General features: G+C 35.5%; 9 protein-coding genes across 18 annotated transcripts; 3 read left to right on the top strand and 6 right to left on the bottom strand.

Moving 5' to 3' along the window:
- Nucleotides 1-424: 424 nt before the first annotated feature.
- Nucleotides 425-12,562, bottom strand: LOC128671573 (uncharacterized protein). 5 transcript variants are annotated; one of them, XM_053748176.1, is made up of 22 exons: nt 12,302-12,562; nt 12,068-12,244; nt 11,738-11,871; nt 11,516-11,627; nt 10,946-11,074; nt 10,754-10,836; nt 10,340-10,494; nt 9,801-9,953; nt 9,112-9,227; nt 8,571-8,689; nt 8,059-8,141; nt 7,522-7,624; nt 7,015-7,205; nt 6,237-6,343; nt 5,280-5,433; nt 4,092-4,878; nt 3,764-3,871; nt 3,478-3,555; nt 2,851-2,901; nt 2,488-2,609; nt 1,282-1,390; nt 425-673 (listed from the first exon to the last, which is right to left on the bottom strand). In XM_053748176.1, exons 1-22 carry the CDS (start codon nt 12,309-12,311, stop codon nt 653-655), a joined length of 3,102 nt encoding a protein of 1,033 aa, XP_053604151.1. In that variant the 5' UTR covers nt 12,312-12,562; the 3' UTR covers nt 425-652. The 5 variants fall into 5 exon arrangements, with proteins under 5 accessions (XP_053604151.1, XP_053604154.1, XP_053604152.1 ...); XM_053748179.1 differs by having other exon boundaries at nt 6,237-6,286; XM_053748177.1 differs by having other exon boundaries at nt 12,068-12,229.
- A 130-nt stretch (nt 12,563-12,692) lies between these two features.
- On the top strand, nt 12,693-27,314 carry Tbcd (Tubulin-binding cofactor D). Of its 2 annotated transcripts, XM_053748174.2 has the most exons (21): nt 12,693-13,226; nt 13,395-13,554; nt 13,694-13,817; nt 13,974-14,224; nt 14,734-14,882; nt 15,291-15,498; nt 16,116-16,196; nt 16,299-16,351; nt 16,588-16,734; nt 17,173-17,295; nt 18,272-18,410; nt 18,680-18,862; nt 19,375-19,611; nt 20,505-20,654; nt 20,962-21,087; nt 22,048-22,207; nt 23,443-23,692; nt 24,311-24,479; nt 24,638-24,777; nt 25,870-26,022; nt 26,623-27,314. In XM_053748174.2, the coding sequence occupies exons 1-21, from the start codon at nt 12,867-12,869 to the stop codon at nt 26,740-26,742; spliced, it is 3,483 nt and encodes a 1,160-aa protein (XP_053604149.1). In that variant the 5' UTR covers nt 12,693-12,866; the 3' UTR covers nt 26,743-27,314. The 2 variants fall into 2 exon arrangements, with proteins under 2 accessions (XP_053604149.1, XP_053604148.1); XM_053748173.2 differs by having other exon boundaries at nt 16,116-16,351.
- A 37-nt stretch (nt 27,315-27,351) lies between these two features.
- LOC128671576 (uncharacterized protein) lies at nt 27,352-31,149 on the bottom strand. The gene is made up of 3 exons (XM_053748182.2): nt 30,806-31,149; nt 29,294-29,501; nt 27,352-28,069 (listed from the first exon to the last, which is right to left on the bottom strand). The coding sequence occupies exons 1-3, from the start codon at nt 31,002-31,004 to the stop codon at nt 27,979-27,981; spliced, it is 498 nt and encodes a 165-aa protein (XP_053604157.1). The 5' UTR covers nt 31,005-31,149; the 3' UTR covers nt 27,352-27,978.
- A 140-nt stretch (nt 31,150-31,289) lies between these two features.
- Nucleotides 31,290-42,001, bottom strand: LOC128671575 (calcitonin receptor-like protein 1). Its single transcript, XM_053748181.1, has 10 exons — nt 41,755-42,001; nt 39,978-40,112; nt 39,263-39,466; nt 38,694-38,862; nt 38,194-38,316; nt 35,642-35,901; nt 34,147-34,351; nt 33,631-33,838; nt 32,454-32,634; nt 31,290-32,203 (listed from the first exon to the last, which is right to left on the bottom strand). Exons 1-10 carry the CDS (start codon nt 41,809-41,811, stop codon nt 31,436-31,438), a joined length of 2,310 nt encoding a protein of 769 aa, XP_053604156.1. The 5' UTR covers nt 41,812-42,001; the 3' UTR covers nt 31,290-31,435.
- A 6,611-nt stretch (nt 42,002-48,612) lies between these two features.
- Sam-S (S-adenosylmethionine Synthetase) lies at nt 48,613-57,866 on the top strand. Of its 2 annotated transcripts, none has more exons than XM_053748186.2 (11): nt 48,613-48,768; nt 49,394-49,718; nt 50,073-50,150; nt 50,274-50,396; nt 50,523-50,635; nt 51,962-52,105; nt 53,809-53,895; nt 54,432-54,563; nt 55,271-55,453; nt 56,050-56,183; nt 56,539-57,866. In XM_053748186.2, the coding sequence occupies exons 2-11, from the start codon at nt 49,604-49,606 to the stop codon at nt 56,648-56,650; spliced, it is 1,221 nt and encodes a 406-aa protein (XP_053604161.1). In that variant the 5' UTR covers nt 48,613-48,768; nt 49,394-49,603; the 3' UTR covers nt 56,651-57,866. The 2 variants fall into 2 exon arrangements, with proteins under 2 accessions (XP_053604161.1, XP_053604160.1); XM_053748185.2 differs by lacking the exon at nt 50,523-50,635 and adding an exon at nt 51,252-51,364 and having other exon boundaries at nt 48,615-48,768.
- A 243-nt stretch (nt 57,867-58,109) lies between these two features.
- On the bottom strand, nt 58,110-64,315 carry LOC128671578 (putative serine protease K12H4.7). The gene is made up of 10 exons (XM_053748184.1): nt 64,208-64,315; nt 63,387-63,569; nt 62,806-62,990; nt 61,922-62,154; nt 61,354-61,492; nt 60,293-60,438; nt 59,523-59,639; nt 59,032-59,170; nt 58,494-58,667; nt 58,110-58,268 (listed from the first exon to the last, which is right to left on the bottom strand). The coding sequence occupies exons 1-10, from the start codon at nt 64,208-64,210 to the stop codon at nt 58,160-58,162; spliced, it is 1,428 nt and encodes a 475-aa protein (XP_053604159.1). The 5' UTR covers nt 64,211-64,315; the 3' UTR covers nt 58,110-58,159.
- A 513-nt stretch (nt 64,316-64,828) lies between these two features.
- On the bottom strand, nt 64,829-70,165 carry LOC128671581 (venom allergen 3-like). Its single transcript, XM_053748191.2, has 6 exons — nt 69,936-70,165; nt 69,742-69,860; nt 69,296-69,377; nt 68,476-68,660; nt 65,606-65,706; nt 64,829-65,211 (listed from the first exon to the last, which is right to left on the bottom strand). The coding sequence occupies exons 1-6, from the start codon at nt 69,982-69,984 to the stop codon at nt 65,076-65,078; spliced, it is 672 nt and encodes a 223-aa protein (XP_053604166.1). The 5' UTR covers nt 69,985-70,165; the 3' UTR covers nt 64,829-65,075.
- A 2,011-nt stretch (nt 70,166-72,176) lies between these two features.
- Nucleotides 72,177-80,570, bottom strand: LOC128671580 (uncharacterized protein). 4 transcript variants are annotated; one of them, XM_053748188.1, is made up of 8 exons: nt 80,301-80,570; nt 80,088-80,152; nt 78,809-78,912; nt 78,103-78,212; nt 77,330-77,454; nt 76,004-76,122; nt 74,303-74,424; nt 72,177-74,037 (listed from the first exon to the last, which is right to left on the bottom strand). In XM_053748188.1, the coding sequence occupies exons 1-8, from the start codon at nt 80,394-80,396 to the stop codon at nt 73,798-73,800; spliced, it is 981 nt and encodes a 326-aa protein (XP_053604163.1). In that variant the 5' UTR covers nt 80,397-80,570; the 3' UTR covers nt 72,177-73,797. The 4 variants fall into 4 exon arrangements, with proteins under 4 accessions (XP_053604163.1, XP_053604162.1, XP_053604165.1 ...); XM_053748187.1 differs by having other exon boundaries at nt 75,998-76,122; nt 80,301-80,569; XM_053748190.1 differs by having other exon boundaries at nt 77,330-77,439; nt 80,301-80,569.
- A 6,046-nt stretch (nt 80,571-86,616) lies between these two features.
- LOC128671273 (uncharacterized) lies at nt 86,617-96,508 on the top strand. The gene is made up of 9 exons (XM_053747617.2): nt 86,617-86,800; nt 86,880-87,029; nt 87,324-87,453; nt 87,893-88,083; nt 88,638-88,828; nt 89,269-89,389; nt 91,186-91,243; nt 91,445-91,860; nt 92,056-96,508. The coding sequence occupies exons 1-9, from the start codon at nt 86,743-86,745 to the stop codon at nt 95,070-95,072; spliced, it is 4,332 nt and encodes a 1,443-aa protein (XP_053603592.1). The 5' UTR covers nt 86,617-86,742; the 3' UTR covers nt 95,073-96,508.
- The last annotated feature ends 16,791 nt before the right edge of the window (nt 96,509-113,299 follow it).

The raw sequence follows: 113,299 nt of genomic DNA, 5'->3' as shown, positions 1-113,299 counted from the left end.
ATCGCATACCCATCTCGCCCTTTTAGTGGAGTGATCCCCGCGAGAGAACGTAGACTTGATCCATTTGACTGATCTCCAGATGACATCTTCGAGTCCTTTTTGTTTAGTCTCGAACTCCGAGTTTATTCGAAAGAAAACCACAAAATCTTTACAAAATACACAGCGATAGTGACAACAAAAATATATCTGCTTAAATTCCTTTAAATTCTAGAGCTCTTCGTGCTGATAACGAATATTAAGATATTAAAAGAAATTAAAAATGTTTGTATGACAGAGTTTATTTTTGAAGTGTCTTAGTATTCTTTTTCATTATTCAAAAGCTATACAACACTAAAAAGTTTTATAACAAGGGAATGCGTTGCATAAAGAGGAAAATGCAACAAGTGTCTGAAACAAATCTTGCATATAGTAAAAATACAACAAATCGTAGTATACTATCGTTTATTGTAAAATACTAAACATCACTTAACATCTAATATACACCAATACGTAGATACAATATAGTCTTACTCAGAGTAAGTATTCATTGAATTGTAAACTTTCAAGCGAACCACAGTAATGAAAATTCCAAAAAGTTACGACGTAAATATTTACTTCTAAATTGAATCTATTTCGTATTATTATAGTCTTTAAACTAAACTTAAAAACTTCTCTAATTGTTTTCCTCCACGTCCTGAAAAATAAAAGATTAGTATGTAACGTAAATACTTTATTTTATGCCAAAACAGCATGCCTTGGCTACACTACATACAAGGGCTTCGCTTCTGTAGGAATATCGGGATGAAATGTACTGTATATGCTTTATAATATTCTACCCGTATACCAAATCCCTCAAATCCGGCCAATAGCTTTATTTATTTATTCAGGGAGGTATTACAGTTTTTATTACATAGATATATTTAAAAAGTAATAACATTACAGTTGCGGGTAACAAGACTTCGCTGATAAAATAGCAAGGATGGAATAGAAAAATTAACTGTGCTTCTACAATTTAGAAGATTTTGCGTAAAAAATTGAAAAAGTAATGTCTCTTTCTCATATTCGCGTGTTCCCAGGTCCATTCGGCGATTCGCGTGTTCCCAGGTGCATTCGGGGCTGTCGCGCCGCGAAACCCAGAGACGGAGTCAAATCAAATTGGATTGAAATTTTGAAGATGCGGCTGTGATTTTACACCCGGCCTGACGTCAACTTTGCCAAGGTAATGTGTCCCTTAATAGCCTCGTGAAAATATAGAGTAGTCTTAATCTAGGGCTACACGCTGCTGGAAAAAAACAATATTACCGTTGGGTCACAATCCGCGCAATGCCAAGAGTAACCGCGCTTTTTCGGATTTTTATTCAGAGGTGGCTCCAGGCAGGTGAAGTGGTAGCGTTTGTGGCATTCGTCACATCTAAAAAAATATACACATTTTATAAGTCAAACGCTCAATAGCGCTGTGATTAGCGCATTCAGCCTGCGATAATAGCGGTTAAGTCGCTCTCACAATGGTCAGTCATTGGATGGGTGACCAAAAATATATTATCTCGAGGTCCTCCGTGCTTCCGGTTGTATTTGCAGTCGTTAAAACCCGCCAATCTGCAATGGTCCGCGCGGTGGGTCATGCTCCATATTTCTTATCCATCAATAAGGAAGACCTGTGCCCCATCAGTGTCTGTCATCAGTCCCTGTGTCCCTTTACATGGCTGATGATGATAAGTTAAATATTTATGATTTATAATATTAGGAATAGCAGAGTACAGTCTGTTTATATAAAATAGAATATAAATGAGGGCGCTGTGTGCACTAGGCTGGCAACACTAAAAGCTTATCAACCAATCTTGACTATTCCATTTGGTATTGCAATGGCAAAAAATGTAATTTGTTAAATTTCCTGCTCTTTATAGACAGATTGTAAACGTACACAGTAATATGAGAATAAAGTATTTTAACCAAGCAAGATTAGTAACAGATGTACAAAATTGACTATAAATACGCTACGATCAAGATGAAATGAACCATATGTGGATGTAACAAAGCACGAAATGGCGACCACACAAGGTTGGTAAGATGTATTAGATACTATTAGATTAAATAAAATGTCCAGTCGGGAGCCTCAGATACCGCTGAGCGACACTTTGAATCAAGAGCTGTTCACTGGCGAAAAACTTATAGCACTTCATCCTATGATGTGGATTCACATCTCATTGTGAAGTTGATTCAAAGTGAGACGGACTAACAAATCACATTACGACGTGGTTGTCGTCGTGTCACAATGGCTCACTATGATTGGTTAGCTGCGAATCGAGTCAATAGTGAGATGGGAAGTGAATGGATGCAAACCCACACTCACTAGCCCTCGGAAGAGTATGACGCTATCTCGTTTCGCAGGCCAATATCTACTTTGGTGTAATGAGACCAAGTGAGCAAGTAGAGTAAGTATTTTTTATGGTTCGCTAACTGGCTGAACTATATTCAAGATTATACACTAATAAAGCACACAATGCTAACCGCACTAGGTTGGTGCCGTCGCCGGGCTGTGCGCAGACGTCGCAGTGCGTCATTGGTGCGAGTGCGGCGCCGCCCGACGCTGATTGGTCGGGGCCTCGCCGCGCGCGCGCATTGCGCGAACGCTGTGTAGACATCGACGCGTCAAAACTTAACACTATTTGAGGTTACATAATTGACAGTGTTTAGTAAAATAATTGTAGACTGAGATTGAGTAGAAATGGTACAAGTAACAAAAATAAACGATAAGCCGTTATGTTGTTCTGAATTTTGACAAATCTTCACTAAAATCCTAATTAATTCGTTTCGGTTATATAGTTTCTGTAAATGTTTTTAAAGAGTTAAAATGCCAATTTAAACGCTAACCTTCGGTTTCGTCGTAGCAGTTTCGGGATTTTCCTCCTGAGTTATGGGAAGCTTACACAAAAGAATAAGCATTATGAAAACGACATGAAAAAAGCACTGGTGTGATTAATGAAATGATAAACAAACTGAAAATTTCACCAACATTTATCACTTTTGCAAACCCCTAGCTAACATTTAATTGATACAGTTAGATAATTTCACCCATGATTATAAGTATATGATTGATAGAATCTTTACTATCACAAGATAACCTTGTTATAAAAGGGCATAAAATTGTTTTGCATTAGTTTCTACCTGGCCCCGCGGGAAACGAGCGCGACAATATATTTTTACTTGATTTAAATAATATATGTTGGAACACCCGTCATAATAGCCATACAAATAAATAACTACAATTTACAATAGGAAATATTACATAAAACTCAAGTCAGATGACTAGCACATTCGATAAGCAAATCCGCATTGATACGGAAGACTTTTGTAATATTACGAAAAGCTTGTGAATGCCAAAATATGCTGTTTACACCAAATACTAATAATACTGCTATCTGGCGTGATAACATCGCTGTAATATTCCCCATTTGAAGGTATTATTTGAAAAAAATATAGTATATATATATTTCTTACAGGAGTAGTCCCTTCAGACTCGGCGGCGGGCGGGGCTTCAACTTGCGGAGGGTCGGGGGGCGTGGCTTCTACTCCGGGCTGCAAAAAAAAAGATATTTTATGATTCTGGGCATTTTATAAATAAGTAAAACTTTATAACTCTTATTAACCATAAATTGATAAAATATCCAATAAAAACATCAGTTCATATTACATTAAAACATTGCTGATTACTTGGACTAACTTACGAACTCCGAATAAAAAAAAAAAACTGCTAGGAACAGTAAAATTCGTACTATCTACTCACCTTAGATAAATTCTTCATGACGGACGGCGGAGGCCCATCATTACTGTCGGTCGGCACGTAAAACATTTGCGTGTCCAAGGAGCCGTCCGGTTTCGGGATCGGTTTTATCTGAAAAAAAAATGTCGAATCGAATAATAAAGTACATATGATAAAGGCAATGGCAAACCACTCCCTATGTTGTCTATGAGCTGTCTAGGCTTTTTACTCTTTAATTGTCTTTTGCCACGTCTACGAGAAGATGTGGAGTGGTCCTATTATATATGAGTAATCTACGCCAAGAACGACACGCCTATATAGTCGCTAATTACTCAAAAATATGTTTAGTTACCTTTATAGTTATCCTTGGATGCGGAGTATCTGGATTTTCCATATCCTGTGTTTTCTTCTTCCTCTTATGCTTGTGAGACTTCGACGGAGAGCGCATGAAATCAGGCGAATACCTCGATCTATGCTTCTCTTTCCTCCTCTTTCTATTCGCTTTGTACGTAGCAATATCTGAAGAGAGATTCGCCAACGTACTTTCAATGGAACTCTCAATCGTCTTGCTGTCTCGTTCTTTAGACTCGTTTAAAAGAGATGAGAATGATAGATTTTGTGGAACAAAGCCTTCATCGCGCTTCATTGAGGTGTTATTAATAGAGGCGTTGGAGTTTTCGTTGTGGGAATCATTAGGGCTGTCAGCTACTATAGGGGTGATAGACATCAGTGGAGTATTAGTCAAGGAAGGAGATGTAAAGCTTCTCTTGAGTTTCTTACTAGGGCTGTCACTTTCACCGGCGGACCCTGATGTGTGCTCTTTAGGCTGCTTGGACTTCTTCATTTTCTTATCCTTCTTCTTCATCTCGTTTTCATTTTCGCTGCTGAATTCGAACGGTTTTATCGTCACTTTGATTGGTGACAGGTTTTCTGTTGGTGTGATTTTTAGGGACTTTTCAACTTTGTGAGATTTATCGGCTTTTGGTTTTGGTGGAGGGGAGTTAGGCGTTGACCCCGGGCTAGCGAGTTCGGTGATGATAGCGCCATCTTTGCTGTATCTGATGCGAGATCGTCGAGGTACCTTTTTCTCCAAAACTTCCGGTTCGGAATCGGAAGTCTTGTCGCATTCAGAACATTGCCTGAAACCGGACACTCAAGTCAATTCAAACATAAACGATTTAATTAAACTGTATTGTGCAAAAAGTTAGTAATAAGTCCTACTAATATTATAAATGCAAAAGTTTGTGAAGACGTATCAAACGTACACAACGTTTGTTACTCTTTCACGCAAAATCTACTGGACAGATTATTACGAAATTAGATACACAGGTAACTAAATTAATGACTTAAAAATTGAAATTGTTTTGTTATACCTATCTATATGTCACACATGCTTTTCAACTTATTTGTATTAATTTATTTCTCGCTCGATTTTACTTAAAACTAAGTCTAACGCCTCTAATTGAAAGTAGTATAAGAAAGATTAAATTTTTGGCACGCAGTGAAAAGTGAAGCGTGCCCTGTGTATCTGCGGACTCACCAGCCGTACAGCTTGCTCTTCTTGGGCGGGCGCTGCAGCGGCGGCCGCAGACAGTGCAGGTGGTAGTGCTGCGCGCACGTGTCGCACGCCGCCATCAGGTGCTGCTCGCTGCTGCGCGCGCACACTGCGCACTCGCGCGCCGCCAACCCCCCCGCTATAATACATTAACACCGGTTTTACTACTTTTCTAATAACTTTTATTCCTCTCTCTCTCTCATCTGAGCGCTTTCCGGACTTCTTCGGCCGTTGAGCGTCGGACGAGGTACGCTTTCTTACTTTTCGTCTCCACTACGCACGGTCGTCCGCATCCCAAGTTGTCTGACCATTGGCGCGCATATGATCCACGACGAAATTAAGTTTTATTTATTTCAAAAGAGTACCAAGTACATGCAATCTTAATACAAAAACAGTACATACAATCTTAATACAAAAACAGTACATACAATCTTAATACAAAAACAGTACATACAATCTTAATACAAAAACAATGAATTACTTAAAGCCAATTACAGATTCCTGTCGATAGTAACATAATATTACAACACATTTAAACCAACATACGTTTCTAGTACTTATTAATGTTATGCTGCATCGACAGCAGGCCAACGAAGACGAAGGAATAGATTTCTATTTATTTTAATTACCTCAAAATCGTACAATGGAGTAAAATCTCTCTCTCTCATCTTCCCAGTTCTGAATTTCCTTATAATCTGCTAAGAAAGATTCGAAATAATTAATGATTCAACAGTGAATATTTATCTACATAAGAATCTGGTCTCATAGTGCTGTTAACATGTTATATACGCCTGTTACTCATAAAAAGGTTAAAGCATACTTTAAGCTCGAGTATGTTTTGTGTCGTTCTGTCAATGTCAAATATTGTAAAGTGCAATAGTGACAAAACATACATTCGCTTGCAGCATACTTTAACTTTACAAATGTTTATCGTAGTCTTACCTTCCAAAGAAGTAGACAAGACTTTTCCATGGCGAGCGTCCGGGTTGTCGCTAAGAGGAAAACCAACGCCCATCTTTAGGGCCGCAGCGGTAGGCACAGACATAGACCTGCGGCCGACCACTACATATTATACCACCGTTTCTCAAGGACTAAATTGTTTTTTTTTTTAACCTCAAAATTATGTAGTACGATGTATGCGATTTCTTTCAATCGAACAAGAAATAAATTAAACAATATCACTTGACATATATTAAGTTGAATAAATATTTTTTAAACTCTAAAGCTTTAACAACTGAAGTCACATTGTAAAAAAAATGTAACTCATATTTTTGCAAATAAATAATCTTTGTCTTTGACGTTTTTATTGTTTGCAAAATATTGCGAGTATTAAGTACCGTAATGTCCCGGATTTGAATCCTACTCGTGCATCGTATTCTGACTAATCTTACTAATATTATAAATGCAAAAGTTTGTGAGGATGTACGTGCAGTATGACAAATAAAAACATCACGAGAAAACCTGCATACTGGCATACTCCCTCTGGCCCTCCATCTGTTTGAATCAAAAACTTTGTTCTATTTCAAATGTCCAAGTAAATGCATTTATTTAGAAATTACACTTTTACGTGCAATTGTCATATTTTTAATCGGTCATATCGATAAGTAAAAATATCAACTAATATGTTAAGTTTCTCGTCAAGTTTTAAAACAGTTCCAACCAGGATTTTCCACTTTAATTTTAACGGCATTCCTCATGAAAACTTAAAATATAAATATACCGTTTCTGCAACTGCTGCGGTGTGACCTTGGGCGTGGACCTGGGGATCACCGGCGGCAACAGAGGCTTGTCTTCCAAGATGGCGGGCGGAGTTTTCTTAGGGCACACTGTTATAATGGCGTTGTAGATCTTTTGTAGCGCCTCTCTGGTCGATGTCAATTCGGCGAGAGCTTCTGTGTTCTCCTTTGACGCCTAAAAATACAGATGCAGTATCACGTCTATATTCCTTGCGGCGTAGACAGAGCCAAAGTGACCCTCGAAGACCACGTTAAGCTGCATAGCGGGTGATTTGGTGATATTGAGATTAATTAGTGATAAGTTGCTAGTTCTATCAAAATAATCTTCAGTTTATAGACCTTATAATATCTTCAGATATTTAATGCGGTTTTCACCAATAGATAGTGTGATAGAAAAAGGTTTAGGTGTACGATTCATTATGTTTTTACCCGAGCGAAGCCGGGACGGGCCGCTAGTCAGGTATATACCTGATAGCACTAGATTTGCATACCTCATCATAATCATTCCTCAGTGTGTCGTCCTCCGCCAACAACTTTTCGTTCTCAATGGTGAGTCGTTGCAGGGAACTGCGTAATGACGTCACACGAGTATTCCTGGAAAAAATCTAACGGCTTATGACACTGGAATTTGACAGAAAATAGGACAGTTTCTATATAAGTTAAACAGAATTATGCACTGTGAAAAATCTTTTAAAACATTCTAGATTTTATATAACTATGAGATGAGATGGTAATGACAGTTGAATATAAAATTATTAGAACTATATAAAACGACCTAATATCACAACCGATTCCAACAGTAGAATTTCGAGGGCCTCCACACAGGAACTACATGGGGGGACTGAGGTATGCGGGGAGGGAGGTCGTTGGGAGGTAAATAAAGAAATGTAACTTTTATAAAAAATATACATATTACATATTATCAAGTCTTTAATATTTAAGACAACTCTGACTATTATAAATGTGTGTCGAACAACTGAATGAATCTCATTCAACTGTACTAATATGATATTAGTTCATTCACGTACCTGTCCAAGTAATATCCCACGAATTCCACAGAAAACGCGGGCGGCACGTGCCAGCGACGGGACACATCGCGCAGTGCTGCCATCTACAATGCGAACAATCAACACTTTATTTTTTTTTGCTCTAGAGCTTTTACTTTTTAAATGAGATTCTTTTTTAAGCAATAAGATTCAATTTTCAGCTCTTGAGTAGTGCTTACAATTCTATTTTACATTGAAACAGTTTCAAACTTTACGTGAGTGAGAAGTGGGAAAATTTTTTTAAAACAAGAATTCATTTTAACTAGTTCGATGATAAAATAAATTTATAAATATGTAAATCTTCGATATCTTTCAGACATGCCATGTGACACATTTTCATATTGTCCTGGACCCAACAGCCAAGTTTCACAAGTGACCCAAGTATAAAATACAAAAAATCAAATATTTTTGCGAAAAAGAAAACAATAAGAGTTATTTATTTGAGTACCCTAAACATGCGCAAACAAAATGTTTTGTCAAATTTAACTCGATACCTGTGCATCCTGGAACTCCAGCGCATGTATATCGACGCCCATACATTCGGCTTTGTGCTGGAACTGCCTCATGGCCGACGCACTGCTGTACAGCATACGCGCCATCTTTTGAGTGGGCACTGAAAACACATTTTGTATATTTAACAGTTTATGTACACAGATATACAAGAAAGAGATAGACTGTAAATAGGAAAGTAAGTACAAAGGTGCTGCTAAATGAAATAACCTTTTTCTTTTTTATTTCAATATTTTAAGAAGTTAGCTGTTGTTCAATGTATATTGCTTAAAAATCATTCTTACGCTCATAAAATTGAAGATTTTTCTTCATTGGGATCAACTCTAGGTACCACTACGTGATGCATTTTTTTTTTCAATTAAAACTAGGCTAGGATTTCAGTTTCCGCAGTTTTTGAAAGAAGTTGTTCAAAATCAGGTAAAGAAATTTAAATGGGACATTACAAAAAAATAAGAAGTTCTTAAGCGACAGATGAAGAAGATTTCAAACATATTTTGTCGTCATCGTCACTAAAAGTACAATTACCCCATGGCGGATTCCTGTTCTCCTTCTGCTGCAAATACTTCCGCCTGCACTTCACCAGCTTCCTCTGGAATCGGAGTTTTTCATCAGTGGTCACGCTACTTTGTAGTTCTTGTCGCCTGCAAAACAATATCGTAATCTCAGTCACGGGAACGTAATACAAACAAGTGCTGAACATAAGCCCATTGGGGCATCATATATAATTTAAGAACTTTGTTCTAGTCGGTGGAGCACTTTCCATCTTAATCTGTCCTCAGCCATCGATTTCACCTCCCTATACGACACGAGCTCTGCCTTCTCTTTTATTTCATCTAGGAATGACCTTTTTGGCATTCCTTTTCCTCTTCTTGCTTCGATTTTTCCTTCAATTAGATATTTCATAAAGTTGTCATTCCCCTTTTTGTCTCTATTGCTTTCAATAATCCTCATACACTTTCATATAGACCACTCAATCCAAAATCAAAGCCTGGTTGGCTTCAATAGTAGATAGAAGTTTTTTTTTTTAAATAAATAAAATAGAAGTTCTAAAATTGACTCCCTTTCAGTCTGAAATTTGTTCGTTCATACAGACAGAACGAACATAACAAGAAGACTTATTTTATAATATGTAAAGATTATTTAATGAGTAGTACTGAGGCGAATGCTATTCAAATATTTGTACAAAAACCAGTGATTTATAAAGTGATTGCTACCGTTTCTCAGTCCTGAATTGCAAAGCCAGCCAGTTCCTCTTGCGTTTCTTCACGAGAGCCTTGTCAGAGTGTAGCCGACAATGCGCGTAGAATGGATCCGCTTGTTCCGCTTCTTCTGAATGCGCTTCGGCCAGCAAACCTTCTCGCTGTCCACTGAAATTAAAATATTTGAAAATCGTAAGTAGTCAACAGATACTTAAATTCTCTCTAAGTTTGTTGAGAGTACATTAGTGGATGAAACGTTGCGAAGCACGGAGTCAGCATAAAAAATAAACCGTTTCAAACATTACAACCTGTTTGACATAAACCCTTCCTGGAAATGCTATAGGTGCCTACCACTACTACCCAGGCTATATGCCCCTTTGTCGCCTCGTACGACATCTATGGAATCGACAGGTCGCTTAACACAGACACTTACCGCTGTAATGTGTACTTTCTGTATTTTTTTAATCATTTATTTGTATAGTGTTTTTTTGCTTTCTCTGCAAACAAACGATTTATCTATCATTTGAACAGTGTCAGCTGGCTGACAGACGTACCAGGTGACATGGAAGAAGGTCTTGCACAAGCCGGCGTCGCAGCCGACGCAGACGCCGGTGCGCGCCAGCGTCGCGTCGCAGCACAGCGCGCACGCGCGCGCGCCCCACCGCGAGTACGCCATCTCGAACAGCGTCACGCCGGACAGATGTTCCACCTAGAGATTCACGACAAGCGATTCAAAAACGCCATAATAGTGTAACACATTCTTAATTGTGACACATTCTTAAGTGTAACACATTCAGAAAGAATTCTTATTTGAGTCCTGTTTTGCTCCTAACACATATAAAACTGTAACAGATAAATGTTACTGTTTGAACCAGTTTGTGTTGAATTTTGACATTTTTAAATGAAAAAATGTATCTTTTTTATACCGCTAAGAATGTCGTAAACAGGTTAATAATAACATTGAATACCTCTGAAAATGCGACTCCCGGCACATACAGTGCACAAACTAAATGCACCCATGCTCCAACTTCTGTTTCTTTGAAAATGCCACCTAAAAATAAATAATCATGTTATGAAAAATGTAAGTAAGGATAAGAAAAGAGGAATCGAAATGTCCTGTTATTGAACTTCATTGTTAATTTTGATAGTTAAAGGATTACCTTTATTTGGACAAAGTTCACAGCTAGGGTCAGTAACTCCAGCTTTGCAAGCCTCACAGAACCATGGCTCTGTGGATGCAGAACTGACTGTACTTGACTCACTAGCCACATCAGAAACACCATAGCAACCTACGACCAAAAGTAAAATTTAATAATCAGAATTATAAATGCAGTCTATTATAACTAGCAACACACATTAGCTTCGTTCAATTAAAACCTTAATAATACATTTTAACCTTCCTCAGGGATCATACTACCTATAGCTATATATATAAAACTGTACAGTAGTTTTTTTTAGTTTATTGTGTTCATACAGACAGACAGGTAACAGAGGGACTGCTCTTTATAATATGTAAGAATGATATATATTATTAAAACAATCAAATTGCCTCCCTACCAGAGATATCAATATTCTATCAATTTTTCTAATCAATAATGAAGCATGTCAAGAAGAGATTTTTGAGCATTTCTGCTCATTATACTTGTAAATAATTTGTAAAAATGTGAAACTGATGTACAATACATCAGTTTCACATTTTTACAAATTATTTTCTTTAAATATATCCTTACCTTCATGCACGGTGACCCCACAGCCATCACAACCAACAATCTCATTAAAATCATCCGATCGCGAGCCAAGACACCCAGCACAAATTAGCACATTAGCTAAGTCTCCAGGAAACTGTAAATAAAAATAAAATTAACTACATTGCTGAAAGCCATTTTGGTAGGTTGAGCTTGTTTTTATAATTTAAAAAGCTATGATTTCTAATTCAACAAAAAAAAACTTACCTTGAACTCCTTCTTGCTATTTTCCAGCAACTCAGCAACCGACATCTCTTCTCCAATTTTATTACTATTTGTTTTAAAGCGTTCAAGATCTGAATCAGACTCATCTTCTGATGACTCACTGTTAGCATTTCCTTCTAAAAATATGTTAATTAGTTATAATATGTACTATTGCTAGAATAGTATTCTTTACCCTAGAACTGCATTATGCATAACAGTCAACAAGCTACTTGGATTTTTAGATTAATTATTTTTAATTTAAAGTTATAGATAGTTTTAACCAAAAGGCTTAAATTTATTAAGCTACCTGGAAAGTTGTTAACAAATTCTTACTTTTGTCGTCATCACTGTTGATAGAGTAGTCATCACTCTCCTCCGGGTGATCTTCAATTCGAAAGTCTGAGTCGTCTGAGCTCTCGCCTTCACCCAGATCAAAATCTAGCAAAGCCTGTGGCTCAACTGGTTTCACCTTCCTTTTGGCCGGCCCTCGACCCTCTGGAATATTGTCGACTTAAAAACAAATGGCAATTATTAATTTGTTCATCGTACAGCAAAAATTATACTTACGATTACTCATGTTGAAGAGAAAATCAATAAATTATAAAAGTCTTCGCCAAATCACAAAGCCGGTGTTTACAATGATAACAGGGGAGAAAAAAATTTTTCATTTCAATAGTTTTTCTCTCTGTTAAAAAACTCTACTCAACAGATATAATATGTAAGTAGTCATTGTTCAAAACAGAATTTTTTTTAGAGACACTTTCGCACAGTTTGAAGAAAGAAATTAGAAAAGAAAGACGCAATCGCTAAGCATCCATGTTTAATTGTATTTAGAAGATGAGACAGTGACAGTGACGTTATGACGTAGATAACTGTTGTCATTCTGCCTTGGATGGATGTGGCAGGTCGGGACGGGGCTAGAAAATGTCAAAAGATAAATGTCAATGTCAGTCAAACAAAACAAATCAAAGAAAGATCTGCATTGTTTAGTTTGAATCACTCACTCATATTTTTCTAAAACTTGATAAAACAGAAGAACTACAAATACGTAATTGCGCTTAATTTTATGATATATTTAGGCCTATAGTGTAAAGTTTTCTTGAAGGAAAAAAGCACCTAACCCATCAGAAATATGGTTGGGCTCGATGCAGACCAGAATCGAGACGACGAATGCGACAACATTGGCTTAGGATGTGCGCTGGAACATTTTTCTGAAGTAGAGGATGTCATGAATATGATAGATAATGTGAAAAACATCTATAACACACCAGCATTTGAAGTAGAATACGATAAGTTGTATGCTATCATCAAGCAATATTATGAGCAACCTCACTTACTGGATCCTCATTTAGATAAGATTTTAGCTAAGTTTTTGAGTCTTATAAAAGATAAAGAGTCACCTATTGAGTTGAAACATGCTACATTTAATTATATGTACCAGATTTTCAGAGTAAGAGGATACAAAATAGTTATCAGGCATCTTCCTCATGAGGTAAGTTATGTTATAGTTAATTTACTACTATGGCATATGTTTATACAAATAACTAGTAATAATGCTTTTATTATTTTAGTATATATTTTACTTTAAAAAAGTAACTATGTAACACTTTGTAATAAACGCAAGAATATTGAATAAATCTTTAGTATTGAACTTTTTAAGGTCTCAGATCTACTGACTGTACTGTCATTTCTGGAAGCCCAAGATCCTAAGGACAAGGAGACATGGAGGAGCAGGTTTGTGCTCCTGCTCTGGCTGTCGATTGTTGTTATCATTCCGTTCCACATGAGCCGCCTTGATGGTTTTGCACCAGGTCAACCAGGTAATCAACAAATTATTGATTTACTTGTGTAATTAAGTATCATAAGCAAACTTCATTAAACCTTTAAGATTTGGTTAAATACATGCTTGTAAGAATTTGAATTTTGAATTGCTATATAAATTAATTAACTCTGTTGTAGATGCTGGCAATTCAAAAAAGATGACTGTGATGGAGAAAATCTTTAATATCTGCAAAACTTATTCTCTCAGTAAAGATGCTTGCGCTGAGGCAAGTGCTTTTTTAACTTCAAAGTTCCTTATTAGGTGAGTTTATGCTTGTAAGTATTGTAATCAAGTTGATTTATTTAGCCGTGAAAATAAATTGTGACTACATGTGCATATATGCAGACATGTGTGAAAATTCTGCTTCTAAGATAATTCTATTTTGAAATGTTTACCTTTTACTGTTTACCTTTTTAGATCTGATGTTAAAGAATTATACATGGGTGCATTTTTTGATTGGGCCTGTGAACTACATTCCAATATTCAAGAAGAAGACACCATACACTATGGTGTGCTTGCTGCCGTTGCTGCAGTCCTGAAACATGGGAAAAGAGATGATTTGCTGCCATATGCACCCAAGTTGCTGGAGTGGGTGACCAAGCAGAACTATAAGTCACACAAAGCTATGCTCGTTAGAAAGTATGGAGTGAAGATTGTGCAAAGAATTGGTGAGATTTTTAATAGAATTAAATTTTGTTTTATCTTTATCTCATGTCAGTTATCCTTGTTTTCTAAGGTTCTTTGTGTGTCAACAGTTAAATCATTAATATAATTAATTAATTAAAACTTAACATTTTAATGAAAACCATGAAATATCATATGAGTGATTAAATTCAATTCTTGATTGTATAGTAATATTAATATAGTATTTTTGAATACCAATAAATAAGATTTTTGACTTTGGTCATATTTACTTATTATCAAATTTTGATTGTTTAATATGGCATTAATTTCGAGTTCACACATTTAATTTGAATGTGAGATCGTTAGTCCTTAATTCACGTCAAAACAGAGCATTTGATTGAGTGATTTTTGGAACCTGAGCAACATAGGCTACTCATTGTAACAGCTAGCACTTCATATTGGCATTCTTAGGTCTAACATTCAGGGAACTGGGTGAAATGGCTCATCATTGCGCTGTCGTCGCGAACAAGAAAATAATAATAAATCCCTATAGGTCTAACATTCCTGCGTCCGCGGGTGGCGTCGTGGCGCTACACTCGCGGCTCCCGCTCGCTGGCCGTCACGCTGGGCGGCGCGCAGGCCGCGGGTGATACTGAGCCCGCGCTCGCCAGTGTACACACCGACGAGGATATACCGCAGGAGGTATTGTATATGGAAATGTGTTTATTTGTGGCGATACATTGGCGGCCTGACGGGCCCCATTCACTGGCCATGATGATATATCTGCCAGATAACCAACCGATGTCAGAAAGTCCCTTAGAGGCTACCGCCATCTAGTGAAAAGTGGTGAAACAAGCCCTACATTTTTTTTATCTGATAGGAAGCTACTAGTCTATAGATACCTGCAACATCAAGGGTTTCAACAAATGTATGATGAGACGTCGCCGGTGGTCGCTAGTTACGTTATAATTTTACGAGCATTTATATCACAAAATATTTTTTTTTATTCACAACAATTGCCAGTTTTTCTTTTTTTAACCTATTCCATCCAATGACTGGGCAAAGATCCTCCAAACCCTTTCAAGCTGTTCTAATTTTTTTTTCCAACAGGTAGAAGATGTAGTAGAACTTCTGCTATGCTCCCTCCGCGACGACGACACCGTGGTACGATGGTCGGCTGCCAAGGGCGTGGGTCGCATCGGAGCTAGGTTGCCGGCGCTGGCTGCGGCGGACGTCTGTGAAACTGTACTTGGGCTGTTTGTTGATAATGAGAGGGAGACCGCTTGGCATGGTGGTTGTATGGCGTTAGCTGAGCTGGGTTTGTATTTAATGTTGAATAATTTATCTATAATTGCTCGAGTATTTGCGGAGTGTCACGAAAGAAGTCCCACAGGCAGTAGCGCAACTGTCCCTTACAAAAACGTCGTGACCGAGCTGTTGTTGATAGTCCAAATAATGCCTCGGGACATTTTTTATATTGTAGGCTTTCGATAATGTCCAAATAGGCTTTCAGTGCAAAAAATTACTGCCCTCAATGTCTGCTAAAATATGCTAGGTAATATAGGCTAATATACTGTATGATGTAATCTGCAAACGCATATCAACATATAACATTTTTTGAGTCTTCAATGTTCATTTTATGGTTTTGTATGGATATTATATTAGGTAACTGGAACAAGACCATAAGTGACGTTCCACGGGTAAAGATACTTTATGGGCGGATTTTGTGTACCTACGTTTTTATTTTGAATAGTTTTTTGAGTTACATACCCATATTGTGATCTTTCACGGGTGATGGTAAATTAAGTATGTGTATTTTATAGCATTTTTTGTATGTGTTTTTATCCTAAATGGTTTTTGAGTAGCAGTTTATATTAAACATCGACCATACGGTACCTTTACACGTATTTTAAATAGCTTAACGTCGTTACATAGCTCGTCGCGGCCTCCTCTCTCCAGCCCAAGTGGGGTCGGGCATAAACAGTGTGATCCGCGCCCTAGAGCGCGACGAGCCGCGCGCGGCGTGCGGCGGCGGCGGCGGCCGCGCGGCGCGTGACGCGGCCTGCCACGCCGCGTGGGCGTTCGCGCGCGCGTACGACGCGGCTGCGCTGGCGCCGCACGCCGACGCATTGGCCAACGCTCTGATTGCCACCACGTGCTTCGATAGGGAGGTATGTTTGTTTTCCTATTTATTAAAGAAAATTAGGAAATCGTAAAAATAATTTAATTTTTAAGTAAAGCTTGTAAAATTGGAATACTCGCGTATAATTCCTTTAGGATGTAATTATTGTTACTTATTGTTAATTTATTTTCTTTATAAAGAGTTTTTTTTAATTTCTATGTAGTCCATATACCATATAATCATAATGCACATTTATAATAAAATGTGTCTTCCATATTTCCACAGATAAACTGCAGGCGAGCCGCATCCGCAGCTTATCAAGAAAATGTTGGTAGACATGGCATGTTTCCCCACGGAATCGATGTGTTGACCACCGCTGATTTCCAGTCAGTCGGTCCCAGGAACAACTCCTACTTGGTCATAGCTCCACAGGTGTGTTATAGTTATAATGACCTCTAGAACTACATATAAAATGTATGCTTTTACTTGCCTCATTAGTTGCAAACTTACAAATAAACATTTTGTTTGAAATGAGCCTTTCACATCAACAGCGCGCCTAGCGGACGATTCGCTGGCGAATAATTTTTGTTTCAAAATTTGGTCGTATGGACATGAAGTCTTATCCTAGATACCACACGCCACAAAATGGTGGTACGATCTTATATCACGATAATATTAAACTTTTAGAGCCATGCCTCATTGCTCAGTTGCGCTCCGTCGTTTACGTCAACGCATGTCAGTGTCAAAACCTATCCCGGAGTCCCGTTAAAATCTGCGAGATTTTTATAAAACGACATATTTTGTGTATTATGTTTTTTTGAAGTGAATAAATGATTTCAAAAAATCAAACATACTTATATATTGTTGTAGGTCGCCAGTTACCCCGAGTACACCCGCCCCCTGGTGGATCACCTGGTGGACCTGAAGGTGGAACACTGGGACTGCGCCATCCGTGAGTTGGCCGCCAAAGCCCTACACAAGATCACTCCTAAGGTATGGTAACTCTTGATTACACATGAGAATAATAGGACAATAATGAAAGACAAAACTATATGGAAAGAGTAAACACTATGCCGACCCCTCATAACTGGGTCAAGAAGAGCAGTAAGTAGGTAATATTTACTTGTCGTATTGAATCTTGATCCTTTAACTTTCTAATCTTGTTTCTGTGTTACCTCTTCAAGCTGCAGATAAAGCTTGAAGAGGTAACACAGAAACAGGATCTTCGATCGAACAATATTTTATTCGGAAGATAAGATATTTCATTCCGAAAAAAATAACTGATTCCCTGGGAATGGAGCCGCTGCAAAAACACTTATCTAATCTCACTTTTGACATTAAATAAACAAGAAAAATCATATTTAATGAATTTATGCTAAAATAAGCTTAAATTAAAGGTGTTTGGTTAATTTTTATGTAAAATATTATCCCTAATATTTCATAAAATAAAATAATAAATTACCCCAGCAAAAATACGGAAAATATCGACGGAAATAATGCACTCATAGATCCTCTTTCGAAGCTGGCCACTATTGTAATGTTACGTGACGTCCTTTCATTTTGACACCGTGAAAAATTCGTCATTTTTATTTTAGCCTTAGATAAGTTAGCTCGTATTTTAATTTATTTTATTTTTTAACTAGATTCTTTTGAATCTTTATGTAAAAGTTGATTTCTAGGAAACATGACTGAAGTAAGTTGTACATAAAAAATACGTTCACAAAAACACGTCCATAACAAAAATATACGAAAATCAAATTCTTCCTACTTAATATTAGAAACGTGAAAGTTTTGTTCCTACAAAAATGAAATATAAAGGAATATAATGAGTTCCTACTCATTATATTCCTTGACGCGAAAACAAACATTTGAATGAAAACCTGTATTTCTTACCATACATACATTTTTGCTATCCTCAATATGAAAGCGAAACTACTGGGCGCGGTTAATATATAAGATTACTTCACAGATTCCAGAGTATGTAGCGGCTGATATCCTGCAGAAATTGGTGAATAAGACAGAGTCCATAGACCTGAATGTGCGTCACGGCGCTATACTGGCCATCGGGGAGGCGATACATGCCTTGGCTGAGACGAAGCTACCTGATGGTATGTAATTAATTTACTGTACGTATATGTGTATGTGTATAACTTTAGAAAGTTGAATAAAATCCAGTCCCGCAAATTGGTTGGGCATTTCTGAGAATCATTGTAATCAATTTTTCAGATTAAATATCACAACCGAATCTCCAAAATTGTATAGTTTATTTTTTGCATTGACCGCGGGGTTCGGGGCTTCACAGCCCCGAATAAAATACGCGAGCTGAGACAGAAGTGAAATAAAATTTGAAATCTACGTTTATTATCCACTGGTTCAGGTAAAGCCGGTGACACACTGATATCGGAAGACATTTTGATCGCCGTCCGCGACTTGGTGCCTCACCTCCGCTCTCGCCAGCAGTTTAGAGGATTGGGAGGAGAGCTGATGAGACAAGCTTGTTGTCAGTGTATAGCGTCGCTCGCTTTGGGCGCCGCACCTTACCACTCTCATGATACTATTGGTAAGTGTGTATTATAAGAAAACGTTTAGTATCTGAAAATGTGTAGCGTTTTTTGATTTATTATCGACACGTAACGAAGAAGGTAAAGATGTAGCGATTAGATCCGACGAACACCCTGTGTGAAAGGTCGTAGGTTCGAATCCTAATTTCATTAGTTTACCAATTGGCTCAATTGTATGTTTGTCTACTTTCTTATGTGTTGTGTATCAAATTTAACCCATTTAGAAATATTTTTGTAATTAATAAACTCACTAGTGGACCGATTTTGATGAAATTTGGCACAGAGACAGACGAGACGATCAGGAGTAACAATGCTCCTTTCTATATTACGCTTTCACCTGAGCGAAGCCAAGACGGGCCGCTAGTACAATATACAATCCGTTTATCCTTACAGAGTCCTAACACAAAAACAATTTTTACAATACTTAATGTTAATTGAACATTTGTTGAAAATCCAAATATTCGTTCAAACCAGTATAATCAGAGTTTTGTTCTAAAACTTTACTTTTCAGACGACTGGCTGAATCTAATCGAAGAATGTCTATCCCACGAGGTGCAACCGATCCGCGAGAAGGCAATCCGCGCGCTGCCGCTAGTGTTCCAACAGTACCTGCGCGACGACAACATGAAGTATGGCGACCTCACCGCTAAGCAGAAACGGATGCGGTTGCTGGAGAAGTATTGCGAGCAGCTGGGCAACACTGGGGTTAATGGGCTGCTGTTGAGGATGGGGTATGCTAGGGCTGTTGGTAAGCAATATATGTTTTACGATCAAGTGAATGGAAATGTATTCTCAAGGAGGGGTCGGCGGCAAGTAAGCGGCCGGCTGTAAAATCAAATGCGAATCTTTTAAAAGTATTTTTTACGCTAACCCCACTGGATTTGCGGCGTCACAGCCCCAAACGTAATGTAAACGAAGTCCATGTGAAATGTCCAATGGAAATCCATATTATTAATCCAAGTATATAAGATATGTTTTTTTGTAATGAATAAACTCAAAAACCGATTTTGATGAAAATTGGCAAAAGGTCAGACGAAACGTTCAGTTGAAGTACGAAGTGTTTTTTTCATTATGAGCTAAGCCGGGATTAGTCGCTAGTGTAGTGATAAGAAGAAATATTTTAATTATTAAATAAGCAATTTCAGTCAAAGCAAATAAATGAAACAAAAATCGGATTGACATATCTAAGGTTATATTTATTTTATTCTGATTCATTTAGGCTGACAATGTCTAGATCCTTGCGCCGCGTCTGTCTGTCCGTCTCAAAAACAACTGCACTGATTTTCATGCGATTTTCACCAACATATAATGTGATCTGAGTAAGGTTTAGATATATAATTTATTATGTTTTTACCCGAGCGAATTCGGGGCGGGCTGTCAGTTATTATTAAATATACCTATTTGACATGGATCTATAATTTATTAATATTATTTATTCATATCTGAGAACCACCGCATAAAAAATTATCAAATAAAAAAAACCGCATCCAAATCTGTTCACCCGTTGATGAGCTACGGTGCCACGTACACGGACAGACACAAACTTAGCGGTCAGACTTATAACACCCCTATTTTTGCGTCGAGGGTTAAAAATAGCTTAACCCAGGTTGGCGGGATAAACTCAGAACATTGATATTTCAGGATCGTTACCCAAATTCGTGCTATCTGAAAATCTACAACTGGTCATTCAGTCGCTGATAGAATGCAGCAAAGTGACGGACGCCACTCATAAATGGGCTGAAGCGAGGAGGGACGCGGTTATTGGACTCACTGAAGTTTGTCAAACACTGGGTAAGTTTTATAGCGAACTTGTTTTTGCCCGCGGCCACGCCCGCGTGAATTTCCTATGGGAAAATTTATTTTTCCGCTATCCCATGTCCTTTTCCTACATGGTATGCAAAATTTCAAGAATATTAGTTAAGTAGATAAAACGTGAAAAGGTAACAGATAAACACACTTTCGCATTTATAGTATTAGGATAGCGAAAAATATTTCCAATCTCGTACCACCTCAATTATTACTACAGTATATCGCAACAAAATAGGATACAAAACGCAATTTTAACAATAGAACATTTCACATTGTATTGTGTTGACAGGTATTGCAAACGGAGTGGAGAATTACGTGGGGGAGATTGTAGAAGCGTTGCTGGCGTGTCTGTCGGAGTACACCATCGACATGAGGGGCGACATCGGCGCCTGGGTGCGCGAGGCCAGCATGACTGGTTCGTATACATCCATTATTTTCACTTTCATTTAATTTCCTTGTCTGTCTGTTTGTAACCAAATTTTGCATGTAAAATTTTTCTATAGAGTTGAAATTTCCCACGTCGCTTCGTTTTCCAAGACAATGATAAGCTTAACCTAATGGTATACACAGATCAGCTCCCAATGAAGGAACTCCTCAGCAATTTACAACACATACATGTTTTTCGTCACATGATATTGCAACAAAATCATGTGATTACAAATCTTGTCTATATACTTAAGCCCAATTTTCATGATCCTCTCTCTATCTCTCTCTTTCTCTTTTCTGCAATCTCCAGGAAAATGATAAAAGGTGACCCGTGACCAAATGTCTGGCATATATCTCGCTCAGAATCAGCATTGCTATATGATGCAACATGTGAATGAACTTTCAATGTTACATCATACACATTTCGTACTATGTCATTGCGTATTGTGTAATTTTCTTTCACGATTTTGCGTTTAGTTTTGCCGTGTATTAGATTCGATTAAGTTACGGGCACACGATACATAATATTATTCATTCATGCAATTCATAATATTCAACAGCCCACACTGAGCATAGTGACACTAGATGGCCGTATGTAGTTGCAAAAGTAATGTCACACAACTTTTGCATACCAATAGCCGGTAAAACATGTAGGATTATCTATTCCTTTTAACAATTTATATTACTCATGTTTTTTTAGGTATTTTCTTTCTTGGCAATTTCGATAAAATCTAATGCCAGTGAGTCTTATACACACACTCTATGTTTGGACCTTAATTGTACATAGTTAATGTTTAAATAAATCTTATGTTTTTGCAAAATATAAGGTCATCAAGATTCTCGTTGCGTTAATGGAAGATTAGTCTAAGATATGAGTAGGCTGTTAAAACGATTAACGAAGAGAAAAGAAACTTGATATTTTTTTACAATATTAGTATGGAAATTCCAGGTCTCCTCTCCCTAAGTCGTCAGTGCGCAGTAGAAGCGCCGCAGCTGAATACCGCGGCGGTGGTGAGCGCCGCGATGCGCGGCGTGGCGCAGCAAGCGGTGGAGAAGATCGACCGCACGAGGGCGCACGCGGGGAGGATCTTCACTTCTTTTATATACAAGTAAGAGTTGTTTGTTGTGATTAGGAAGTTCAAAGTCTAGATTTCCCAAATTAATCCTTTAGAGATACTTTTTCATGTCAAAGTTTAATTATATGGTACTAGCGCCCTGGGGCTTCGCTAGCGCGGGAATTTCGGGATAAAAAAAAACATTCTATTTGTTATTCTACCCGTGTACCAAAGTACATAACAATCCGTCCAGTTGATTTTGCGTGAAAGAGAGACAAACATACATCCTCCAACTTCGCATTTATGAATAATATTAGTAGGATGTTATCAAAAGGATATAAAACGCTGCCATTTTGGAACGTCCACTACTGAAGAAATGCCGAAAGAAACTCATTTAAATAATGTTGGTCCCTGTCATGCCAGAATGGCTTATTGTTATTTTGTTTTACAAAGTCGAAGTATACAAAAGCGTGTTATGATTGTGATATAATGCCGACAATAATAATGATACTCTGTCTTACCGGGAAATTTAATCATGTATATCTTGATTATTATTAAATTTACCTGAAAAATAATTCTATTTACTTAGGTAATGAGCAAACATTTATGTTGCCACTATACTCCAGTATCAATCAATTAGTTCCATTTCGTTTTACAAGGCCACACGTGCAATGAACGTAAATCTACAATTAAATACAAAATGCGATAAGGCGACAGGCCTAAAATCGCAGGAAAGTAAATAAAAAAAGTTTGTACTGTTAGAATCTGATGTAACATCGTAAGTTCAATCGTAAATGTTTCATCATTATTGTGAAGGTTAGTATGTTTTTTTGTCTGAATTTAGAGTTGAGTGTGTTTTATGCAGATTGTAAACACTTCTTTCCTTTGGTTGCCATCGAATCTGCTGGTTCGGAATTAGTTGAGAAGGAGGAATAAGTGACTTTGTTCGAAACCAGTTTCGACCCATATTTCTCATGAACGATGGAATCAACTACGATGGATGTAGGTTTATATAGTTTTAAACTAATAAATAAGATATCACTTCTATTTTTTTTTGTCAATTTGTAATTTTTTATGGCTTATAGAATGCCCCATCATAAAAAAATACAATCTGACAAAAAAAAATTGAAGTGATATTTATTAGTTTAAAACTATATGTACTCTGATAAATTCTTTTGTCTTCCGTTTCCTTGACCATACATTGACTCCTTACATACCAAATCTTCACTTTCTTTCTTATCCGGCTGCTAAAGAAGAATTACGTATATTGATTAACCTAATATTTTCAGCGACCCGCCAATCAATAACATTCCTAATCACGACGCGCTAAAGCGCATTTTCCCATCCGAGGAAGTCGAACTGAAACAAGGCAAGGAAACAGAGGAGGATGAGACTGCTAGTGAGAATTTCAACGTAGTTCTGTGGTTGTTCCCCGGACACACTATGCCGCGATTCGTGCAGCTATTGACGTATCCCGACTATAGATATAATGTCATTAAAGGGCTCATTGTTAGCGGCGGCGAGATGACTGAGAGCTTGGTAAGTTATATATATTTTGACTAATATTTAAGTACATTTAATTTTAATAAATAAGTATATGAAAAAACCATACAGATTGAGTTAGCCCCAAAGTTGGAAACTTTGTTTTATGGGATACTAACTCAACGGTACCGTGTTTTATATATAATAAGACCCAGGTCAATCTGAAAAAGCCCACTGGAACGATCCGTCTATCGTCGATCTGTCCCAGTCGGTCAAATTTCACAAACGGTGTGTTTTCCCAAATTATTATATAATACAAATTATTGTGTTTTTTTAATGATAGACTCTATGAGATAGAGATAAAAATTTAGTTAATTTAGTTACTTTTATTTAATCGGTTTTGTTTTGTGGGATGATAGCATGCTCTCCTTTTAAATTTGCATACCCGTAGACGGTGAAACATGTAGAATTAAGTTTTTCTTTTAACACCACATTGTAAGAAATGTAAATATATTTTTGCATATAAATAATCTTTGTCTTTGTCTTTACCTGCTAATGTAACATTATATGATAGACAAAATAGACGCTGGTCTTTCGCGAATGCTATAGACATTATAGAAAAAATACATTAAAATATGAATAAAAATAAAACAAAAAAAAATGTCTATTACACAGGTAAAACACACAACGCAATCCCTATACGCCTACCTGAATTCTATACAAAGCGACAAAGATCTGCTAGTGGCCATCTGCGACACTATCGTGCAAGTGTTCGCTGATAACATCAACGTAAAGCGGATCACGGGACCAATATTCAACTTCCTTGACAGACTGCTTAGCTCAGGTAAATGGATTCGAATATGTTTATTTGTAACTAGTGCCCTCGTCCAGACTACGCTATCACATCACGATGTGTGTTAACATTTGCTCATAAAATCCTAACCGAAAATCGCATAGGAAATTTTTGCATGCCAACGATTATAAAATGTATTTCTGTTTTAGGTTCAATATCACCAATCCTTGAAGATCCAGATTCAACATTTGCTCTGAATGTGTTGAAATATCTTCAGTTGGAACTCAGAGGAGCGAAGAATATTTACAAACTTCTTGATTCCATCAATGTGTTGTGTCAGTTAATCCAGGTAAGTAATTTTATTAAATACTGGCTTTTGCCCGCGGCTTCGCCCGCGTGTATTTCTCTGCGAAAACGGAATAGGCAAGTTTTTCATATAAACTTTCGTCCCCCATTATATGATTTTGAAAAAAAATAGCCTTTAAAATTTTGAACGAGGAGCTACATGCATACAACATTTCATTAAAATCGTTCCAGCAGTTTAGCCGTGAAAGTGGAACAGACAGGTAGACTCACATTTATAATATTAGTATGGATAATAATTTTGCTATATGTTTAATGACATTTGTTACTTAACCGTGCAAAATCTGCTGGATGCATTTAAATGAAAATGGAGAATTTAATCTGGAATAGTATATGTATTATTCCAGCTTTATACGATATTATTTTATTCTAAAATTCCCTTGAAACGAGGCTCGGCTGTGAAGTTACTTATTTTTATCAATATGTACCAGGTTGCTGCTGACAGATTGTAATCTTAGAAACTATTTGTTATTGAATATGTTGATGAATTTTGCTTCTATGACTACATTAAAAATACTAATCCTTTACACATTTGACATGGGATATAAAGGGGTGGTTGTCAAGGCCAGAGAATTGTAAAAAATGTGTAATCTATGTAAAATAGATTTTAGGATCGCTATGATAATTCAGAGACTGTAACAATGCAGCTGGAGTTAAAGTTGGTTGGAAGTCCATTTTAAAAAAGTATCAAAGATTATAAAAACAAAGTCAACAATAAAAAATAACTAAAAATTTGTGACAATTTTTATCAATAAATAATCACCATAAACTTGATAAATTAATGTAGCCATCGAACAAACATATCTTTGCGAACATTTTAGCAAGTTGTGACGTCACTCGTTCGTGTCATTCAGCATGGAACGTTTGGACAAGTCCAAAGATGAATTTTTGTCATATCTTTGAAAGTATCATTGTCACAGTGATTTTTTCCACTGGTGTTTCTATTAATATAAGGACAAATCGAATGAAAGAAAACGAAAGATTGTCAACTAGCCTAGCTAGTTTTTACTGTTCCTACTTTTGATACTTTTTTGTGTTTGTAAAATAATTGATGTATAATAAATGATGTGGTGGTGAGGTGGTGTCGACGTGCGCGCGCGCCGCCGGGCAGCTGGTGGTGTACCTCTGCTACGGCGAGCGCTACGTGCGGCGCTGCGCAGCCGCGCGACTCTACGAGGCGCTCGCGCTCTACGGCGACGACTGCGCTCTGCCGCACGACTCTCTGCCGCAGGTTAATGTTACTCACGTCACGACACTGACTGATCTGACGGCGAAGTGCGGGTTTGCATTTCGTTTCTCACTTTCGAATCGATTCTAAGGAACCACCGAACCTATTATATTGCGGAGTGGTTGTCGTTGTGCGTCACGATGGGCGCTCTGTGATTGGTTATCTGCGTCTCACTGCGAGTCGCTACGCACACTGATCTAAAATTCGTAAGACATCAAAAATGCACAACCTTGATATTTAAGTCTTGACTTTTGCCGGAGTGCAACCAATTTTTTACTCTTATTTACTTTCACCTGTTGTGTCGGCTACTATGTTTCATCTGTCCCGATATTTGACAAAAAATAACTTTTAATTATTTGTAGAAGAAAAAGCACTGTGATTACAAAATGGTCACTTAGGCGGCCCTTATATACAAATAAGAGTAGCTACTGCTCAGCTGTTTACGTTTGATGAGAAAGCGAAACTATTATACTATATCCTTGTCATTCCTTCAAATCGCAAAGCCGAACTTAACTTGAATATATGTATATTCTTAGTAATTTCGCAAAATAAAGTGATTGTATCAAAGGCCGCGCAAATTACAAAAAAACATTTTGTCTACAGGTGATGTCGAAACTAGCCGATACGGACTGGGAGCGAGACGTGACGGAATTGAGACCAATCAGGAACGAAATTTGTGATCTCATGGGGATAAAGCGACCAGTTTTGAAACAGAAGCCTTAATACACCAATTTATTTTTATAAATACGCTTTTATGTGGCTGCTTGGAGCAAGTAATTTGCCAAATTGATTTGATTGCTTCGTGCCTTTGAGGTAGGTATATTATTACTTTCGTATAGTAATATATATTCTTATATTAATAACTCGAGATATTCGCAATGGCGGTGCTTAAGACTAATAAATATTTCAAAAATGTATTACTATGGAGTCGCATTAAATTTAAACGAAAAATAATGTTAATTTTACTAATTTAACAAATATATAATTTGCGATCCCATAATTTTTTATGTTCTTCGTATCGTATCAATTGTTATGTGCGTACCATAACTTTGATGTATCCATGACATATCTACACGGTAATAAAATGTTTGTAAAAATTTGGAGCCGTGAAATAATTTGGTACTTTTTACGTTGCAATAATGCAATCAGATTAGTCGCACCACGTAACCGTGGTTATAATTTTGCTGTGTTTACTTACATAATGAAATAATGTATTACAAGATTATCACAAGATGTACTGGTTTTATATACTCACAGAATTAATTTGTTCTTGAACAATAAAACTTATTTATTTTACGTTTTGTATCATTTCAACCAATTAAAACAAAAATATTTGGGAAATATATTATTATAGAACATAGTATTATAGAACTTATAAACTAGGTAACAATATATTTAAACGAGGTGTTTGATTTTAATAGTTAAGTATATCATCAGGATTTTTCTACTGCGTATTATTTTCATTCTAGAAATTATATGCTTACACTATTTTCTAAAATATTTTAATAATCACATTTTAAAATATTTTGGCCCATTTGAACCAATAATTAGAAATAGCCTTGACCCACTAAACGCTTGTATAGATAGATAGATAAAACATTTGTAAAACAACAACACAATACACAACCAGACTAAAAACACAAAATAAAACACAGTATTCACCACATAGCACAATTATTGAGCAAATGTACTGTGTTGCAGACATACAAAAAGGCCCATCTCACTACACATATCACCCAGAGGAGCGATATACTGATTTTCAGATGGGACCTGAATCAGTGTGCGAACGGTGTGTGTGTGTATATTAACAGTGAAGAAGGAGATATATAACTACGATTGATATATTACTTATACAATAAACATTGACTATAGCTACATACACGTACCCAACATAATAAATAAAGAAAAAATAATATAAAATATAATAAGTATAGTATATAAAAAGTATAGATAACTAGTTTAGCCCAGTGTCTGCAGTTGCACAGGGTCTTGTGGCGCTTCGGCTATGATGTCCGCCCAGAAAGTGCCATAGTTCTTTAGCACTGTGCCCCTGAAAAAAAATAGGCTACAATATCGAATGTATATTGATCATGATTATATAGCTCATTTGCACATATGTTAGGTTAAAGTAACTTGCAAACCCTGTTAGGAGAATATTCCCTCAAATAGAGACAATACAGGACCTGTGTTACGATTGTTAGTTTACTCTTTTTAAAAGTTAAAAGGAGCAGGAAAGAAATTGTAATCCCAAAATGTAGTTTTTCGCTAAATGTTGAGTTTTATAACATCTCATAGCAACTAATACTACTAGTTTGACTCGGTTCTGATTTGTGCGATGAAATTAAAAGTATTGATATGATAGTATATCATATTAATCCATATATATATCGTGATTTGTCTATGATTTTTCTAGAATTGCATAGGTAGTCGAAGTAGGAGATTTGACGATAAGTTCGTTGCCCTGCTCCTTGAGCCAGTTCCTTTCACCTCGGACATGTGTTGCGCAACCACGCGTGAGATAGACCTTAAGATAAACTTCGATTACTCAGTAATTACCTACTGGCTTTAATCACAAGCAGAGCATGACCATGGGTCAGCAACGTGGACTATTATCTGTTATGACAATTTTGCGCGGATCATTGGTAAACAATGATGAGGCATTTTTTCTTTAGGGAAAATCTTGGACACATTGCTTCGTATCAAGCCTATTTCATGTCCCGTTTATCAAACTAACTCACGTTTTCGACGTAGGTAGTTATTATGACGTCGTTACTACCAAACTCGACGTTGCTCATTGAGTAGGTACTCTTAAGAAATATTACTACATCAATTAATGGAAACTAGATTAAAATTTATTAATACACTACTTTTCTTTTAAATCGACTGAATCGCTGCACATCGGTTTCCAAACTATGGTGCCATGAGAAACCACCTACCTAGTTAGATTGGTAGTAACAAGGGCAAGAAAGGTACTGGCACTGGACAAAGGTACGCCGACTGAGTTCACGGCCGCCTTTTGGAATTACAGGCCGCGCCGATGTAACTGGAGCCGTCGTTCATATTTAGGATTCAGTGAAACTGCGGAGTCTTGTAAAATTTGATATACGAACGTCCACTTCCAGCCAATAAGGACGGGAAACGCTTGTAAGCTTGTAAATTCATAGATCAACAAAAAAGAAAAAAAAAATATACGCACGTACCAGCTATTGGGAGTCCCAGATATTTTGTACCGGTATGCAGTCCCTGATTGGGAAATGTATTTTTTAAAACTTACGTGAAATAAATCCTGCCGTGCGCGTTGGGCGCTCGCCACACCAGGGTGGCTCTGTTCTTGTCTCTGGGGTCGGCGTGCGTCACCGCAGAACATTCCGGATGGATGGTGGTGTTGGGCGCCTCTTCCCACGACCCCAGCCACTCGTCCGATTCCACTGATCGCGCTTGGAGGAAGAAACCTTTGAATGGCTCCGATCCTTCGATTGTAACTGAAATTTCAGTGTCTCTTGCTAATTTGGACATTGTCTCGGCATAAAACTAAGGTTTCACTGATTGCTAATAAATTCTCTGATAGCCTAAGTATGTAACATATCGAACAGATAGCGTTAAAATTGTGTTTGACTGGTGTTGGATTTGGCTAAGTAACTGACCAATTACATCAGGCAAAAGTATATTTCTTGATTACATATAATGATAAGTAATAAGGAATTATATGTAAACTTGGTATGAATGCATAATTTTATATTGTTTTGCGGTTGCAACGTTATCATTATAATTTCTGGCGAGGTGCTGAAGCAGATTTTTTATATATATTAGGAGCGAGTTATTTACTTTCAATTCAATTTAAAATTAATGTTATGCTCCAGTAATGATAGTTGCAAATTTGGGCTTAATTAAATATAAATTTTGTATAAATAAAATTAATATGTACCGAGTATACTAATTAAATATATTATGTCATCAACCACGATGTCTAGACAAAATTATTTATGATATGTACAGATAGAGTACACTCATTTAAGTTGAGTGCGATACGATAGCAAACCGGTTAAGCCATGTGTGACCTACAATACGACATTAGAAGTTGTAATCAAATTTGCTTTAACCGTTAAGTAGCTTTAAGTACTTAGATATTTATCATTGTTCATTAACAATGATGAATTAAACTTTAATTGCGTTTGCTATTTCGGTATTGAGTAATAACTTGACACAAGTCGTTCAACGTACTTAGGGTTTTGATGAAATATTGTTTTTTTTCATCGAAAATTGTGCTCTCAGCACCCAAAAAATGCTTACTAATATTTATAGTCCATAGAAGAATGAAAGGAAAATAAACTATTTACTGATGTCCACAGTAACCAGGACATCGTTAATTTGTCTTTTTTGTTTTATTTATCTGCAAGACTATTCGAGTTATGTTGTTATTAAAAGCGGCTCTACTGTGCTAGCGGATGCTAACTTAGGTTGGAAATCGTGATATTATAGAATAGAATAATTTTACACACAATGTTTCACACTTAACAAAATACCTATTCGACACATGAAATTGAAGAAAACATGAAGCCGGCGTGCGGTGCTATAGGTGAAGTCTCAGTGTTAATAATAATATTTAGGTAACATCTACTCATTTGTGAATTACCATTTGTGTCTAGTAGCAAACTTACAATGTATGCACTACTAGCAATAGTGCAGTTCCATGCTCATCCTTAAAATGTAGCAAGAAAAAGACTCACAATCGCATTAAAAATAGCCTTCAATAAATGTTCTTAAGAATATAGCTACCCCTGCATACCTGTGATAGTTGAATGTGGTCCATAGGTAGACGAGGAAGCTAGAACCCTGTAGGGCAGTGTAGCCAGTGATTGCGATCTATGTTGTCCGTGATTGGGCTGATTCGCGCGATTTTTCACACAAGTATCCACCGGTGCACCATCTGGGAAACTATTTACTCCCCAACACAGAACTGACGCTAATAAAAATTTAAACATCATTTTTCTAATTACATAAAGTAACTGTATGACTGTTAAAAGATTCAATGAACAACTGCGCGGGGTCTTGCAAAGCCGCTCACTTTTGTAACCCCCCTTCGAAAGGATCTAGATCTTGACCGACAGATCGATTAATGTTTGGTTTGGGTGTGCCGAAAGTACCACGGTTTCATGCGCTGTGTTGCGCAAACTATTAGCGCTTTGGTAAATAAGCTTTATCGAATGTACAAAAGCTTACAAATTCGATCCTGCCAAAATCGTACAAGGTTGAATAAATTTATAGATACATCGTTTAAAACACAATTTATTTGAATATAAAATATAAAAATATAAAACTGTTTATCCACACAATTTAGAATTATTTCGACTTATCATTTTATATTTTGTGGTGATACAAATGGCAATATAACGTTAAGGGTTAAATATATCTACATCTACTTATCAACAAAAACTATTGTATCATCTTTGCCTCTGTTAGGACATAGAAGGTCAGGGTTCAACTGAATGTCGGTGTTTTCTTTATTAACAATATATTGCATTATTTCGTCGATCATGTTTTCGTCATCATTGCTAATGTACTGAATATCATCTGGAATATCAATGTCCACGTCACTATTTCCCAAGTCATGATCGACTTTTGGACTTGATTCTACATTTGCTACATCTTTGTAATCATTAAACATAGAAGGACTGACTTCTGGTAGAGTTTCCATTGTACTTTCGAGACCTGGTTTTCTGTCTCGTAAATCTTGACTTCTCGCGAAAGTTACTAATTTCTTTTCTGGATGTGTTATTTCATAATCATTCAAAGAATTGTTATAAACGCTGCTATTAGGTGAGGAAACGCAATTGATCCAATTTGATCCGTCCAGTACGAAAGGCATGCGATGTTCTCTTTTTGGAGCACAAAATTCTCCGTACTCATACCCGTCATTATTTACACCAGTTTCGATACTTTCGTAGACTGGTTCGAGAATTTCAGCTAAACGTTCGCTCGCTTGTATCGATACGATCTCCGCGACGTGTAAACTAGGTCTGATGGTAGCGTATTCTGGTTTTGGATTTTCTTGTGATTGCAGCCCTGTACTGTAAGTCAATCGTCTGTCTACATGGCTACTCATTCTTGGTGCTGTGGAGTCTCTTCTTGCTCGGGAAACATATGATTCTGTCTTCCTGTAAGTAGCTTTTATAAGCGCATGAACCTGAAAAGTCGTTATTTTTAATGGTGAGGAATTATAAATCCTGCTAAATGAAAGATTTTTTAGAATGTTTAAATATATATCTAATTGTCTTTCGCGTAAGATCCTAGAGATATTTCGATGAAATTTGGTACATGGGTAGAACAAAATCTGGAATAACAATTGAAAACCTGAATTATAATAATATATAATTATTATTTTCAATTAATAAAATATAATTTAGTTCGATGAGAGTACTAAAGTGAAAAATCACCTCTTTATTGACATAGCAATACAGCATAGCCACAATAAAGCCCTGCAAACCCTCGACGGTGTAAGCCACGTAGTAATACGCCTGTTCCCCGACACAATTTGTAGTGTTCGGTCTAAATACAGTCAGCAGGAACTGCACCCCGAATATTGGCATTAGGAATAAGGTTGCTTTGGTTGTGTTTCTGAAAATTGCGTTTTCTGTACGTGTATAAAGAATAATTTTTGAAAACTTAACATTTTCGTATGCTCAATACATTGAATAGGTACATCGGCTTTCAAAAAACAAAAAGTATGTATGTATTGTGACAAGAAAACATAAAATATATAAAACATTAGACTGAGTTCAATTAACTATAATCGGTTGGATTATTATGAGAGCCCTCTCATAATAAACCGACCAATTAGGTATAGTTAATTAAGGTAAAAATTAAGATCTTAGCTGCTTTTTTTGTATTCAATTATTTTACAAGCTTCAACATCATGGAAGTTTAAGATATTACGAGAAACTGTCTTTTGAAACATTTATAAATATATTTAATTATACACTTGTTTTAATTGAACTATTGATAACAAAAACATGTTAGTGACCCACTTAATTAGTTGTACGACCTTAATTTTTATTATCACTGCTATAAATCTTAATAATTTACGTGTACCTTTACCGTAACATCCTGCCATAAATTTGAAATCCTATGTTTGAAAAGAAAAAAAATATTTTTTCTAGTAAATAATGTGTCACGATTTAAAATTTATATGCGATATAGGTACATATAATGGCTTTTAAAATGTATTCTTTCTTATTTTTCTTACCGGCTCATGATTTGCTATTAGGTAAAAAAACAACCAACAGTATTCATAAATGCTTATGAAACCACTCATATTTTATCTGTTAATAGACAGACTGTTGTAGACTTGTTAGTCTCCTTGGTTCCCTTGGGGATCTTTATTAAATCCATTTTGTAGGGCCTACAACAACCTGAATGAAAGAAATCCTGTTCCCATAAAACTATAACGTCTGAAAAAGTTTTGCTCGGTCGGTTTCATCCATATTAGCTACTTAATTACTTTTGTTATCTTCTATTTACCATCAAGCATCTAGGATGTTCACGAATTTCCTACAAAATTCCTAGCAATATAATTTACCTAAATAACTAAACTACTATAGAAAAGTAACTCACAATTGATTGGCATTCTCGCTATTTCTGATCTTGGTCAACAGAACCCTCATGACGTTGAGGAAGAGCCCGGTATTAACCAGCAATATGGCGATCCGGGGCGTGTCCACGATCCACTGCGCGTACCCGGTCGTGTACACCAGCCAGCACGAGTGGTTGTCGTATACGCCCATCACTACTGACCATGCTATTACAGGTACGATGGCGATTACTGTTAATAAAATGGTAAAGTCGTCATTAGTTAGAGATCGAGGCGTTCCTGGCACTAGATTGCTATTGTTTTGTTTATTTCTAAGTTTTGTGAGGTAATCTTTAGAGAGACGTCTTATGCATTCGTTCCCCTTCGTCTAAGGTTCAAGAATACCAGTTCCAAACATTTAATATGAAATGTCATTTTATGCATCGTTTTTGAGCTAGTATATTAGGGTGACCAACATACAAACGAACATAGCATTACTACAAAACGGGACTATATAGGTCATGATCCAAGACCTAGGTTATGAAAAACAAACATCTTACCGGCTCCAAAAGAATACAGCCATGTCAAATTGAGCTTCTTTTTGAAGACAGCAACAATGAGCCTATGCATATAAACTCCTTCGACCAACATGCAAACAAACACAGCGTTGGCCGCCACGCGCTCCGCCACGCTGACACCACGGCACCAGTAGCTGTTGGTCGACATCACCGTGTCGCCGGAGTTGGTTAACTCATCTATGTAGATCTGGAATTTTATTTGATAACTACTAGAGACTGGTAAGTGTGATGTGCTGTTGACACTATGGCGCGGTAACAACGGCGACTTTGCAATTAACTTGACTGCACGTTAGGGGCCTAAGGGACCCTGACAATTCCGCTCCCGATAGTTGCTTTTTTTTTCGAAATTTAACAATTTTGGAATCGTCTTTCTTTGGTAATTGTATTTATTACTTGCTTGTTTTCTATTTTATCGGGCGCAGAGCTGAGGGTGAGTTGTAAAATCACAGCCATATCATGATAATCAACGTATATATAAAAGTTGTATTATTTAAATAATAATAATCGTAAATCAAAAATACATATATTTTTTAGGAAAAGTCCCATCCAACAGTGAAAATCCCTTCGGCAATATGGGAAGTTTAAGCCTACCAAATTACGTACACAGAAACTAGGTAAATCACAATACAAATACATAGGTACAATTTTAAAACTAGGTCACATTATACATCAGCTTAGCGCCCGTGAGCAAGCTACGCAGCGGGTACAGAAATATCCCTTTTTCGTGGAAGCTATTGATTTTCCTAGTCTAATGTGAATGCCCCACATGTGCCTGAGCTGGGAATATTGTAGCTCGCAAACACTGTGACTTCAAAACTGTAACATTTGACGGATGGATGTGCTCTGATTTACTGATTTTTTTCTGAAGGTGGTCTTATTTAGATTCCAAAATAAAACAAAGGTATACTATTATATTGTCAATTTTACGCCTTTCGCTTCAACCGCAGCAAAGATGACACTGGCTAGATTTTTTTTCCAAAAAACAGTTTGTGAGTCATTGAATTAATTTTGCTCTTTTTTACATTATTTTCATCAATGTCTTGTACTTACTGGTCATTCACAATACCAAAGTCAACCGAGATACAAGCTCGGTTCCTAGTTCGAGTGTGGATCGTTGAGCTTGGGGCCTGTCTAACTGTGACTTAGTTACTTTATTACTTATACTCAGTTAGGTATCTAAGTGTTATGAAATAGGTGATCAATAAAATTAATATTATTTGTTTATTCTTTCTGACCATACCAAACTACTACTATTGATTATTGAATGCCAACTCGTTATCGCTAAACAGTTTGCCAAACTTTGGCGGATTAAGGAAACATTGCTCGCTTTTCATTGTGGAAAATAATGGCTACTAAATAATATACTAACTACGCAATATTCACACATTAGCCTCGCGGCATGTGTCCTAATTCGGCGACAGTGTGTAGCTGGCATATTAGATGCCGAATTGGTACCACTCCAAATAAACAAACTCACCAGGCTTCGACTAACGATGACCAAAGCGTTCCTCAACATAACAGCGATCAGTAGATTCCTATGCAGCGCCACTCTCGTAATCCTCAATCTCTTATAGAAGAAGAAGATTAACACAGCCGGCACACAACTCATGATTGAGTAAGACAGCATGGCGATGTGATATCGATACCGCCGGAGTAGTCTTGGGGATATACTGCAGCTGCTGTAGTCGGTTTGCAACTCCCACACGCCATTCGCGTTACACTGTTTGCTACTGAAATCTGGAACAATCATTTTTTTGTCAGCTGCATCTACATCTCAATTATGATCGCTCATTTATGGTTCAATTAGCGGCCGCACCGGTTTCGAGCCAAACCATAATAAAAAGGTACCCCATATGTTACTACTGAAAGTTTCGTCTATCACTGTGCCAAATTTCACCTAATCGAGACGGTAGTTTTTGAGTTTATTCATTACAAACAATAATACATATCTTTTCTCTTTATAATAAATATGGCATAGGAATGATGCAATAAAGAGTACATATATCTATCTACACCCGCAGTGATTGATTAAGAGTTCTGACCAGCTAATTATGATCCGTCCTTAAATTAGGGTTTCCCAAACATTTTCTAGTTTTAAGTTTTTGTCTAGTAAAGAGAGAGAGGCCTTTCCTAATATTGGGACATAAATGGCTATTAAATAATAAGAATTAGACTTATAAGTAGCTACCTCAGGTTTGTTTCGAAAAAACTGTCCAATATAAAAAAGTTCGAATTGGATGATTATGTTACAGCCTAAATTGTGATAAATTTATTTTTACATAAACCACTTTTCTTTAAAGAAACATAACCATGTTCGTCCATTCCGATCGTGAACCTTCGTTATAACCTTATGTAATCGATAAATCGAGGTGTTGCTTTTATCGCTAAGTGTTCCTGTGCGTTTGCAATACGCACAGGAACATCAACACTTAGCGATAAATGTTCTCACTATCACCTAGGTATATAAGAAAAATATTGAGAAGAAAAACATGAATTATACAAAATCTTCCATGTGTTAAACTAAACTTTCGCTCTTATCTTAGTTTAAATAAAAATAAACAAGTCAAGGTGATTTCTTATTTTTATTATTAAGTACTATAGCTTGTTTATAGGTGAGTTAGTTGGCAATAGAGATATCAATTTAATGATTTGTTGTGGTTATAATGGAGACGATGATAGCATCGCATACTGTTCTGTGTATGTAAATCATATTATAACGCTATATACGTTTAGTAATAAATTATACAATAGTAATACAGGTACTTGCATATCAGAAACAAATACATTAATGCAGGTGCGGATAAACAATTTTACGTCAGTCCAGCTAGTTACGTCAACACGTAGTACGTATGTATAGGTAGGTACCTACTAAAATTTACGGCTCCCACAACTGTAACGGAAAACATGACACAGTGGTTGAAAAGACACACTAGTACCTAGTTGTGAAAAATGTCCATGGCTTCGGGAAAAGATGGTATGTTATGTATGACTGTACTGTATCCACATACCTATATAAATCCTACAATACTACTCTCAGGCTAGGTTATTGATGCGTGGGTCTCAGACCTAGTATTTCAGGGCATAAAAAATCAATCAGAATCACCTTACCTAAAGATAGGCCGTGTATTGTGGTTACATTAAACCCTTTTGATTTTTGTAACCTACCGTTATCGCTATAAGTGTATCTATTGAAGACAGGTATTATGTATTATGAGATGAACCCCAATAAAGTACCGATTGTGACTCAATGATTCTGCTCAAATTGAAACAAAAACTGGAAATCGCAGGTCACCATATCAGTTGAACCCAATATGATCAAGGTCATATACCTACTCTTAATATTTTTTTATTCTTGCGCAATATTGTGAAACTATGTATTATATAACATAGGCTTATGATTATTATACACATATACGTATACAGCTGTGTGGTTAATTTATTATATCTGCGATGTACAGTCTTTGTTGAGCAAGTTCAAATCTTTAGCGCAAAGCTAGTTAGGTACCTACCTAGTCGTCTTCGCTCTGAAAACGGCTCCCATATGGAGTTCGAAAAGTCGTCGTTTTGACCAATTTCATAACAAGAGTAAGTATCCCGTATATATCTAGTTACAATTTGGTATGTTAACTATATACAGGATGCTCACATTGCTCACTTGTAACCAATAGTTAGGTAACTAACCTAATGGACAATAAAGAGCCCTCAAAAAGAGATTTATGTAGGTATATTGAATAAGAATAAAAATAAGCTTAATTGCATACATCACCCAACAAACATTTTATAATGTATTCAGTTAAGAGACAAGCAAGCATTAATACTATAATAAAAGTAGACAATATAATAGTGATGTTAGGGATGACTGTCGTATTACAGTTGGGGATAAAATTACGGAGAGGCAGATATTTTGCGCCGACCGCAGATAAGAAACGGGCCGATGACAATGCACAAGATGGTAAAAACCTAGAAGACTGAATGGAAACTGAACAATGGGTGGACAAGTGGAAGAGAGAGAAACAGATGGTGACTTACGATGGCAAGAAGGTCCAACATTGGAGTAGGCGAACTCCGCACACACTTCAGAAGCCGTCGAATCTGGTGGTGTTCTGTGCCAACAGGTCCAGCCGTCAAATGTTGTGCCGCAGCCTGTGTAATCTAAAACGAAGATTAATAATAAATTGTCTGGTTCAGAAATTATGATTGTTTTATTTGTAAGATAAAGCGCTCTATACTCGTACTGAAACTGAGTACTGAAATATTTTGGGTTAATAGGTAAAAGCCATCGCGCATTATCAAAGGTCTGTGAACTTGAAGCCAGGGTTATGAAGACTATGTTTCAACCAAACATTTATTAGAGAAATAGGTATATATTGTCAGAATAATACCTAAACATCGTCAGCCTACCCACAGACGTCATTTATAAACTGATTCCCAAGTAATGTGAGAAAATTTGTTAAAAATACATACTTATTGCGAATTTTACCGTAGCGAACAAGTAAATCTAATACTCTGTTATTGCATGAGAACCTTACTCGCTGTGGCGCCGTCGATCATGTGCTCCAGACAGCAGTCCTTGGCAGACTCGAAGCAGCGCTCCCAGCGGCCGTGGGCGGACGGGAGCAGAGCGCTTTGGATGACGGAGACCACTTCACTGAAGCTTGGGTCGAAGGGGTAGCAACCGCAGGACCCGTCTTCTTTTGCCTGCAAAATAAATTTTAAGTTAATACATGTGTTGAAATATTCACGCTATGCATATCGTTTTGGTATTAGGTGCGTTTGTATAGGAAATAATTTGTATCTTCTTAGCGTGCAGTTTAAGTTCTTTTTTCCGAAAAGTGTTCATCGTGTTCAGTGGCAGTTTCATCAGTGGCCGAAAGTAACAGTAAGCAAACATAAATTAAGAATTAATCGTTGCTAGTCTAATTTGTTAGCTTTAATCTTGTCGATGGTAGGAGAGACTACATTTGAGTAGACTGTTGCTAACGAATGCTATTTTTTTACTTTATCCAACGCCTACTATCAACATCTCCCTTACAGTTTGCAAATCAAACCACTCCCTAGAAGCCAAAACCACCTAAGTACTTCGTAATTAAAATCTTACAATTTCAAGACAAGGAGCATAGGAAGACCCATAGATGCAGCTGGTGCTCATATTGAGGGGGTTGAAGCCCCCGAGGTACAAGAAGTCGGGGGTGTAGATGAGGCAGCCCCACCCCGCCACCCAGCGGTAAATCTGCTGCTGGTAGTTCACATTGCGGTAGTTGCACGTGTCGCGGTTGATCGGGGACACGATGTTTGGAGGCTCCTGTACAACATATGAGATTTTAGAACAGCCTTCAATATGTGCAGGATATGTACAGTGTTACGTCTTTATCCGTTACAGGGTAAATAGAGCCATGAATTGCGCAACTCGTTAGCTGTATAGCAGACTTATTAGGTTGCCAGCCTACCGCCTAAATGAATAATCTCCAGTTTATAACCCTTCCATATGATTGACTTTTACAATATGCGCGAGAGGAGAAGCAGCTGGCACATTCTATGTTTCTCTTTTGCTCCCACACCAACCTGTATAGAAGTAATTGATATAGGAATTCACTTTATAAGATTATGATAAAGCAGTAATAATACCCTAGTTCCATGATGATGAGGCATCCAAGTTTTCATTGTCCTAACCACAATGTTTTTTCTGTGCTATAGCAAGCGGAGCTGGACCTTAGGATACTCTATACATATTGAATAATTTTCTATACATATTTTGAAATGCTCTCGATATGGTTGTAGAACATATTACATAACATAATATTAACTAGGTCTACCTCACAAATGTAAATTTCTGGCCTTTCACAGTCGGGGTCGTTGGCTCTCCGGGCGGCGACCCTGGGGACCCTCGAATGCCAGACTTCTAGAGCTTCTTTGATGGGACTGGAGCCGTCGGCGTAGAAAATGTCTGCCTGAAACCATTCGCCAAAGTAAGTGATTACGTAGGTAAAAAACATTTACTTTAACGGTTAAAAAACGTTTACGGTTTAAAAAAATGCGTCTGAATATCCAATATAAAACCATCGGTACAATTGTTACTCGTTGTATTTTATAATGCGAAGGTTTGGATGTTTGTTTCGAAATCCCGCAAATTCTACTTAAGACAAAGTTTTATAAGGTAGGTTCGTGGGCTGTATAAAACGGAAAGGCCACATTACTTTTTCGCCCGAAATTTTCACGTGGTTTATTCACATAGCTATATATTTTTTAATAATATATATGATTTTTTAATAAATTATAAGAGAGAAGTAAACAGTAATTATGGTGTCGCAAAAATATTTTACGTACGACCATTTCTATGGTTTGTATACCAAACCAAACCATACATACCGTAGATGGGCACTGAAATTATTGCTACGAGTCTACGTGAATGCTACAGCGTAGAACAAAGTGCTACGAACCCTATATTATGTAAACTACGCTCGTAGCACGTTCTACGAAGAGGGGTTGTTTGCCTGTGTAAAAAATAAAAAATAGAATTTATAGTATGACATTTCAATATGACTATTTTATTCGTCCGTAAATGGTGATATAAAGAATATATAAATATCTATTGTCTATCACTATTTTATGAAACGAATTTATGTCATCATGTACCGATTTATTTACAAATATAAAGTAAATCGCGTAATTAAATAAAATAAAAATTACCAGTCAAGTGCGAGTCAGAGAATGACGCACTAAGGGTTCCGTTTCAAGTTAGAATGTGAATACTTCAAAAGTTGATAAACTTAAATTGGTGGGCGCATACACTCATCCATACTAATATCAAAAAAGAAAATATGTGTATTTTTGTATTTGTAATGAATAAGTTTTATATATAACTAGCGGCCTGTCCCCGCTTTGCTCGGGTAAAACCGTAATAAATTAACAATACATCTAAACCTTTTTCTTGAATCAATCTATCTATTTAAAAAACCCGTAGTTTTAAAGATATTATATAGGTACAAACAGTATCTAAAAAGATTGTACGTGTTTCTAAGAAAAACTATATTTGACAATAGCATTACTCGAAAGTATCTTATTTCCGTTGCTACATGCAGAAGCGAATAGCGGACAATTAAATAATTATATAAGTAGCATTATCACTATAATCACATTTATATATGTAATTATGTCGATTGAAATCGTTACATTTTAGCAGATCTAAATGGATACCTATATATATGCTTTTTGTCGAGTTAAAAATATCGACGTACTCATTACTCATCATGAATGTTTGATAAAATGATAATTTTCGAGATGTAGGTAGGTATGACATCTTTTTTTTTTCAATTTGTCAAACATCCACCACAAATACTACCTGTATATTTATGTTATAGTAAATATCTTCACTTATAATTAAACTATACCTTTATTTATAAGCTTTATTCTGTTAAACTACTTTTGGAATTCGTTATCTTTGCAATCATTACATTCTGCGTTGTATTTGATAGTTTTCGTGTTTCTGCGTGTTATTTGATAGCAAAACTTGAAAATACAAATCTTTGCATCGAAAATTAGTAAGAATAAAAAACAGAAAAAATATATATAAATGTATCACTAATGAAATACCTGCACAAAACCATGCAACAATATCCAGCACACGAAAAAAATACTTTTTCTACACATTTTCCGAAACACAATTTTCACAATCCAAAAACATGATGGCGTACACACATAACTGGTTCAGGGATTTAACTGGAAGTTCAATAGCCCTGTTCAGAAACAGCGTAATATGGCATTTCTTCTCTGAAACAAACAGCTTTGTTGATTGTCTTGGCACGGGTCGACTAGCTCATAACAAATGGCCATGCTATTGCTCATAACATATGAATGTTTACAAATTATCTACGACGGCGATCTAATGCTATCTGCAGATTAGTTTGATTCCGTTTGCCGTGATTGGATATTAATTTAATTTATTGTACTTTATAATTCATGTTTTTCAGATAAGTGATGTAGGTATAAAATATAATATATGTGTATATGTAGAAATAGTTTATGTAAAGAATATTTTAAAATCCCCATCATTTTGCCATACCATATCAAACACGTCATGTTACATTTAACTACGTAAATAAAAGAACTGTTGGATATGGCATATTTGTTGTATGAGTTATGGAGAAATCCTAAAACGTGCCAGGAAAACATTGTTATTATGGGTAGTTGCAATAAATTTTATTCATTGATTTTTCAATGAAGACTTCTTTTACTTTCTATAATTTTTTTAAAATCTTTATTGTTCCACCGCTAGGAAAAAGTCTCCCCTATCGTCTTCCAAGCAACCTAAGACACAGATATAATTGTTTATTTTTATCTAACCGCCCACAACTTCGTATGTGAGTAAAAATCCGTTTCCCGTGGGAATTTCAGAAATATCCTTCTTAGTGCTCCCCTACACACCAAATTTCAGCTTTTTACGCCCAGTAGTTTCGGCTGTGCTGTATATAACGATGATGCCACTAGAAGGAACAGGAAAACTCTTTCATTTAGGAACACTTGTTTGGAAAAATTTACAAATAGTTTATAAAGGAACATAAATAAAGTATGTTCAAAAAGATCTTCTATACAGTACCTATATTTGGATAAAATCCTTATGGACAACTGCGATTTATATTCAATAATTATCTTATCTTAGCAAAACGTAATATATGTCCCCATGATAACATTCATGACATCACAATGATTCTAAGAAAATGGTGCGAATACGTCCCTACCTACCTTAATATGCAACTGATTTGGTTTTATATATCTTTAAAAATATTCACGTATTTAGGTATACTTATTTTAGGTATATTTACGTATTTTAGAATGGAAGGATGAAGTATACTGATATTTTAAAATATGTTTATTTGTCTTACCTTCTTTCACGTCAAAAGGAAGCAACGTGTACTGTAGTTTCATGGCATGGCATATTGGATTATAATTACAATATTTCCAAGAAAATAAAAAATTAGTACCAATGTTCTTTCAAGGATATTTTCTCTTCTATAAATCTAAAAATGACTTCTCAATTAGTTACCATAAATTAGGTAAGAAAAATTGAATAATTCTGTATTAAAAACAAGAACTACCTATAAGATTTAAATAATACCTGACTATTTGCATAATATATACCTTAAAGTTTATTTCCGCTGCTGTATAACAAGTGAAACTGAATAGATAAGTGATAAGATCCAAGCTTCATTCACACATTGTTGTGTCAATGGTTCTTCCTCAATCGCATTTACACATTAATATTATCTGTCCTAGTTACAATGTTACATATTGAGCGATGATCAGGAATTCAAGATCTACACATTATCATATAAGCGATAACAGATAACTTATTCGTCAAACAAAATAACTAAAGTTTCCTATTAGAAAACACACTATCTTAGGTAGGCACGTATTTCTGTTTTTTTTTTTACTTCAAACTAATTAACTGTCTAATATTATAAACGTAAAAGTAAGGATAGCAACGAATTTTCACGTAAATACTATACTTAATCTAGGTTTTCTGACCACATATATCCTATTTACTTTCTTTTCGAGAGTGCTAATTGCTAACACTCATTCAAGTCGCCTGAAGGCATCTGACATGATTTTTTCGACTACCTTTATTACGCGTCTTGTGTCAAGTAATCCCAAACACATTAGTGAAATATATATATATGACAAATAAGAAATTTAAGTCTTATTTAAAAAATATTAAATGCGATACCAAATAATTATTCCGTTATTGAAAAGCTATTGCGTATCAAAGCTAGGATTTAAACGCATTTTGGATAAATCACAGATATTTAATTAGAAATGAGGATGGCGGATGCGAGTCATGTTTTCAAACTTATCCACACGTGTCAGCAATATTAGCACGTATATCTCTTCTGCCCTCTTTTTGACCTTTTGCGACTACACGAGTATCATGGCTAATTGCATAATTTACAACGTGCGTGGTAATAAAATATCGAGCATCAATCATATAGTTTTGTTCAGTTATAGTGTTCAAAAATAAATAGATCACTTAAAAAGTTTTGTAGGTACATCGCATATATAACTCCACCCTTTTGTCCCTTTTCACGAATTCATTAGCATTGGTCACTATTATTATAAGTAAAAAAATAAACAAGTAATTAATTTAGTAAGTAATTTAGTATTTATTATTTAAATTTTTAATTTTAACTTATAGTACTTTATGTTGTAAATACTTTTATAATAGTATATATCGTTGTTTCTAATATCTGTCAAACTATATTTTGCAATTAAATTATATTCCATGCTTCTTTTTGTAATAACATTTTTATAATATTTCAGGCTTATGGTTATCAATTATAATAGTTAGATAATAAATCATATTACTACACAAGTTATATTTTTTTCTAAAGTTTATTTATCTTATATAATTACATTAACATAAATGTTTACCCCTAAATTTGTTGGATAAGCTGCGCGAAATTAAAAAGCTTAGTTTATTTTTTTCATGAGATGGCTGTAAGTACATTAAATAAGTGGTCATTACGGGTACGTAATGTTACGAGGATTTGGTACATACCTGCCCAAGGTACGTTCTGTTTAATAATGTCCAAATCTGTAGAAATTATAGCACTGAGCGAGCATACGGCGAACCAAGTAATACTACTTACCAAGAATTTTCAGTGAATTCTGCAAGTCACCGAACATCAAGTACATTAAGATAATTTCATTACACATATTAATATTACACCACATTCTCAATATCAGCTTTCAACTAGTGGCACAAAAAGTACTACCTAATTCGGATATTTTTTGTCATTGGAGGACGCAAAGTTTTGATACTTCAAATATAACTTTTTTAATTTTTTTTTGTCTTATTTTGAAACCGTGCATTACTTTTAATTGTAATTTACATAATGACTAATAAGTACAAATGTGAGATATTATTTCAGTATAATTCAAGTTTATATTTGTAAACAATGTAACTTTGTTGCAGTTCATTAGCATCGTACCTACATTATTGTGAAACTGTATTGATTTATCAATTATTGGGACCAGCTATGGAGAAGTCCACCATTGGGAAGAAAAATAATAAACTCGAAAGTAGTTCTACCCCGTGGTAATTTTGGAATTATTGATATTATTGATAGCCGCTTTCATGACTATAGTTGAATTGAATTATACTCAGTTAAGTTTTTTTTTCCAATTAACTAAGTATAATTTACTAAGAGTAGTCCGTAATTTACAGAGAGTAATAGTAATTTTCTTTGTAATTAGAAAATTCTAACATCTAGCTAATCGCTAAATAGTTTCCTGCCCTTTGGTTGGACACAGATATAAATAGAAAAAAAGAAATAAATATATTAGGACAAATCACACAGACTGAGCTAGCCCCAAAGTAAGTTCGAGACTTGTGTTATGGGATACTAACTCAACGATACTATATTTTATAACAAATACATATATAGATGAATATCCAAGACCCGGACCATTCAGAAAAAGATCATTTTCCATCTTGACCCGAACGGGGATCGAACCCGGGACCTCTCGGTTCAGTGGCAAGAACTTTACCACTGCGCCACCGAGGTCGTCAAATACATACATTACTTATGTGGGGTATGCTCGCATGACTAGCTAGATAACTGAACTTTTTCATAGTGTTTTACAAACACACCCACATTTTAACATATTCTACATATTCTAGAAGAAAAAAATGTACTGTAAACTTAAGAAATCTTACAAAATCTACTAATCTACCCTCTAATCTAATCTCAGTTCCTAACGGACACCGTTAGGAACTGAGATTAGTCTGATCGCTTTTGTCTAAATAATATCCAACATGACTATCAACAAATCTGCTGACGTACTAAGTAGAGGTAAAAAAACCTAAAGAAACCAATGCAGATAGTAGAATGATTGTTTCAAGATAAGAAATCTAGGAGCTGGTAAGACTAAAGAGAGAAAGGAGAGATTTTTTTTCTTTACTTCAAACTCGGACTCACAGTTCATGTTGGCCTGTGTACTAGAAAACTTTGGAACGGTTCAACTGTGACGTTATTCTGTAAATTCAGTGACTGTTGCTCTTTGACCTTGCTCAGACCACGTCTACAGATAACTTATCTATCTGGTTTTAACCACTCACTTTTCGTTTCATTGCCCAGTTAGCCGATCTTGTTTTTACAAATGAATCCCGGTGATATTACTATCAGACTCGTGCGTGCTTGACTGGATATGTACTATGATAAACACATTAGATTACATAAATATAAAACAAGTGTTACAACAATACAACAAATTTATTAGGATTTTTGAGTTATTTGTTAATATTACATCTTCCAAGATTACTTCTACGATTTCCTCAAAGTCTTCATTTTTTCCACAATTTATGAGTTTATATGTTAAAATTATCAAAATACGAAAAACTAAAGCTAAACGCGCTATAGAAAGCATGCATTGCTTTTTTTTTGAGATATGTAAAAAAAACTTCTTACTAACAAATAAACCCTAAGTTAGGTACCTATCTTCTATTATGGTATATTATACTATTTTTGCACACAGACACAAAGTTTGTAAATGTACTTGTATGTACATACTTTACTATTACGATAAGTTGCGTCATAATTTGATATTTGCGAATAATGACAAAAAGCATGAAAATTGCATCTTACCTCATATCTAGCAACGTGTGATTGTAAGTTCAAAGTTTATCATATTTATAACTACTTAATTATCAGTTAGACCTCCGCTTGAGATAAGCATTTCCAGATTGTGATCAAACCATGAATCTTGTCAAAATTCATTAATAATTATTATTATAATATCCCCATGCAAGCCAAGGATAGGACTAGGACACACTACTTAGTTCTGTCCTTTGAGAGGCTTACTTGCCGTGAATCAAAAAGGAGCAATTACTTTATTTGTTCCTCTCAATACCCTTTTTTGCCAAATTATTTTCTAATTCTGCATTATTGCGTCAGTGTTGACAGAAAACTTACCATGATAGTACGTATTTAGGTATTTTATTTCGTATTATAAGTACCATTTTTATTCCTCATGATTCTGTAAGTATAAGTACTTATGTTTTAGTCAAATAATTAAACGAAAAATGTCTAAGGAGCCGTCCATTAATCATGTGATTTTTTTGTTTTGTAACCTCCCACCCCTTCCCTGATACTTGGTGTGGTGAGGTTTAAGACTAACCCCCTTGCCTACCCATTGGGGTGGGGAAGGTACAAATACACATGTTTTTGATCACGTGTATTTTTAGTAAATACCACAGGTAAATACAAATAATACCTTTAATATATTACCTTTAAATACAGGCGGTATAAATAATATCACACTGACACCACATTTCACGCCGAATTTCGGTTTAGAAATCGTGCATTTGACGAAAAAATAAATACACTACGTGACCTCTTACTATACCTCTCCAGGCACTCTCCTCCTCCTCCCGTATTTATTGCATATTTCATGATTTTTACTGAAAATGTTCTTTTTAAGTATTAATTTTAATATGTACCTCACACAAATGTATGCATCCACCACGAGTGTTTTATTGTAATGATTATAAGCTTCACATTTCCAGTCCACCATTCACTTCATTTTCACACACAATATGTAGGATTTATTATACGTTTATGCCCTTTCAACAATATTTACAGCTTAAATTTTAATGGGTTTAAAAAAACCTATAGGTAAGTATTTTTTTTATTTTAAAAGGCTTTCTCTCGACAGATTTTGTTCTTTTTCTCATTCGTAAGTATAAAAACATCTAATAATAATGACGTGCTTTTAAACCATTATTTCATCAGCTTGTTTTCACCAAATTGAATTACATAGGTAATTATTTAGTTGAACACGACTGACCCCATGACAGTCTATTCAAATTGAAAATAATCTGAGCAATGACGACATGATAAGTAATAACATTTTTAATTTAGATAACACTTGGTAAGTAGTCAAAGAGTCTGTACACTTTAAATAATAAAATTTATATATTCTACTTAAATTCTAATCTTACAGATCAAAATTTACACCTTTTTCAAAGTTCGACAGTGTAAGAAATACTTCTATATTATTCGATTTGAGTAAGTTTTTCGTAAGAAAAACTTACAATTAAAAAAATCGTTAAGAAAAAAAGAGGCGTAAGCCTCTTTTTTCTGTTGCCGAGAAGACCCACTTGAAGAAATAATTGTACTTTTGTACTTAGTTTCCTATTTGTAAGTTTTATATTTACACTGTTATGCGGTGTACTTATATTAAGTAATTAATAAATCTTATTTCACATTTTGTTATTTTATCGTATTCGTAACTATTTTCGAACATGTTTCTAATTTGTTAACATGCTCTTGAACTATATACATACACAATATGAAAGTATTAGCAAGTAGGTACGACTTACATACTCATTTAATCTAAGTTTGCCGAGGTTGACCGAGGCGCATCTCTTAAGTACTCACAACCAGAATAAATATATTTCATTCGCAGATCTTCCGTTATACATGTTCTACGCTTAGTTTCTACATCTGTTTAAATAAAAGAAAATATTATATAAGTGTTTCAGTGCAAGTGTTCTAAATACTTACTAAGTATTTTTGAAATATACGTGACTTGAAGTTCTTTTAACAAAAGGTACATCTATATTTTTATATACAATTGAAGTGTCTATAATATTTATTTTGTGCCATAATTTTAACGTTCATGAAATAGATGCCTACTTACCTAATTATTGTTCTGAGCTGAGCTGAAATATAATATCCTGTCGTTCAGAAATACACTTTCTTTTTCTTTTCTCCTTTTCTTCGAAAATTAAAAAAATTGAAAACATTTTTCGCATTATAAAAATATTTCCATAATTCTTTCTTTTTTTTCATTTTGAGCTACGAAGAAAATTATAATTATTTAAACAAAATCTTATAGTATAATATTTTTATGCAATAAAGCAAGTATTTATAAGGATCTAAAAGGATTCGTAGGATTTAATACAAAAACTTATTCGTTGTTACCTACCAAACGGATTTTACATTTTTTTTCTATAATCTCGTAGGCATGCCAGTTTAAAGATTTTTCTTCTAGAAGCAGACTAAAATAAAAACATAACTAGGTATATAAATGCAAATAATAAGCATGAGTACATATTGTTGTAAATACGTACCTATACTCATGTCTCATAACCATCAACCACAGATCATTTAACAAAGTTTTAAGAAAATGAGGTTTGAAATTGGCGGTCATTTCCTTTTTAATTTTCTTTCAGAATCAAAACAAACATTTCAACCAATAGTAGTGCCTAAATCGATCATAGAGTGAGATAGAAAACAGGTCTGATTGGTTGAAATTGGTGGCACTGTGGCGCCGCTCCGACCTTATAAATAACCGTGCGAGCGCGCGCTGATTCTCTTTTCCACAGTGTTAATTCAGGGGGATTTTAATCGGGTTATTTTTGTGAGCTAACTCTAAATTCAGAATGCCGGAGACTTCAAAAATGAATGGATATGCAAAAACAAATGGACACAGCTTTGATATGGAAGATGGATCAGTGTTTTTGTTCACATCAGAGTCTGTCGGCGAGGGACATCCAGGTTAGTTTTCTTTACTAAATGTTTGCTGCAGGAATCGTGCACTAATGGAAAAATGGCCGCTTCTAGACATGTGCGCACATAAAAGTATTAACCATGTTAATCATCGTCACCCAAAATGTATATTGCTTGGTTACTAGATTGCGTATTCAAATACAAAACACATGTTATATTTTGATGAACAAGTCTGAACTACAATGTTTGGTTACATCACTTGCAGCGCGGTCAATTACAAAATAACATTGTCAAAATAATCACAACACGTGGTCCTAGCTAGATAAGCGGTATACCTCGAATATGATACACATGTCCAATTTATTTATTTCGAGATTTTATATTTTGCCTGTGTGTTTTCAGACAAAATGTGCGATCAAATTAGTGATGCTATCTTAGACGCACATTTGAGGCAAGATCCTGATGCGAAGGTGGCTTGCGGTATGTTTATATTATTACAAATATTATTATTTATTACATAAAAGTTATGATTTGTCTTAGTTTTACTCTATTTCATTGAGTCTATTTAAATGATGTATATTATAAGCTATGAATTATTTACAGAAACTGTCACAAAAACAGGCATGGTCCTGTTGTGCGGAGAAATCACATCAAAGGCAAATGTTGACTATCAAAAAGTTGTCAGAGATACTGTGAAGCATATTGGTTATGATGACTCTTCAAAAGGTAATTGCTTACTGTTCAATCATTGAGGTGCTTAGATAATAAACAGCTGTTGGCTGCAAGCCAAACCTTGACCTGTTCATATTCAAAATTGTAACTGCAAGTACTAAAAACTGTTCCATGTATTAGGTTTTGATTGGCGAACACTGAACTTATTAGTGGCAATTGAACAGCAAAGTCCAAACATAGCTAATGGTGTGCACACTGATCGAGCAGAAATGGATATAGGGGCTGGCGACCAGGTATTACATAAAAAGATCCGTTGCACGATATGACAATGGGTCAAATTCCTGGATGGTTTTCTCGAACTAATAAATGCATGGACATTTCGGCTAGATAATATATAGTTTTAAGACTGTATTTAATGATGGCATAGTGATAAGTTCAGTTGAAAATTAATCATAAATCTATGGGAACATTATTATAACCTTAAACAATCACAAACCATTGCAGGTTTCATTAAATATGTTTCCATCACAGCAGCTATTTAATTATAATTGTACCTATCTATGATGTTCATTTGTTTTAATTATTGAACGTTGTGAAACAGAAAATGTGGTCATTTTATGACAACCAGATTTAGATGAATTATAAATATATTTTTATTTTCTTGTGTGTTGTGTCAATAAAATGGTGCAAGGTTTGCAGCTAATATAAAAAATTATGAGTAATTGCATTTAAATTTAAAATTTTGTAACTTGCCTTCTGAAAGTAGGTACATATAAAGGGAAGGATTGTATAAAATTTGTCCAGATTCATATGCATATTTTTACAAATCACCTATAGTCCAACTTCATTGGGGTGGTCTTGTAAGGTCATATTGTTTTTACATTGCACTAATGAGCATGTTGGGTTCAGGGTTTGATTACAAGACATGCAGCGTCATGCTTGCCCTGGACCAGCAGTCTCCAAACATAGCTGCGGGAGTGCATGAGAACAGAAATGAGGATGAAGTTGGGGCTGGTGACCAGGTACTTGATTCATATAATTTTTTTATTACTCAAACAATTAAAACCTGACGAGTTATTTGAACAAAATTATTACAGGATACTTCACATTTTTCTATAAATGTTACAGAATATTTTTGTACCAATCTGCATGGTTAGATTGTTAACGCTTCCTCACGCTTATTTACAAGTAGGTATATAATGAATCCTAATTTCATACATAACAAACCTGTAGAATCTTTTGGTTTAATATAATTTTGAACAAAAAATGCATGTTCACTTGAATTAGGCATAAAAATGTGATTGAATTACAAATGTTTTATGCCTTGCATGTTCCAGTTATTATATTGGTAAGATTAGGTCACGAGTTATAAAATTCTATTACTCAAGCAATAATGCATGCTCTTACCTTCATGAAAATTCCAATACAGTTTTAAATGAAATAGTGATTCAAAATAGTTTCTCATGCTACGCCGCCTCAGCTCTGGTCAGTTGTAATTTCTTGTTTAGTATATTTTATGTATACCTACCAGACTTATCAAAATCGTCCAGTCATTCAAACATATGTTTTATTTTTAAATTTATTTTTCATTTTGTTATTAATGTAAATTTATTTTTTAGGGATTAATGTTTGGATATGCAACAGATGAAACAGAAGAATGCATGCCCCTCACAGTGGTCCTTGCCCATAGGCTCAACCAGAAAATAGCTGAGCTCCGGCGAAATGGCGAATTTTGGTGGGCTCGTCCTGACTCCAAAACTCAGGTAAAATATAATTTATCATATTACTTTCCATTTTAAATCCTAAGGCTATACCTCAATTTATTATTATTTGATTCTTCCCCACCATATTTATAACAACTTTTGTAGTGAAATTCAAAATTGTTTATTGAGAACCCCCTCCCTTTTTTAAGTTGGTTAACAATAACTACCTCTCCCCAGTAAACATAAATACTCATAACAGATACATGATTCACGCGGTTTTATACTTAGGTTTTACCTGTACTGGGTGATTCATTGTAGTGTAAAAATTATACAATAGGCACAGGAAAAGATAATTTGTGATATTTTATTTCACATTGATTAATGTCTACCAAACCAATAGACAGTCCACATTCTATGGGTATTAGAATACTACATATTGATGCAATAGTCGCGGTTGTCTGATTAACTAAGTCTAGCCGCTGCAAACATCCCTGAATATGTAGATGGGACAAGTAAATAAATAAATAATATTTTACAAAACATAATCTATAACCTTCTGGCAAATATTTTATATTCGTTCAGTGTATGAGTATGAGTGAGTCCATGTGTAAAAAGTCCACAGAGAGACGAATTCGTGACTAAATTGCCAGTTATCTATTTTTTTCTATATTAGTTTGACTTAAACTCACAAAAAATAACAGTTCTATTAAATATAGTATCATTCCCTATTCTTCTTAGATAAGTTATCTTATGCGTTGAACTCTGAATCATTCGATTTGGTCATGAATCTGAAAAATTATCAGGAATTGGGTTCACCAAGTACCATTTTTTCAAATAAATAAAACTAATTTATTGACTTCAAAAGAATGTTGAAGAAGTTATTATTTATTTACGAATCCCAATACGATGAGTATTTGGAAATATTTGTTGAGGGTTTTAATATGATAAATGATAAAAATATTTACATAAATTAGTAACCGTTTGTGATAAGACTTGCCCAAACCATTCTGCAAAAAATATTTGTTAGCAGTGCATATTCTGCTAGGTAATTTTACACATAACAGAAAAATGTTCCTAAATAGCCGTAGGGCTCATGGAAAAAGCATTTTCACGCGCGAGTAGCTACAGGAAATAGCTACTACAGGTTATAAAAAAATCATCAATTTTATTTCCCATATATGAATGAATAGCGTGATATTAATATACACGCTTGATAATCATGCACATAATGTTTTGTCTAAAGTACATCCCATTTGATCTGTAACCCAATATCATCATATCAAGTACCAATTGTCGCGCACAGCAACAGTACGTACGAAAACGACACTGATTGTGCCTGACATTGGAGACAGACTACACAGGCTAAGGAAGTGGAGATTGCACTTATTTTTTATTGAATCTGCACACGAAGATTGGCAATTGTCTTTTGTATGTGTTCGAGCACATAATATGGTTTGGTTTTATTGCTAGGTGATTGCATTTACTGTCTTGTACGTCGATATCTAGTTCACATTGAAATATCAAAACTTAATAAAAACCCGGAAACTAATCTTTGGTTACGTCACTACGCTGCACAATATCATCTGTGCGGAATTTTATCAATACTTTAAAAAAACACAACATTGTAGATATTAAATCTAAAAATCCTTGCGAGGCTAAATCTTTAACTACTAAAGCAAAATATATTTTTTCACTATTACAATAGTGTACAATAGTAGATATCTTTTTATATTGCTTTATTTTAATTCTCAGATATTTTACAGGTCACTTGCGAATATACGTTTGCGGGAGGCGCCACAGTACCTCAGCGTGTCCACACTGTTGTTGTCTCCCTCCAGCATTCGGAAAAGGTATGAGATTTGATATCATCTAGTCAACATCCATATCGATTAAAACTCGCTGATAATTTTAACCCAGCATCCTACTTTCTGGTATTAAAAACGGTTTTGAAAATATATTTTTTACGTAAAACAAGAAATGTTTTGGAATTAGGCAAAAAGGATTATTGGTAATGTAGTACACAATTTATTACACAGAACTTGCACAATGTTTTGTCATATAAATTGTACAAAAATGTGTGGCTCGCTCACTTAATGATGAAATCAAACACATGGTTTCGATTTTGTTTTGCTAGCAGTAATCGCGAAATTATTTAATATATTTTGCATAACATATTGATAGGTTTATCAATTTATAAACTTTCTATGCACACTTATTAATATACAAGTAAATATTATTGTTTTATTTTTATCAAATATAGATAGGTAACGAGCATTAGTTGCTAGTTAAAGAAAATTAAAATCTCGTTTCTAAAGTTTAATAATATTATTTATTAGAAATATTCCGTACAGGCTTCCTGTAATTATAATTGAATTGATTTGTTTAGATAACGTTGGAGACATTACGTGACGAAATCAAAGAGAAAGTCATTAAGGAAGTGATACCCGCTCAGTATCTCGACGAGAAGACCGTCGTACACATCAACCCTTGCGGACTCTTCATTATTGGCGGACCACAGGTAACCTTTGTCACTGTTCACTAAATAAAAGTAAAATTAATTTATGAACTGCCACCTGCCTTCAGTCGTCTCGTACGACATTCACGGGAGGTTATGGAGTGCTCACACGCCGTGCCTTCTTAATAATTATTGTATACATTACTGTATAAATAACGTAGTCTGTATGTTAATTTTAAAGTGAGTACTAATTTTCGTGTAAATTTGCTTTACATTGAGAGATAATGATGAGAATCATGCGATGTAGTGCGACAGAATGTCGGTGGTGAACACACGCATGCTGCCTTCCTACTGATGTCTCTAATAGTACACACATTTGTTATATGACCCAATAGATGCCCTGTCTTAGTTGTCATGTGTAGTTATTATAATATTCCATATTTTAACTCCTCTTTTACATAAGATAAGAAAACTAAATATAATAAAATAAATAATCGGTTGAGTGACTTCCGTTGTGATTGAGGGAAATGTGGTTTAACTTTTATACATATTTTTAATTTAATCATGTTTATGAAGACCAAATAGACGAAATCGATACAGCAGTGTCTGGTAAATACGTGTGTATACTTTTATTTCAATTCTATATGGAGTATTTGCCAAATTTCTATTTTTGGCAATACATATTAGGCCTCGACACGACAACCCCTGCCTTCTCTTCGGCCAGTCATATCTCTCCCTTGCAGTTTTTAACATGGAAATGTATATTCCAGTCCGACGCGGGTCTGACGGGCCGCAAGATAATCGTGGACACGTACGGCGGGTGGGGCGCGCACGGCGGCGGCGCCTTCTCCGGCAAGGACTTCACCAAGGTGGACCGCTCGGCCGCGTACGCCGCGAGATGGGTCGCCAAGTCGCTGGTGCGCGCGGGGCTCTGTCGCCGCTGCATGGTGCAGGTACATACAAAGATACGTTCTCGGGCAAGAACTTGACTAAGATGGCCACTCAGCTTAATTGCTGAGTAAGGCAATTGTGGGCGGATTTTTCTAATCCATTGAGTCAATCAATCTATATATAAAACTCTTGCGTTACTGACTGACAGACAACGCACAGCGAAACTACGGAGAAAGCTGAAATTTGGTGTGTAGGTTCCTAGGACAGTGTAGGGGAGCACTAAGATTTCCTGAAATTCCCACGGGAAACGAATTTTTACTCACATACGAAGTTGTGGGCAAAAGCTAGTTATGAATATATTTTTATTCCCGACATGTTTTGCAACATCCTATTTTATATATTATCTAAGTTGGTTTTGGGCCGGCCTTTGTAATAAATCTGGAAAATACTGAGCGTAATGTAATATCTGGTTATGATGTATTCCACAAGACATACATCCCTACATATTACAACATGTCAAAAACCGGACGGATTTTTTTAAGGTTTTCCCCAATATATAGTGTGATTCGTGAGCAAGGTTTAGGTGTACAATTTTGTTATGGCTTTATCCCACCTTGGCCGATAGTTATATATATATTAATGCATATTTTGTGAACAGGTGGCATACGCAATCGGCGTGGCGGAGCCGCTCTCTATCACAGTGTTCGACTATGGCACGTCTCACAAAACACAACAGGAGTTACTCGCCATCGTGCGCAAAAACTTCGACCTGCGACCGGGCAAAATTGTCAAGTGAGTACCCAATTAATTAATTTATAAAAGTTAAAGAAGTTTTGTGAAAGCGAAACTTCTATTCTAAGAATATTGACATAAATAAATTCAACGTAATGAAATTCCAACCTGGAATCCGTCCGCGTGGTTAACAAGATTTAAATTAATTAAAATTAAGAAAAAATATGTATGCTGGCTGCGCTCCGGGGCTTTGATCCCGTGGGAGTTTTGCGATCAAAAGTCTATATGTTATTCCAGGTTATATTCTACCCGCGTACCAAATTTCATTAAAATCGCTCCAGTAGATTTACATGAAACATACATTAATCCCGAGCGCTTTCACTGAGAGTGACACTGACCTGGAGCACACCCTCAGAGAGCTGAACCTGCGCGCGCCGATCTACCAGCGCACGAGCACGTACGGCCACTTCGGCCGCGACGGCTTCCCCTGGGAGTGCCCCAAGCCGCTGCTCAGTGAGTGCGAGTGACTGTCTGCGCTCTCTAGGGCTGCGCTACGTGTAGATATTAACAGACGTTCACTTTAAAACCACCGTTTCATGTTATATTTTTTACGAAAACTCAGCATATTCTGCGTGCCATACTGGAGACATATTTTTTCATTTTGTGTTCACGAAATACACGTTCCGTTCGGGAATGCGACTTGCCAATCATTGTGCTAATTTTCAATTGTTGTTCCGGTAATCGGTGGAATATTTTCCTGTGTCGCAGCTGCCCGATTCGTTGACTACGATTGTGTAATTATTAGAAATGTTTTGAAACTACAGAAAATATTCTGACGCGATATAGCAAGAGTATCGTCTGTTAATAACTTGACATGTCGTAAGAAACTCGCCGTTGTAACCGACGCGATGTTTTCCGTTACATCGACGGGTCTCGATGTAATAAATAAGTATTCATTAGTTCGATACATAGGAATAAAGCGGTGCCGTCATTTCTGAATTTGAGTTAGTTCGGGGGATGAAATGGCAGTTCTATTGTTTAAGTTTTAATTGTGATTTTTATTACACTGCCTTTTATTTCGAAACGAAGGTACGTTACATATAATGAACTGCCCCAGTGCTTAAATATTTTTTTTATATATATTGTTTGCAAATATTTACACTCCAATAATGAACTGCTTTCTTTCTCGAATGTTCTTTGAGCTTGATGTAAGTGCTATAATTACTTATGAGTAGAGTAGACTACTTCCCTGGACGTGTCACAGTGGAGCGAGTACCAGAAGGATATCTCACGATATTCCTCTCTTCTCTCGCTCACTGCAAACATTGTGCTGCGAGTGAACACTGTGAGATTCCCTTTTGTGTTGTAGTTTGTGTACTGTGGTGACAGTTCACCAGGCAGCATAGTTTGTGTTGTGTTTCTGAAAAGGAGCCAGTGGAAAAGAGCCATTTTGAAAACACACCGACCCTCCCAGGGCAGTAGTGTCTGCATTTACTCCATCAATAGGTGTAATTAGATGCAATGCTAACCGTACGTTTTATGACATTAGGCGTTACTGTAGAATTTTAACTTTAAATATTCGTAGGACGGTTAGTAAGTAATTGTGACTATAATTTTTTGATCTGTTTCGACTAAGACCTGTTAAAAGTTTCTAATTAACTTCTGTGGATTATCGACTTATCGGATGTGTAATTTCAGACTAATAAATAAATTATGATCACCCGGGACACCATCGGGAATAAACGAGTGTTTCATTTTATACAAGTTCTAAATGTTTTTATAACAAGGTATCATAGACAACTTTAAAGTTGTTGTGTTATTAACCTCAATGGTCTAATCTATGCCCGGGGTCAATAGGTATGTATGGTAATGTTCAGCAGTAGGTAAGTAAGAAGTTTTTAAAAATTGATCTTATTTTTATAATATTTCATTAAACATATGTCGTCACTTTCAAATAGATGTTTTAAGCAATAGAAACTGAATTGCAATGTTTAAAAATCTATATTTACTGTACGTACACATTAGATAATAACAATCTAATCGTTTAGCCAGCTTCCCACTATTCTTCTCGTGTTTTGCTTCACTTGAGTCATTTGGATGGTGTCTGTGCTCAACCAGTTCTGCATATCGAAGCAATGAGATGCCCTGGAAAAAAGCATTGTCAATTTCAAGCAAATTCAAATGCTGTTTTATTGAATACTGGTGGGACAAGTTTTCACATATTGCCAACCTTTGGCTGAGTCGGTATACTTTGCTGGTTTTTTTATTGCAGTAAATAAAATCACTCATTACCGATCATTGGGTAATTAGCATTCACGTTGGCATGTGTCTGAGTTCGATGACAGTGTGGAGCTGACAAGGTATACCTACCTGGGCACAGTGAAAGTGGGCGAGGTCTCCTTGAGGTCTCTGTTGTGGACGCCGAGCGCGTGCCAGGGGTCGATGGTGCCGTGGATGTTGATGGTGTTGTTGACGTCCGGCCGCAGCCCGCCGAATATCTGGTTCACGCGCGACGCCGCCGACAAGATGAAAGACTCGTCGAATCTAACAATTGTTATCAATGTTAGTTCTTGTAAAGTTTGTTTTATTTAAACTTGCACAAAATACAATTTGAAAAATTACAATAGGTGGATTATTTCATGCTTAAAAACGTGGAAGGAAAAAAATATCATAAGGTAGGTAAGTTTCTGCTGAATGTATCTGCATAATTTGAGTTTTTGGTTGACATAAACAATTGATATTTTTATGAAAAGATTGACTGAGCTTTTACTACGATTCTTTTCTTGGAAAGGAAAATTCACTTTCACTCTTAGTCGAGACGGGATAAGTATGTATAAATATCATACATAAAATTTGTTATTAACAAAATAAAGCACCATAGCGACACCTATAACAAAATTCAAGTTACCTTTCATTAAAAGCCTCTTTGCAAATTTCTGCATAAAAGGAAATATCCAACCACTTCAAAGGATCAAAAACTGTTCCTGATCTAGGCGCGTTTTGAAAGTATCCGTACTCAGTGCAAGTCTGGTAATACCAAGCACGATCTGAAAGAATATCGATAATATAAAAATTGGACACCTCGCATTCATGTAACATCTATTTTGTTTCGTGCCCTCCCAGCCAGCGGTTTAAACTGCAAGAGTAGTGCTGGGTTGACCTCCGAAGAGAGCACTTCTCGCCTCAAACAAACCAAACCTAGTCTAGGTTTGGTACCTTCTCGATCACCTGCCGTAAGAGTGCGTTACAAGACGTGGAACCATTGCGATAACTCGAGAAACGAGTTGGGCACGCAGACAAGAGCATTTCGGGGTTTACCCGTAACAATTTAATACAAACTAGACAGATTAGGGACAGACTAGACCAAGACAAAGAATGCCTGTAAAAACAGCAACTTACTATTGTTGTTAGACGAGTATAAGTTTAACAGCGATTGGAAGTTTAATCCCGACCAACAATCTTGCAGACCCGCCTCGACTGCTATAAATCCACCAATTTTCTGCATTGGCGTTTCCCCTGAAATTTTCAATAAACGATTTAAACATCTCATAGAGGATAGAAGATACTAACATAGAGCAAACCCCGACTAATAAGCGAAAGTTTGTGCCCTTTTTCGCTAGTTACGTCTAATCAATCAATTTTCTTGAAATTTAGTAGCACTTAGCACAGTATCTCATACAAAGCGTCAAGGTAGACGTAAAACCGGACACAAAATAATAGCGCTCTGTCTCGTTTCTTACTATGTATTTCTATTACACGTTTCTCTTTTTTTGTATAAGCGATACGAAAGATATGACGAAGTCTACCTATGTAAAGTTTTTATTTTAATTTTGTAATGGTGTCCTCGGAAGACCAGTATTGTGGCTCTCACCGCAACGTTATGCTGAAAGAAGGCCTTTTTGGTATACACAAATACGCCCTGGTTGTTAATTCCTGTATAATAATTTAGATTTAAGTTTGTGATATCAAATAAACAATTTTTCTTTCTTTTTAAATTAGGCTATAGACACTAGAGTAGTGAAGGTCTAATTTCTGAGCAAATGCTTCGGTTTTTAATGCTTTCCTACGTAAGCTGTGGTCGGCCATAGACAGACCGACCACCGACCACACCTTACGTGGGAAAGGGTAAACAAGATCAATTAAATGTGAACTCAATGGATTCTACACACCGTAGGCGTTTGTACGGAAGTTGTTGCAAACGGTGATGATTCTGCCAGGAGAGGCCGTCTGGGTGACGCCGGAGAACCTCCATGTGATCATACCGGAGAAGTACCCTAGGGTTAACTCATCATCGTAATCCAGAGGTTCACACAGTCTGAAACATAAAAAATGCTTTGATCTGTCAATTATAGTATGATATGATCATGGAATTAGTAGGTACTCCGAAGTACCCATGGATATGATTTTTATCTCACTCTTTGTCTAACTTCTCATTTCGTTTGGGGTTGACTCTCGTCACATTCGACATGCACTTCGATTTTGAACCTGTGTAAACGTTTTTGACATAATGAAACTGTCAATTTTATTAAAGACGCCATTTGGAAATCACACTCTCACTATGAAAATATTTTCCACAATGTCTAAAGTTATACACTTCCTAAACATTAGGATGATTAATAACTAAGTATGATTATCTTTCCATTTTTAGATGGTACGTTTTCTAATTATCAGAATCTTCTCATTCTAGACGAATAATTAATCAATACATAACAGTAGGAAAAAAATCTGTACATTGAATAAATTTACATAAAAATAAAATTAGGCGATAAGAGTCACAGCAACACAGTAAGAATTTGAAAAAAAATCTGTCTCTATGTTTGTCTGTTTGTACACGCTAATCTTCGGAACTGCTGGACGGATTTGAATAAAACTTTTTTTGTTATATTAGCGATTAAGGCTGAGCAACATATAGGGTATAATTTATTTTGATAACTGGAAATCTGAGAACAATGATTGTACAGCTAAACTATAGGAAATATTGAAATGACGCTCTAATAAAATTTGTTCAGCCTGATGAGCATTTTCTGTTGAGGTATAAAAATCGAAGATCTGTAACATCTGAGAAAGAGTCATAATAGTTCAGCTAAACTATAGAGAGTATACTTTTTCGGTCTGATTAGCATCTTCTGTTAGCATGTATTGTATAGGTATCATTACATTTGTCTGTAAGTACAATTAAATTTCTCTAATAATTTTGACTCCTTATCAAAAATTGTAAGATACCCCTCACCTGTAAGCTGCTTCCAAGGAGCGCCTTCCAGCCTCAGTCTCCATGGCGGCTACCGTGTCCAGAATCCCTTGTCTGATCGTAGTGATACATTGCTCTCCTCCTTCTGAGAGGAACGCGTCGTGAACTACTTCTAAGTAACCTGGAAAATGAGTTGTTTGTACACAAATCTCTACTTTTCACCTTTCTGTTTCGGTTGCATACAGGATTGTAACATCGCGAAGCTTAGACAGCTCGTACACTCCCTTTATCCATGGGAGGATAATGGAGTCAGTCGTCCTAGTCATCTAGGAGCTGAGGCAGATGAATGTGGAAGTTTTGCCATGACACCCCCTTTCTGAACGGAAAAACTCCGTTCCGATACGTGACTTCTGTGCGACTTGCATTGGAACTGCACAAGTTGATGTATCTCTATAGATGGACCCGGTATATCGACTTGCAGTACCAACTATTAAGTACTAACAAAATATAGATTTGGTTCGTGAATCAGGTACCGATTTTTCGATATATTAATTCGTATATCGGTAGTTAAGTTGCTGGTGCACTAATTTGAAAATGACATCGTACACACCAGTAAAGTCAACTTCAGCCAAAATGGGAGCGCTAGACGCCACAGTCCCGAGTACCAAGTGAGGGTAGCGTTGTTTGAACCACAGTACCATATTGCCGGCGTACGAGCCGCCATACAATATGATCTTGCTGTTGGCGAATCGCGGCTGTTTCTTCAGCTCCTTGATGAAGTATGCCAGGTCAGCCAGCGCTTGGTCCACGTTGAGGAAGCGGAGATTTTCGGCTGTAAACTCCCTGAAATATATTTTAATATATACATATTACGCTTGTTTCCCATTTGTGTAGAAGGAGACTAGATATTTCCACATATATTTTAATATCACCTTCTAAACTCATAATAACGGTGCTGCAGGTTCCCAAGACACAGGGTTTCCTTTTAATTTAATCGTGTATCTTGATAAATAAACGCATTTTTTATGTTTTATTCATCACGTCTTTATTTTCTTATTAAATAAAATAATTAAATAGCGATAGGTTGCTAATTTATAGCCCTGTAGGAAGTAGAAAGGCCCTTTGCCCAGCAGTGCGACATAATAGCGTTGAGATTATTTTTTGTGTCATATTTATCCGTTAATTTTATTAAAACAATCTAATCTATTAATTATCACTATTAAGAAATAAAGCACCCTTATTATCATGAGTATAAGTAATACAATTTTCAGATTAATTTTAACATACAGTGGCATTGGCATATATGTATAGATACGACAAGCAATGCCCGCAGCGCCGCAATTGTATACATATTTCCGTAGTAGCGGTAAAAAGATATAATAACAATTACTTGAAAATATCTCTAGGTATGATTTTCATTAATCACATCCATTCAATAAACGCGTCATCCAGTGTGCACAAGACTGAGACAAAACGTAGAGTGCATTGACTCACGTATAAGGCAAGGTCTGGCCGTAATATCTGTGCTCGGTGTAGAACTGGTAGCCCCTATTCTCGACCGCCATTTGGAACATGTTGCCTCCGCGGAGCCAGCCCTCCGCTATGCTCCACTCGCCGCCTACTAAGATGAACACCGGATACCCATCGCCACCGAAGTAATCTTCGTTGTACATGAAACGCTTTGGAAAAAAGTTCAAACAAATTAAATTACTACCTATTTTGGAAAATAAATAAGGATATGTAGTTAATTTATTTAACAAAGTAAAAAAAAAATAGTTTCAAAGTAAATGTATCATGTCTGCCTTACACTCCCTTCTGTATGCTGAAAATACGTAGTCGTATATTTACTTTCAGCACGTAAAAAACTTTTATGTATCTTCAAAAATAGATCAGACGCAGAAAGTAAATTTTGAGTTCCTACTCATCGATCTGTTTAGTACACAGTCCATATTCTATCGCGGAAAAGTTCGCCTAACTTTGCCGTATTCGGCATACATCGGTGGTTTTTCATTGCGGTAAATAAAAGACGGCATGACACTCGGTTGGCAAATTAATTAACATCTTTTCAAACTTACCATTTGGAAAGTGTCAGCGTTCTGTGGATCAAAATGATCCACCGGCATGGTGATGAAGGCTGTGTGGACGTTTCTGGTGGCCGCAGCCTGCAGCTCCTCCGGCGGCTGCATGTCCACCCTCAGGTTTGGCACCACCTCGTCCGCGCAGCTCCATGCCACAAATAATAGCAGAATCAATGGTATCTACAATGTGTACCGACACTGCCAATTAATTTTATCTACGTTATGGAATGTACCTATTTATTACCTACAAGATTTTATGAATTTAAGTCTGTTCATATTTTAAAAATCCTGAACTCGCGGTATTGTAGCGGGTTCAAATAATAATAACAATTTTATTCCCTATGTTAGTCTGTAATCAATTTGAAGTTCTTATTTTATTTCTATTTTCCACATCGCTTCAGTTTCCAAGGCAATGTATTATTATGAAAAGGATGACCTGTTGCTGATCGGCTCCCTTCGAGGGAACTCCTCAACGGTTTAGTGCACGGACATAACTATTGTCAAACATCATCGTCAATAATAAAACAAATCAATAATAAAAGCTTGTGTCAAAAAAGATATTTTTTTTGTAAAAAATCTTGTGAATATTGTACGTTCTGTACGATATATTTCGATAATGAAACAATGAAAAGTATTAGTACATTTGAGAAAACCGTAGCCTCAAGCATGATATAATTGATTCTCATTTATTTTGATATGCTTTGTTAAAAATAAAAATATCGCTAAAATAAATAGGTAAAAATATATAATCATAAGTACACGACATTAAATGGAGTAGGTATAAAGCGTGCATTTTTATAATTTGATTTAATACTTACCATATTTATTAGAAAACAATTCCTGTCACCATTCCCACTTACTAGTCTATAATTAAGTAGATAGTGAACACACAATCTTTATCTTATCCTAATCTAGAAAAATGTGAAGCGATAAATGCAAAGTAATAAATTAATTAAGTTAAACATACAGATATTAGTCGTGTCATCTTATAGCTATTTTCTAATTTTAATTTTAATGTACCAAAGCATTCTCTAAAAAGAGTCAAGATTCTTTCACACATTCACATCGTTTCGTTAGTAAGTAATTAGTGATTTTATCGTAAAGCGGTATTTGCACACGCATTATTTCTTTCAGAGATTTAAAAATATTTTAAATTAATATAACTTTATCATTTATTCACCTTCATTATTGATATCGTGTATATAAATGGGGTTATTTACCATAATACAAAACAGAAAGGTCTTTTTAACACGAATGGCAAGCGTCTATAACTGAAAAATATAATTAAGTTGATTACATACCTGCTTTATTTCATAATTAATTTTAGCCTTGAAAATGTTCGAAACCTAGATTACAACCTTTTGTTATTTTAATTGTATTTATACTTATTAAAACATTTCACTGTATTACAAGGTAACCAGTAAATAACATAAAAACAATTTAAAAAATCATCTTATTTATTAAAATGCGTTTTAAATATGTAAATACATTACAATAAGAATCTACTTATGACTACAGTTTTTAAATGAAATAATATTTTTATAACATATATTATACAACAATAAGTATAGTTAATCTGTGGAATTTTAATATTTACAAATACAAAAGACACGTGTTCGACGAAGTTACATATAAGTTCGTAAATTATAAAATAGAAATCGTTGACCGTAAACCACCATGTATGGTTCAACATTTGTCGCCATACTGTCCATAGAGAATAAACTCATCGTAATGACTCTTCCCGCTGCAACCTTCAAAGCTGCATGTGAGCTGGTTACTTGGGTTTCCCGTTGGATACGGGACGCTTCCGATAATGTTGCCGCTGAAAAGAATAGAATAATATTTATAACAAAACGGGTAAAGTTTAATTATCTTATACTGAAGGTTTTAGCCACTCTGTAACGTTCATTGAAAATGAAAACAATTTCTGTTATTTCTAATAGTTTGGCTGAAGCATTATCATGCTTTAAGCATTTTTATATTTTTTTTACTTGAAACAAACAAGTTTAATAAATAAAACTAATTGCGAATTTATTTACTTCTATATCTAATACTACTATTTATAAATAATTGATAACTATTAATAACGTGTAATTTTATGAAAAACTACTACTGCACGATTTCAATAAAATATTCATCGGCTCAATTTGACGATCGGCTCGACCAATTTGAGACAATACTCGTAATAATATGTAAGTGAACATAGGGTTTCTTACGCTGGTCCGTAGTTGCAAACGACCATGTAGCTGGTCCATCCAGGGTTTCTGGAGAACTGCGAGATTCCACATCCCACGTACACTGAATCGGACCACACCATCTATAATTTAAAAAAATTGCAAGTGAGATCGGCATTCCATATTTATCTATTCTATTTGCACAAGAAAAATCCATTAACCTCTAGTTAGAAGGTACTGTAAATAATTACTAAGAAACTAATTTCACTATTTATCCTTTACTTATATTATAAGAAAAAAAAACGGAATCCAACAGATGAGGTTACAAAAATACAGCTGCATAACATAGGGTAATTACGCACAAAAAATTCCTCCCAAAATATGTAAGTGTATGTAATATTTCTATGTGGCCAGTACTTATTGTTTTAATTAGAAAATCCAAACATTATTTTCTAAATCATAGAATGTATTAATAGAAACTTTTAAATCTAGAACAGGGCTTAATAGCCCCGTTCTAGATTCTAATGTTGCATAATAGCAAGTGATTTACTAATTTAGACCATTAGCAAAAGAGATTAACTACGGCAATTTCTAGTGGTTTCGGTTCTTGTAATACAATAATTTTATGAAACAATTTATGTTCCACCAAACAACAGGGATGCGTGAAACACAGTGTTTTTTTATAATCTTTACAGTAAGTACTTATTGTTGAATTTCGTTGAAAAGAAATAAAATATGAATACAAACCTATCATCAATACATATAATAAAATTGAAGAAAGGCCAAATTTGTACATTGGATATATTTTTTTCAATTCTTCATGGAATATACTTAGTTACTGATATAGATGACGAAAATATAGTTTTGGAAATTTTTGTCTGTCTGTCTGTCTGAACGCGCATCACTCGAAATCTATTGGACTGATTTGCTTGAAATTTAGTATGTAGGTACCTTATATATCGGGTTAAGATACGTAGGGTAAATGTTCAGGTTTCCGTGGGATAATTGAAAAACTAATTATGAATCAAAAATTCCTCGGAATCCTGGGTTAACATCTTATAGACATTTCATCCCGGAAAATGAGGGAGGTCCTGTAGGAAAATAATAACAATCCACGGAGTCGATTTACTTTAAAATTTTGTAGAAAGGTGTAAACAAAATATAAACAAATTGTTTTTATCGATTAAAGTCTGATATAGATATAATGGGCGCAGTATGTATCAATATATTAGTATAAAACTATTCCGTTACTGAGTGACTGACTGACTGACTATCTGACTGACTGAAAGACAACGTACACCCGAAATCTACCACCGGATATCTACATTACATAGCAGGAAGCTGGATTGGACACGTTTGCGGGACGAGACACGCAGCGGGAAATAGAAAATTGAACTAAAGATGACAAAAAATGCTAATTTGAATCATATATGTTTATCATTCTTACAGAGTACGCGATAAAAAAATATTTAAAATTTTGCTATGAAATTCACGCGGGCGAAGCCGCGGGCAATAGCTATTTATATAAAAAGAATAAGTAAGTTAGCAAGAAAAAAAACAAACTGTAGTTATATGAATATTACTTAGTAATATGAAAACGTAATCGAGCAAAGAGTTAATTTTTATTTTAGACATGAACAGTGCTCGGATTTCTAAACTCGTAATTGACTAATAGAACGTCAACTCATTAGTACATTGCTTGTACATCTAGGACTGAGTGTAGGTAAAGTTGCATTGTCATATACCAACTTACTAAAATAAATAATTTTCGAGCTATTTGAAACTACGGACAATTACACAAAAACAAAGGTATTATTTTCATTTCATCTGACCTCGATGATCATCGAGATAAGATCACAGATGTATATTTAATGTGTGAACTTATGATTTTTATACATCTACGCAATTTTTGATATATTTAGGTCTGAACAATACATAATATTATTTCAAAACATGGAAGTAGATAATTAATTATCTAATTATCATATAAAGAGGAGGCAAGATCATAAAATGATTTCAAAAATACAAATATTTACAACTATTAGTATTGACTTCTACGTATTGTTCTTTATGAAGGTAAACTCATCATCAACCTCAGTTCAATACTTCGTAAAAAGGGATTGATTTTTCCTGTTGATTAATAATTATTTAGATCCGGGTTTTAATTCTAGTGCAGTCAAGATAAGTAACTTATAAAATAATTGCTATTAACTATATGTAACTGATTTTGGAGTATCATTAATTAAATGTACATTTAACACACATTTAAATCGATGTTTAAATGTAAGTAAGTATGGAATATACGCGAAACCGAAATTTATTTTTACATGACATTATTTATAATCTTGTTAAAAATACGACAAGTTTTATTGACAAAAAGATGAATAAAATAAATGTCGCCAACGTACATACGACGCCTAAATATTTACGTAAAAGTACTATTCCCTAATAGGGATTAAAAATATAACATGCGGCGCATCTACCCAAAGTAGATTTGGCCTCCCGTTACTAGATGACGCCACTTTTTGCAGTCGTGTACACTCAACAGCACATTATGATATCCCAAATCATTACAAAGTCACCGCTATTGTGGTTGCATAGAGATTCACGTAGTATGTAACTTAAGGCGCCGCCCGACTGTTCGACGCCCAATACACATAGAATACCTACCTATATTATCATGTTACGGTCCGCCTAAACAGCGGCGCAACGCCAGTACAGATTTAATTTTTTAGGGTGTTTTAGTCACGTGTTAATAAGTACTTACTTATTCCAGATTTCTGCTTGATTTAGATCAGGTTGGCCCTAGGCCTCCGGTCTCTTTGACTACTTCTCAACCCTAATCTCACTTAAGTTCTTATAGTCGCATCTCTCTTTTGTACAAATATTTTAATTTAATATTAAGTACTGACCTGCGTATAGTGACCTATTTGGACACCGTCTTCTCTGTTAAAATGGTCTATCCATATGGGCCCATAAGTAAAATCCTTATTTTCATTAAACCAGGAGTCTAAAGTTGCCTGTAAGTTGATTTTTTGATTCCTGTTCGTAGTCGAAAACACATAGAGATTTTCGCCCGTACGGAATCTTCCTGAACCTGCGAATTTAAATAAAACTGTAGTAGCAATACATTTACCAAAAAAAACAATTATACACATAAGTACAAATGCAAAAAAGGAAAAAAATATAAACGTCATTAACATAATAATGAATAACAACATAAATTTCGATATTCCATAATGTCCGATAACCTGGTCCATACAAAGTGATCTTATAGGGAAAGCAAATAAAAAGTTTTTTTTTGTGCTAAATTTGTGTTTAAAAACTACCATGTACATACTATTATGTTCCGGTTCTGTATAAGATAGGTATTAAATTAAGTTTAGTTATTAACATTAAGTAAAACCTTAAATAAAAATTAAATTTTCTAAAATTTTACTTAACGCACATAGTATAGAAATGGGTCTGTCACTCCCGAATATATATATACTAAATACGGCGGTAAATACGATCCCACTAACTAGTGGGATCGTATTTACCGCCCTGTGTGAATAAAGAATAATTTTGCTGATTTTCATGAGGTCAGGGAAATCTCAATCTGAGATGCAATTATTGAATATAATATTTAAGTGGGGAGCAATCAGATTACTTGTGTGTAGGTCAATTAAAATATGTTTCAGTGAGTAGTTATATACTTAGTAACTTTTCCTAAAAAGTAAATTTGATACAAACCGATAGTGTTGTCTGGGTTGTGCTGGAACGAATTCCTGGAAGCCCATTTGGTTGCCTTCGCTGCGAGTTCGTCGTCCCAAATCTGGAATATTATTTTGGGGGGTAAATAAAATCAATATTGCTACAATATTTAAAAATATAAATCCTTTTATCAGAAAATTATTTCCAAAGTTGTTATTATTTCTCAATAATTTATTTAACCATTATTAATAAAATAAATAGTTATTGTTAAATGTTTAGATTGCACATCCAGTCTATGTTTTCTAATATACAAGAATAACAATGAACTTAAAAATACGAATTAAACAAAAAAAAAATCAACTGTCTTAAAAATTCAACTTTAAAGAACATATTAAGTGAGGACACAAAAATAAAGATACAGGAGTTTGATGTAAATCACATTGCGTTTAAACAAAGCAAATCAAAAAAAACAACATTAGACGTACCATATACTTCATCTCGCTTGCAGGTGGCTGTCCACTTACGTTACCCTTTGCTAATCTCAAACGTCTCTCGTTATGACCGTCCACTATTTCACGAACTTGTTTACATGTTAATCTATCACCTGAAATAATTTTTAAATTATAACAAAATCCATGAAATTTATTCAAAATAAACCACAAAATTAGCAAACTTGTACCTAATGCACAGCCTAAAAGACACAAAAAAATAACGCCGCGCAAATGCATTGTCTTAAAAATTCAACAAAGTTTTTTGTTCCACTATCAACACGAGCAAGACTGACCGACTCTGAATAGTTTGTGCTATGTTCCTTGCGTTTACGTTATATAACGTATAAGGTACTATATCCACTATACATACATTAGGTAAATATTTCATTAAATACGACGCATCGTATTCAGCTATTTACCCTATACATAGCTTATTTCCTTTTAATAGGGTTGTTAATAATTTTCCTTATTACTTAAAATTCTGTGGTTATCTCATTTCTTTAGTTTCAGTGATTATTGTTATCTACATATTTGAAAAATTCAGTAATAATATGTACTTATGTTTGAATTATAAAATGGTATTTTTCTTGTAAATACCAACATGTTTATTTTTGTAAAATATTGCTGAAATAAATACTTAATATACCAATAATATAGGAAAAAAACATTTTTATCATAACAGCTCACTCATATTTAAAATCGCTAAGTTATAATGACATTCTAGGTTTTTTAATTACTATTGTTAATATATAATTATTCTATATTATATTGATAATATACGGTGTAAGACTTCCAATATCTTACTTGTTGTTCCTCTATCTCAGATGACTATTTTATAAGTATTTCGATTTCTGCGCAATATCATATTTTTTTCTTTTTCTTATAAAGCTCTCTGCCCTTTTTGTATGTATTATTAGTATTTCGTACCTATAATAGAGTTTTAATAAGTACATACTTACTATAAGGTAAATGCGATGTAACAGGCCTTAAGTTTTTTACAAAAGTGTAATTTTTGACAAAAGCTTTTATTGTTATCAGCGAGATCTTATTGCATTTAATGTATTACAAAAAAACCATGTCCGAGCATTAAGCCGTTGAGTTCCCACGTCTGGGCCGTTACTGGGTGCACCATCTGGCCATGCTTATCATAATAATGCATTGTCATTCAATCTAGACGAGTGTTTTAAATTAAAATTTCAGCTGCAGCAAGATTCTACCAGAGACGTAGGGACATAGCAACATACATAGTTACATTGCAAGTTAAAAGCTTGTAATAAAAATGGGGTTCAATGCACGAAGTCATCACCAGCATGATTCATTAATTTCATTGTATGTCACTTCAGGTGAGTGCAGGTTGTGGTCAGCAAAAATATAGGGAATTCTCATGAATTAATCAAATATCTTTTGCATATTACGTGACCTGGTGACAAATTTATTGCATTGTTTTAGCACTGCCCCAATCTCTCGTAATAGAGGAAATTTCCCGTATGTTAGACATACGAATTCATTTTACAGGAAAAACGTGTGAAAGTGATTAGGCCAACAATATGAAGTAATGCTTCTTTTAAACTCCTACTAAATAATTATAATTATTTAAGTTTTCCAGTGTGCATGTGTATAGTCTGAATTAACTAGACAAGAAGCTTATAAAATTTCTTATGTGAATAACGAGGTAAGCTGTATATAATTATTACGTTAAAAAATTTGGTTCCAACCCTAATGAGAAAAAAACCTGAACACGTTTTCGATGAGCATAAAGACAACGAGTAAGAAATTAGCCGCACAGAAGACAGGTTTAGACGGCATAACAAATTCTACATTGTGTTTGTGTACGTGATGTTTCAGAAATTATTTGTTGAGATTACAAAAGGTGTTTTGCCCGTTTTCTTATGATGTCAGTTTGTCACTCGTGTGGACAAATTAAAACATTGTGCGCAAGAGGCATCACGAACATAACTGTGACTATGTATATTGTGCACATACTAACACTACTGTTCAGTCCCTGGCTCACACAACTTGTTCCAAGTTCATTCATGGAAATGTCCATAGCTGACCTAAAGCCATTTTATGAACAATGCATTAATGTGGAAACTATTGTAACCATTGATAAAGAATTACCATTTTCGTTGCAGAAAAAGAACTATTTTCAAACTGCAGCTATTATGCGACACGCCTTTTTATAGTCACAGGAAATGGATCACTCGTATGTTCATAATACGTAAAATTTTGCAATACATTTCTATTACTACGTTTAACTTATCAATGATTTAATAACTTTCCGAGTACAGATGACAGAGACAGATATTTTTTATGTTCTACTGGAAATTATGAATCAACGATATGTATTGAATTCAACAAAAACACACAACACATTACAAGTTTGAAGCATAATACAATTAACACCAACACCACACAATAAAAGATTGAAATTGATTTTAAATTGTATTTTATTTTCTAACAAATATTTTTGTATCCACAATGAGGATTTTATTGATTTGGGATTGTTTTTAAACATGATTAGGTTTGTCCGATTGGAGTTGTCGTGAATAGCTTATCATCACAAACAGAAAATAATTTTAGAATGTCAACAGCGAAAATTAAAAACGACTTGGCTATTAGCATTTTTTATGAATATTTACCAACTCGGTATACAGATACAAGATATTGATTAATTCACGACGATTTAGCTTAGACGTATTTTAGCTTTTTAATCATCGACTATTGACACATTATCGGGAACACACCATGTGTTGATGATTGAAGTTGCATAAATATTATGGAACTATATGTGGATTGATTTTCATTGGACATTCAGGACCCAATTGTGAAGGAGACAAAAAGGGCATGATAGTTACCAATTTATAAGACATACATATATATATATATATATATAGCCCTTTCATCAGTTTTAGTTTCCGACAAAAACGGCAAGCTTACGAATATCTCCACCTAACTTTACTTACATACTATGCGGAAATATGATAGGGAATGCTAGACGATGTGAAAAGATAAAAAAATTACAAATACCATTTTTACAATAGTTACATGAAATTAAATACTGATGATATGATGGTAATTCACTTACCTATATTGACAAAGATAAACGTTAAAAAAAAACAATATTATATCACAAAAAGAAATATATATGTATATCTACACGAAGAACTTTTTGGCCATCATGCTGTTTCACAAACGTAGCGTACGTTACGTTATGTATTATGAATACACAAAAGGCTGCTTTAATTGCGGCTTGTATGAGAGAACTCATTACTGCGCGTAAGACAATTTCACGGTTGTCAGAGTCAATCAATTTCTAGATTTGAATATACTCCAATAACTTCCTAGAGAACAATACTTTCGACAGGATGATCAGTAGGCACAATGCAAGGATGATCGAATTCCAAGATATCAGTCCCTAGGCTATGTTGGTGCCGGTTTACTTTCCAAACTAGGAAGTAAAAACCAACAAAATTCGTTAAAAAAAAAATAAAAAAAAAATGATTTTATGGACCTAAGACATTACCCGTTTTGTTGTCATTCACATGAGATGAAATTTTCTGGGCACTTAACATTATTCCTGTACTTAAATCAGGTAAAAAATAGATATTACAATAAATAAAAAATTAAAAAAACAGAACTGTTGTCAAATTGAATTCTACTTACGATTAAGTTTAAAATCTACAAATAAAACCATTTGTAGAGTAAAAAAATAATAGGAAAAATAGTTTTCCGCTGTTTTTCATAATATTACTAAAAAGGTTGATGTGCAGAATGCCAGGATTGAAACAAGTCGAACTTTCACCAAATGCCACTTTGCAAATTTATCAAAGAAACATTACGATAAAATCAAGAATCAAAATCACACCAACAGATTGACAGTTTTCAAAAACACGTTGAATAAGTTTCCTGAAAGCTTTTTGATTGTTTTACTAAATCACTTTATCATCATTATTTATCTGTGAAATTGGCATTTCGTGAAGATTTTACGAATTTAGAAATCGGCATTATGCATATAAACACTAAAGAATAAATTATTGAAAAATAATTGTTCTAATTGGTGCTCGGGCTGTCGGTCCCACTGCCGCTGTTCTCCGTACTCTGCGCTAGCGCAGCCTTCGTGTTCTTATTGTTCTTCTTCGCCGATTTACTTAGGGTCGCTACCTCTTTGAGCAAATTCTGAATTTTGCTATTCATTAGATTGAATTTCGTCTCGTTCAGACGGTCTTTGTTTTTCATTTCGTTCCGGAGGTCTGTTGTGTTGTTTAAATGTTGAGCTTTCAATTCAGTGATCTAGAAGAAAAATATATAGGTAGATTCAAAAGTCAAGTGTGTTAAAATTATATTAGGAAATTATTGTTTAAATTTATTGTTTAAAAAAGCAATTTTATATCACTTATTAAGACAACCAGTCGTATGCAGGCCCAGACATTTATTCATATTTTTTAGAGATCGCCCATAATAGCTTATTTACCTTAATTTATATAAAAATTTTAATGGATTTCTTTATTGAAAAAAAAAATTATTGAAGTCATCAAAAATATAAGATGGAACCTACCAGTTTGTCTTTGGCGAGAAGTTCATTGTCTTTTTGCTGCACCCTCTTCTGCAAACTGGCGATGGTCTCCTTCAACTGCGTCATCGCCACCACGTGGTCGGAGCTGTGGGGATCCAACTCTCCTAAAACAGAGCTATATATTTAGAAAAAAACAGCATCTCAATTTTTGTCATAAAAATTTCATAGATTAAGTTTTAAAACCAAGTTAAGTGTTTGTGTTGTCAAATCTTTCGCAACACCAACGTTGGCGCCGCCTGTAGGGGCAAATTCGCTCGCGTTTATGGCGCACTTATAAGAAGCATATTACGAGGGTAAATCAAAAAGTTCTTAGAATCACTATAAAAAAACCAGGAGATGTGTACAAAAATATTTTATTTTTCAACGTAATCTCCTTCTAATTCAATACATTTAGTATACCGCTTCTCTAACTTTCTAATTCCTTCCAAAAAAAAATCATTTTCTTGACTCTCAAAAAAGTCGTCTACGGCAGCCATAACTGCGTCGTCATCACTATATTTAGTTCCACGGATGTGCTCCTTTAATTTTGGAAATAGGTGAAAGTCACTAGGGGCTAAGTCCGGAGAATATGGTGGGTGATCAAGAAGATCGAAGCCAGCACTGCGGATTGCCGTGAGCGCAACTTCGGACCGATGCGCAGGAGCGTTATCGTGAAGAAACAACACGCCCAATGACAGTTTTCCTCGCCGTTTTTCCTTTATATTTTCACGCACTTTTGGAAATAAATTAGCATAGTAGGATCCAGTAATGGTCTGTCCTTTCGGCATGTAATCGATAAAAAGGATTCCTTCACTATCCCAGAACACAGAGGCCATAACTTTGCCGGCGGTAGGAGCAACGCGAAATTTCTTCATTGGTGGCGATGATGGCCGTTTCCAAGACATGCTTTGTCTTTTAGTTTCGGGATCAAAATGGTGGACCCATGTTTCATCCATGGTAACAACACGACGGCAAAATTCATCCGGATCGGACTGTAATATTTCAAGATTGCGCTTTGAAATTTCCAAACGACGTTTTTTGTTTTCTTCTGTTAACATTCGTGGTACCCATCTTGCCGACACTTTTCTGAACCCCAAGGAATCTGTTAAAATGGATTGGATGCTTCCAAATGAAATCTTTAGGACCTCGGCTAAATGTTTTATAGTTATTCTTCTGTCTTCCAGAACTAACTTCTCGACCTTTTTGATATTTTCTTCTGTGATGGAGGTTGACGGCCGCCCGGAACGCAGATCATCTTCACAAGTTGATCTACCCCTTTTAAATTCCGAAACCCAGTAAGCTACTGTAGAATAGGGTAAAGCATTATCCCCTAATGTCTCCTGAATATCTAAAAAAATTTCCTTAGTGGACATTTTTTTTAGGCACAGATACTTTATCACCGCACGTAATTCGTTTTTTTCCATATTTCAATACGTTGGAATACCCTTGGCACTTAATAATTTATTGCTTGTAAACGATACGACCGAATCGATTGTAACTGAGCATAAACATTATACGATAATCACTCTTTAAAAATAATAATAAACTACCCACAAAAAAAATATATCAATATGTCATTCTAAGAACTTTTTGATTTACCCTCGTATTATAGACAAATTACAGTCCACTTTAATTTTAGTCACTAAATTATAAAATAACCATGCAGTGCAATAAAAAATAAAAAACACAAACACTCACTTTTACCTTGCAGCGGGTTTAATTTGGATTTCTTTTCCAGTGGCTGTGAGTCACCGAGTGAATCATTTGCATTCATTGATTTCATCATATCTGACTTGCGTTTTTCTCTATGTCCACCTTTAGACCTAAAATTAAATTGGAATTTTAAAATGTGTTCAACCGTTGAATAATATTATGCCACATTCGCAGTGCTATGTCGCAAAGCTCTTGTGTTAAAAAATATCATACCACATCCAACTACAGATGGTCAGCAAAATAAAATGAAAAAGAATATGTTTAGTAAAATTCATATTTATGTACAATGGAAATAGGGAAAATTACGCAACGAAGATGGCGCCACTAGCATACTTGGGATAAAAACCAACCGTTGCCATGGTGCACTTGACAAAGTCATTTTGCCGTGCTATTAAGATCTGTCATTAAATGCCAAAATACGATACACCGTGCTAGTGTATGCGCAACCGTGATTACATTGCAGTAATATTCCCTGTTCAAGAAAATTGTATATGGTTAAAAGTATACCCTGTTTATATAGGTGTTCTTAAAAAGTATTTAATGAAAAGAACACTTTTTAATTAGATTTCAAATGAATTATTATTTTTTTTAACGAGTATTTTAATAAAGACTGTTTACTTTTTTTACAGTATCTAAACAAAACAGGGTATAGATACATATCAAAACTAAACTTGCGTGATTTGATGATATAAATACATATGTATGTATAATGAAATATTGAATTTTTGATATATCACAATGATGATAATTTAAGTGATGATAATATGTTAAAATATATGTGGCAAACTACTATTACTTATCTGTCAACTATCAATGTACCATGTATTGCCGAAAGTCATTTATAATGAAACGATTTTTGTCTTTAACTCTGGAACTACAGAATGTAAAATTCATCTATGATTATGATAAGTGTTTTATTCCAATTGTGATCTCTAAAGCTTTTTTGTGCAATATTAACGTGATATAAGAACAATATTATAATAACTTTAGCGATGCGCCGGTTCTGAAAATTTATAGAAAGCGCGGAAACGGTCAGGAAATGCTCAAAAGAAATAAATTTCCGAGAACAGAGAATTTCACGGCGACACATCGCTAAATATCAGAGATAAGTCCACACCGTCGAACAAAACGTCGGGAAGTACAATACGTGCCACGAAAGACGAGATCTGATGGTATTAGTTTGGCTGCGATTGCAAAATAGATTAAATCGTATGCTGCGCACGCGAAGAAACAAGACAGAACGCTAATTACTTCTTTCTCATCTTTCGCGGTTTGTAAGTTCGTTTAGCTATGCTTATGCTGTAAGAGGAGACTGACTTGTGCGCGCGATGCTTGTGCTTGTCGACCGCAGAGATGTGCTGCTTTGTGCGCGCCAGCGCGCGCTTCAGCGACTGCGTGCACAGCCAGCACAGCAGCTTGCCGTCCACCTGACACAGCGGTGCCTATGTTACCACTACGTTACCACATAGTGAACTTCATCATGCATATATACCATTCATTGTAACATCGGTTCCACAATGTAACAAATGAATAGAATGAACATCGGCAATCGCAAGTCTAGCAAACGCGATGATATAGGATGGCTACTCTTATAGATGATACTGGCACTATCAATGAACTCGATGCCTCGAGCCTCGCGATGGCTAACCCAAGCGTCAACTCGAACTGGTACTGCCAGGGGGAACTGGTCAACTCGATTCTGATAATTGTGTTTGGTTTTTTATACCAAATATTTTTATCAGCACTCAATCATAACATGTTTTTGTGTACTCATTAACTGTGTAATTAATTATACTACTAGAAAAAACATATAAAAGCTATAATGTTAAGGCCTTCTGGCACGATTTGGACCAACACTTTTTAAATGTGTAATTTAAAGTTTTACATGAAAAAGAGCATGTCTGGTTTATGTGCAAACTTTTTTTTTCTAGTAAGTTTCACAATGTGTGCATTAATTTGCATTTTAACGTTTGCAAACGAGATTTAACGTTTACAAAAGAATTTTTCGACTATATCACCTCAATTACGGTAATGAAAATTAGATGTTAACGTTAGTAGAATCGACTTGCATTATATTCCAGTTACGTTACCTTTTTGCTGTCGTCGTGTCGGTCGAAGGCGCAGCGTTGCTTGCACTGCTCGCAGGTGACCGCCGCGCCGTACTTGCGCTCCGAGTTGGCGCATCGCTGGCATTTGTTCCCTGAACCACAATTATGTTGTTAAGCGAACTAGCAAAATGCATAAATAACATCGTCAGTATTAACTTAAATAAGTAGTTTGTTGCTGTCAAACTGATAAACAGTTTGGTAATATTAAAGTATTGTAAATTGTTTTTTGATGATATATTTATTTTGTATTTTAAGTCTGTATTTAAAAAATTGATCGTGATTTTATGGAATTAAGTTGAATGCAAGTTGTATGTACATACATAAAGTCATATTCAATATATTTACTTGTGAAACATAAGTAGCTTGATAAATCCAGTTAAATCATTACAATAATCCAGTAATTTGTTATTACAAAATGTTCCACATTGAAAATAGAAAATAAACAAAAATGTATGGAAACCTAGATAATTGCAACATTTGCTTACATGAAATGTGGTTGGTTTACTTTTTCTTTTCTATTTCTAAGTAACATTTTATGCAGGTGTATTAAAGGATAATGCTCAAGAAGTACACGGAAAGCCTTGGAAAAAAAAAACTTCATTAAAGGTCTTTTCTTCAACTCAAATTAATACTATAAGCCTAGCCTATAAAAATTCACCAATAAAAACATTATATTTACTTAACTGACCAATAAATGCAGCAATGATGTTGCAGTATTCACAAGCCGTGGGCTTTCCATAAGCCTTGACATTTGCCTCACATTTCTTGCAGATTGAAGAAGTATTTGATTTGCTGATAATAAAAAATAAATTTTCAGATTAAAGTAAATTATTGAAATATGTAAACATGTATTTATCTGTACTTAATTGATGTTTTATTTATTAAAACACTAGCCTGGGGGTTCGTTCCTGTGGGAATCTTGGGATAAAAACCCTATGTGTTATTCCAGGTTATATTCATGTGTTATTCCAGGTTATATTCATGTGTTATTCCAGGTTATATTCTACCCAAGTACCAAATTTCATAACAATTGGTCCAGTAGATATTGTGTGAAAGAGTAAAATACTACATACTCACAAACATTTTTTATAATAGTAGTAAAATTGTATTGCATAAGATTCAAATTTTTTGAGAAACACAATTAGGACTAGATTCTGCTACTTTTAAAAGAAGTCAAGGCACCGAGGCCAATATTGCTTAATCTTCATCTTTTTCGGTTAAGTATATTTGAGATTGAAATCCAGGACCAGCATAATAAACAGGGCCTGACATAAACCATCATTGGCAATGTTATTATAGGCTATCAGCTGCTAAGAATACATGTCCCTTAGTCACCTGCAAGACATCATCCATGAAAAGATGTGTGGTCCGGACCACACATTCATATTATAATGTTGCTTTCTTTCCTGTTTAACTATTTGGCAGCTACAGTCATTTGACACTAAAAGAGACATGAAAATGTTTAATTGTTACCTATCATGTCTTTACATGGTAAGGAGGGTTAAAGTCAAAGCACACCCTATTTACACATATCCAACTATTAACACTAATGAATGAGAACTGTCCATAAGTTAACAAATCATAAATCAAGTGTTACAGATTTGTTCTCTGTTGCATATTTCAAACTACAGAGAAAGAGACTAAGGCCATTGATCAGAATAGGTAGTCTAGTCAGTCTCGCTTTTTGCTTGAATATCAAAACACGATAAGCAAACACAATGTCCAACCAGAGCTAGCTAATGTTTTAAAACAAAAAATAAATTATGTTCTAAAACAAACAAAAAAATTATTCAAATAAAAGCCAGAGCCAAATCACAAATCTGCTGATGTATATTTACAGGTATTTCATTTAAAACAAAGCAAAGTGTGTCAGCTGAGTCATATGCTGTTGGTTGAGTAGGTAACTATACCTATATCAATGATTATACATGAAAACAAAAACCTTGGCAATGGCCGCGAATACCAACCTTGTTTGTTGAAACTCCGAACGGCAGTATGTACACTTGACGACCGGGAATGATCCACGGCATTCCTGAAAATCCGCACAGAAAACGCGTCATTACAACGTCAACTATCAGTACACGTATTAGGTACTAGGTATGACGCAAAATAGTGGTATTTTACACAAAATATTTATATGTATAAGGATGGGCTATTATCGTATTTGGAGGAACTTTTACCTTGCACAACTGTTCACCAGGTGACAACTCCTCGAAAGGATGTCTTGAGAAACAACGGGAACAAGCAAACAACGGAGTAGAAGCAGCGGTACTCATTTCGATGCAACTGTCAAATATTTATTAACAGAAAAACTAAATGCACCTATTTTGTTTATGTTTTTATAACAAAATCAGTAAAACAAAAACTAAAGTAGTTTCAGACGCGAATTTAATATTTGATCAACTGTAACATAAAGATGGCGGTTGATTAATAATGTTGCCCGCTATTAAATAAAGATAAATAAAATTTTATAAGGTGTTGCCCCAAAATAGCAAATTTGTTTTTGGAACTTTTCTTTTTAATCTTCCATGTTAGCTCATAGATTTATTTTAGACTGTTTTTATATCTGTGATTTTAGAAGGACCCCACGCGCGGTTTTTGCTGGATACCTAAATTCCGTACTAATAAAGAGTATTACTGCACATTTATCCCGCCAGAGTACTGAAAAATCAGAATCAATTCATTTATTCAGAAATTAGGCCTTCACAGGCACTTTTTCACGTCATATTCTAAATTAAATGATGTTTACCAAAGCTACAAACTGACCACTGCTGAGAAGAAATGTCGAAACAAACTTATTCAAACAGTACAGTATTGTCAGTCAGTCCCTATTATGCCAGAAGGGCTTATCATTTTATAAATATAAATTTATGTATAAATTTTTATCAGTAATATAACAATGTAAGTACACAGTAAAGTACATGGTCAAAATGTATACTGAAACATATTATGATTGTGATCAAGTGCTGATAAAAGGAAAAGTTGCAAAAAAGGAAAAGTTGTTAAAAAGCACTGTATGTTAGGTACACAAAAGCTTTGCCGCCTTTTGCTATGTCGATTAAAACGTTTATTTTAGAGTACTTTATTAATCTTTTTATTATGTAAGCATTCGTTTGTAAAAATATACAACATTGTAGCATATTCGGGTGCCGAAATATTGGGAAAAATCGTTTTCCAGAAGTTTTGCGTAGAAGGTATTTTTGGTTGTAAATCTGCAACAATATTGAAAATCGACGCTTTTGGCCTCCATTGGCAATGTTTGTGTACCTTAGTTTTACCAGTAGCGCCATCTGCGCTGACCTTTGCGTAATATGCCCTATTAAGCCACAGATACACTTGCAACATATTATGACCACCGACATGGCCGCTTATATATCAGTGGTCTAGGTAGGTAGTAGTTGTAGATTGTTTAAGCCTGTAGAATCCACGGACGAGTTGATGCAATGAAACTCGTGGAGTTCCAACAGTATTATTTAATCTTCTTTTACAACAGTAATATGAACACCTCTCACACTATCCAATACAATTATTAGGAAGTAAGGATGTAAAATAGCGCATGCATCAGGGATAGCGTCGACGACAAAGCAGGCAACATGCGGACGGTGCAGCAGACATCATCGGTGTGTCACGAGACGGTGAAAGCGGCCGTCTGCGCGGAAGTGGACATATTTCGACCTCTTGCGCGCATGCTGTGCTAGGTCCGCTACATATCACGACACGACTGCAGATCTGCGGCACGACTCGTCGTACTGCGAGGTAAATGAAATTATTATAAATAGCAAGTATATATGTTGATATATAAATAAAGTATTTATATGTATAGATATTATATGTGGGCACGCCACATCACTCCCCCCCTGAGGCCGTCCTAGGACGGACGATAACGGGCCGGAGGCTTTATCGTTCTTCTAAAACGAGTGCGTTTGTTATTAATCTGAATGTTTTTATCTATTTCAGTCTTATTTTCTTTAATTTCTTTTTCCCTTTCAGGATTTTCTTTTTCATTTGCTACATTTTCTCCTTTCCACCCCTCAGTTTTCTCAGCGCTTCTTCCTTTTCTGTTTTCAGTTGAGCTAGGTTCCGCAACCGGATTATTACTGACGAGGTAAGCTGGTTTCAGCCTGTCTACTGACACAGTTTGTTCTCTGCCTCGTATTAGCAATTTATATGTCTTGTCTTTTCGTTCAAGGATTTGGTATGGGCCAGAATACGCCGGCTGGAGTGGAGACTTTACACTGTCATCTCTAAGGTAAGCGTGAGTTGCTGCTTCCATGTCCTTGAAGATGAATATGCTTTTGTTACAGTGTCGAGCTGCTGGAACTGGTCGAATATTGCTTATAATGTTACGAAGTCGTACAATGAAGTCGGTCAAGTCCGTCGATGTGACTGAACTTGGGTTGAAGAATTCTCCAGGAAGTTTTAGGGTTTCGCCATAAAGAAGTTCAGCGGGTGACGCTTGCAAGTCTTCCTTAATGGCACTCCTCATGCCCAGTAGCACCAAGGGTAGCGCTTCGGTCCAGTTTGCTGAGCCATGACAGGTAATCGCGGCTTTTAGCTGACGATGCATCCTCTCTACCATGCCATTGCATGCGGGGTGATATGCCGTTGTCCTTTTGTGTTTAAATCCAGCTATGTCAGACAGGTACCTAAATAGCGAAGATTCAAATTGCTTGCCACGATCAGTAACGATCTCCGTGGGGCATCCGAAGCGTGAGATCCAACCTTGTAGCAGGGTTTTTCCAACAGTTTCTGCTGTGATATCTGCTATTGGGAATGCTTCAGGCCATCTTGTAAACCTATCCACTGCTGTCAGGCAATAACGACATCCATCTGAAATGGGGAGAGGCCCTATAAGGTCAATATGTACATTTTGGAACCGAGCTTTAGGAAGACTGAATGAATTGAGAGGTGATGACGCATGTCGGGTAATCTTTGACGATTGACAAGCATGACATGTTTTCGTCCATTCCCTGCAATCTTTTCTTATTCCTGGCCAGACGAAACGATGAGCAACTAGGTTTGCAGAAGTCTTTGCACCAGGGTGACTGAATGAGTGTATACTTTCGAACACTTGTCTTCTAAATGGTTCAGTGACGAAAGGTCTTTCTATTCCTGTGCTGATGTCACAGTAAATGGGAATATCAGTTCCATCTAACTTCACTTGCTTAAGTCGAAGCGCTGTTTCTGTGTTTTTCAACAAGTTCTGCAGCTCAGCATCTGACGATTGAGACTTCGCTAAAGCTGTCAGGTCTATGGGCTGTGTAACTTCAGCTATCCTGGACAGGCAATCCGCTACCACATTATCTTTCCCTGATATGTGTTTTATATCAGTGGTGAATTGTGCGATATAGTCCAGATGCCTGAATTGGCGCGGCGAACAATTCTCTTTACGGGCCTGGAACGCGAAACAGATTGGCTTGTGGTCCGTAAAAATGGTAAAGTGTCTAGCTTCCAGCATGTGGCGGAAGTGCTTGATGGCTTCATAGATGGCAAGTAATTCTCTATCGTAAGGAGAATATTTCTGTTGTGATGGACTCAACTTACGAGAAAAGAAAGCTAAGGGTTGCCAGTCGCCGTCCTTCAGCTGCTGTAAAGCTGCACCCATAGAAGTGTCTGATGCGTCCGTTACTAATGATAATTTTGCTTCTAGGTCTGGGTGTGCCAAGAGAGTTGCCTGACAAAGACTGGTTTTGCATTCCTCAAATGCGTTCAGCAGACTTCCGGTAATATCAACAGGAGAAGAGCCTTTGACTGATCCTGTCAATAGTGCGTTCATAGGAGCCTGTATCTTCGCTGCTTTTGGAATAAATCGGCGATAATAATTGATCATCCCAAGAAATCTACGGAGTTCCTTGACATTCTTCGGGACCGGGTATTCTTGTATGGCTCGAACCTTTATATCCAGAGGCTTTATACCCTGCGCTGAGACATTGTAGCCTAGGAAATTGACCTCTGATGTCCCAAAAACGCATTTGGAAGTGTTGATGACCATTCCAAATTCTTGGAGTCTGGTGAATATTTGTCGTAGGTGTTCCATATGACTCGCCTCGTCACGTGAGCAGATTAAAAAATCGTCTAAATAACAAAAACAGAAATCCAGGCCTCTGGTCATCTCGTCAACGAACCTTTGGAATGTCTGTGCAGCATTTCTGAGACCGAATGTCATAAACATAAACTCGAACATTCCAAAGGGCGTGGTGATCGCTGTTTTGGGGATATCCTCCGGGTTTACCGGTATCTGATTGTAGGCTTTTACTAAGTCAATAGTGCTGAACACTGTACAACCAGATGCGTGATGAGTAAAATCCTGTACGTGTCTTATGGGGTACCTATCAGGAATTGTGCGGGCATTGAGCATCCTGTAGTCACCGCATGGTCGCCATCCGTTGTCCTTTTTAGGAGTTAGGTGCAGCGGCGACGCCCAGGGGCTCTCCGATGGTCGGGCAGTTCCGTTCTTCAGCATGGCTTCAAATTCCTGTTTGGCGATTCTCAGTTTGTCCGGCGCTAATCTTCTTGGGGTACATGAAACGGGCGGGCCTGGCGTTGTCCGTATGTGGTGGACAGTTTGATGCCGTGGTATTCGCGGTGTACCAGAGGGACGTGTTATTTCCGGGAAATTACTGAGAAGTTTGTGGTACTTCGAATCACCAAATATTGTTTTTACTGATGATATGCTGGTCGTTGAAGTCGCTAGTGACGCAATTGTCGACAGTGATGTTTTATTATCAATTATACGACGATTCCGACAATCTATTACAAGATTATAGAAGGAGAGGAAATCTACTCCAATGATAGGCTTGGTTACGTCGGCGACTATGAAGCGCCAGGGGAAATCCCGTCGAAGACCAAGGTTAAGCTCCAAGTGAATGATTCCATAAGTTGCAATGGGTGTCCCGTTTGCTGCAAATAATCCATAAGTAGTGCGATCTCGCCATTGTTTCACAGCAGAACGGGGATACACGCATAGGTCGCTGCCTGTGTCGATTAAAAACTGCATTCTAGTCCTCCGATCGGTGACAAACAAGCGACTGTATGAAATAGGGCAGTCATCTGTCGCCATTAACGACCGCCTCTGGAGTTTTCCGGTTTGTAGTCGCACGGTTGTTGGCAAATTTTAGCTTCTTCTCCATATTTAAAGTGATAGAAGCAAACAGGATATCTTCTATAATTTGACTGCGACCGACGACCACGCTGGCTATGGGAACTACTACGTGACCTTGAATTTGATCGACGATGATTCCTCCTATCTTTTGACGAGAGAGCGTCAACTTTGCGAGTCAGTTCCTCGATCTGTTTTGTCAACTTGGCAATTGTTGGATCAGGAGATACGCTGGCTGCTGCTACCTGCGGGGCTGAAGGTACGAGTTCGTGAACCTTATCTGCTAGATCGGCTAAAGCCTGAAGGGTTGAATCGGGCTGGGATGCTATTACCGTCTGCAGGTTAGCAGGCAGGCGGCTGGTCCAGATTGTCCGTAAAAAATCTTCAGGAACGTTAGACCCTGCCAGGTGTTGGAGATGGCGAAAGAACTGTGAAGGTCGACGATCGCCTAACTCCTCATGCATAAGGAGCTGCTTAACCTGTTTTTCCTTCGATGCTGATAATCTTCTAATTAACTCCGACTTCAATTTCTCGTATTTGCCTTTCGATGGTGGTGCAACAATGATATCCTTTACTTCAGCAGCATACCGTGGTTCCAGCTGCGCAGTGACATAATAATATTTTGTTTCATCATCCTTGATGCCGGACAGTACGAAGTTTCCTTCTATTTGCGCAAACCATATGGCCGGTTCCTCTGCCCGGAATGGTGGTAATCGTACCCCCACTCGGTGAATATCGGATGGTGTAAACGCACCTTTTTCTTTTATTGCACTATCTTGTTGATCGGTTGTCTTGGAGTTTGCCATTTTTATTTAAATAATATTTCACTGCCTTACTTGGTTATATCCAGTGGTTGTAGCCGAATCGTGTTCATGAGGGGTCACCAGTGTAGAATCCACGGACGAGTTGATGCAATGAAACTCGTGGAGTTCCAACAGTATTATTTAATCTTCTTTTACAACAGTAATATGAACACCTCTCACACTATCCAATACAATTATTAGGAAGTAAGGATGTAAAATAGCGCATGCATCAGGGATAGCGTCGACGACAAAGCAGGCAACATGCGGACGGTGCAGCAGACATCATCGGTGTGTCACGAGACGGTGAAAGCGGCCGTCTGCGCGGAAGTGGACAAATTTCGACCTCTTGCGCGCATGCTGTGCTAGGTCCGCTACATATCACGACACGACTGCAGATCTGCGGCACGACTCGTCGTACTGCGAGGTAAATGAAATTATTATAAATAGCAAGTATATATGTTGATATATAAATAAAGTATTTATATGTATAGATATTATATGTGGGCACGCCACAAGCCTAAATCTTGAAACCTAAACGTAAACTATCAATGTCAAATCAACATAACGTCAATATTGACATTTCTTTAAAAAAAAATGTGCGTGGTTTTGGTTTGCTTGGGTACCTAGCTTGTTTCTGCAATGTTTTATTACAAATTGTATTATTGTTTCAGTTCAAACATTGTTAATATTTATTAGGTATAATTATTGTAGTTTTCAGCAATGTCAGGAATGGCTATACCACCATTTCCATCATTGGATCTTGCAAAGCTTGTGTTGGGTAAGCTTTCTTTGGCGGGAATCATATTTCTGTAACGGCTCGAGTGATTTAGAGCCTAATGAACTCCTTTGTCTTCCAGGGTACTTAGCTGAGGAGCAGCTTATGACAGCGTATGATGAATTTCTCCAAGCAAGTCCTTATTTAGATGCACTACGGAATGAGTATGATAGAATTTTTATGACATCTCTAAAAAATATCCTGGCGGAATACAGAGCGGTTAAGATTTATGGTAAGTACTTATCCACTCATTTCAGTAATCATTTAATTTATTACTTGCTGATTGTCCCTATATTGCCTAATTTCTGTTAGAAATTAATTATAATTTCCAACAGAAATTAGGCAATAGTGTAGAAATTAGGCAAAGATTTTTATGACTATTTTTATAATCTGAAGATTTTTATGACAGTTCCTTCATCAAAGTTGCAACCCCTTTAATAAAAATTGATATTCCACGATTTTCAAAGTCCAACAAGTCAAACATGATTAATTAATGTTGATGATAATGATGTCCTTTTTATTACAGTTGAGACATGTAAACCCTTTGCTCTGAGGAAAAGATTGTTTCAATGTACCAATCTTCTGGATGTGGTCAAGTTTCTTGTAAACAATATAGATGTCAACAAAATACAGGACTCTGGCAGCAACCGAAATAGGTTTGTATATTATTTACAATGTATAATTTAGTATAATTAATGTGATATATATATATTGATTGCTAAGAAAGAAAGAAATAAAAATTATTTGGTTATGCTACTACTTTTTGTTTCAATATTTTTAAATAGTGAAGATATTTAGTGGTTTTTAGGTTAGGATGAATTTAAATGTTTTACATGATCTTGCTGCCAGGATAATTAAAGCATAATAAATCTTACCTTCAAAATTCGACTTATATGTGTATGCATCACTTATTGATGTCGTAAATTTGCTTAAAACTAAGCCAACTTCCAAAGGGTAGGTGAAGAAGAAATCTTCTGCAGCCCATTATCATCCAAATCTCTTTGGTTTTGTGCTTTCCACATCTCTCCTAGAATCTTGACCAGCTTATTACAATCAATATAAAACACAATAATTAATTATATATATATATTACAGTTTGGAGAAAGCTACTCCCTCAATAGCTTCCAGGTTGTGTGAAGTGTGTGATTCTCTCAAACTTGCAAGTTGTGTCTGCAAGACTCGTCAATCTATACACATACCTACATCCGGTACTCAGTCCTTTAGCAACAGTGATCAGTCAGGTCGGGATACTTCAGTAGAGGCTACAGCTTTGTCTGATTTGCCAGGTATATGTTTTTTGTATTGTCAGCATAAAATATATTTTGAAGATTTGGTTATGATTTCACAACCAACTGCATGCCTGACATCAATACCCATTGAGAATGTGATTGTTTGATTTTTCAACCAGCTGCTATGTGTCCCTTAGTCACCTCATATGAAAGTTTATAATGATAAGCCTAAAATCAGTTATTTTTATAAACCTCAAATATTTTTTGTTTTATTTTTTATCACATTCCATTTTAAATAAAGTTAGCTGGCACACAATATCTTCTTCCTTCCACTTTTCTGTTGTAATTACATAAAAACCATTCCATTTGATTTCCAAATAAAAATATTGTACAATAAATCATATTCTGATTTATTTCTTCTTTGAGATAATACTTAAAACCAAATGACTAATCTTCATAATCAGCCATCAATCAAGATATTTATTATATTTATCAGACATCTCATGAAATTCAGACATGACATAGCCCTTTTGGAAACTACTACTGGAATATTTTAATCATATGTATTTTAACATAACTATATAAATAACCAAATTATTTGTCTATTTCAGGAAATGCTTCAACACGAAAAAGGAATGTTAAGACTATTGACAAAGAGCCTTCAGTTTGCCATCTCACTTCGGGATGCGGTCAAGAAACCAGTGTCAAACAGCATACTACTTTAAGCAAAACTACTTCAGAGGATCAAAATTCTCAAGTACTTGCTAGTTCGAACATTTCACAAAATGTGATTGTGCCACCAGTAAGTTTCTTATCTATTAAGTACTAGCTGCGCCACGGGGCTTCGTTCCCGTGGGAATTTCGGGATAAAAAGTTCCCTATGTTTATATTCCAGGTTATATTTTTCTAATTAGCACTTCCATTTAGTGTTGATGTGAACTTTATCTCAACAGAATATAAATTATTTTAAAGCTATTGACTCACCCCTGCGCGTATTTATATCAGAACAAATTAAATAAATGATGATGAAAGCTGTATCTTTTAATAACACTAGCGGTGAAACAGGCCTTAAGTCTGTCAGGCGAAGCCGCGAACATAAGCTAGTGGCACATAAAATAATGAACATATTATAATTTACAAGCAAGTACAGCAGTATCCATTCAGGATCCTCATAGCGATTCCATAAAAAAAAAGGATATTGTTGAGTTTGTTTTTATATGTCTCTATTATTATATTTTGTAGGAGAGGTCCCTGGACGAGTCCCAGCAGAAGATAAAGGAGTTCAATGACATCCTGCAGCGCGTGTGCCGCAGCCGCGGCCCGCTGTCGGGCTCCTTCCAAGACTTCGCCACCGGCGTCGTCGGTATGTCAGCAATCGTCTGTTTCAAATACTAGCTATTGCCAGAAGCTTCGCTCGTGTAAATTTTACACGCGAACAATTATTCTCCGGGATGAAAGGTACACTATGCCGTTCTTCTCCATACGTCTAACTACATGTATGCAAAATTTCAAGAAAATTGGTTGAGTAGATATAGTGTGAAAAGGTAACAAAGTTAGAAGGTATTCTTTTGTTTGTTTGTTTGTTTGTAAACTCTTTATTGCACGAAGAAAACACATACAAAGAAAGCAGTGAAATAAAGAAAGAACGCGTACAAAGGCGGACTTATCCCAGAAAGGGATTTCTTCCAGTCAACCAAGTATTTGAAAGGAAAAAATTCAACACACAAAGTAAGGTAGCGTAAGATAAACGTGCAAAGTGAAGAAAAAAGAAGTACACGAAACATCAAGTATCAACAAGCAATGAAAACTTAAATAAGTATACTTTATTAAAACTACACACAATAAGTACAAAAACAAAATAATAAAAATATAATAAAACCATATATAAATACTAATATAAATAATTAATTATAACACTCAAATATTTGAGGCCTGTTCAAAGTGTCCCTTCAGCTGGGATTTAAAAGAGGCAAGTGAGGGAGCCACCTTTATTTCAAGAGGAAGACTGTTCCACAGTTTCGCAGCACGCACAGAGAATGAGAGAGCAAAGGTCCGAGATGCACAAGAAGGAATTTGTAACTTAGGAACATTACATGACCGTAAGCGGCTATCAACATCACAGAAAGAGAATTTTTCATGAAGGTATTCAGGGAAAGACGGGTTAAAAAGAACATTGTACAGAAGAGAAAGAATATGTAAGTTATGGCGAAGGCGGATGGGCAGCCAATTTAACTGACGACGAAAGTCAGAAACATGGTCAAATTTGCGAAGACCGAAAATAAAGTGAATGCCCTGATTCTGCAATCGTTCCAGCCTATCATACTGCTCCTCCGTGACATCCAAGAAGGCAACATCAGAGTAGTCAAGAAGAGGAATAAGAAGAGATTGAATAAGGAGAGTTTTAGTGACAGTGGGAAGAAAAAACTGCAACCGGCGAAGAGCATGAAGTGAAGCAAAAATTTTGCGGCTAATCTCATCAATGTGCTGGGTCCAAGAAAGCGTCTCGTCCATGATGATGCCAAGATTCTTAACAAAAGGAGATAAAGGAATGGTTTTGTTGTCAAGAACAAGATCGGGCACCACCAGATCTTTAAATTTATTAATATAAAAAGGACTACCTATAACAATGGCCTGAGATTTTCCGGCGTTAACTAAAAGCCCGAACTGATGAGACCAAGTCGCAATTTTATTCAAGTCCGAATTAATGGTGGAGAAAGCGTCCTGAATGTTTTCTAACGGGGCAGCTGAGTATATTTGAAGGTCATCAGCGTATAAATGAAATTTTGAGGAGAGAGAATTCGTGATGCCATTAATAAAAATCGAGAAAAGAATAGGAGAAAGTATGCCACCCTGAGGAACACCGGCAGAGAGATCATACCAGTCCGATAAACGGTCATTAAGTAGAACACATTGACGACGTCCGGTCAAATAAGACTTAAACCAACTAAGGGATAAAGGAGAAAAATTCAACTTATTCAAGAGGGCGATAAGAATGTCGAAATCCACAGTGTTGAATGCACTGGTAAAGTCTTTTATTATTTTAATGATAAATTCTATGTTGATATTCAAGTATCTTTAATTTTCCAGTAAACTATAGTATTTATTAAAAGTGTTAAAGCTATGTATAATATTTTATAAAAAATAATATATTTGTTGCAGGTGGAGATAATAGAAACACTGTACCTGATTCTAGTACTTGTGAAAATATTAGCATGCAGTGAGTATAAATAACAATATTGATAAAATTAGTCTAAACCATTCTGATAACCATTGAATGTGTGTGATTTATTTTTATTACTATGATCTAACACATCTTATACTTAGCTAATGTTAGACGCTGCACCATGGATAAAGTTTACAAATTGTATGAAAATTTTGAAAAATTATTCATCTTGAAATATATATTTTTTACTTTCAGAGTCCCAGTTACCAAAGAAAATAGTTGTAAAAGTTCATCATCGTTAGCAAGCAAAAAAAAAAGTAGACGCAATTCAAAAAAATCTCAGATTATCGTTGTTGCGAAACTGTCTGATAAGCCAAAACAAACAAATGAAGTCATCGACGTAGATGCGATTGAGGAAAAACCTAAAAATCAAAAAAATGAACAAAGTAAGATTAAAATTCTATCTGATGTTAAAGTGGGTGATGAAATACTCAACAATAATTTGAATGCAATGTTGCAAAATGCGACTTCAACACCCCTGTTGAAAATGCAAACGGTTTTTATCAACGGGACACCAGTATATAACCCACTTCCACCAGAATTAACGAAGCAGAATTATTCTAAAGATGAAATAATGGCTATGCCAACTATAATCATCGCACCAGTTTCAGGTAATAACAATAATGTTAACTTATAAATTATAATATTCTATAATAAGGATGAATACATTGGTTTTTTATATCAAATAAAATAGAGATGTTGATCACATATACACTATAATTACAATCAATCAAGATTATGCTTCTGTGAGTTGAATAAGATCTTCGCCATGTTACACATTTTATACGTTTAAAGTATATTTTCAGGTCCAACATCAGTCAACCATCAAGACAACGATCAAGCAACCCAAGCTACAGCCCCTCAGGCAGTTCACAAATTGCCTGAATTTGTTCCACTACCGAGCTTCCAGCGAACATTAGAGCCTTTATTAATTGAAGTGTCGTCAAACGCTAGCGCCTCTACTTTTACACAGACCGCGGGGAATTTAGGGCAGCATAGTTCGGGTGGACAAGGACTCGTAAAAACTGTGAATACTTCAAATCTCGTTAAGTTTTCCACTGGTATTGATACTCAAAAACCTGCAGACCCTATAAGTGCTTCGGTACCGAAAGACAATGTTATAACTACGGCTACTGAAACTAGTACTCCGCATTCGCAACCTCCAACTAGAAAGTCATCTTCGACTCCCCGCCGTACTTCTCATGTTAGAGTTTTAGATTTTACTACACCTAGGCGCATACTGCATGAGACTATTCCAGAAGTTCCAAACTCTAATGACGCTGAAATAGTATTAAGTAAAAGTACCAATGTTGTTATTCCAGGAACAATAAATATAAGTAGTGCATATTCTAATGTTACTGTTATTGAAACCTGTGAAGACAGTAGAAAAATATGTAAAGAAAATAAAGCTTCGGAAGCAAAAAAGATTGATTGGGATGCGGATTTACGCGCTTTAGTGGCAGAAAGTACGCAAATCCCAGTGAAGAATAAAAAAGAAACAGTAAAGAAAAAAACGAGCAGGAAGAAAAAGGTTGAAGAAGAACCAATAAAAGATGATGATATAAAAGTATCAGCTAAAAAGAAATCTATCAAATCTACAAAAAATACTAATAAAGATACAAAGAAAACAAAGAAAAATAAAAAAGAAAATGAGGAAACTGAAATTGCAGATGAAAATGTAAATATACACAATCAAAATAAAAATAAAAATGATATTCCTATAAAACCCACTATAAATATTATATCAGGACATGATTGGGAGGCCTCACACCAAGAAATTGAAAAAGTTCAAAACAAATCCAACAGTGAAGAACATGAACATGATACTCCAGAAATGGAACGGATTTCTTTAGAGAAAGTAATGGGAGCTCGGCTAAACATATCTGATTTGCTTGAAACTCCTTATAAACAAGCTCTGTATGATATACAAATGGAAACGCCAAGATTTCTCGGTCCAGATATTCCGGATGACCCAATGTCAGATATTAAAATTATGAATATACCAACTCCTCGTTTTTTAAATTCTTCTAAAGGTGCACAGGCGACTCCATCCTCCTACTCTTCTCGACCGACGGATTATTCCAGTGGTGGATCATACTATAAACCTGACGATCAAGATTACATGCCTCTCCCTGAGATAATTGCGTGTTCTGAATCGCCATCTAAAGATGACATTCAAACCAGATCTTCCGCTGAGGTTGACGACCAACGAAAGCAAAAAGATAATAATAATAAAAACCCTCGTCCTGTCAGACAGTGTGCTAAAAATGTTACTTATTTTAAGAATCAAGTAAATAAAACCAAAGATAAAGAAATAATCGATACCGTCGAAGAGGAAGCATTGAGTGACTCGTCATCTGCACAGAGTTCTCCAGAAAAGATAATAGTGAAAGAAGAAAAATCGAAAAAGCTTAAAGAAGGCACACCTAAAATAAGACCGAGAAATGACAAAGGGAAAAGTTCAGTCAAGAAAAAATACAAATCTCCTTTTAAAAAAGAGGTCTCCAAATCATTTATGAAAATAAAACCTAGGAGATCTACGCCTATGAAAGACGTCAAAGGATCTAAGAAAAGAATGTCTGAAATTCGTGAAGCCAAATCTCATACTAGAAAAAGAACAATTAGTAAGGAAAGAATACATTCTGCGCCTACCGCTTCAATGCCCTTGAAGTCCCGGAGAAAATCTTCTATTCCAAGAAAATTACTTTGCACGAATAATTCTGAAAGTTCTGGACATAATTCTCCAGATTTAGTTATAAAACAAAAAGATAAAAACCATTCTCGTGACGCAGATTCGCATTGTGCACAGGATTCTGAAACAGAACAAATGAAACTTAGGTGGTCTGATGACGGGTCCCAAGATGCAAAGCTGAAGGGGCTTAATGACAATGCAACAAACGATAGTGACGATATAAGTAAAATACAAGAATATATTGATACCACTGTATGCAGAAAACCAGTTGTAAGCGAGAGTGAAGGTAGATTGCACATTGATTTAGTGAAACGAGGATTTGATATTGAAACAGCTAAAATAATTGAACGAGATTTACTTGATACGCCACCACATCCCAGACCGGATAATTTTGTACCTAAGATTCTGGAAAGTGAATCAAAGAACGAAGAAAATGTGTTAGAAAAAACAACCGAATCAGAAAGTAGTACCAGTAATAATTTACAAATTGTACAAGACGAGGAAATGGTTGAAGAGGAAGAAGAAATAGAATTGTCTGTTCATGAATGTAATGAAGAAAGTGACAATTATTTAGTGTGTTGTCATGATGATAAAGCGGACGTCACCAAGGCTGAGCCTATTAAGCTTAAAGATAAATTTTGTATGGAAGTGTGTATAGACGACGATGTTACTATAAGATTAAGAGCAACTCCATTTATTACACTTTATGAACACAAATTAGAAGATGATATGCTCAATGATACTCAAGATATAGAAGAGACACGGCGAGCTGTCTCCTCAATTAGGTTCTTAACTCCTTCAAAAGATTCCATAAAGGCCCAGTGTTACGAGATATTTGATTCTACTTTGACGAGTTTGGATACACCATTAAAAGTGAATACTCCGAGAAGATCGGAGGGAGAGGTGACCGTGACTCAAATAGTTTTAGAAGTAGAAAACGTAGAAGAGTTAAGTAAAGTTAAGGAAAAACCTGAATCGAAAAAGCGGAAACGGATACAAAGCGGGAACACGTCGGATGATTCTCAAACGGAAAGTAAGAAGTCCAAATCGGAAGCGCAATATATGTTGAATTCTGCCAATTTACAGAATATGGACATTGAGACAGTGTTAAGTAAACTGCATGGTCCTTAGCAGGCAGTACTATTTTTATTTTTACATTTCTAACACTGATGATAAGTGATTATTCATAAATTTGGTCTGCGTCCCCTGCATAGTGTGGGCGCACGCTCGGTATTCTCTCTGTCTCATTCGTAAAACTTACGTTTGACATAAATAGGCGACCTATCAGGTTATCTGGTAGATTAGTTTCATATTTTTTGCGTGTAAGATTTGTTACTGACTCGGAGAATACTGCGTGTTCTAACAGAAAATTACCTGTTCTTTATTAAACTATTAGACATTTATCAGTTATATTTGGGTTTCATCGTTCGATTCTTGAATTACTTTAGACAATATGCAGGTCTAACTTTGATTCGAGTTTGTGTGACATATAAATACGGATCTCTTGTATACATTTTAATACGAAGCTGACATCGTAATATTAATAATTGCGTTGTCATTTCCTTACAATTTGAAATTATTATAACTATATCGATTAAAATTAAGTTATTTAGGTTCACTTACATTTTGTAGTTTGTGATTTTTTCGATGGTGAAATATGATCTCGTAGAATTGGTAGTTAAAATCTGCCTGATTTTTTTTTATGTTCTTAATAACCTCTTAAAGATTTTCGTAAAATTTGATATACCTGTAAGAGTAGGACATTGACTTATTTATATCGATCATTGATGTCGTGCAACTCGATTTTTCTTTACTTTAAGGATATTAATATACTTTTTAAATTTTGATAAAAAATGCGAATTGTGTGGCCAACATTTATTATCTGACTGTGTGGATTATATGTTTACGAATATATTTTTCTACTATAAAGAAGACTAAGGATGATGACATTTATAAAACGTTCGTACACTTGCTTTTTGTAAATAATAATGATATAAGAAACATACCTGTCCAACGAGTTGATCTCTTCAGCTCACTAGACACAAAAAAACAACAATACATCCTAAGGATTACGTATTGATCGAATATTCATTAGAAACACAACAGCATGTTATTTTGGTTAAAATATGTACTGTTGATATTTTCTCTCTTAATGATATATATGTATTATATTATTTGATATTATATTTGCTATTGAAAGAACTATACAAAACATATTTTAGCTAAAACAGGTAATTCGTCGATAGTTCGTGGATAAATTGAATCGGAATCATTGTAACTTTAATATTGTTTATCTAAGGTTGAAATGACACGCTCCGCACTTGCACTACGCAAACTATATATTATTATAACAATTTTATATGTGGTAAATGGTGGTAGCCAATGGAGCGCGTCATTTCAGCCTGACCAAGCTAGATTTAATATTTATTTGTGTTAGACACATACCTGATATACCATGTAAATATACACGATAAGTTGCAACTATGGAATAATATGTATAAGATTTAATGTGCTAGACACAAATGTCAAATGTAGAGACATAAAAGTACCTATTATTTTCAAAAAAATTGTTTCATTTCATAATCTCTCTAAACGATTAGCATTGCGGAATAAAATACTTGTTTGTTCTTTTGTCAAAACAAGTATGTGAAATGAATGTATAGGTACTTAAATATTAGATATCCACCGAAATATTTGGACAATAAAGTAGAATAATTCCATTATCAGATGGAGAGCAAACTCAGCTCTTAAATAGTTATTGGCGGGGGGTGACATAACCTATATAACCAGGGTCGGATTTGGTGGAGGGTTGGCAGGGCCATTGCCATGGGCCCTTTATATGTGAGGGCCCCACAAAGTCAAATTTCTACTAGATCTGCTGGATTATGGTGGTATATAGGTGGTTTAATCCGAATCCACCTACTAGCATCTCTGGATTATACTTATATTGTAAACAAGTGAAAAGACAGAAAAAGTTTCGATCAGTTTCGATTCAGTTTCGATTTCACTAGCAAGCATATTTTATATATTCTCTTTATTTTCTTTGTGCAATAAAGAGTTATCAATCAACCAAACAAACAAAAATGCACAATACTAAAAACTATATTTGAAAATTTATCGACCTCCGCTCGTACTACGTCCCTGTATAGCCTCACCGAAACTGCACCGTTCGGGAGGGGACTGCAAGTGGGTCACGGATGCTCCTGACTGCCTGACACGAATAGCGTCGCAACTCGACACGTGCACTTCGCTGATAACCTCTAACATACCCACTTTATTTGTTCAAATCATATTTTAGAGGCTGTCTTTTGTAACAGCATGAAAATGTCCTGTCTGATATAAAACGGAGCTGGTTTCAAAATAATATATATATGAACCATATTTGCTAATGGACATCTTTGAAGAAAAAGCTGCAGTCAAACATATATAATATAATATTTACCTACGAATTTTACTTCCAATATTTACATACAATAGACTTAAAATTAAATTGTAAGATAATAATGTTTTATTCAGAAATGATTCGATCAGATACGACATTCCCTAGTTGTTCGTCTAGTAAAATGTTTTTTTTAGTACTGTTAGGTGCTTGCCTACTAGGTAGATAGGAAATAATAAAGTTTGAATGTATGTGCATAACACTAATTTTAAATTGAGCAAGTACTTAGGTACATCTTTTTATTAATTTATAATTACTTTAAATATATATCCCTGGTGTTTGCCTATCCCCATAGGAAACAGGAGTGATAATATGTAAATAAGTATAATTACTATATTATGTACCTGACTACCTACCTTCTATAAAAACCGGTCAAGCGTGGACCGGATTCGCGCACGATGAGTTCCGCCAGTCTCTAGAAATCATCAACAAGTGCAACCTACAAAAATGCGTTTTGTATGAAAATCTAGTCATCGATTACTACAGCTAATTAAAGCTTTATGCTATACATTTTACTTTAATCCTTTCACAGACACAAAAGGAGAGAGATACCAAAGAAGTTTAATTGTTATAACATCTGTAGAAGTTAGTGTCCTGCAAAGGGTTAATATCCAATTGAAACGAGTTCACACGTGGAAGTCTCGTTTAAAGTAACTAGGCAGCAAAATATAATAAAAAAGAAGATATTCGAGTGGAATTCGCTTGTACTGTACATACCATAGCGTGTAGATACTACCAGGACGGTGGTTTCCCTTTTTTTCATGTTTAATTCATTCAATCTTCGGCTGCCTATCTAGTATATACTGATGTTTGGTGCCTATATACCTTGGTATGTACCTAAAGGAGACAGCTATGTCGTGAGAACATTCAACCTAGTAGACGAACTGAAGTGCGCACTTCCCTCGACGCGTTATATTGGTAATTTCACGTATATAGGAAATTTAATCTTATCTACTTCCATTGCTCTAATAATACTGGTGCATTCTCAAACTTGTGAGCAGAACTGGCAATGGATCCTAAGCTAGAAATTCCGTCGCGTTTTAGTGTCGGCTAGTAATTCTGCAGGCAGTTCGGGTATAAATGATTGCGGGTGATTTTACACCACCCACCCCCCTACGTCTACCCCCTAGAGCCCAAAGTGCAGCGCCGACGCGACGTTCCATGGACATTCTGCGTACTCTGCTTATTTTCATCGTAACTTAAATTCTTTGCCGGAAATTGGCCGTGCCTAACTACCAAGAAAGTTTGAAAAATCAAGAACCCTCCGCACCTATTAACTTGTTAATCATTCGCTAATGTTAATTAGTTTATCGAATGCCAAAAATAAACGATAAAATCACGCTAATGAACGATTACACTAGTAAATTACAATAAACACAAAGTTTATCGTAAAAATTGGTGCGCTGAAATTCAAGCGTTGCTCAAGGTTGCTGCAACCCCTTACATTTATCTGCGAGCTATGACTATGACCTACAGACTGAGCCAACTAGGTCGCTCGCAACTTTAAGTGGTACGATACATTGCCGAGAGCTCTTCTTGTATTAGTGGCATGAAGATTTGATTTGTTTACTAAGATGAATAATTATTAATTTTGGTGAAGCGCAGAGTTCCGGTTTCGTGATAGTTATGGGAAAAAGCACAGCAGTTATAATATAATGTATTATTATCGTTAGAGTAAAGTGTATATTTTAGGACCTGCCCATTTGGAGGCTTCCTTCGTGATATTAACCTTAATTAATTTAGGAAAAGTCGTATGTGATAAAAGGAATCTTTATAACTTTCTCTGGGAATCTTCGACTATACCTAGTGGAAACAATAGAGTTCATACGGCCAGTAAAGATAATAAAGGTAATAATTTAAGATTATATATTAAAAGGTACGCATTTAAGATTATAAATTAATATAAGTTAGAATTAAGTAAGACGGGTTATGAAAGTTGAATTATAAATTAAACAACAATTTCATACTATATGTCTAATGTATCTAGGTAAATAAAGTTTTATCTATGTAGGTACTTGCTAGAATTGCTAATTGTTTTAAAAATATATTTTATTATTTATTTATGTACTTATATAATTTTTGATTTCTATTTTATAATGCCCAACGATTCACTGGAACATTTTCTAATTTAGCTTGAAATAATTACGACCAACTTCGGGAACTTTTTGCATTACCTTCAGCTACCTAAGTACTCCTTTAAATTTTTATACTTTACTACGATCTAAACTGCTGGATCTCATGGACATCCTCTGACCAAGAGCTGTGAAGGCGGCGTCGTAAGTGGCGAGTATTACCTTAAGTGTGTCAATTGGTGGCTCGATGCGTTCCCCCCGGGGGGTGGCGTGGGGTAGGTCGTCGGATCGATACCCGACGTCTGGGCTGCGACCTCGCCTTTCTTACCTACCACCTTCCTAAATACTAATTACGTGCTTTGACACAGCCTGTACAGAGGAATGAAAGCCGGTGCCAAGCTGTTATTAACCTCTCGCAGTATATGGTGGATGGTTTTTTGGTAATGATGCTGTTATGTTGGAACTTGGTGGAACATTTTCATTTATATTGCTTTGAGGCAAGTCAAAACTTAATACTCCAAGTACATTAGATACCTATTTGTCCCAAATTTTCCTGGAGTGCTACTTAAGTAGTTTTATAATGAGATCCGAGAAGGCAGTGAGGTAAGAAGGTTCTTAAACCTAGTATTGTCAATGCTGTGTGTTACGCTAATATAAAATCGGATTACCCGTAGTAAACCTTATCCAGGGCGCTGGCATCAGCGGCATAAAGATAGCTGGATTTTTAGCGACTGCAGCTTTCTAAGCCGGGTAATATAAAGGAAACAAGATTAAAAATGTATTCGCTGCACGTGGGCTGTAATGCGATTTATCGGTGCAGGGGCATGTCGTGACTGGGGCCTCGCTAGATACGGACCTACCTTGGTCTTGGTGTACAGCTAAATGCATTTCTGCTTCTAATCTTGACAGTTTGGTGTCTACGTTAGCAGTTGTGTTTCAAATTTTGTTAGACTGTGTCCTGGGTACGACTGCCGTGGAAAGTTTAGGAGTTTGTTTAGTAGATGTTAACTAGCCAGCTAGCTGTAGGTAGTAAACACATAAGTATATTTTTTCAATATTTAATTATGCTACTGATGCAAACGGTAAGTGAATGATTAGATTGTTTATAAAAATATATTAAACTTTACAATCCACTATACTTTTCGGGTTTTTGACAAATTTAGTAATAGTTAAGTACCATTATTTGATACTCAGGCAGGCAGTATTTCAACAAAAGTTAAGTATCCATTTGTCAACCAACACTGAACATGCCGGGTGAACAGTTCGTATTAAGACTAGACTTAGGATTCGGTCTGTTTGAATTTCACGTACCTAAGTAATACTCATGCAATCCTAAAAATTGCAATAAATCCATAAACGTATCAAATTGAAGTGTGCAAATAAGGTCCGTATTTCATTATCATTATATGCACCGTGCGGTGTGGTTTCGTCCAGAAACTCAATGCATCTTCGGGAGTGAGCGAGACGCTTGCCCCCCCGTACTTTCGGGAACCCCCCCACAGGGCGGTGGGGGGTAATGGACGCACGAGGCTCTCGGCCGTGCGCCACCTCTCTTTATGCCGGCTTGCACGCGTGCACTTGCTAGTTTCTTTGACGTCCTTTGTTGTGGATTCCAATTTCGGAACGAAACCTAACGTTGCCGATATCGACTTGTGCTTTTTGCACCTTTTCTCCCCCTTTCTGGCCGCAAGAGATTTATGGCTGGTTTTGTTATTTTGAAAATTGTTTAATAAAAACTTGATTACCTATGCTACTGCGTTTTTAGACAAAACTGAATATACTGGTTAACAGATATATCTTAAAGATGTAGTTACATATTAATATTGTTAGAGCTCTGTAGCTAATATTGCCTTACTTTTTGTTCGAAGATCAGAATTAAATTAAGACTTGCTAATAAATAACTCGCTTAGAAAATAGCTTCGACTTTTGGTTACTAATATTTTTTTAAGTAGCTTTTATCCGCGGCTTCGTCACACGGCCCAGTACTTTTATTCTAATGTAACAACTAGAACTACAAATACCTAAATGAATGAATGAAATTGTTTATTTCAGACTATGCACACTTATACGCGTAAGAAGATTGGTTGAGCAAAAATGTGAAGACGTAGTTATAAATAAACTCACTATATTTGTAATATTAGTTGGCGTTTATGTTTTAATTAAACAATTTTCACACGAAGTCATTGACCTTTAAACTAAAGTACCTAATGCAAGTAAAAGAGAACTATAGTACTTCGTTGAGATTGAGCTTATTACAGAAATATTTGTTCATTTTTCTGCCCCCTTTCGCCTCCCACAATTTTATGCATCCCGTGACGCGTCTAATCATGCAAATTTTCCAAGAAGTGTGGGTGGCGCCCTCTGTGAAACTGAAACTACGAGTGCCACCCTCGAAGGTCGTTCAAAACTTCTTACGAGAAATGAATCTGCTGCAGTGAAACACTTTCATTTTGTATTTCGTTTAGCGCGTTATATTCTCGCAGCTCTTTGTAAAATGGCTTGAATTAGTGATTTACTCTTAAGTATCTTGATTTTTTTAAATTTAAGCTTATAGAACTGTTGGATTTATTAGTTGTAAAGGATTGGATTTATACAATATATAATATAATATATAATATAATTTTAGACTATCGATATAATTGGAGCTCAGTATGGCGATGGAGCTAAAGTTGAAAAATCTATTTCTGATTATCTAGATGTTCCCAATATCCTCCTAGTTTTTTATCTTCCCGAAGACACTATTCTTGCGATTAAATGTTGATTGTTTGTTATGAAGGTGTTTGAAATTAATGGCTCTGTTTATTATATACACTATAATCCTCACGTATTCCATGTTTAATTTACGGCTGTGACGCCCAAAACCCCAGAGTTGACGTAAAAAATAAACCTTTAGGTAAATTTTGAAGATGTGGCTGAAAATCAGCGGCTGTCTGTCTGACGGCAACGCTATTTAGGAACGCTGTTGTTGCTTCTCAGATCAGATCATCCTTTAGTTGCTCAATTGAATTATATGGAGTGGTCCTGCTCCATGGCGTAATTATGAGCGGGAACCACAAGCCCACGCTTAATTACGTGTAGAAAACAATCTGTTCAGCGTAGAAAACATCAATTGTTTTCAGCTCACAAAACATCGATTCTTGAAGGTTTGTGCTAATTGGAAGCCTGTAAATTTCATAGACGAAACATTTTTAATTATCGCCGCTGAAGGTGGGCAGGGCATGAAAAGGGCCACGAGCCGGGTGCACTATCGATCTCCTTTGAATTAGTGTGCGGATCGGCCGTCTTTGTGCGGCCGCTGCAAACAGACCAAAACAGCTCCCCCCCCTCTCCTCCCTCAGCCCACAGCAACGTGACGTCACGGCCGTCTCCTTCCACTTACCATTAAATTTGAGGTTATTCGGAAACATATACCGCTGGTTTTGTATCACACACGTAGTCTGTAGATTATGTTCGTCTGTAGCATATTTGTAGTTAATGTATTTAGGTTTGGTTTTACATTTCTTTATGGTGCAATGCGCAAAGTTTTGTGTATCTAAGATTCGAAGGTAGTCAGATTAATATCCTCGAATCTTACTTCTCGATTCAATATGAATAAATGTGAATAAATGCGGCTCGTTTTATTCATTTGTTGTTATGACAACAAATTTGATATAAAATTGATGTCTATCTTCAAATTGGTGGATATAAACTTTCTCCAGCTTAGGATAAATTGGACTGTCAAATTTGACGTTGATTTTAACCGGAGGCGCGCCACTGACGAGACAATAGGGCCTACTTTACCTACTACTGTACCTACTTTACGTTTTTCTGCACACTTTAAAGTTAACATCAAATTTGACGGTGCAACCCAACCTTCGTGTAAGTGTTTTTAGAGTTATATTGTAATAAGAGTCATATGCTATGAAATATAAGTACATTTCAGATGGCGTCTTCGCAGGAAACCAATCTTTGAAAGGAAATTAAAGGATGCCATCGCATTGTACATTATATGTCAAGTAACCGTTAGATAGGTAAGTACTATTTAGATGTGTAATTAAAAAAAAATGTTCAAAATCACCAAAATTTCAAAAAAATATGACTATGGGAGAATGTATATGAAGTCTAACGATGGAAAGAAGTTGTTAAGTGGAAACCACTTCTTTGTCCATTATTATTGTTACCTATTTCGTAAAAATATAACATGTTACTTACAAACTTCCCTTGTGGACTATTTTCCGCAGTTAGTCCTCAAAATTATAACAGGTTATATAACAAAAATAAATTGATAAGTGTATCACATTAACAATACAATTTAGAGAAAATATTGGCATTTACATCAAAAGATTAATAATTTCTGTAAATCTTCATGGACGCCCTACCAGTGCTACGGGCATGATTAATAATGATTATCACGTCGTAACATTTCTACATACACAAATATATATAAAGCAAATTTGTAGATTACTAAATCCATCAGGGTATTGTTTATAAATCAGCTCTATATGTATTTAAATCATTGTATTTAAGTAAATATAGAGTTGATTTGTAGAGTCTTGAATCCATCAGGGTATTGTTTTAAATGGAAACGCTACGACGTGATATCTGGCATCCAGCAATTTGTTAGTGTAAATACTGAGAGGAGCCCGCATATTCCCCCAATGAGGTTATTAAGGGAAGCTAGTATACAGAAAATAATTATATTTGTTGCTTAAATAATTAATTTAGTTAAAGGAGAAATACTATCTACTTGCTATAATATTGAATCTGTTTGGGAAAATTATAATCCATACTTACTAATATTGTAAATGCGAAAGTCCTCTGTTTCGCTTTCTCGGCTAAACAGCTAAACCGATTTTTATAAAATTTGGTGTGTATATAGTTATAGAACCCGTTCAAACGCAGCCTATTTTTTTTCGAGAATCAAACTAGTGTATATGCATATACTTAAGATAAAAAAAGGTATAAAGCTTCTTGAAAATATCTATAGTCTGAAATATGTACCTTATCTACGATTCAGAATCTCAATTGATATATCCAGTGTGAAAACAGATATTGTTTGTTATTTTCTTTCTCCTCCTCTATGCTTTGATTAAAAGACTCCGTTTATATATTTTTTTAAATAGCTATATTCTATACTAATATATTATGTCTTCTAAAAACTCATTCAGCACATACTTTGCTAACATAATATAACACACACTGTTCCTAAAAGTAGATCACTAAAACTGAAACAAAGCATTCACGATTGAGTGGACATGTCCGAGCTCAAAGATGGAGCACACCTCTAATGTTACACAGGAACTATGCAAAGTGGTTGGTTTCGCGAAAACAGACGCTAAAATAATAGCGCTTGTTATACCCAATAGCCAATGGGAATTAGTGTAAGTATGTACCTCTTTAAAATGTAAACTATTATTACACGATACATATTTGAAGACATAGAGAACAATTAGTAAAGGTGGCAATTTTAGCCGTTATTTATTTGTTGCGTATGGCTAAATAAGCCTTGTAGGAAATATTGCGAGGAATTAAAATTTTGTTCATAAGAATTATGAATATGCTCAATGGATTATCCGCAATCATGCAAATTCTATCGGACGAATTACGATGAAATTTGAAACACCGGTAGAATACAACCTGGAATACATAAACATACTCAGGTATGTCTATGTATTTCAAAGATTAAAAGTACCCTATATACTTCAGAGTACATAGGGCACTTTTAATCCCGAAATTCTCACGAGTGCAAAGCCCTGGAGCACGCTTAGTAATAAAAAAGTAAAGATAAGATTTAGTTGATATATACCTTTATCTAGTTGTATAAACTACCAACAAGATTTTAGCAAACCAGGTTTTCTTACAAAGTTTTCAAAGCGTGTCTAATACAAGACTTTTATTATAAACGATTTATAACGAAGTAAATTAATATTAAAATTTAACTTTATACCGTGAACTAATTAAGAATGTTAGCAAAGGTGGCGAGCTATATTATATTTGCCTTTATGTAACAACAAGATGCGCTCAGCGTCCATCTATTGAATTAGTTAAGTCTGTCAAAGTGCATCGGCGAGGCACAAAGGTCGTTGCGTGGGAAATGGGGGGGTGGGGGGCGGTATCCCTCCCTCCCTTGGTCTCGTGGGTCTACACGAACTAAGCTCGAGCTTCAGAAATTTGTTATGACGCATTTTGTCTGTTTTAGTGGAAACCTAGATATTTCTTATGATACTTACAGGGATATTCGTGTTGGTTTATTTAAATGGACGTATTTGATGATATTTTTACGAGTTTTGTACTTGCAGCCTTGAAGGACTTTGGCTTTATGGCTTGGAATATTTAATATTATAATAGAGTTTTATATTTATGAAATACTAGCTGCGCCCCGAGGCTTTGCTTCCGTGGGAATTTCGGGATACAAAGTACCCTACGAGATTTTATCCGTGTACCAAATTTCATAACAATCGGTCGATATTGCGTGAAAGATTAACAAACATACACACATATGCGTGTATCAATGTATTTGTATACATGTTCACAAACTTTCGCATTTATAATATTAATAGGATTATTAAATGAAATGTTTTTCTTAACCCGAAATTCTCACAGGAGTCTGGGCACGTCTAGTAATAAATAAAAAAAGAAAAGCGCGTACCTAGAGATAAGCGTTAAAAGAAAAACTTATCAAAGAAATATCTGGCCAAGTTCAAGTAAATTAATTGCTTGACGCAATAATCGCATTACCGAGACCTTACATGTTATAAACTGCATACTTAATTATGTTTATCAGCAATAAAGAAGTCGTTATTGCTTTAAAATAATTGAATAATTTCGTTTAACATAAGTTAGTAGAAATAATCCGAAGTTCTATTATCGATATGATATATCGTATGATGATTAACTTCAATGCTGCATTCGTAGAATATAATTTTTATATCCTTTAGTATGTTTAGGGTTCCTTCGCTGAAATTTTACTTTGGAATATAATACTCGTAAATGTTCGATGAAAATATTAAATGTTCAGTGATTTATTACTATAGTGCAATAAAATACGAAAATTGTTAATTGTTTATTTTCTTATTTATTTACTATATATTGTTGTTACTATATAGTAAAAAAATACTTATGACTATAAAGAGTTATGTTAATTTCAAATTAAAGAAACATTTATACTAATACATTATCGTCGGTATGTAAAAATCGACGAAATAAATTTCTTGTTTTATCTTGTCCGCAATTCCGAGTGAGCGATTCTTACTTGACCAAGTTTTTATTTTCCTTTTACGGGAGCACCTGGGCGTTATGCAAATGAGGTAATGAGGTAAAAAAAGATAAAATGCGGTTATTTTCAAAGCGCTTTGCGTGAGAACCGATTGGGGTGACGCGTGCAGTGAAGTCTAGACTAACATTAACATCGATTCAGGTATACAATAAATTATATAGCCGAATTAATGGCTTTTATAATACAAGTTTATAATTAATTAATTTTTATATATATTATAGAAATTTATTACTGACCAAAAAAGTCAAGTTTCGAATGATTTTATTTGAATTAGCAAATTATGACCAAGGAAAAGTATAAAGGAATATAAAAATTGCGTTTTTAAAATTTGGGGAAGAAACTAATTATTTTTATATTATATTCTAAGTGAACACGAAATATAGCTGAACCATTGGATATCAATGACTGAATAGGCTCTAAGCAAGCTTTGATAAAAGTCTATGTATGGAAACATGCATCAATGTCCAGCTGATGGATTTTTAACCGCATCATTTATAGCCTAATAAAACAACTACTTTCTAAAATAAGTTAAAATAATAATTTTGAACTACCTAAAATAAACTCATTTTGAACATATTTTAGGACAGTTAAAGTAAAAGCAAACACACCAGTAATTGCCGCATTAATTTAATTTATAATACAAAATGTAAAGTCCCAATCTGTACCGACCTTTATATTAGGTTCGAGACAGACTCGTGCCGCCTCATTGCCCAGTTCAGCTGCTGTTGCGAACTTTACAGTCATGAACCTTAATTAATTGCTTATCAGTTAGCTAGCTTTGGCGGTGTGTGTCGCTTACCTTATGTTGACTTATACAGCCAAACGTATTTCATTACCTTGCATAGATCTTTATGAAGTGGTAATAGAGATGAATTTTAATAGTTTGATGTTGATGTTTTTTAATAAGTATATAGTTATGTGTTATTGGAATTAAAGTAATGATATTGGCAATTTTATCGATTAAATGGTTTATAAACTGCGTAACATGTTTTTATGATGCAGTTAAAGTTGTAAAGTTTATTTTTTCGATTTTTTATCAGAGGATAAGTATTTTTATTTTTTATTTCTTAATAGGTATTTGATACTAAGCATAATTACTCTAGGCTTTATAATATGAGTATTTTTTAAACAATTATTTTATCTATTACTTCTTAAAATGTAAGTAAACGAAAAATGGAGTTACCTGGTTTTGTCATGAATGAATCTGTATCTAATTAAACTCTTTAAATAATTCGTAGTCATTTTCTTGGATAATTTCCAGATTGCAGTCTAGAAAACAACTCATTAAACTTATCTTTACAGCCATGGGCATAAAGATCTTTCAAAACAAAACTTTTACGATATTGAACACTGAAAAACTTTTCCAGACTATTGGTTATTTGAAGTATCCGATATTTTAAATAACGTAGGGAAATGTTTGGCTATGACGCTTCCGCTTGGCAGAAGAGGTAAACTTCAAGAAGTGTTTGATGTCGGGATGGTTTATTTAATTATTTTATAGCACATGATTACAAAAAAAATGTATACATGGTGGGCATAACCTCATATAGTATTATATAACCTCATATAGGTTATGCCCACCAGAGAATACTCTCTGCCTGTCAACCCTAAGACAACAGACAACAGCAAGACTATGTGATAAAGTGCATTTAATAATTATATGCGTGTAAATGATCTGAAAATTTAGAATGTCAAAGATAGGAAATAGGATAGCGTCATTTTATTATTATTATTTATTAAATAACGTTATGAAATTTGAAAAAAACCTTGGCTCCAATATTCTCAAATATACCACGGCCGCTTGTGGCCATGGTGACTTCAGTTCCTCTAATTAAGGCATCGATGTGGTGCCTGTTTGATGAATGGAAAAATACTAATTGGGTATTTAATACCAGCTACACACTGTCGCCGAACTCGGACAAATACCATCGCGAATTAATGAACACTGCGTAGTTTGTATGAGAGCTTCTTTTACTACAATGGAAAACTGGCAATGTATATAGTGTATAGCCGACATAAAGTCTATACGCACTGCATAGTTCACCGCTCTCAGTCTATCTATTCCGTATCGGTATACGTAACGTAACGTCGTCTGCTGAGTATTGTTCAGTTGACAGGGCAATGACGTCGGTTCGGTGCAGTTCAGCACCCAACCCCCGTCTCACACCCCCGCCCCCGTCGGTCGACGCTCTGCAAAAAGGAAACCAAAGGATAATCTATCACGCCCGAAGCCAGACTCGATAAAAATGAACGATTATAACACAATCTACGGTTAGGAACGCTAGTATCGACCAGACAGACGTACGACTCTAAACGTTTTTCCGTTCTAATGAAAAAAAAAACATTTATTAGCTCCGTAACTCCATGTTTTATAAACTTGCGTGTTTATTACTGTACTAATGGTGTAACAATGGTTATATCATATTTTAGTGTTAAATTGTTTTGGTTAAAATACTAATAACAAATACTGCCTTAATTAATGTGACCTTTGTTGATACATGCATTAAGCGTGTTTTTATTATAATATTGCTTTATTCGCATAGCAAATGAGTGGGCAAATTATGTGACTTGAATTAATATTATTGAGATAGTTACATTTATTAAAAGTTGCAATCAGCATATATTTTTATTTTTAAAAAGCAAAAAAAATAATCTTTAATTAAAGTTAATAATGAATGAATTTTATAGACAGTTTATGAAATTCCTAAAGAACGCAGGTACATTACACTTTGCCCTGTGGGTGATGGGTTCAAACAAGTGCATACAATTTTGGCGGCGGCAAGACGGGTTGAACGCCCGGCCGTAGACCTATGCTACGAAGCTACGGCGTAGATCACGGTCGTAACATATTCATATATACTTGTAACACGCACTTAGATTTACCTTTATTCGCATAATATCAGATTCTCAAAATACCAGGTTCTTAAAATATTAGATTATCAAAGTAGCAGATTCTCAATATAATCTAAATTGGTCACTTAACATGAAAAATATATTTTGTTACTGTGAAAATATGCATAGGAATGTTTTCATAATTTTCCATTCTTCAACGCTTTTTTTTTATTACAAAGTTTTGTCAGTATTGACAATGTCAACCTCAACTACTTACATAAAAATGACCATAAAAATGAGTATGTCGGGACATCAGTTTAGCTCCAGGCGGAGTGTAACTTTGAATTAGAAGACTGTAATTAATCAATCCGACTAAGTGGCACCTTCTACATATTAATGGGGGTGGCTGGGCTAATCGTATGGTGTAAACAGACGTTAGAAATAATTAAACGGTTGTTTTGACCAGTTTTTTTTATCCGTTGGTAAAATGAAGGTGCTAATTTGCGTTACTAAGTTGATTGAGATCAAAACGCTTTACTACCAACTATACTACCAACTCAATCGATAATTTTATATATTTTCTTATTTTATTATTATATATTTTTTATTTATGTTCAGAATATAGAAATAACTCAGTTTCACGCTGATAAATAAAATGTAATTATTACGTTTAATTAGTTTTGTAAGATTACAATATTTGGTCTTATGTTTTACAAATACTTTACATGCTTTTACATAAATTTTTAATTACTGGTCTCAGATTATAAAAAAGTTAGGCACAAAATCACGGATGATCCTTATGTCGTGGGTAATAGAGGCCGATTTGCAATAATCTGGAAATATTTAATGCATTCTCAGATCTTTCTTTGCTTTTATTTCGTCAACGACCGACGCCCGAAGTAAAAGAAAAAGCCGGTAGCTTTTTAATGTCCCGATAAGCTCGAAAAAATGGGACAGACTGCCGTCGCCGATGCCTCGACATTTTTGGACGTATTTATTAAGTACTAGATGTTGGCCGGGGCCAAAATTCCCACGGGTGCGAACCCGTGGGAATTTTGAGATAAAATATTATAGCCTATAGCAATCTTGGATAATGTACCTTTCCAATAGTGAAATAATTTTTGAAATCGGTTCGGTAGTTTCGAAGTTTATTTGCCTCAAAGATTCAAACTCACAAACGCTTACCTCTTTATAATAATACCTTTAGACATCAAATTACCATATTCACCGTCAAATTTAATGTTGTATTTTACTGGCGCCCCGCTGACGTTTAAATAAAATGACATCCTTTGTATTTATTTGCGCACGTTAAAGTTAACGACATAGTTGACAGTGAACCCACCCTATATGACTTGATATCAAATTATTTCGTAAGTTTTGTTTCTTGAGCTACTTTTGCTATTGTAAACACCATTTGTAAGTTACCCTAAATTATTCATACAAAAATTGGCAGACCTTGAGTTTTAACATAAAACTTACGTAACAACTTATTGTTGTCATAATAAGTAGGTATAAATAAGTTACACGCAGATTCCTGTAGATTACTCCTATTTGTGGTCGCCGCACTGCCTTTCCGTGTTAATCTTTTTGCGTCGGTCCATAGTAATCACAGCTTAGGCGGCATTCACAATGATATTTTTAAGTTTATTTATTTCACAAAAGAAAATTCTTCGGAATTAAACATTTATGTATCGCTTGATTACATAATTACCGTTTGAGACCGTACCGATATATTCAACAGAATACACGCTTTGTGTAAAGTCTTACAGCAGTAGTTCTGACGAATTCAGTGATTGGTCATTCTTATTGTGTAAGTTCTTATCAGTAAGTACCAATTGTAACGCTATATGAATAAATAAATATGTGTGTACTTTTTTGTTATCGCGTGAAATCGCCCTTAGAATTTCTTGCGTCAAACGGAGAAAGATTACATGCACTTCTTGAGTCGGTTATTTGTTTTAGATCCGAGAGTTTCCCGTCAACCCGGAATTGATTACCCTTGCCCTCTTCCCTGGGAACTATCGTATCGAATCCTTTGAGATAGTTATAAACAGGCAAATACTATCTTCGTACTTTTTCTATCAAGCAGACAAACATGCGGCTCATCCGATGGTAAGTGGTCACCACAGCCCACCAACGCCCGCAAAATTAGGGGTGTTACATGTAAACTAATTATAATTATTGAATAAATTACTTTTTTAAAGCTTTTATTGTTGTTAGAGAGATCTTATTGCATTCAATAAATGTGTGACAAAAAATCATGTGCGTTCAGTAAACCGCTGAGGAGTAGAGTGGATGCACCATCAGGTCATGCTAATCGTAATATTTCATCGCATTGTCATCCAAATTAAACGTGTGTAAAAAAATTCAGCTCAATCGGTTGCAGATATCTGCTTCAAAATTGAGTTGCAACATTCCACCCGAATAGACATAGACACATATATGAAATATATCTTCATACTTAAAGTTTTAAAGGTTATTTTTTATTCTGGCTCACAGCTCTGGCGTCACAGCCCCGTATGCAACCGGGTACTTGCGGAGATGAGAAAGATAAATCAAGAAAATTTATTAATTAATCTTTTGCAAGTTAGCTATTTTGACAGCAATAATTCATTACACACCAATCTTGACATAGTATGCTTTATCAACCAGACGAAATTACTGCGAATAAAGGTGGTAATTAAAGTAAATAAATTATTATGTATATTGATATAACGTTTACTCACAAAAGGTCAAATACTTATTAATAGAACACGCCACTATTGTATTATTAGTGCAATTATAATATAAGTAGATTTATTGTGACATTAATTTTACTTCGTATGTAATTTGAGCGTACTGGAGTAATTGACATTATCAGTTAGTTGTATGATATTTATCTACCTATATCTTTTTTATGTACTTAATTACATTTTTACTTATATATTTTATTAAATATTAAAACAATTTTTTTAGAGTGCGGCTTACCTATCTCAAGATGTTTTCCTTCACCGAAAGCAAGTGGTGGTCGGTGAAAACTACTATTCATGAGAAATATGAGTAGACAAACTCATGTGGCACTAGTAGCATTCGAACCTGAGACCTTTCGGTTCACAGGCGCTTTAACCACTGGACCACCACCGATGACTGACTACCTTTAACTGATAGATACAGAGATAAATCTTGTAAATAGACTAGAAACTATTTCCTAATGAATAAACGCCTCACCCACGTCGTTCCCACAGCTGACAGGGCCAAGAATGCTAAAGGATTCTCCAAATAATTAATGCGATAAAATAGTGCGGCGCGCGCGCCGGTGTGCGCGTGACGCGAGCGCGCGCGCGGTCACGACGCATGCGCGAAACGACCGCGCTGCGCACGCGCGACCTCTACTCTCCCGCACTATCGGACATAACTCGCCCGTTTGTTTTGATTTTAGAACATTTCTCGTGGACAGTGTTCACTACTTTTCAATTAGGTAATATTTAAAAGTCTGTTTTTCGAGTTGTTTTGTCGTTTAAATGATCTAAAGAAATGTAGGCAAATAGAAATACGTTGTAGCTTCTTATGTGCTCCACATTAATTATGTATAGCAATTTTATTAGGTACTTCAAATACGTACGTTTAATTACATTTAAGTACGTTTAATTATTTTTTAATTCAAAGATAAAAAATTAGAACTAAATAATGAAGTGAACTTAATTAATTTTAAAGTAATATTTTTTATTAGTAGTTTAGACAGAGAAAGGAACTTAATAATGAGTAATATTTTGATATTTAT

The sequence above is a fragment of the Plodia interpunctella genome, chromosome 7 (genome assembly GCF_027563975.2).
Source record: "Plodia interpunctella isolate USDA-ARS_2022_Savannah chromosome 7, ilPloInte3.2, whole genome shotgun sequence".
NCBI classification, from domain to species: Eukaryota; Metazoa; Arthropoda; class Insecta; order Lepidoptera; family Pyralidae; genus Plodia; species Plodia interpunctella.
The sequence above is the reverse complement of the archived record's forward strand: the minus strand, read 5'-3'. Positions and strand labels throughout refer to the sequence as shown.

Bases quoted from the DNA above. Each gene is read 5' to 3' on its own strand.
- LOC128671578 (XM_053748184.1), bottom strand. The intron at 62,155-62,805 runs GTGAGTCAATGC...AATATATTTCAG, and splicing joins GGCCAGACCTTGCCTTATAC to GGAGTTTACAGCCGAAAATC. The intron at 61,493-61,921 runs GTGTGTACGATG...CTCATTTTCCAG, and splicing joins GGCTGAAGTTGACTTTACTG to GTTACTTAGAAGTAGTTCAC.
- LOC128671575 (XM_053748181.1), bottom strand. From the start codon at position 41,811: ATGTGTAGAAAAAGTATTTTTTTCGTGTGCTGGATATTGTTGCATGGT. The intron at 33,839-34,146 runs GTAAGATGTTTG...TTTTATTAACAG, and splicing joins GCTGTATTCTTTTGGAGCCG to TAATCGCCATCGTACCTGTA. The intron at 32,635-33,630 runs GTGAGTTACTTT...CGCAATTTTCAG, and splicing joins AGCGAGAATGCCAATCAATT to AAACACAACCAAAGCAACCT.
- Sam-S (XM_053748186.2), top strand. From the start codon at position 49,604: ATGCCGGAGACTTCAAAAATGAATGGATATGCAAAAACAAATGGACAC. The intron at 49,719-50,072 runs GTTAGTTTTCTT...GTGTGTTTTCAG, and splicing joins TGTCGGCGAGGGACATCCAG to ACAAAATGTGCGATCAAATT. The intron at 54,564-55,270 runs GTAACCTTTGTC...TGTATATTCCAG, and splicing joins TCATTATTGGCGGACCACAG to TCCGACGCGGGTCTGACGGG.
- LOC128671273 (XM_053747617.2), top strand. From the start codon at position 86,743: ATGTCAGGAATGGCTATACCACCATTTCCATCATTGGATCTTGCAAAG. The intron at 86,801-86,879 runs GTAAGCTTTCTT...TTTGTCTTCCAG, and splicing joins TCTTGCAAAGCTTGTGTTGG to GGTACTTAGCTGAGGAGCAG. The intron at 87,454-87,892 runs GTTTGTATATTA...TATATATTACAG, and splicing joins TCTGGCAGCAACCGAAATAG to TTTGGAGAAAGCTACTCCCT.
- LOC128671573 (XM_053748176.1), bottom strand. The intron at 9,228-9,800 runs GTAGCAATCACT...ATTGTTTTGCAG, and splicing joins CAATTCAGGACTGAGAAACG to GCGACAAGAACTACAAAGTA. The intron at 1,391-2,487 runs GTTAGCATTGTG...ATATTTTTTTAG, and splicing joins GACGGCACCAACCTAGTGCG to ATGTGACGAATGCCACAAAC.
- LOC128671581 (XM_053748191.2), bottom strand. From the start codon at position 69,984: ATGCATTTGCGCGGCGTTATTTTTTTGTGTCTTTTAGGCTGTGCATTA. The intron at 68,661-69,295 runs GTTTGTATCAAA...TTAAATTCGCAG, and splicing joins CAACCCAGACAACACTATCG to GTTCAGGAAGATTCCGTACG. The intron at 65,707-68,475 runs GTCAGTACTTAA...TTTAAATTATAG, and splicing joins AAATAGGTCACTATACGCAG to ATGGTGTGGTCCGATTCAGT.
- LOC128671580 (XM_053748187.1), bottom strand. From the start codon at position 80,396: ATGAGTACCGCTGCTTCTACTCCGTTGTTTGCTTGTTCCCGTTGTTTC. The intron at 80,153-80,300 runs GTAAAAGTTCCT...GCGGATTTTCAG, and splicing joins CTGGTGAACAGTTGTGCAAG to GAATGCCGTGGATCATTCCC. The intron at 77,455-78,102 runs GTAACGTAACTG...GTGGTAACATAG, and splicing joins GACACGACGACAGCAAAAAG to GCACCGCTGTGTCAGGTGGA.
- LOC128671576 (XM_053748182.2), bottom strand. From the start codon at position 31,004: ATGATGTTTAAATTTTTATTAGCGTCAGTTCTGTGTTGGGGAGTAAAT. The intron at 29,502-30,805 runs GTATGCAGGGGT...CTGAAATTTCAG, and splicing joins ACCACATTCAACTATCACAG to TTACAATCGAAGGATCGGAG. The intron at 28,070-29,293 runs GTAAGTTTTAAA...ATTTTTTTTCAG, and splicing joins CACGGCAGGATTTATTTCAC to GGGCACAGTGCTAAAGAACT.
- Tbcd (XM_053748173.2), top strand. From the start codon at position 12,867: ATGGTTGGGCTCGATGCAGACCAGAATCGAGACGACGAATGCGACAAC. The intron at 13,227-13,394 runs GTAAGTTATGTT...GAACTTTTTAAG, and splicing joins TCAGGCATCTTCCTCATGAG to GTCTCAGATCTACTGACTGT. The intron at 15,499-16,115 runs GTTTGTATTTAA...GTCGTTACATAG, and splicing joins TATGGCGTTAGCTGAGCTGG to CTCGTCGCGGCCTCCTCTCT.